The 109,647-nt window shown below is 49.3% G+C and overlaps 6 protein-coding genes, 2 long non-coding RNA genes and 2 pseudogenes across 26 annotated transcripts; 7 read left to right on the top strand and 3 right to left on the bottom strand.

Annotated features, from left to right (window-relative positions):
• Positions 1-1,034: 1,034 nt before the first annotated feature.
• LOC120709418 lies at positions 1,035-1,576 on the bottom strand (annotated as a pseudogene).
• Positions 1,577-2,734: 1,158 nt separating this feature from the next.
• LOC120705632 (SCAR-like protein 2) lies at positions 2,735-10,396 on the bottom strand. 3 transcript variants are annotated; one of them, XM_039990081.1, is made up of 10 exons: positions 9,782-10,367; positions 8,643-8,806; positions 8,379-8,502; positions 8,185-8,317; positions 7,389-7,492; positions 4,239-7,266; positions 4,050-4,142; positions 3,463-3,567; positions 3,210-3,317; positions 2,735-3,124 (listed from the first exon to the last, which is right to left on the bottom strand). In XM_039990081.1, the coding sequence occupies exons 1-10, from the start codon at positions 9,991-9,993 to the stop codon at positions 3,074-3,076; spliced, it is 4,122 nt and encodes a 1,373-aa protein (XP_039846015.1). In that variant the 5' UTR covers positions 9,994-10,367; the 3' UTR covers positions 2,735-3,073. The 3 variants fall into 3 exon arrangements, with proteins under 3 accessions (XP_039846015.1, XP_039846017.1, XP_039846016.1); XM_039990083.1 differs by having other exon boundaries at positions 3,463-3,558; positions 9,782-10,263; XM_039990082.1 differs by having other exon boundaries at positions 2,792-3,124; positions 4,239-7,263; positions 9,782-10,396.
• A 1,921-nt stretch (positions 10,397-12,317) lies between these two features.
• Positions 12,318-15,442, top strand: LOC120705633. Of its 14 annotated transcripts, XR_005688029.1 has the most exons (9): positions 12,318-12,965; positions 13,165-13,175; positions 13,261-13,357; positions 13,482-13,535; positions 13,647-14,039; positions 14,119-14,209; positions 14,315-14,395; positions 14,639-14,867; positions 15,160-15,442. It is a non-coding gene; the product is annotated as an uncharacterized LOC120705633 (long non-coding RNA). The 14 variants fall into 14 exon arrangements; XR_005688027.1 differs by lacking the exon at positions 13,165-13,175 and having other exon boundaries at positions 12,321-12,965; XR_005688016.1 differs by having other exon boundaries at positions 12,324-12,965; positions 13,165-13,357.
• A 3,039-nt stretch (positions 15,443-18,481) lies between these two features.
• Positions 18,482-40,464, bottom strand: LOC120710418. Its single transcript, XR_005689886.1, has 3 exons — positions 40,351-40,464; positions 18,921-19,104; positions 18,482-18,589 (listed from the first exon to the last, which is right to left on the bottom strand). It is a non-coding gene; the product is annotated as an uncharacterized LOC120710418 (long non-coding RNA).
• A 9,741-nt stretch (positions 40,465-50,205) lies between these two features.
• Positions 50,206-52,207, top strand: LOC120710419 (peptide-N4-(N-acetyl-beta-glucosaminyl)asparagine amidase A-like). The gene has a single exon (XM_039996108.1). It carries the CDS (start codon positions 50,206-50,208, stop codon positions 52,009-52,011), a length of 1,806 nt encoding a protein of 601 aa, XP_039852042.1. The 3' UTR covers positions 52,012-52,207.
• Positions 52,208-56,577: 4,370 nt separating this feature from the next.
• LOC120705634 (peptide-N4-(N-acetyl-beta-glucosaminyl)asparagine amidase A-like) lies at positions 56,578-58,756 on the top strand. Its single transcript, XM_039990085.1, has one exon. It carries the CDS (start codon positions 56,965-56,967, stop codon positions 58,660-58,662), a length of 1,698 nt encoding a protein of 565 aa, XP_039846019.1. The 5' UTR covers positions 56,578-56,964; the 3' UTR covers positions 58,663-58,756.
• A 3,239-nt stretch (positions 58,757-61,995) lies between these two features.
• On the top strand, positions 61,996-70,553 carry LOC120709419. Its single transcript, XM_039995051.1, has 2 exons — positions 61,996-63,807; positions 68,466-70,553. The coding sequence occupies exons 1-2, from the start codon at positions 62,083-62,085 to the stop codon at positions 70,395-70,397; spliced, it is 3,657 nt and encodes a 1,218-aa protein (XP_039850985.1). The 5' UTR covers positions 61,996-62,082; the 3' UTR covers positions 70,398-70,553.
• Positions 70,554-70,651: 98 nt separating this feature from the next.
• LOC120705635 (protein MALE DISCOVERER 2-like) lies at positions 70,652-76,269 on the top strand. Of its 3 annotated transcripts, XM_039990086.1 has the most exons (13): positions 70,652-70,976; positions 71,628-72,402; positions 72,524-72,656; positions 72,998-73,069; positions 73,184-73,327; positions 73,400-73,501; positions 73,609-73,673; positions 73,768-74,238; positions 74,597-74,787; positions 74,889-75,021; positions 75,101-75,258; positions 75,444-75,632; positions 75,716-76,060. In XM_039990086.1, the coding sequence occupies exons 2-13, from the start codon at positions 72,291-72,293 to the stop codon at positions 75,971-75,973; spliced, it is 2,028 nt and encodes a 675-aa protein (XP_039846020.1). In that variant the 5' UTR covers positions 70,652-70,976; positions 71,628-72,290; the 3' UTR covers positions 75,974-76,060. The 3 variants fall into 3 exon arrangements, with proteins under 3 accessions (XP_039846020.1, XP_039846021.1, XP_039846022.1); XM_039990087.1 differs by having other exon boundaries at positions 70,652-72,402; positions 75,716-76,269; XM_039990088.1 differs by lacking the exons at positions 70,652-70,976; positions 71,628-72,402 and having other exon boundaries at positions 72,524-72,640.
• Positions 76,270-88,346: 12,077 nt separating this feature from the next.
• On the top strand, positions 88,347-91,904 carry LOC120705636 (annotated as a pseudogene).
• A 7,272-nt stretch (positions 91,905-99,176) lies between these two features.
• On the top strand, positions 99,177-104,108 carry LOC120705637 (glutathione gamma-glutamylcysteinyltransferase 1-like). 2 transcript variants are annotated; one of them, XR_005688030.1, is made up of 7 exons: positions 99,177-99,755; positions 100,048-100,211; positions 100,936-100,987; positions 101,075-101,299; positions 101,379-101,888; positions 102,261-102,412; positions 103,268-104,108. XR_005688030.1 is itself a non-coding variant. In XM_039990089.1 (6 exons), exons 1-6 carry the CDS (start codon positions 99,282-99,284, stop codon positions 103,349-103,351), a joined length of 1,509 nt encoding a protein of 502 aa, XP_039846023.1. In that variant the 5' UTR covers positions 99,177-99,281; the 3' UTR covers positions 103,352-104,108. The 2 variants fall into 2 exon arrangements, 1 of the variants encoding a protein (XP_039846023.1); XM_039990089.1 differs by lacking the exon at positions 102,261-102,412.
• The last annotated feature ends 5,539 nt before the right edge of the window (positions 104,109-109,647 follow it).

A 109,647-nucleotide genomic window follows, 5' to 3' on the forward strand; every position in this document is an offset into this window, starting at 1 on the left:
GGGGGTTGGCCGGAGGCACGGCCCGGCCGGACCGCGGCCAGGGCGGCCGGGGAGCAGGGGCGCGCGCGTGGGGGCGGCGCAGAGGCGTGCGCGGGGCGGCGCAGGGGCAGGGGCGCGTGGCGGCGCGCGGCCGTTCCGGCCGGCGCGGCGCTGGGCAGCAGAGGGGCGGGGCGCGCGGCGGCGCTATGCTAGCTCGCGCAGAGCAGCCCGCGGCGGCGCACGGCGGCGGTCCGGCGGCGGCGGTGGTGGATTCGCGCGAGGAAGAGGTCGGGGAGCATGAGTAGGTCGCGTGGATGCTCACCGTACACTCGATTTGGTCGGAGGAGGGCCGGAGGTAGGGGATCGATGGAGGGGGCGGAGCTCCGGGGAAGAACGGCAATGGCGGCCGGCGGTCTGGACGCCGATTTGGCCGGGGAGCGGCTCGAACGGGCACGAGATGGGGCGGCGTAGCTGCGGGGTGAGGTGAGGGAGGCTCTGGCGCGAGGGATCGAGGCAGGGTGGCGAGCTACGGCCGGCGCGACGAGTGACGGCGGCTTCGCTAGGCTCTGCTCGCGCGAGCTCGAGAAAGGGGAACAGAACGGACGAGAAGCATCCAGCGCCCGCGAACGGATAAGAACGGTGTGCGCGGAGGGCGAGGATCACCGGCGCGGCGACGTGTGGAGAGCTCGCCGGCGGCCACAGCGCCGTATGGGTGTCGGGACTGCACAGTGGTGCACAGGAGAAGAACTGTGTTCGTTTGGATCGAAATTGACTTGCGTTTGACCGTCCGAAACTCAAAATTCGATATAGGAACTTGAAATTTGGCCAAAATAAAAGTTGTAGAGCAAAAGAAGAGCTATAACTTTCGTTTTGGGCGAAAGTTGATTTGAGGCTCGGATCAAGGAGAAAAACATAGTCGAACACGGCTAAAATGATGTTTAACACGCAAACTCGGTTAACGCTAATGACGCGCTTAAGCCATAATTAGCGATTAAACACGAGTTTAGCAAGCACAATTAACATAGGGGTGTTACACTCTCCTACTTGGGCTCCCACTTGGGCTGTAGACTTGGTTAAGAGTGGCATGACGGCACATAGCACCTATCTGGCTAGATTAATGATTTGCTGCAATAGGCCTTGATGTGTATTAATGTCAGCTTGTATCCCATGTTAGGAGTCGCTGGGTCCTTTGGAGGGGAGACGACACCCACGACTTCGACGATGGACTCCACGCTGAGGGATGCCGCGAACCGCACCATCTGCGTGCTGACCCCGGCGTCGGCGCTGGCGACGAGCACGCACAGTATGGTGCTCATGCTCTGCCGCAGCACGACGAAGATCATCCTATTGCTGACCGCGCGGATCGCCTGAGCAGCCGCGCGGACCAGCACGGAGCGGCCCGCGGCGGCGGCGTCGATGTCGCGAATCTTGGTCCACGAGAGGCCTGAGATATACTTGGACTGGGTCTCCTCGAGGGGCATATCACCATAGTTGGCCGCGAATAGATCCTCGGCGTCGGCGTCGACTGCTGCTGCTGCGCCGCCTTCTCCGCCTTCCTGGCGTTTTTCTTCTGCTGATTCTTGCTGATGGTGGTGAGGGGGGGGGGGGGGGGGGGGGGGGGGATCCTGGTGGCGGGAAGATGAGACGGTCCAGGAGAGGGCAGGAGGAACACAAAGGGTTATGCCTCAGTAGCGTGTAGGTGGGCTGGCGTATCCCAGACGGTCACGGTGGGCCTAGCAACGGCCCAATACACTGACTGGGCTTCTTCTACGCCCAAAAACACAGGCCGTCTCATGTGCAATGTCTTCCTCGGCTCCGATTGGAATCCTCACCGAGCACAAATTGGAATCTGAGCGATTTTAGGCTGGAACTCAAATTAGTTTTAGGAATCTGTTATTACAAATGTCATGAGGTTTTACCTGGTCAGAATATGCTAACTTTAGTTGTGCAGAACATTCTCATTCTGCTGCCGCTGCAGTCGACACATTACTGTAGATTATAACAGAAGGGAACAGGCAACTTCTTTCAGAAATTCTCACTATATATGCACCATGCATTTAGTTGTAGATATAATGCAGGTTCTTATGGCCTATGAAACATAGTTCTATATTAATAGGCAGGTCTGATGCAATCCAATCAGTCCCCTGAGCATGGTAAGAATTCTTCGCTAGCCTACACTGCTTGATGCAACTCAACAGCTGAAATCATCAATCTCAGACGCCTGAAAACGTGCAACACAGTGTGGCGTACACAGGTTCCCAATGTGTGGAGTCGAGTAATCAATATATCTCTCTCCTTTCTCGAAAAAAATGACTACCTAGCTAATTTTCTGACCGCACACTCAATATAAGCCTGAGGACGCGCCTGCCGGAATTTACACACGCGCACACACACCTGTACACACGCACCCGGTACCCCTCCCTCTGGAGAAAATCCCTGGTGCCACACCCGGGCGATCCCAGACTGGGAATCGAACCGGGCGGGTGGGCTCCACGAGGAGAGAACTCAAAATTTACTAGCATCATGCAACAATAAGGAAATACTCCCTTCCGTTCCAAAAATATGTATCTAAAACGTATATCTAGATATACATAGACTAATGTACTTGGAAAAAACGGAGGGAGAGTTAGATCAGTCTGAAGAATAGAGAAAGGCTACACGGAACCATGAGTTGACAGGGTAAAGCAGATGATACTTCTCGCGTCTGAGTTGTTGTATTCGTTGCGGGCATGAAACTGAAAGGCACGTTCAGACGTTCGCAGCAATGTGCTCCATCTTATTATCATTGCAAAAGATTTTTTTTTCAATACAATGATGGAAAAGATGGCTTAGTATGCTTATTTTTCATCAGCTGTTCTCACTATCATAAATAAATAATAAAGAAAGATTTACATCATGTAGAAATGATCTAACATTCCCACAACCATAGAGGCCTACGGTAGAGAATATGCTAATATGAACTAAAAAGAGTTACAGAAGCAGCCTACAAAATCTAATTACAATGAAGAAAAGGATGTTATTCACATTTTCTCACTTCATCTGTAACAGCTGAATATACAGAAAAAGAGTACCATACACATCTGCAGTTAGGTCATCATATATCACTCCAGTTATCATCATCACCTCCCTCATCACTGGCCACAGCCTGATACATGGAACTAATCAGGAGGGAACGAAAGAATAGCCCCAAGAAGGAAAAAACTAACATTAAGCATTAGCACAATACTAACCTGTCGTATAGCATTTGCCTTCTCCAAAATTGCTACAACGTTGGAATTAGCCGCTGATTGTGATGAAGTGTCTGTCTTAGGTGCATTTGTCCGTCTTAAATTGAAGGTCTGCATAACAAAACATATTGACCAGTTGGTTAAGCCTTATAGGAGGGATCCTGCTATCATATCAGGCGGACAGCCAGGCAAGAAAATAGAAATCTCAAGTCACAGGGTCCTAATGCAGGTAAAGCGGTCTACTATTAAAAGATACCTTGCTCCGGATTTGTTGAAGCAACTCCTCCCTTTCATCCAAGCTTTTAACGTCACTGCCTACTGCTTTTGACCTTTCATGTCCATTAGGCTTCAGCTGCTCAGACTGTGATAGGTCATTAGGCAAATTGATAAAAGATTAAGAAAATCTATGCCGTGGCCAGAAGCTACAAAACTGGTAATGAGCTTTCTAATTTCAAGAATCAACTGATCATTACTGAGACTCATGTTTTTTTAGTTCACAAAATAAATGGGAATGTGACTTCCGAGCTACAAGTGGACATGGTTAGCATGTGCCGACAGTACTGTGTGCCAAACAGTGTTGTGAGACTTGTCAAAAAAGTGTTGTGAATCAGAATATCAGATAGCTTTTCTGAATCACAGGTAGTCGGATTCACGGTATACATTACATTTTTCTTTCTTTTTGGACCAATTTATCAGTTACGTCAATATATTTTACTAAAACATTTGTGAGGTCTCTCAGATCATTTCCTTTTATGTAAGCTTTGCACAGTGAAGTAGCAACAGTATAAGCTCGTGAAGAATAACATATCTTAAGTTTTTTTCAATTAAAAGAGCAGAACAAACCTTATCCCTGATTTGCTGAAGCAAACTTGATTTGATATCAATGATACTAGAAGGATTAGTGATTTCTTTTACCCCATCAGTTTTCTGAACATCCTGCATATAACAAGATAATAGTTGCGTTAACAAGATATAACAACAGTTATTAACGCAAGAATTCAAACAGCGTCAAATCAAATAAATGGACCATACCACTTCCTTAGCATGCCCTTGTGGATCCGGTAGTGCAGTCGGAGGATGAGGTTCTTCCAGGGCAGAGGTGTGTACATGTGGTAGGCTTGAGGATTTTTGAAATATACCTTTAGCTGTAATGCCTCTTTCCTCTTCTAGTGAAGTCGTTTGTCTTGTCATCCTCCACTGCATTGGGGGAAGAGGAGGTGGTGGTGGCAACGGATCTTCAGCTGGTGGTAAATTCACTGGATTGTGTGGAATGGAGGCTTCATCATTTTGGTCATTGTTTCTGGACATTAATGTGTCAAAATTTGGAAGTTCTTCAACAGAATGGGATTCTAATGTGCCTAGTCCATTCTGATCCCCAGTATCTGCAAGTGAAATGGTCGACTTCACACCAGACAAGTTCATTTGCTCGAATCCCATATAGCTAGATAAAGGTGCCGTTGAGGACCCTATCTGATTTGAATCGTCATACAACTCGCGTTCCTCCAGTCCAACTCCATCTTCTTGATCCCACACCTCAGAGTTTGAATATAAACGTGGACTTAGTTCATCATATGAAGAATAACTATATGACCTACCAAAAGTGTCATCTTCCGATTCAGAACCACTGCCTGGCTGTGGAATGGAAGACTCTGAAAGCAACTGAAATGTTGGTAACATCATATCATCGGAGTTTTCATGAAGATTGCCATCACAGAAATCTAGGTTCAGTTTTGACATCTCAAATGCACTCATAGGGTGAAAAGATATTTTCATGTACTCAAGTGGCGGGGACGATTTCTCAGAGTATTGACGGCTAGAGAACATTGATGATTTGGACAATCCATTCATTTCGTTTTCTGTTTTGTTCTCAGACTGAGAATTCTCCATGAATACTGATTGGCTTGGTTCTACAATAGGATTTATGGTAGATTCATCATTTACACTTGCATCAGCATTTAGTCTCTCAGATGACATAGGAAGGTGAGAATTTCTTCTTTGAAGTGTATTAGCAAGAAATCTTTGTGCAATACTTGAAAAGTTTGATGCAGACACCATATGCATGTCATTTCTCATGTTGGTTGAGTACATTTCAGTGCCATTTTCAGCACTTTCTTCAGATTCTAGAAGCTCACTTATTGAAGTCTGCTTGCCAATCATAGTATTGTGCTCAAAGGATGAGGAAAAATCCGAGGGCCCATCTGTTTGACCATGAACTTGGTCGTGTATTCTGGCTCCTGACTGATTTGTCCCTGCGCTATTGAGGTTTGCAGAACCAGGACGGATGCCAACAAGCTTTCCCACAAAGCTGCTGGTAATTGATGTGTTTCCATTTGGAACATCTACAACTGCAGATTCAATAGGCTTTGAACAATTTAATTCTGTGAATTCAACTGAATGGCTTGGTTGAAGCTCTTTAAGACCAGGTGGAGTATCCTCCCTTGGAGCATCTTGGGCACCAAATACTGGAGGTTTAGATGGTTCAAGTCCAAAGAGCCCAGCATTTGTCCAGAGTTTAACAGGCGGTACCCCAGTAGATGCAGTGGATGTATTTGTGGGAATACCTTGAGTTGCAAGTCTGTTCTCCAATGGTTCCTTAAGAGGCTCGCACTGTGAATTAGACACTTCATTTGCACCAGTAGAGGTGATAGTGGTATTTGTACAAACATCCTGAGTTGCACACCTATTTTCTGATGGCTCATTAAGAGGCTCACTCCATGAGTTAGACACTTCAGACACACCACAATCACCAAGTTCCTCATGCTTCTTTCTGGGATAATCCTGAGGGCTACTTTCAGAAACAACCCACGAGTCATCAGAGATATCACCAGGTGACTCTTTAGCAGCAGGTGCCGTCTTGAAAGCTTCCTCGCCAATCAACACGTTGGAAATGGTAGATACAACATCATTGGTGGAATCATCAATATCACCAGTATTTTCTACCTTGCTTTCAAGGTTTTGGTTGGCAACAGCAGACTCTTCATTGGATGTAGTAGTCATATTGGCGGAGAACTCTGGTTCTGGAATCTCAGGAAAGTCTCCAGGACCATCTTTTGCCTTACTCTCGGGTATTTGATTGTAAACAGGGGATCTTCCATTGGGGGGTATGGCTGTATGGACTTGCAGTTCTGACTCTGAAATCTCGGAAGGATCTCCACAAGCACCCTCCGCGCTACTCTCGTGGATATTAGTGATGACAGATGAGTCTTTATACATAGTTACAGATGTATAATCTGAAAATTCTAGCTGCGAAATCTCAGGAGAATCTGCATTTGACAAACAGGGAAACTCAATTGCTCTTTCAGAAGTGAAAGAAATATTAGAATCTTGACATGTGTCAGTAAAATCAGCAACAGGGAAATCAGGATGCTGTGAAACAATATCATCAACTGCCCCCACTTGAGGTGCTTCAGCATTGGAGGAAGGTGACGGCATCACTTGGTTTTTAGTTTGAAGTTCAGGTTCAGTTTCTGTCTCTGACTCCAGTGTATTAAGTGCATCCATGTAGTTGTCGGCTTCTCCTGGAATTTCATCATGGTGATTCAAGGCTGATGGTGATTTTGTCTTTTTGAGTAAGGCATCTTGCTGCTCCAAAGTATCCATCCCCTTATGGGCAATTTCTTTCTGCACAGCGCTAATACAAGTAGACTCTGCACCTTCAGCCTTATCCATAACAACATCATCACAGTAGACAGAACTTGTAGACATGATAATTGCAGACTTTTCATCCCATTTAACATAAGGTGATCTAGCAACCACATCACCTGGCAGGGAACCTTGCTTCAGATCATATCTAGCATCATCCACACTGTTACTGCTATGTAGTACGTGCAAAGGCAGATCACTCGTATTTTGCAGCTTAGTATTTGATGACTTGCCATGACCATTCTCATGAGGAACAGTGGAGGGTTTTATATCTAAAGCTTGATCTACTGAACTCAGCTGTGCCTTTGAACTAAAAGAAGAAGATCTGCTTATATTCTCAGGATTAGATCTTGCATCAGGTGTAGATCTATGCTCTGAGAAGCTCTGACCATCGGTGCTGGGAGATGCAAACTCCCTGCTGGAAAAACACACTATTAAGACTACTGTTCTATGTGTGCCATTCAAATATAAGCGGAATAGCCATGAAAGATGAGAATAAGTACACAATAATTGCATTTTAAAATATGGGATGTGTAATACCTGTTAACAGGTTGGCCAGCAGTAAGTGATCGCCGCAATTCACCACTCCTATGCCTGGACGTGGCTTCTCCATGATATGGCTCCCTTAGTCGTGAACCTTTTCTCTGTACAAGTTGATAAGCTTTATTAAGCATTTAGGCAAGTTCCAAACATGACAAAAGACTATGTTTGCCAAACTAACACGAAACATCAGGGAACCGCAAACCATTCGGTAACAGAAGCAACAAAGCGTGGTGGAAAAGTAACACATTCAGCAGCTATCGAAATATCATTTTGTAGATTAACAATTTATGAAAAATAAAGATGAAGCAGGAAAGGAGCTCCTTAATTAACAGAAACAATGAAGCAATGTGACTCAGTGATGTATTTATTGGGTTATCAAAGATATCCCCATAGGTTAACCATTTATCAAGTCATGCTTCTAAAGATGTTCATTGTTCAAGCACAACAACATATCCAATTCTAGTCAGCCTTTTTATGGAGTTGCTATTTCTTTCTTACACGACAAAATACAGACTACAATGATAAAAAGAATGATAACTACATCCCATCCAGTATCTCTAAACTGAAAAGTGAAAAGATATTTGCATGCATCATTATTCTGATTTCTAAATGAAGTGGAAGTGAACTACAAAATGGTTGTGTCCAGTAATTTAGATTGATGCGCTTAGTGGTTCAGCAATGTCACACATGATTAGTTGGTTGGTTATTCATGCTCTTATGCTTAACAGGTTCTAAATTTCAAGAGAACTAACTACACATATCTACTTCACATACTGAGAATGAAGAATAAAACCTTGATTTTCTGAGATCTCTTTTCTCTTTGGTGATGAGCAGTCTTGTCTGCTCTCATCATATCCCATGCTTTCTTGAAATAGGACGGATCAGAATATCTCTTTAAACAGGCCCCAGCACCAGCATTATCAAATCTGGAAGGCAATAATTTTAGATACCAGAAAACGTTCATTAAGAAAGGTTTTTAGTACTTACTTATCAAGAAGGTAAAGCCGTGGTGGATCTCGGCATTCTTCATAGGAGTCCATCATAAAACGAGGCAGGTCACTGGATAGCAGGTGATTTTGCTCATTTTGAAGCTGAGTGTGCCAATCAGAGCCTGTGTTTTATCAGTAAATTCAGTAAAACTGCAAGATAAACTTATATCAAAGAATTGGACACAGACGATAGACATTTGATTACCAGGAGATTCTCTTGATCAGGTATTTTTAGACATGGATCAAGAAGATGGATACTTACCCGGTACATAGGCAAAATGTATGTGGCTCTTCTGATTCTTCACAGCTTTTTCAAGAGATGGAAGTGCTGCCTCAATGTTCTGTACTCGAGTTAGCACCTTACGCCCCCTAGCAGATGTAGCAATAACTTGCTCGTGTAGGTCATGGAAAACATCAGCTGCAAATCTGGTATGACCAAAGTATCTCTTAGCATAGGCATGACAAATAGAGAACTTAAACAGCACCCATGGAAGCCGACTGAAAGCTAGCACATTGATTTCCCCAAATACTGTAATGAAATATATAGTAGTATATCAAGAACCATGGTACCTAAGTAAAACTGTGCTGACCATTTATACAGAAAAAAATGGCAGAAGCATCAATAGACGAAAACAAGTTTGTCAGAGTGGCAACAAACTTTTCATTAGCAAGAAATGGAAATTGACAATGCCCATGGAGTTTGTCCAACCAAAAATAGCAAAGACCTCTCAAGCATTTAACATCTAGCCAGACAAAATTTTGCCCAGTAAACACAACGCAACCTAAAACAGAATTTCAGAATCAGCCGTTACATCATAACTGTCGCAAAACTCAAGGTAGCATGAGATCTTTCCTAAAACCTCCATGACATACCCAAAACACACAAACAATTCGCGCCAATTCAGCAAAGCCTGCCTCCTAAACCAAGCGAATGCGGCCAAAAATCGCATAAATGATGCTACTAGCAGACATAGCAGTTGCGTAATGTGCTGGAACTGAAACATGAAACATAGCACCATCCGTTTTAGTCCTAAGTGACTAGATCTCAGAAAACAAATCCTCGAATGCGGTCGCTACTAAAAAGGACATTCAATTCCTTGCAGGTAGTGCCACAATTTCGAAGGCCGGCACGCAGAAACACTGCTACAACAATTCGCCCTAGCCCCAGAGAATCCAAGTATCCAACCACCCCAACGCCAGATCCCTCCATCATATCACTGCACTCACAGGCCGGAACCAAACTCCCAGACGAGCGCCGAAGCCCACGCCGGAAACCGCCAAGCGCGTAGCGCAGCAGATCCCAGCCGCAGCCGGGAACCACATGGAGGCACGCATCCGCCGAATCGAAGCACGCGTAAAGCGGGTAAGCGCGAGGCGCCGAGGGACAGTGGGGCGGCTTACTCCGCGAGATCTCCGAGCTGGCGCAGGATCCCGACGAGCCCCGCGACGGCGACGCCCTCGAGCAGCGCCTTGGGCTCCTCCTCCCCGGGGGCGGACACTCCCCTCTTCCCGGCCGCTCCGGCTCCGACGGCGGTTCCTCCGCCCCCGCCGCCGTAGAGGTCGGGGTCCCCGAGCCCCACCTCATTCCGCACCTCGAACCTGACCAGCGGCATGTCGCCTCCTCCTCCTCCTGCTGCTGCTGCTCCTCCTCACCGGGTCCGCTTGGCCGCGGCGGGAGCCTTCCTCATGCAGCCCCGCGCGGGTATAGATACCCCCGCCCGACGCGACGCCGCAACGGCTACTTTTCTGGTGCCGCCGCGGGAGTGGGAGCAGGTGCGCGCCGCGGGTCGCTCGCTCTGGCGGGCGCCCCGGTTGCCGCCTCCGCAAGGAAGAGCAGGGCGGCTGGCTGGGGATTTGGAGGGAGAGTGAGTGCTGCGGAGACGAGTGGTGGCGGAGGTGGAGGCGAGGGGGAGGGAGGGCGAGGGGGGGCGCGTCGGTCTCCGACAAGGTGCGGGACGAAAGGGACGCGGGGAGGAAAGGCAGCGCGGCGGCACGAGGGGTAAGTGGCGGTGCGGTGGTAGGAGCGGGGGGCGGCGGCGGCCTGGGTGTGTCGCGCGGGCGGCTGGAATGGATGGATGTGCGGCCTCCACTCGGGTCCAGCGCCGCAGGTGGGGTGCGTGCGCGTGTCTGTGCCGGCCGCCGGCTGCCTGGCCTGGCCGTGTTTGGTTGAGGTGGAAAAAAATTTGCGAAAATTTTTTGCATCTTTGACTAAGGCCCTGTTTAGATTTTTATAGATTTTCGGAAAAAACCGTAAACGCATTAAAGTGAAACGGAATCTTACTAATTTGAAGTACTAAATGAAGTCTATTTACAAAACTTTTTGCATGGATGGGCTGTAAATCGCGATACGATTCTAATGAACCTACTTAATCCATGATTTGCAACAGTAATGCTACAGTACCATCCACTAATTATTGATTAAACATGGATTAATTAGCATCATTAGATTCATCTCGCGATTTACAACCCATCTATGCAAAAAGTTTTGCAAATAGACTTCATTTAGTACTTCAAATGCCCTCTTTACATCTTTACACAATTTTGCAAAATGAACTAAACACCCCGGGTTGTTTAGTTCAAAAACGAAATTTTTTGCATGTCAAATCGCATATTTGACCAGATGTCGGGAGGGTTTTTCGGACACTAGTTAAAAAACTAATTTCAGAACTCACTTGGAAACCGCGAGACGAATCTTTTGAGGCATTTGACCGCATCATTAGCACATGTGGATTACTGTAGCACTTATGGCTAATCATGCATTAATTAGGCTCAAAAGATTCGTCTCGTCGTGTACATCCAAACTGTGTAATTAGTTTTATTATTTAATTACATTTAGTGCTTCATATATGTGTTCAAAGGGGAGGTGAACATTTTTGGGTGAAAATTTTTGGTAATTAAATGGGCTCTAAAAATTTAGAGTAGTAAATGAAGTCTAATTACAAAACCACCTCCACAATCCCCCGTGTAAATCGCGAGACGAATCTAATGAAGCCTTTGACCGCGTGATTAGAAGATGGTTACTGTAACATCACTGTAGGAAATCATCAATTAATTACCGTCATTAGATTCATCTCGAAAAATTACACTCATCCCTAAAAATTTTTTGCAAATAGACTACATTACATTTAGTACTCCATGCGAAAATTTGTCTTTTTTGAAACAGCTTGCTTGCTGTTCCGGGCCGCGGTTTTTGTTGGTCGTCCGTGTTGTGTTCCTGCTCGTGCCGGAGGGCTGCGGAGCCACCGTGGACTTTGGGCGCGCGGAATCTCGGGGAGTGCGATTTGTGCCGGGCTAGTCAAGTCAGCTGCAGTGTCCTGAGCGACACATGTGCGGAAATGTTGGGTGATTTTTTTACAGGACGATACTGGGTGAAATTGGGGATTGGGATCACTTGAACTAAGCTTGCACAGGAATCTGGAACGTTTGTTGTTTTTTAAAATGTGTTGGAAAAAAAAAGATTCTAATGGTGCTAGTACTCCCTTCGTCCCAAAATATAAGTATTTATCGATTTCTGTGATTCACGTTTGACCGTTCGTCTTATTCAAAAAATTTACGAAAATATTATTTATTTTGTTATGACATGTTTTATCATCGTATATATTTTAAGTATATCATAATTATTTTTACATTTTCATAAATTTTTTAAATAAAACAAATGGTCAAACGTGATCAGTAAAAGTCAACAAATGCTTATATTCTGAGGGAGTACAAAACTTCTGCTGAATCATTACACACAACCTGCTGCTAGTTCTTTTAGGACGTCCCTCTGGGGAGGGTTGGATTCTTAGGCTAGGCTTAATTATTGGGGTCGAGTGTTTATGTGAGCGCTTTTGTACTTGAGGCCCGGTGTAGTAATGATGGTGGTAGAGTAGGTGGCAGTGGAGTTCAATGATCCTGTCTAGCTTAACAGGCAACCCCCCTCGCATCGTATCGTCGCCGCGCTCGAACCTGCACGATTACGCACTCGGGAATACCAACGCTCGGGTCAGAATTCAGAGGTTGCCTCACCGTGAGTTATGCACAACGCGAAACACATTTGCCGTGATCCAAGCAAGAAAGATCTCGCGAGGATTACCGAGACCCGGCGTGGGCGGGCGGCGTGCGCCGTGCGGCTGGTGTCGTGGGCGTGCCCGGCGTGCGGCCAGTCGTTCTTGGCTCCATTTCTTAAATCCGATCATTTAGGGAGTTTTTGGTTGGTTTGATTCGTGTAAAGACATGTGTTGATGTTACTTCATGAGTGAATTTGATTGAATCAACACGAGCACGAAGAATCGAACCAATTTTGTTTTGGGGAGAAAAACTACATTCTTGCACATGATCTGAAATTCCTGGAGTTTGAGTTCAAATTGAGCCATGACGCTTTCAGGATAGCTTACCAACTCCATAGAGATCACCTGGCAAAGTTTGGGAGACATTCCTTTTGATTTGATCAAGTTTGGGGCGTTTTTCTTTTTATCCCGTCTCTCTTCTCTTCTGGCTTCCTCATCTGTTCGTTGCTCGGCAGAGCAGAGCTGTGGCCGGCGCGAGCAGGACGACCATCCAGCGAGGGAGTGCGGCAGCTATCATCCCATCTCCGACATTTACGGTACGTGTACCCATGATTCAACCCAAGAATGATTGATTTCTCATTCTTTACTAATTGTCGTGTTCTATAAAATTTATAATGGAAGGATTTAGATATGAACTCAATTAATTAGAAGATAAATTTGAGCAATCATGTGTGCAGTTTACATTTCTTGAAATATCTACGAGTACTATTATGTTCTAAAATCAAGTTCTTGCAGATTGCATCGCGGTACAGTATATGGACTATTACGTTCTACCTCCTGTAGTCCAGTTTGTAAAGATGGGTTCGTTTCAGCTATTTTGGCCGATTGCAGCTGCTAAGCCATTTGGCTGTAAACCTAAGCACCTGCGGTTACAAATCAAAGACCAAACGTGCAGCCGCAGCGCTGCAGCAGCATTAGTGCCGAACAGGTATATTTGTATTTCCATTGCCTCTTGAAATCATTCATTGCATCGAGGGGGGTTCATAAATGCAGCGCATACTACCATTTTGGAGGTAGCTTTTAACAGGTCCATTGATTTTCTATTGGCACAGAGACATGCATGGAAAAATAACATCTTTGAGTTAGAAGCAAGGAAAAATGACAAGGTATGCATATCCTCATTTCGAAACTCTGATTGGTATACTATGTACCTGAGTACGTTATTTTTCCTTGTGTTATGCTATAGCACCATTCATATTTACTACTTTTCTTTTCAGCGTTGATTCTCTTGACATGTTTAGTTATTACCCAAATATTCTCGACTTTTCTCGAAACTAAGCATTGGAACTCAAGCTCTGGCACAATGAAAGCTAACTAAGCATTGCAACTCAAGCTCGGCCTAGGGCAGTAGGCGGCCTCAAGGTCCTCAACATCGACGCTTGAGCTCCAGGTCTGTGCATTTGCCTCCACCCTTGCATTTGGTTCAGACACTACGTCAAGATGGCCTTGCGGAAGGCTGTCGCGCTCCTTCCTGAGCATGCAGTCGTTGCATATACAACGAGCCGTGCAACAAGAGTGGATATCATGCGCACCCGGGCGCATCGACGTGTTAATAGATGAACACATTCGTGCAATTGCCTGAATTGGAGGCCATGTTTCCTACGAGTCAGGTATGTCTATTACTTCATGAGTAGCACTTACGAGTGTTGATTGATCTTTCATTTCGATGCTTCATTTGACCTCCACAAGCTGTTTGCTACCAATGATCCTTGAGAGACTCTCTGACAGAGGGAGGCTGAGGAACAAGTAGAACGACAACGACTGAAGAAGCAGTGGTTGTGTAAGCACAAATTGATCAATAGTATTGCCACATTGTGGTAGCACTATTCACCTTTGATCAACATATTGAAATCACATTTTCTTTTATATTTTTTTCTTTCTATAGAATTACCCATTTCATGTCACATTTCAAATGAAGCTCAATTACAGTTGCTGGGATGGAACTGGGCATAGGAGAGCTACCCAGGTTAATTTCTATATGTTACTGGACTGTTTCTTCTGTGTCTTAAGTTTCTAGACTTAGGAGTTTATACGATTAAAACATAGCCTACTAGGAAAGGTTTTTTGCACAGAACAACAGTTTTGAGGTAATATGCGAGTTCACATAAATAATCCTCAAGGCGAGTGCTGATATGTCCTTATGTATGAAGCACATATATTTTGAATTTAATTGATGTTGATAGTACTGATAGATATTAACTATTTGCAGCAGAGATTCTTGGCTTCTGCAATTTTATCTCACATTCTTCTGAAGAGCAATCTTTACGGGCAGCTGCTGTGCAAGAGTATCTGATGTTTTCAAACATATATGACCTCACTGCTGTGTTGGAGAATAGATAGCTTTGAACTATTTGGTGATCATTCCCAGTTTTGCATGGCACGTGGAAGTCTTTGGATCTTTGAGAAAATGGCTCTATCTATCCACAAGTGATATCGATGTAAGCATTTCCATTTCCTCCTCTTCTCTTGATTTCTAGCTTGGCATTTCACTTGCATTCCATTGTGTTTAATTGCTAGAGCATAGTACTTTGTTAAACAATATTATTCTGCTTTAGGCTACTATGGAAATTTGCTTGGCATTTCACATATGGTTCAAATTGATTGTATAAGCCATGAGAAAAATAACATTGCTTGTCTTAGTTTGAAATTTCTGAATTGTCTGAAATGCACACTATACCATGCTACTTTATTCCAATGGGAAGTTAATGATAGGTTTTTCTGCACTCACAGGGTTCTATCTTCTATTAGCAGATTGGATGAGGAAAGGTTTATCCCGTTATGATTGTGTGCTCTACAATTAAATACTGATGCTAACATGAATGGTGGGACAATAAACTTTAGTATGGCATTAAGAACTTCCATAATGCAATGGTGTTTGCTTGAAGTACATTGATGTATTATTTCCTTTTGCTTGAAGTAAATCGATGTATTGTTTCCTTCCGAACTTCCATAATGCAATGGTCTCTGCCATTTGTATCTAAAAGAATTTAAAATTACTTAAGAAAATGGCTAATCAATTTGTCAATGGTTCAGTGTATTGGTTGCTTCTTGAATAATTGTCCAATTATAAATATTTTAGTTGAGTTTCAGAAGTTCAGAAACATAAAATTGCATTGACTTTGTTGCTCAAATGTACCATTTTGTTTTATTTAGTGTATATCATTATTACACATAAATATTACATGTGTTGTTTTTTTCTACCCGTAGCGTTAGCACGAGCCAACTTACTAGTCTCCATAGTAAACGACCCTGCGTCCTGCCTGTCCCGTCCCGATCCGAAGAAACAAAGACCCTGTTCTGCTCCAGCAGCCTCCAGCCAGCCAGCAGTATTTTCCTTTCACACCATTCCAGCAGCAGCCTCCCGTCACCAGCCAGCCAATAGTGCTTTTCTCTCATACTATTTCAGGAGCAGCCTCCAACACCAGCACAGTCGAACAAGACAAAAAAAAATGGTAAAAGAAAGACCCGTGGAGGGCGGCGTGATCATGAGTAGCTTTTCTCGCGTCATCATTTTCCCGGGTGGGGCAAAGCCGGATCATATCCGGTGATGTCACCCGGATTCAGTGATGGAGAGGGATCGCCCGCCGCCGCCGGATTGGGCTGGCTGGGCTCCAGCTCCAGTACTAGGATGGTGGAGACTGGAGAGTGAGTAGCTGCTGTACTGTGCCGGGGGTAGGTGTGCCGCATTTCCTTCGTGTGGGACACGCGGTACGTAACAAATGCGTGGTAGGAGTAGACTGGATCTGTTAGTTGGAGCAGTGTGGTATTCAGCACCATTTCGGACGAGCCTCTGGCCTGAATTCTTTTATTTATTTTTCCGGTCCGGTCAAACCGGTCCGGTCCGGTTTTGATTTGGGCCGGTATCAAACCGGCACAAATTTAAAATTCAAATTTGAATTAAAAAAATGAAAAATTCTTAAAAAATTCCTAAAAATACTTTAAGGTGCGACGAATCTAATGGTGTCAAATTTTCTCAAAAATTCGTTCATTTAGTATAGTTTGCGGGGATTTGAAGTTAAACAAAAAACGTGCATACAAAAGTATACAAATACAATGTAAAAGTAGTACAAAAGAGGGTTGGAGGGTTCATTCAGGCTAAAACATATTATACAAACATTCATTGAGTATACTTTGTGGGCATTTGAATTTAAACAAAAAAGAAAAAAATTTGAATTTGGCGGATTACCAGTCAAACCGGCCGTTAAACCGGTCAAACCGGTCGGTAAGCCTGTCGGAACCGGTTGAACATGCGATTTTGAATTTGATTTTGAATTTGACCGGTTTCCGGTCAAACCGGTCCGGTAAACCGCTACCGGACCACGCCGATTTGACCGGACCGGTCGGTTTATTTAACCCTGCTAAGAGGAAGGTTAGTGGTTTCGAGGGCAGGCCGGCTGAGAGAAGCGCCAGGTCACGCACAGCAGCGACAGGCTCTATCAAAATTTAATGCTAAGCTGTAATGTGGACGGATCAGACTAAGGGAGTAGCTATCCTCGCCCGCTTCTGCTGGCGTGTGGCGAACCGCCTGCTCCTATTTTCTCTCACCTCCCGATAAATTTTCGCCAGTTTCTCACCCACTATAATACTTGCTCTAAATACATTACTTCCAAAAAATAAATCATTCTAGAAAAATTATGACAAATTAATAGGAAGATAAAATAACCTTCTTTACCTCTATCTATTATCTATATTTAGGCTAATCTTAATGAGAGTGTCATATGAATGTCATGGGCATTAAATTTACTGATATGACAAAGTTATTATAAGAGAGAATGAATAGTGTCATGACACGTGAGAGCAGTGTTATCACCATGACACTCCTACATCTTGATTATCTATTTTTTGATCTTGGTAACTGTGACAATGATATTCTTACCGAGACTGACCTTAGCACTAGCTAACTAGTTGTATACACATGCACCTACCAAATAAGATAAAATAACTTGTTTTGGTGATAATTTTTTAATCCATAGGGTGATTTAATTTTTCGGGACGGAAGTGTTTGGTACATCGTGGATTCAGAGAGGTGTTGGTCCATGCGAAAACACTATTTTGGACCCGGCAACCGCGGGTGACTTAATCCTGTCCGCTGGAGCTGTACCGGGATATGTGCATTCTTGTCCTGTTCGGATGTATACCCTTGTATTTTAATTTTTTTGATTCTGTATTTACTGTATGGACTGCGCGAGGATCAGTGGATTTAACATAAAGCGCGCGTGGACCGAGATAAAACCTGCCGCGTTTCCTCCTGCGGCATTTTTTTTTCGTCACCTGTGAGCTGTACTTCTTTATTTCACTCCATCCCACCACCAAAATTTTGAATTTCAAACGAACTACTCCCAGACCGTTGTAAAGTGATATTTTATTGAATATCTTTGTTGAACAACCAAGACCGTTTTAGATGCAGTCTGATCTTTTGAATTTTAATTAGAAATAACGCTGGGAGAAGATGCAGAGTAATTTTATATTAGATAATATAACTTTTATAGAACGAAACCTGCTAAACTTGGTGGAATCTTTTTAAAGTAGCAAGCCCTAGAGGATTAAAATGTAACTAAAATATATCCGTACAACCTACTGGTACATACTGGTACCTTGTCTAGAAATACTCACTTGCAGCGTCATATCTACACCATATTTTTCTAACTTCATGTGCTCGCTGGTACTAGAATACGCTAGTTCCATCTGTATAAGTGCTCACTAGTCATTAATACCATATGTAGCTCTATCTGTTCCTCACTAGCAAAGCACAGCAAGAAGTAGCTCTATCTCAAATCGACAAGCACCAAGAAAATCTTCTCCCTTTGTCTCAGCAATTTCTTCCCTCGAATAGAATAGCATCATAGGCAAGCAGGAGCACTCCTCGCTCTGCTCTCTGTTTCCCCCAAATCTCAACTGCTCGCACCTTCCTCCTCCACTCCTCTAGGACCTCCACATGCTGAGAGAAGCACAATACACAAATCAGCATATGTCATACGGGTACATATTAGCATATAAATACCGAGAAAAAGTGAAGACATAAAAGGAGAGGAGGTTGCTCGTGGAAGTACCTATCGACTGCTGCTTGCGAAGGAAGTCGCGGATGCGGTACCGATGACCACTGCGGCACACGCATACCGCCCAACGCTACCCCCAATTGCCGGTTGCCCCAGTGTACCTACTATAATCCAGAAATATTTTTAAAACTCAAGTGTAAAGATAAATATAGAAGAAACTCAGTACATGTGCACCACTTTATTTAAACATAAAGATTAGCTTGTACTACTACATAAATGCACAAATGAGATTGTATAAGAAGACAGCAATAATGCAATTATTGTCAAAATAAGCTTGTTTCATGTATTTTCTCTTGAATGATTAAGCAAAAACAAACAATGTGCATGTATCAATATGCACAAACATTGTGAGAATTAAAAATGGGATCTTCAGATCAAAACTCAACTACATTCTAAGCAACCTGAAGGACCAAAATATTGGTACAGTTGACGAACCTGAGCATGAAGATTGTAGCTGGCTTCGATGGTGAGCGTAGCTAGCACCAGGACGTTGCGTTGGCTCATCTTGAAGGGGAAGAAAGCGATAGTGTGGTCTCTGGCAAGGTGTCACAGCAGCAGGCTGCTGGTTGTTATTCGGATAGCAAACCCTGGTAGTACTGTCTCATCCCTCATAGCACACCTGAGCATCGATATAAACATTGAATTATTAAAAACAGCAATAAAAATTCATCTCAAATGAGCAGATTAACTAGTTAAACAACAGCATGCCTTAATCATGGTACCACGTGAAGCAATGTGCACATGAAAGAGATGTTGAGTAGTTAGAGAAGTGTATTTAAGCATTATACGCAGGAAGAGATGTTGAATAGGAAGCAAAAAAACTGAATTAGCAGCTACACTTATGCTGCCAATTAACCAACCATAAATGAAGCGCATACACCTTTCACCAAAGACGCCGATGGCAGTGGCAGCAGCTGTGACACCCTAGGTGTCTGCACAGTAGAACTGCAATTATTTTATGCATCATGTGCTTACTTTGCTTGAACAAGGGTCTTATTTTAAAAATATAAGGCTAAATGTGTAAATATGATTTAATGCAAGGACCTTCCTATAGTTTAACTTGAATAGGATGGACAAATATTGCTTTTGTGGAGGGTTTATTTGTACAATTCAGTGTAATCATTACTTGGTAGGGAATTTTACTTTTCAGTCTGAATTTAAGGTGAATTTGCTTTGGAAAAGACAAAAGTCCATTAAATTCAAAATCCTTTCTATGTTTTCAAAATAACTCTTTAACCTTTGGCCAAATCAATTTTTGCACAACCTCCTGGCCCCACTCCACCCCGAGCTGGATCCCTCCTCCCCTCGCCACGCCACCCCAGTCGAGCTCCGCGGTCGCCACCTCGCCGTCGCCGTGGCCAACTCGGGGAAGAGCCCCGGCTCCCCATCTCTGGCGCACTGCAGCACCAGTGGCAGCCCCGCAACCCAATCCCCTCGCTCTCTCACCAGTTCCCTGCCCCAAAACCCCAGAACGCCGCCACCGGCCACCCGAACGCCGGCGAGCTCGAGCTCACCGTCGACCCGCCATTCCAGACCTCCTCCGCCCGTGCAGACCCCACCCCTAGCTCCGCACCGCTCTCGCGCAGGTCCCTGGCCACTCTTCTCCCACCCTCGACCGCCGGAGCACCCTCGCCACCGTTTCCCTTCGTCGCCGCGAACTGCTCCACCGCTGACAACACTGTTCCGACCATCCCCTCGGCCTCCCAAGCCCACTCACAGGTGCGCCCTGACTTGGTGAACCTCTCTGGACCCTTCACCCAGGACGCCGGCGACGAGCCCCACCGGAATCAGCCGGTCCACACCCCCCCTCTGCTCTGACTCCGGCCAAGGGCCTATCTGCTAGGATTCAAAAAGTTCTAGGGGCCTATCTGCAAGTTTTAAATCATTTTCCTTTTGTTTCTAGGCAGAACTTTGAAAATGCCTAAAAATTCAAAGAAAAATAAAAAAATCCAAATCCAAATGTTTTGGAATCTTTGTTACAATACCTATAAGTTTTGTTTCAAACACATCTTCAGTTTTGGTCTGCATGTTAATCCAAGAGAAAGAATAGAATAAATAGGCTTTAATTGTTCTAGGAGTTGTGCTCAGTAACTTCATGTGGTTTTTGGCTAGAATGTGTCTTGCAGTGTTATTAGTGCTTGGTAAAAATTTGAACTCTTTTTGACATAATTAACTAGGTCAAAGTCTTAAGATTCCTAGATCTACTAGTTTTCCTAATATATTTTTGCTGGTAGAATTATTAAAGTTCTGAGTGTGAAACTTTTTCCAAGCATATTGGTTACTAAAATCTTGCTGTTGCGCAAGTTTAGGAAATTTTAGATCTGTTTAGCTATATATTTGATTTAATGCTTGTTAAGTAGGCTTTAATTGTGATAAATAGTTTCTTTGCTTAGAAAAATCTGAGAATTTTTGTGGAGCTCTATTTTGGGCATATGTTCATTTCTGTAAAATTTAGGATCCATAAATGTTATAGAAATTTCTATACTAATTAGTTTTGACATATGTGGTTTAATTTTGTCAAAATTATTACTTCTGTTTTATGCCTAGATAAATTCTAAAAAATTTATCGGACGTTCATAAGCATATGAAGCCTGTTCTTAGAAATTTTGAGCTTTATAAGTGTTATAGTTTGTTCTATAAAAATTAATCTTTTTCTAGGTGTTGTCAGAGTAAATGTTTTATTCTGAATAATTGGCTGCATGAAATGACATGAAATTTACATGATAGATTTCTATCTGTACTTCCTATTTGAAGTAATTTTGCTGAGTTTAAATTCTATTTGTGTGCTGGGTTACTTATTTCTTAACAAACCATGATTTATTTGCTATATGAACTAACTAAAACTTACTTTGTGAAGATAATCAAGTTGTCTTGTGAGGTTAATTATGTTGTTTTGTGTAGTAATACATGTTACATAACTATTCTATAAACAATTGCCCATATGTTAAGTTATGTTTGCTAGTTGTTAGACTGCAACTTTATCATGAAGTGTGTGTAATTGTAATACCGTTTCTTGCATCACATATAGATACAACTGTTTTAGCGGACGGGACGTACGAGCTGATCCCGGAGTCCGGAGGAGGTGATCAAGAAGCCCAGCTGAACGCCACTACACTGACTGAAGACCCGGACCAAAGTCCGGAAGAGCCCAAGGCTGAGTTATCTAGTGACTACCGCGAAGGCAAGCACCAGACATAAACCCAGTATTTCAAATTATACACTTTATATACTACTTATTTGTGCATTTACAGTTCTTAGGATTTGAATTTAAACCCTAAATGCATGATCCTAGGAACCTATGTACTGAACACTAGACTTGAGTTCGAGTAATTGCTATGCTTATAGGACCGGTAAAAATCGAGTGATTGCCTGTCACTCGCGAGCTTAATAGGAGTTGCTTGTTTACTTTCTGCAATCACTATAAGGACGTCGAACGGGGTCTTGTTCGATATCATGACCTTGGGTGAGACCCCGTCTGTATTGATGAATTCTGGTAAGGTCGCGGTGTGTGGTAGCGGTGGTTAAGTGTTTAAACGTACTAGCCACGTGCCGTAAATATGGTACGCGGTAAGCCTATTAGCTGATCGGACCGGTGAGTGGATATACCTTTCACTCTCTCTTAGAGATAGGTTTTATTTATGTTTATGTTGCACAACACCACGGGTGCAGGGAGTTGGTGCCCTGTAGTCGGGGAGAGTGACCCTATCCACAAGCCGAAATGAAAGGTCAACGGTTGTTTGGGAACGACCCGACGGTGTTCCAAACGTGTGTGTTAGGTTTACCTTGCAAGGTTGGAAATCCGATTCGAATCGTCCGTCTCTCGCGGATATTGAGACTACTTGATCCCTTTGCCACACAGAGTAATAAGAGCAATGTTATTATGATCAATCTTGATGTTTGACTAAAGTTCTACCATGGTTAATTAGAAATAGTTGCTTACTTAGAATGGTTAATCAACTAGAATATTGAAAGCTAAAATGTGAAATTAAGGACCTACTCTTTATTGCTTTTCAGCAAAAGAAAAACCAGAGCCTTACAGAACCCTGCATAGTCTAGCTAAGTGGACTAAGTATATCCGTTGACGGTTAAGTCTTGCTGAGTATTAGTATAATCAGCCTTGCTGTTGAATCCTGTTTCAGGTATGAGTTTTGAGGACCAGACAGCTAGTCTGACTTGGCCCTGCTCTTTGCCCCCGGGCTGGTCCGTAGAGTGGGATCCGTCTCCGGCCGGCTATGACCCCGACGAGTGATACCTTGCTTGGGCTAGCTTGGTATACGTTTGCGACGTGTTGTAGCCGTCTTGTTTTCTTTCCTCTGCTTAACTCTGAACTTTAAACTTATGTTTTGTATAACGTTTTACTGAGTTTGAACCTGTAATAATACTTTGAACTTGTTGTAATAACTACGGTGCATGTGTTGTAAAATATATGGTTGTAATATCTCTGGACTCGCCTTCGTACGAGGTATGCTTATTCGATCCGAGATCCGGTGGTTGTATCGGGACGTTACTCGACATATCAAGAATTGTTCCGTTTGAAGTGCATTTGAGTCGGTGTTGCCTTTATGGAGATGGCCAGTGCACTTGAGCCGGGATAATTCAGGTGGTTCTGCCACAGCTGGTATCAGAGCTGCAAGTGTACACCAGAGGTGTTGGAACCTTAAAAATTGATTTCGGTATAAAATTGGACCAACAAAGTATTTATAAAACTACGTTGGTTTCGTTAAGGATTGTGCATAGAATGTAAAGCCCTAGGGACATTTAAGGGAGTTACTAGGTGGCTATCTACTTATGGTTTATATATATACTGTCAATCTTTTGCAGGTGCACTAACCGCGATTCGATAAGTTAAGAACGGTTAGAATTTATCGACTAGATATTATAAGGAGAAACGTATCTATGTTATGCCACTGTACTAACCGTGTAAGCCCAACAATAATTGGCAATTGTTTATCTTGTGAGGGCGAATAGATCGTGCATGCATAGTTTGATGATGTTTGATTTGATTCTTAGGATTTGAATTTGTTACATGAGCCTTTTTAAGGAATTTCTAGCATGGATCATCATGTATATGTCTTAGTATGGTTAAACAGTAAGTTGAGTTGAAACTTCATATTAGGAGCATGTAACACTTAGACTTTCTTGGATGTAAAAGATGGATTTGAGTCATGCTTTCATCCTTAGCCCCATCTTGATGTCATAATGATCTTTTCATTCCATAGAATCTCAAATGATGAACCAGTACCAATTGTGGTTTGTTCACTTCCTAAGTCTTGTGAAACCATATAATCTTTTGAATCAGAATCATATTTTTCCGCAGTCTTCTTAAAAGCTTTATTTGAGAAGTCTTGAGATAATCATATAACTCACATTTGAATCTTTTTGATTCAGATGGAGGACCTTCCGAGTATCTTCTGGGATGATGATGGATATTCTCATACTGATTGCCTGTACTGGGAGGGCTTTCCTAGGATTTTGTGGGATACTCTTCGTATTTTCCACTACCCAGAACCACCCCGGTACAAGGGACGACAGTTTTCTGAGGATGGAGTTCAGAAGTGCAGTGCCACCATGACCATTTCTCAGCACCCCACTTTGGCTTGGCCGTCTATTGAGATTGAGGGGGTTGGATATCGTCTTGTGGACGCTTTTGAGACAGCAGCCCTCAAAGCTATTACCACCTTCTGTGAGCACCATCCGAATGAAGTAGCCGCTTATCCTATTGGCTTGTTTCTGGCAGTCAATGCTGGCAGTGTAGAGTGGCTTTTCAGGACCACACACTTTGGTCACTTATCTGGAGATGTGGCTGATGAGACTATTCAGGCGGTGATTAGGTATATGAATGCCCAGTACCGCTATCAGGTCCTTCAGCAGAGGCACATGGATCAGGTGATGGACTTGGCCCAGACTTTTCAGCGAGGTCTTAGCCTGAGAGACACACATATTCAGGGGCTTAATGAGGCTGTTGCTGGGAGAGATAATGCCATTGCCCAGTACGAGCTTCAGGTTCTGGAGTATGGTGCTGAAATAGTGCAGCGCAACACGGTGATTGCTTTTCTTCAGGAGCAGGTTCACGAGCTCCAAATGGAGCTGGGTGATGCTATGGACCATATTGGTATGCTCCATGAGCAGCCAATATCTCCAGTTGTTCTAGCCGAGCCTGCAGCAGAAGAAGAAGACCCAGACGAGATTGAGGGAGTCTCAGAGATAGATTCCGAGCACGCGCCTGCCGAGCCTAACCCTCATCCAGACGACTCTTCCCCCAGCAGTGCTTCCTCTGTGGGCAACCTCGACGACTTCTAGGCATCTTAGGATGGCCCTAGATAGCATGTGATCTTCCTTGTTGTAGTATATGTAAATAGGGAATGAAATGTTGTAAAATAGTCCTAGGAAGGAGTACCACTTGTTGTAGCATATGTGATAAGGAAGTGTGATGCTAGGTTTGTAATATAAAGACTACCTTGGATGTAATATAAGTAGTGACTACTAGTTTGGAAATCATGACCTTTCTGCTTGCCGAATTTTTATCTCTTCATCTGTGCATTATTAGGTTGTTTGATGAATACCAAAGTTGTAACCTGGGTGTTCACCAAATTTTAGCCTATTTGGATCTGTGTAGCTATATTTATAGTCAAAACACTACCATGATCTCTGTTGAAAAACTGCATAGCACAGAATGACAAAAAGTGAATTTTTAGGTTACCTTCCTTACTGTTTTGCTTCTGGAGTTGAATACCGAAATGATAGAGTACGAAGTTATCTAACAGCTGACCAATTTTGAGCTATGTTGTTTGAGCACATGTGTGTTATACATATTGTGTTACACCGCATTTTGTTAAATTCTGCTGATTTTATTTTACTATCCAATGTATGATCATTGCACATACATTGATTTTGGGAGCAAGGATAATGTATCTAATGGATGTCTTCCATAATTACAGATGGTTGGTCATACCGTGGATCGCCCGAAGGCTTCGGCCGTGAAACCGACAGTGGATCTCAGCAGCCGAATCTGGCCGAGCTAATGGCTATGCAAACCGAATTGCTTCGTCAGCTGGTGCAAGGGCAGCAGAATCCGCAACGCCAACAGCAGCGTGGAGGACGTGATAAGCAACCAACGGGTTACCAAGAATTCTTTGGTACCCAACCTCCACTGTTCAGCCGAACTGATGAACCATTGGACGCCGATGCTTGGCTCCGTACTATTGAGTCCAAGTTTGCCTTGCTAGCAGTACCTTGTGCTGATGCGAACAAGGCTCATTTCGCCGCCCAGCAGCTTCGTGGCACCGCTCGCATTTGGTGGGATCACTATTGTGCTATGCAGCCTGCTGGACATGTTATCTCTTGGGAGGAATTCCGGAATGCCTTTAGGACACATCATATTCCTGAGGGACTGATTGAGAGGAAGTTGGATGAATTCTTGGCTTTGAATCAAGGGACCCGCACTGTTCTTCAGTATGCACATGTCTTCAATCATTTGTGCCAGTACGCGGGCCATCATGCGGATACTGACGCCAAGAAGCGTGACCGTTTTCGCCGTGGCCTCAACACCAAGCTCAAGGAACGCCTGAACCTTGTTCAACCAGATACTTATAATGAGCTGGTCAACATGGCCATTACTCAAGAAGATTGTATCGCCGCGCACCGTATCGAGAAGAAGCGAAAGGCACCAACGGGACCCTCGAGTGCTCAGCCACCGAGGTATCGTCTGGTGCAGAATACTCCACCAAGAGCTCCAGAGAGAAATGCCCCAACGGGCAGGTTTGTTGTTAGGCCACCTCAGCAACAGGGAGGATTCAGACCTCCAGTCTTTCAGCAGCCGCAGCTGTTTGGCCCAAGGGCAAATACCCCACAGTTCAATCGCGGGAACGACGACAATCAATGTTTCAATTGTGGCAGTACTTCCCATTTCGCCAAGAATTGCCCGCAACCCAAGAAGTCTTACCCAGGGCAGAACTCCAAACAGAACAACAAGGGCAAGGGCAAGAAGCAAATGGTGCAAGTCCGACAGGGGCGAGTTAATTTTACTACTCTGGCAGAGCTTCCCGAAGGAGCACCAGTCATGTCGGGTACTTTCTCTATCCACAATAAACCTGCAGTCATATTATTTGATTCTGGTGCAACTCATAGTATTATAAGTGCCAAATTTGGAGCAAGGGTAGGATTGGATTTTTGTCATACCAAGAGATCTTACATGATAGCAACCCCTGGTGGGAAGATAGCTTCCAATCAAATCATTAGACACGTGCCAATTAAGTTGGGTAGTAAATTGATAAAGACACGTGCCAATTACATGATAGCATGGATGTTATTTTGGGCCTGGATTGGATGACTAGCCATAAAGTATTGTTAGATATCTCTTCTCGAGCTATTGAGATAGATTCACCTTATCAAGGAGCCACCATACTCTATCTGCCACAACGAGAGCGCTTCAACTCTTGTGCCTATGCCATAAAAGAAATTAAAATTGAAGATATTCCTATTGTGTGTAAGTATGCGGATGTATTTTCAGATGACTTGCCTGGAATGCCCCTGATAGATATATCGAATTCGTTATCGAGCCTCAACCCGATATCGCCCCTATTTCTAAGAGACCATATCGTATGCCTCCAAATGAGTTGGCAGAATTGAAAATCCAACTTCAAGACCTTCTTGACAAGGGTTTTATACGTCCGAGTGCTTCACCATGGGGATGTCCAGCCCTATTTGTAAAGAAGGACAACAGTTTGAGGCTATGTGTTGATTATCGACCACTCAATGCGGTCACTATGAAAAACAAGTATTCTCTTCCCCGCATTGATATCCTGTTTGATCAGCTAGCTGGAGCCAAGATTTTCTCTAAGATCGATCTTCGTTTTGGCTACCATCAAATAAAGATCAAGCCATGTGACATTCCGAAAATAGATTTCTCGACCAGATATGGACTCTATGAATATCTGGTTATGTCTTTAGGTCTTACCGATGCCCCGGCATACTTTATGTACCTGATGAATTCAATCTTCATGTCAGAGCTTGATAAATTCGTCGTGGTGTTCATCGATGACATTTTGATCTACTCCAAGAATGAAGAAGATCATGTTCAACATTTATGCATTGTTCTTCAGCGATTACGAGATCATCACCTTTATGCCAAATTCTCCAAGTGTGAATTTTGGCTGGATAGTGTGAAATTTTTGGGTCATACTATCTCCAGTGAAGGTATATCTGTTGATCCAGCTAAAGTGCAAGAAGTGATGGATTGGGAACCTCCTACTTCAGTTCATCAGATTCGCAGTTTTCTCGGTTTAGCTGGATACTATCGTTGATTCATTCATGATTTCTCCAGAATAGCCAAGCCCATGACGGAGTTGTTAAAGAAATGAGTGAAATTTATTTGGAATGATAAATGTGAAGAAGCCTTTCAAACTCTCAAAGCGCGACTAACTACTGTTCCAGTGCTGGCTACACCGGACAGTACCAAACCTTTTGATATATATTGTGATGCTTCTGGTACGGGACTTGGTTGTGTACTTATGCAAGACAACTGGGTGATCGCTTATGCATCAAGAGCTCTCCGGAATTATGAGAAGAACTATCCAACACATGATCTGGAGTTAGCAGCTGTCATACATGCTCTTAAGCTCTGGAGACATCATCTTATGGGAATTCATTGTAACATTTACACTGACCATAAGAGCCTCAAGTATATCTTCACCCAAGATGATCTCAACATGAGGCAGAGATGCTAGCTAGAGTTGATAAAGGACTATGATTTAGAAGTGCACTATCATCCAGGAAAGGCTAATGTGGTTACTTTGCTTGAACAAGGGTCTTATTTTAAAAATATAAGGCTAAATGTGTAAATATGATTTAATGCAAGGACCTTCCTATAGTTTAATTTGAATAGGATGGACAAATATTGCTTTTGTGGAGGGTTTATTTGTAAAATTTAGTGTAATCATTACTTGGCAGGGAATTTTACTTTTCAGTCTGAATTTAAGGTGAATTTGCTTTGGAAAAGACAAAAATCCATTAAATTCAAAATCTTTTCTATGTTTTCAAAATAACTCTTTAACCTTTGGTCAAATCAATTTTTTCACAACACCAAAGTTCTAGATCTTGAAAAGTTGAACAACTTTCATGTGGGGCACTTTTTCATTTGAGCCCTAGTTTAGGAGTTATTTTTGTTTTACAGCTGAACTTTTCAGAAATTGCAAAATAGTCCAGCTCTCTTCTTCCACCTCCCTCCCTCTCTGCTTCCTCTGCCGCCGGCGCAGAGCGGCGCTGCCCGCCGCCGAGGAGGGCCGCAGGCCACCTTCTACTGCTCCACCGCCACACGCGGCACCCCACAACCTCCTGGCCCCACTCCACCCCGCGCTGGATCCCTCCTCCCCTCACCACGGCACCCCAGTCGAGCTCCGCGGCCACCACCTCGCCGTCGCCGTGGCTAGCTCGGGGAAGAGCCCCGGCTCCCCATCTCTCGCGCGCTTCAGCACCAGTGGCAGCCCCGCAACCCAATCCCCTCGCTCTCTTACTAGTTCCCTGCCCCAAAACCCCAGAACGCCGCCACCAGCCACCCGAACGCCGGCGAGCTCGAGCTCACCGTTGACCCGCCATTCCAGACATCCTCCGTCCGCGCAGACCTCACCTCTAGCTCCGCATCACTCTTGCGCAGCTCCCCGGCCACTCCTCACCCACCCTTAACCGTCAGACCACCCTCGCCGCCGTGAACTACTCCACCGCTGACAACACTGTTCCGACCATCCCCTCGGCCTCCCAAGCCCACTCACAGGTGCGCCCTGACCTGGTGAACCTCTCTGGACCCTTCACCCACGCCGCCGGTGACGAGCCCGCCGGAATAGGCCGGTCAACACCCCCCTCTGCTCTGACTTCGGCCAAGGGCCTATCTGCTAGGATTCAAAAACTTCTAAGGGCCTATCTGCAAGTTTTAAATCCTTTTCCTTTTGTTTCTAGGCTAAACTTTGAAAATGTCTAGAAATTCATAGAAAAATAAAAAAAATACAAATCCAAATGTTTTGGAATCCTTGTTACAAGACCTACAAGTTTTGTTACAAACACATCTTCAGTTTTGGTCTGCATGTTAATCCAAGAAAAAGAATAGAATAAATAGGCTTTAATTGTTCTAGGAGTTGTAGTCAGGAACTTAATGTGGTTTTGGGCTAGAATGTGTCTTGTAGTGTTATTAGTGCCTGGTAAAAATTTGAACTCTTTTTGACATCATTAACTAGGTCAAAGTTTCAAGATTTCTAGATCTACTAGTTTTGCTAATATATTTTTGCTGGTAGAATTATTCCACTGGATTTTGTACATTTTAACTTTATCCCTTCTGGTACTTCTTTCTTTGGTGTCAAGAACTCTGAGTGAATACTCAGCATAAGATAGATCGGTTTCAATTTCGATATCTTGTGGTTTAATGATCTCAGTGGGCATTTTGATGCACTTCTTGAGTTGAGAGATATGGAAGACATTATGAATGGCGGCCAACTGAGAAGGAAGACGGATTCGGTAAGCAACTGGACCACAAGTTTCGATGATTTCAAATGGTCCGATGTATCGGGGTGCCAATTTCCCTTTTATGCCGAAGCGTTGAACACCTCTAGTAGGAGATGCTCGCAGATATACGAAATCCCCTACCTTGAACTGTAAAGGTTCTCTTCTTTTATCTGCATAACTTTTCTGTCTTGATTAGGCTACTTTAAGATTAGTCTGGATAACTTTGACTTTTTCTTCTGCCTCAATGAATAGATCTGGCCCAAAGACTTTGTGTTCTCCGGCTTGTGACCAACTCAAAGGAGTTCGACACCTTCGACCGTATAACGCTTCAAATGGTGCCATTTGCAAGCTGGATTGATAATTGTTATTATATGAGAACTCTGCCAGTGCTAGGCATTTATCCTAGTTCTTGCCATATTGAATAGCACATGCCCTCAACATATCTTCAAGGATTTGATTTATTCGATCAGTTTGCCCATCTGTTTGTGGATGATAGGCTGAACTACGAATCAATTTGGTTCCAAGGGATTCTTGCAATTGTTCCCAGAAATATGCAATGAACTGCGCTCCACGATCAGAAATGATCGTCTTTGGAACTCCATGCAGACGAACAATCTGGTCAAGATAGATCTCTGCATACTTCTTGGCAGAATAAGTTGTATTCACAGGAATAAAATGAGCGGTCTTGGTGAGTCTATCAACGATTACCCAAATAGAATCATGCTTCTGAGAAGTGTTGGGTAAGCCAACGATAAAATCCATACTGATGCCCTCCCATTTCCAGGATGGAATGGGTAAAGGTTGGAGAGTACCAGCTACTTTCAAGTGACTAGCATTAACTCTTTGACAGACATCACACTCAGAAACATATTTGGCGATCTCTCTTTTCATTCGAGTCCACCAGAAATTCTGTTTAAGATCCTGATACATCTTGGTACTACTGGGATGAATAGAAAACTTCGATAGATGTGCATCATCAAGGATTTGTTTTCTAAGCTGGTGATTCTTGGGTACAACAAGACGAAATTCAAACCACAAAACTCCTTTATGATCCACACGGAAACATTTGTACTTTGCTTCTCCCTGGGATAGCTTTTCCTTGATGATTTTGATACCTTCATCATGTAATTGTGCCATGATGATGCTATCATGAAGCGTAGGCTCGACAATTATATGGTTCAGACTTCCTTGAGGTACCATTTCTAGATTTAGTTTCATCATTTCCTGGCATAGAGTTTCGTTGAATGGCTCTACAGATAGACAATGGCATTGTGACTTGCGGATGAGTGCATCCGCAACCACATTAGCCTTTCCTGGATGATAGTGCATGTCGGGTGGTAAACCCAGCCGGGTGGCAGAATGCACCCGCCTAAGCCCTGAGGGAGAATGAACTCGGGGGGTAACTAGGATTAGTCTGATCTAGATGCAAGAACACGATGAACACAGAAGGTTTAGAGTGGTTCGGGCCGCCGGAGCGTAATACCCTATATCCACTGTGTGTTGTATTGCCTGTGCTCACAAGAGATTGCTCGAGAGTGGTTCTAGCTGCTGAGCTGAGAGTGTGAGGGAGAGAGTCTGAGTCAACTTGTTCTGAAACTAGTGTGTGCTCCCCTTTCATAGTCAAAGGGAGGCACGTACATAGCCGTTGGGACCCCGACAGGTAGGTCCAATGTGCATGTATTTAAATAACATAACGCCTAGCTCTATTATGGTGCTACGCTTGGGGAAGATCTTATTCCGGGATTTCGCTGCCTCGTCCGCATGGGTGTACTAACCGGCGTAGACCCTCCGATCGGCGTGGTCTTGCCCTATCATGTTGGTGCGGCGCTTGCAGCTAGCCGGGTAGGCTGCGCCACGCATGCTGTTCATGCCGCGTAGCTTGCGGTGTAGGCGGCATGATGGAAAGGGTCGTGCCGTCGCATCCATTTAATGCGGCAGACTAACGTGCACCGCGCGCGCGGCGCCTGCGGCTGCACTGTGCACCTTGGTAATACGCGACCAATAGTGGAGTTTGACAAAAGCCGCCCCGTGCTCTGCGGCAACAGAGCACGCCTCAGCCTCCCGCATTAAATGCGGTGGTTGGGCGAGTCTTCCGGCGGAAGACTCGTGCCCGCGCCCGCGGATACATGGCGGCTCCGGACCCCTCCTGGATGAAATGCTGGTTCCCCACGCGTCGGGGGGTCCGGATGGCATGGGGGGTCCGGGGACCCCCGACTATCTGCGCCAGGCGCTGCCTTCTCTGGGACATGTGGCATCACCGGACCCTCCCCCGAGAAGAGAGCAGGTCCTGGGCCGCTGACCCAGCGAGGTGGACTCCGGACCGCAGGGGTCCGACTGCTCTGCTCTTCAGCGCGTAGTTTAGGATAACTACGCGAGTCCTTGCCCAGACGCAGTAGGAGGGGGTACCCCGGTCCCGGGGTACCGACAGTGCACTTCTAAATCATAGTCCTTTATCAATTCTAGCCAGCGTCTCTGTCTCATGTTGAGATTAGCTTGGGTGAAGATATACTTGAGGCTCTTATGGTCAGTGTAAATGTTACAATGAGTTTCCATAAGATGATGTCTCCAGAGCTTAAGAGCATGTATGACAGCTGCTAACTCCAGATCATGTGTTGGATAGTTCTTCTCATAATTCCGGAGAGCTCTTGATGCATAAGCGATCACCCGGTTGTCTTGCATAAGTACACAACCAAGTCCCGTACCAGAAGCATCACAATAGACATCAAAATGTTTGGTACTATCCGGTGTAGCCAGTACTGGAGCAGTAGTTTGTCGCGCTTTGAGAGTTTGAAAGACTTCTTCACATTTATCATTCCAAATAAATTTCACTCCTTTCTTTAACAACTCCGTCATGGGCTTGGCTATTCTGGAAAAATCAGGAATGAATTGACGATAGTATCCAGCTAAACCGAGAAAACTGCGAATCTGATAAACTGAAGTAGGAGGTTCCCAATCCATCACTTCTTGCACTTTAGCTAGATCAACAGATATACCTTCACTGGAGATAGTATGACCCAAAAATTTCACACTATCCAGCCAAAATTCACCCTTGGAGAATTTGGCATAAAGTTGATGATCTCGTAATCGTTGAAGAACTATTCGTAAGTGCTGAGCATGATCTTCTTCATTCTTGGAGTAGATCAAAATGTCATCGATGAACACCATAACGAATTTATCAAGCTCCGGCATGAAGACTGAATTCATCAGGTACATAAAGTATGTCGGGGCATTAGTAAGACCAAAAGACATAACCAGATATTCATAGAGTCCATATCTGGTCGAGAAAGCTGTTTTCAGAATATCACTGGGCTTGATCTTTATTTGATGGTAACCAAAACGAAGATCAATCTTAGAGAAAATTATGGCTCCAGCAAACTGATCAAACAGGAAGAGGATACTTGTTTTTAATAGTGACCGCATTGAGTGGTCGATAATCAACACATAGCCTCAAACTGTTGTCCTTCTTCTTCACAAATAGGGCTGGACATCCCCATGGTGAAACACTCGGACGTATAAAACCCATGTCAAGAAGGTCTTGAAGTTAGATTTTCAATTCTGCCAACTCATTTGGAGGCATACGGTACGGTCTCTTAGAAATAGGGGCGGTACCGGGTTGAAGCTCGATAACGAATTCGATATCTCTATCAATTTGCTACCCAACTTAATTGGCATGTGTCTAATGATTTGATTGGAAGCTATCTTCCCACCAGGGGTTGCTATCATGTAAGATCTCTTGGTATGACAAAAATCCAATCCTACCCTTGCTCCAAATTTGACACTTATAATACTATTGGTTGCACCAGAATCAAATAATTTGACTGCGGGTTTATTGTGGATAGATAAAGTACCCGACATGACTGGTGCTCCTTCGGGAAGTTCTGCAAGAGTAGTAAAATTAACTCGCCCCTGTCGGTTTGCATGGCCATTAGCTCGGCCAGATTCGGCTACTGAGATCCACTGCCGGTTTCACGGCCGAAGCCTTCGGGCGATCCACGAGTATGACCAACCATCTGTAATTATGGAAGACATCCATTAGATATATGGTAGTGTTTTGACTATAAATATAGCTACACAGATCTAAATAGGCTAAAATTTGGTGAACACCCAAGTTACAAAATTTGCAATAACTCTAGTATTTATCAAACAACGTAATAATGCACAGATGAAGAGATAAAAATTCGGCAAGCAGAAAGGTCATGATTTCCAAACTGGTAGTCACTACTTATATTACATCCAAGGTAGTCTTTATATTACAAACCTAGCATCACACTTCCTTATCACATATGCTACAACAAGTGGTACTCCTTCCTAGGACTATTTTACAACATTTCATTTCCTATTTACATATACTACAACAAGGAAGATCACATGCTATCTAGGACCATCCTAAGATGCCTAGAAGTCGTCGAGGTTGCCCATAGAGGAAGCACTGCCGGGGGAAGAGTCGTCTGGCTGAGGGTTAGGCTCGGCAGGCGCGTGCTCGGAATCTATCTCTGAGACTCCCTCAATCTCGTCTGGGTCTTCTTCTTCTGCTGCAGGCTCGGCTGGGACAACTGGAGATATTGGCTGCTCATGGAGCATACCAATATGGTCCATAGCATCACCCAGCTCCATTTGGAGCTCGTGAACCTGCTCCTGAAGAAAAGCAATCACCGTGTTGCGCTGCACTATTTCAGCACCATGCTCCAGAACCTGAAGCTCGTACTGGGCAATGGCGTTATCTCTCCCAGCAACAGCCTCATTAAGCCCCAGAATATGTGTGTCTCTCAGGCTAAGACCTCGCTGAAAAGTCTGGGCCAAGTCCATCACCTGATCCATGTGCCTCTGCTGAAGGACCTGATAGCGGTACTGGGCATTCATATACCTAATCACCGCCTGAATAGTCTCATCAGCCACATCTCTAGATAAGTGACCAAAGTGTGTGGTCCTGAAAAGCCACTCTACGCTGCCAGCATTGACTACCGGAGACAAGCCAAAAGGATAAGCGGCTACTTCATTCGGATGGTGCTCACAGAAGGTGGTAATAGCTTTGAGGGCTGCTGTCTCAAAAGCGTCCACAAGACGATATCCAACCCCCTCAATCTCAATAGACGGCCAAGCCAAAGTGGGGTGCTGAGAAATGGTCAAGGTGGCACTGCACTTCTGAACTCCATCCTCAGAAAACTGTCGTCCCTTGTACCGGGGTGGTTCTGGGTAGTGGAAAATACGAAGAGTATCCCACAAAATCCTAGGAAAGCCCTCCCAGTACAGGCAATCAGTATGAGCATATCCATCATCATCCCAGAAGATACTCGGAAGGTCCTCCATCTAAATCAAAAAGATTCAAATGTGAGTTATATGATTATCTCAAGACTTCTCAAATAAAGCTTTTAAGAAGACTGGGGAAAAATATGATTCTGATTCAAAAGATTATATGGTTTCACAAGACTTAGGACGTGAACAAACCACAATTGGTACTGGTTCATCATTTGAGATTCTATGGAATGAAAAGATCATTATGACATCAAGATGGGGCTAAGGATGAAAGCATGACTCAAATCCATCTTTTACATCCAAGAAAGTCTAAGTGTTACATGCTCCTAATATGAAGTTTCAACTCAACTTACTGTTTAACCATACTAAGACATATACATGATGATCCATGCTAGAAATTCCTTAAAAAGGCTCATGTAACAAATTCAAATCCTAAGAATCAAATCAAACATCATCAAACTATGCATGCACGATCTATTCGCCCTCACAATATAAACAATTGCCAATTATTGTTGGGCTTACGCGATTAGTACGGTGGCATAACATAGATACGTCTCTCCTTATAATATCTAGTCGATAAATTCTAACCGTTCTTAACTTATCAAATCGCGGTTAGTGCACCTGCAAAAGATTGACAGTATATATATATATATATATATATATATATATATATATATATATGCATTGAACCTTTCATGCCAGCACACATGAAAGCGTTCCCATATATTACCGCTCACTATAGAAGCGGCATCCATGCGTCCAACACTGCATGGACAGTGCTCATACGCTACCGGGGTAACGTATTCACGAGGCACTTTTACTCCCAATATAATCGACCGATGGTCAGTATATTGGCAGTAGCTCGAGTAGGCCACTGCTTGAGCGCAGCGTTCGGTTCGCATCACCGATGGGAAGGTCAGACTCCCTCAGCTGTCTGAGTATACTTTACTCCCAATATAGCCAACTGATAATTGGTATATTGGCAGTACCTCAAGTAAGCCACTGCTTGAGGGCAGCGTTCGGCTCGCATCACCGACGGGAATGTCAGACTCCCTCAGCTGACTGAGGATCCTTACCTTCTTACCTTAGCGTAGGTGCGTCGTTATAGAATTTAAAAGATTGATTGTGCACAAAAGTAAAGTTTGACAGAAATGTAAAGTGCTGGAAGTCAGATATAAATAAACCGTAAGTAGATAGCCACCTAGTAACTCCCTTAAATGTCCCTAGGGCTTTACATTCTATGCACAATCCTTAACGAAACCAATGTAGTTTTATAAATACTTTGTTGGTCCAAATTTATACCGAAATCAATTTTTAAGGTTCCAACACCTCTGGTGTACACTTGCAGCTCTGATACCAGCTGTGGCAGAACCACCTGAATTATCCCGGCTCAAGTGCGCTGGCCATCTCCATAAAGGCAACACCGACTCAAACGCACTTCAAACGGAACAATTCTTGGTATGTCGGGTAACGTCCCGATACAACCACCGGATCTCGGATCGAAGAAGCATATCTCGTACGAAGGCGAGTCCAGAGATATTACAACCATATATTTTACAACACAGGCATTGTAGTTATTACAACAAGTTCAAAGTATTATTACAGGTCCAAACTTAGTAAAACGTTATACAAAACATAAGTTTAAAGTTCAGAGTTAAGCAGAGGAAAGAAAACAAGACGGCTACAACACGTCGCAAAAGTATGCCAAGCTAGCCCAAGTAAGGTATCACTCGTCGGGGTCATAGCCGGCCGGAGACGGATCCCACTCTACGGACCAGCCAGGGGCAAAGAGCAGGGCCAAGTCAGACTAGCGGTCTGGTCCTCAAAACTCATACCTGAAACAGGATTCAACAGCAAGGCTGATTATACTAATACTCAGCAAGACTTAACCGTCAACGGATATATTTAGTCCGCATAGCTAGACTATGCAGGGTTCTGTAAGGCTCTGGTTTTTCTTTTGCTGAAAAGCAATAAAGAGTAGGTCCTTAATTTCACATTTTAGCTTTCAATATTCTAGTTGATTAACCATTCTAAGTAAGCAACTATTTCTAATTAACCATGGTAGAACTTTAGTCAAACATCAAGATTGATCATAATAACATTGCTCTTATTACTCTGTGTGGCAAAGAGATCAAGTAGTCTCAATATCCGCGAGAGACGGACGATTCGAATCGGATTTCCATCCTTGCAAGGTAAACCTAACACACACGTTTGGAACACCGTCGGGTCGTTCCCAAACAACCGTTGACCTTTCATTCCGGCTTGTGGATAGGGTCACTCTCCCCGACTACAGGGCACCAACTCCCTCCCTGCACCAGTGGTGTTGCGCAACATAAACATAAATAAAACCTATCTCTAAGAGAGAGTGAAAGGTATATCCACTCACCGGTCCGATCAGCTACTAGGCTTACCGCGTACCATATTTACGGCATGTGGCTAGTACGTTCAAACACTTAACCACTGCTACCACACACCGCGACCTTAACAGAATTTATCAATACAGACGGGGTCTCACCCAAGGTCATGATATCGAACATGACCCCGTCTGACGTCCTTATAGTGATTGCAGAAAGTAAACAAGCAACTCCTATTAAGCTCGCGAGTGACAGGCAATCACTCGACTTTTACCGGTCTTATAAGCATAGCAATTACTTGAACTCAAGTCTAGTGTTCAGTACATAGGTTCCTAGGATCATGCATCTAGGGTTTCAATTCAAATCCTAAGAACTGTAAATGCGCAATTAAGTAGTATATAAAGTGTATAATTTGAAATACTGGGTTTATGTCCAGGACTTGCCTTCGCGGTAGTCACTAGCTAACTCAGCCTTGGGCTCTTCTGGACTTTGGTTCGGGTCTTCAGTCAGTGTAGTGGCGTTCAGCTGGGCTTCTTGATCACCTCCTTCGGACTCCGGGATCAGCTCGTATGTCCCGTCTGCTAAAATAGTTGTATCTATATGTGATGCAAAAAACGGTATTACAATTACACTCAGAACTTTAATAATTCTACCAGCAAAAATATATTAGCAAAACTAGTAGATCTAGGAATCTTGAAACTTTAACCTAGTTAATGATGTCAAAAAGAGTTCAAATTTTTACCAGGCACTAATAACACTGCAAGACACAGTCTAGCCAAAAACCACATGAAGTTACTGAGTACAACTCCTAGAATAATTAAAGCCTATTTATTCTATTCTTTTTCTTGGATTAACATGCAGACCAAAACTGAAGATGTATATGTAGCAAAACTTGTAGGTCTTGTAACAAGGATTCCAAAACATTTGGATTTGTAATTTTTTTGATTTTTCTATGAATTTCTAGGCATTTTCAAAGTTTAGCCTAGAAACAAAAGGAAAATGATTTAAAACTTGCAGATAGGCCCTTAGAAGTTTTTGAATCCTAGCAGATAGGCTCTTGGCCGGAGTCAGAGCAGAGGGGGGTGTTGACCGGCCGATTCCGGTGGGGCTCGTCACCGGCGGCATGGGTGAAGGGTCCAGAGAGGTTCACCAGGTCAGGGCGCACCTGTGAGTGGGCTTGGGAGGCCGAGGGGATGGTCGGAACAGTGTTGTCAGCGGTGGAGCAGTTCGCGGCGGCGAAGGGAAACGACGGCGAGGGTGCTCCGGCGGTCAAGGGTGGGAGAGGAGTGGCCGGGGAGCTGCGCGAGAGCGATGTAGAGCTAGGGGTGGGGTCTGCGTGGGTGGAGGAGGTCTGGAATGGCGTGTCAATGGTGAGCTCGAGCTCGCCGGCGTTAGGGTGGCCAGTGGCGGCGTTCTGGGGTTTTGGGGCAGAGAACTAGTAAGAGAGCGAGGGGATTGGGTTGCGGGGCTGCCACTGGTGCTGAAGCGCGCGAGAGATGGGGAGCCAAGGCTCTTCCCCGAGTTGGCCAAGGCGACGGCGAGGTGGCGGCCGCGGAGCTCGACTGGGGTGGCGTGGTGAGGGGAGGAGGGATCCAGCGCGGGGTGGATTGGGGCCAGGAGGTTGCGGGGGTGCCGCGTGTGGCGGTGGAGCAGCAGGAGGTGGCCTGCGGCCCTCCTCGGCGGCCTGCACCGCTCTGCGCCGGCGGCAGAGGAAGTAGAGAGGGAGAGATGTGGAAGAAGAGAGCTGGACTATTATGCAATTTCTGAAAAGTTCAGGGGTCCTACTGTAAAACAAAAATAACTCCTAAACTAGGGCTCAAATGAAAAAGTTCCCAACATGAAAGTTGTTCAACTTTTCAAGATCTACAACTTTGGTGTTGTGCAAAAATTGATTTTACCAAAGGTTAAAGAGTTATTTTGAAAAAATAGAAAGGATTTTGAATTTAATGGACTTTTGTCTTTTCCAAAGCAAATTCACCTTAAATTCAAACTGAAATGTAAAATTCCCTGCCAAGTAATGATTACACTGTATTTTACAAATAAACCCTCCACAAAAGCAATATTTGTCAAACAGATTCAGAAAATCTTATGCCAGGTCCAAATTTTTTTATATGCCAAACAGATTCATCTGAACTGATTCTCAAAAAAAAAAGAGGCCCATTCTACTACAACAATTACTAATCCACCATGTCTGAATTTTTTGGACTATGCCAAACAGCTTCATCTGAACTAAATTTAGGGACAACTAAAGCATGAGCATATTGCAACCATGTATATGACTAAATTGGTATGTGACGGAAGCATGTAGTTTACTGAATTAACAGCCATACCGAAGCATAGATGTGACTGAATCTAGACAAAACTGAAGCACACAGCAGCACAATCAAGAATCCTTGAATCATATATTCAGAGTTTCAAGTACTGGTACAGGTAGTAAACTTGTAATAACTTCATGCTAGTAATATAATTGTAGCCTATATTTGCTAAATTGGACACCTAGGTACTGCATGGTAGTAATGAACAGCTACTTCATCCGTAGCATAAATTGTTGTGAACCAATGAAACAAAACAGTGTTGTGAATCTCAACTCACCAGAAAAAACGTTTCTCCTCTAAAATAGTTAAGGGTGCATTTAGGCAATATACACAGCAAGAGATGTTGAATATGAAGCAAAAAACTGAATGAGCAGGTACACTTATGCAGCCAATTAACCAACCAAAACTGTAGGACCGGCAAGCACAAACATCATCCATAAATGAAGTGCATACCTGCTACCACCAAGTACCTGCCGGTTAGTCGTGTTCTCGATGCCGGTCGGTGCAGGCTGCTCTTTCACCTTGGACAACCCGTAGCTCAGATCAGCCTAAACAGGAACCGGATCAACAAGCAGTGCAAGAAATAATATATACAACAAATTAGTGACCTGCTATAAGAAATCAAATAAAAAATTCCTCAGAGAGAGAGAGTGAGCGGACAACGACTCACTGTGGCTGGATGCGACGGTCATGAGGTCGCGATCGGAATGGGGCAAGCTCGCGCTTTGCCGTTGTGGCGGAGCTCGTAGCTTGTCAACGGCCAAGTCCACCTGTGGATCGATGACACCACGAGCTCGTCGCTGAAGCAGCAGCAGTAGCAGGCAAAAGTTGCTGCTCTCCATCTCCCTCTGATGCTGCTGATGCTGGTGTTGCTATCCATCACCGGATGGGTTGGGTTGGGGCGGCGCCGGATGGTGGGTGTAGGTGGGTTTTGTCCTCATGCTGCTGGTACTGGTAGGCTGTGTTTAGTTGCAAAAAGAATGCGAAAAGCCGAGATGGATGTAGGGTAGTAGCACGGCGCCGCGCAGCCGCATCCGCAGCAGCAGGCGAGCGGGGGCGGCTTGTGGTGGCTCTGGCGAGGCATCCTCGCTCGATGCGGCGGGTTCGGCGGCGTGGAAGCAGGAGACGGGAGCGGCGCACGTCGTGGCCCCAGCTCGCTCAGCGTCGGCTCGGTGGGGTGGACGCGCCGAGCGACGCCGGCCCGACGACGATGTGGACGACGGCGCCGAGGATGGCGAGAGAAGGCGGAGGTGGAGTCCCGCGCCGTAGCAGCGACGTACCCATGTCGGATGAGGACGACGTCGGCCCGGCCGGTAGGCGTACGCGTCGGATGTGGCGGTTTCCCCGTCGCCCGCTGCTGAGGCCGCCGCAAAACGCATCGTGCACCTTGCGGTGGCCGTGGTGGAGCACGAGCAGCGAGCCCGGGGCAGTCTACAGCCGCCCGCGTTGGTCCCTGCACCCGAGGCAGAGCGCCTCTTGGAGCGGGGGGGTCCACCCGGCGTGGTTCTGTACGGTGGGGTCCACCCCCGCGGCGGCGAGCACAGAGGCCATGGAGGGGAGCTGGATCCAGACCGCGAGGTGGAGCGCGGTGTCCCCATCAGGGACGTCGCGTCGGCCGAGCGCCGCGGCGACGGAGGATGCGAGGCGGGCCTCTCGGGTTGCGTTGGTGGCGGTGAGGCCGCGGGACGGACGCCAGGGCCCGGTGTGCAAGACCGCGTGGCCGACGCCGTCGAGGGCGCGTGCCGCATCCACATCCTCGACCTCAACGCCGTGCATGGCGCCGACCGCGAAATCATTCTCCGCACAGGCAGCCGCCTCAGCATCTTCGGTCGTTCCACTTCACGCCGCTCCTGCTCGCCCGCTGCTCCAAGCGAGGCCGGGTCTGGAGCTTCACCAGGACGAGGCCGCCGGTGCACCAATTGTTTCGCAGGAGCGCCGCCGCTGGCTGCTGCTGTGCCTCCTACCCTCCCCAGATCCTAGTCGACGGCCGTGGCTGTGCAGGATGAACGACCCTCGACGGCAAGGCCACCATAGGTCCCCGTCCAGCACCGCCACCGCCGAGAGGCTGCGGGCGCCGCGCCAGATCTGGTGCCAGCCCATCGAGATCCGCATGGAACTGGCGCCGGCGTGTCGAAGGTCCGCAGGGTCGGAGACTGGCGGCGTCGGCGGCACGCGCAGGCCCCAGTTGAGCCCCGTGTGGACGGCGTGCGCGAAGGGGAGGGCTAGGTCGTTGGGGCGGTACGAGAGGCGGAGCGCCGGGCCTGACGCGAAGGCGGTTGAGAGGTCGAAGTGAAGGTCCCGCGGGTCACCGCTCGCCGCGAGGCCCGACTGGAACGGCAGCCCGAGCACGCCGCCTTGGCCCGCTGGCAGTTTCTGCTTCGCCGGCGCCGGGGCCGGCCTCCGCACCTTCTTGGGCGCCGGCGGCCTGCGCGGGGGCGGCGAGCACCGGAACCACGCGTCGCTGCAGGCGTCCGGCTCCGCCGCCGCCGCGTACCACCAGGCGGAGTCCCCCGTAGCCGTGGCCCCGGAGTGCGGCAGCTGCGGCTCCTCCGGGGAGGATGAGGACGGGTAGTAGCTCCACTCCTCGAACACCGGCACCTGCCGCCGCTGCCGGATCTGGCCTCGCCGGCCCTGGATCTGGGCCTCGCCGATGCGGCCGGTGCAGAGGATGGAGTCTCCACCGACGAAGCTGTACCGTGAGGGAGGGGAGGGGAGGGGATGGGCGAGACGAGAGAGTTCAAATGGATTTTGAGCCACAGTAGAAGTAGAAGGTATCCGATAAAAGGAGCGTCTGGTACAGAATCAATCCGATAATTTATTAGGTGCATGTCTCGTCATATACAATACGTACCTACGCGTACACGATCTGACCCGATTCCACCTCTACCTGACACAGATCTCAAAGTACATATTAAAGGTACTCGGGTCCTAGAAATGAGTTAATTCCCTGAATGCCATCAAAATTTTAGCTAATCCCTTCAATGCCATCAAAATTTAGATCATCCCTTCATTGCCACTGAAATTTTACTTTAATCCCTTCAATGCCATTTCCGTTAGATTTGGTGCAATGCTCCGTGAAAAAACTGTGTAGAAACGTTAAGCTGCATCTGCCAATTTTTCTTGTTCCGTTTTTACCCTTGTAAATCTTCCCCAACCCCAAGAAGGAAACTCTATCCTCTCAATCTGATATTCCAATGGCCTGACTCCATCCCCGATGGTGGTCAGGGGCACCGAGCTCCCGCGTCGTCCGCCGCCGCGCCGTCCGCCGCCGCGCCGTCCGCCGCCGCGCCAGCGAGGTCGGCGCCGGAGTCGCCGAAACCCTCCTCCACGGCGGGTTGTGCCGGGGCAACTCCGGCACCGGCGCCGCGGAGGAGGAGGGTGTCGAGCGCGGCGCGGAGCCCCGTGGCGGCGGCCTCGTTGCTGCGCGCCAGGCCGCACCACGCCTGGCTCTCGGCGGCCGCCTGCCGGAGCCGCTCCTCGAGCTCCGCGGCACGGCGGTGCGCGGCGCCCAGCTCGGCCTCCTTCTCCCGCAGCGCGCGCGCCGTGCCCGCCGCGGCGGTGCGCGCCAGCGCCTGGCGCTGCCGCTTCCGCGTCTGCTCCGGCCCGGCGCGCAGCCGCTCGCACTCGGCGCGCACCACCGCGTCCACCTCCGCCGCGCCCTGCCGGCACAGCTCCGCCACCAGCGCGTCCGCTGACGACGCGGCGGCGGCGGCCGCCCGCCCGCTCGTCAATGCCGTCGTGGAAGAATCCGCCATCCGGCCCGCGACCGCCGCCGGCGCGAGCGAGTGGTGCTGCGCCACGGCGGCCCTCTGCATCCCCGGGATCGGCAGCAGCGCCGCCGACGAGAAGCCACGAGGCCGCCGAACTGCGCTTGCACGGCCATGTCGCCGAGTCTTCTTCTTCCTAGAGGGGACAGAGATCAGGGAAGAGGCAGCGAGATCAAGGCTCAAGAACACGGCCGGAGCAGTGAAAGGTGAGGAGGAAGGGGAGGTGTCTCGAGCTATATAAAGCGGCGGAGATCGGAGGCGGCGATGCGCGGTCACCAGTCACCACGATAATGGCGCGCCGAGGGGCGCCGCCGCCATGAGCCTCACCGTGGAGGGGGCGCCGCCGGCCGCCGCCATGGGCCGTCGCCGCGGGAGGGCCGCCGTGGAGGGGCGCCGCCGCTATGAGCCGTCACCGTGGAGGGGGCGCCGCCGGCCGCCGCCATGGGCCGTCGCCGAGGGCCGCCGTCGCCGCGGGAGGGCCTCGGATAAGCTCCTCCCACGACCGTGCGCAGCACCATTGGAGGGGCGCCGCCATCGATGTATTACAAGGGCAATAACGTCTTTTTGTCCTCATTTAACGGTCACTCTAACAGCAGACTCACGGAATGGCATTGAGGGGATTGAAGTAAAATTTTAGTGGCAATGAAGGGATGGTCTAAATTTTGATGGCATTCAAGGAATTGTCTTAAATTTTGATGGCATTCAGGGAATTAACTCCATAGAAATCTTCGTCCCCATGTGCTACAGGGACTGGTACCTTTCATGACGCCTGGACGAGTCGGGTGAAATGATCCCAGCTTCTGTACGTTAGGTTTGCTTAGAGTTTACACAACCCTGATTTTACATGGTACACTGCCAATAAAAACGATTTTATTGTCTTCGTCGTGTGTTGTCAGTCACTCAGTCGTTACTAGTAGCCACCAGACCTGGTCTAAGCACCAGTAGTCCAGGACCATTCTGATTTCTGAGACGGGCCATTAGTTCACCGGTGTGTGTGTGTGTTTTTAAAAAAAACTTGTGTTTTACCACACGGCCTTTCGCATGGCCATAAGCATTGGCCGTTTTCGTTCAGATTTTACAGTAGCAGGCTAGCAGCTCGCCCTTGGAGCTAGCTAGTCCTGAAACCCATCTTGATCCACTACATAACATGGGCACCTCCAAAGAGAAATCATAGGGTGGGTATCGACAGCCGGCAGATGAGGCTCCGCACGTACCGTGCGAGTACGCCGCGTACGCTGCGCATGGTCCACTCCAAGTCTCCAACGGCAGCCAGCAGCTCCGCCGGGCGCCGGGAGCCCGGGACCAGGGAGAGGAGGGCTAGGGGCGCCGCGCATACCCATGCGAAAAGTAGCCGCCGTGCTTGGAAATAATGGGCGCTTTCCCCGACCCCTGTCCTCTGGGGATCTGGTCCACCGCCCCGGCCCGTACGATCACTTGAAGCAGGCTCGCCGGCCGCCGCGGAATCTCCCTGCCCGCTAGCTTGTCTTGCTCGCCTCGGATTAAATTAGCGTGACCCGCTGCCGCTAATTTAATCCTGGTCCCTGCGACAGGCTGACAGCACCGGAGTTGACCAGCCAGCCAAACCACGCGCGCCAGATGAACAATGAAGAGGAGATCGACGACGGCGAGGTGGGTCGGTACAGGCGCTGCGCTGGCGGCATCGCTGTTCCCGACGCAACTGTTCTGTTGAGCATTCAGTGCTCGCCGCTCGACGAGTGCATGATGAGATCAGGCCTGACACCGGCGACCCCAACCAAATGGCCCGCCGCCCCCGTCTGCTGGAGCAGCGACGGCGACAACGCGGAGGCAAGACCACTAGAGCAGGGGCCACCGGCCAGAATGCCCAGATGCCCAGGTGGGAGCACGGCCGTGCCACCGGGCCATTGGCTTCGTGAGATCTGTGTTTTTCCGATGAGATGACACGGCCACGTCAGTGACGTCCCTGTGAAATTACGCACCGGGACGCTGCCGAATGGAACGGTGACGCGCTGAAAGGGATCGAGCAACTCGCCGGTGCTGATCCCTGCTCGCGACTATTAGGGGCGTGTTCGGAAAGGTTGGCCCTGGCCAGCCCGGACCAGCGTCCAGGCCGTGGCCAGCCAGAAGCAGATTAAAACGGGCCACTCCTTGTTTGGTTGCCTGGCACAGTCCAACCTAGCCGCGATGAGCTGGTGTTTGGGCACCACCAGGAAGCCAGGCTGGTAGCCCAACTGCCATCAACCGCTCATACGGAGTGGTGTTTGGCGCCAGGCCAGACCGCCCAACCGACAGCTCTCACAGAAGAGCACATACACATGATCAAAAACAATTCTTTCCCATACACCTTTTCATATATGAATTCATTATCACCATTACAATTTCACAAGTTTATATGAACATAATAATGTCACACATTTGACTCTAACACAGATTTCATAATAAAATAAGGCTTTCATTGGTGGCTGCTAACAAAAATCCAAGAAGAAGCAAATCAGAACTCATGGCTGTCATGGAACTCCTATGGACATCATTCAGTGCCATCATCTCAAGCAACAGCTTCGTGTTGCAACTGAGTGATGTATCACAATAGCTTGATGACAGTCATAAAAGAAGCAACTAACAGATGAAAAAAGCAGCCACCTTATGTATCACGACTGTGAACTGTGACCATGAATTGTGACTGTGACTTGATATTGTGACCTTGAATTGTGACTGTGACTTGTGACTGTGAACACTTGGTATGAGACTGTGAATTGTGATTGAATGAATTGTGATCGTGACTGTGAATTGTGACATTGTGACTGTGAAAACTTGGTATTGGTATTGTGACCGTGAATAAGTGACTGTGAACCTCTTTGTGAATTGTGACTGTGAACCTTATAGTATAGATGTTTGCATCATAGGCTAGTTCCAATTCCTCATGATCCACCAAGATATTAACAGCAATGAAACAAAACCAAAGTGACAACAAAAGAAAGATTGCAATAAGTTGTTCATGTAGCCAACAGAGGCTTCAAATAGTCTTACAATACCAAGTTCTGCCCAACACAGTAGGGCTCAAAGGTTGTCCATAGTTAGCCACCCTCTTAGCAAAATAAAACCCCAAAAGGACAGCAGAAAGTTAGCCAAACTACCTACACAAGCTCTACAGTTCTCTGTCTATGCTGCTCAGCATCACTTCTAAGGTCATACATGAGAGGGTTTGGCTCTGTATCAGGCTCAGGTTCATCCCTCAATCTTTTCAGAGTAGAGACAACAACAGACACCATGGACACTATCATGCCAGTAGCTTGCCTCACCATTATATCACGGGTATCAGAAACATCCATCTACATGCATAGTAATTCAAAGAATATCTAAGTAAAGGTAGCCCTGACTAGCATCAACTAGGAACTGCATGCTTCAAAACATTTGTGCACAGCTATTTGATTGAACAAGCCTCCCAGTGCATAGGACAACATCATCGACCACGAGTAAAAGCACCGCATCGAAACAAAAGTAAAAGCACCGCATCGAAACAAGAGTAAAAGTACCGCATCGATCATCCAACGCACATCAGAAATCCATAAGAAGGATGGGGATTTGGGGATCGATTTCACCTTGGCGAGCTCGGAGGAGGCACAACAAGCACAGAAGACCAGCAGGAAGAGGAAGCAGATCGGGTCGGAAGCAAACCCTAGGTCAACGCCGCCACCAAGGAAGAAGAACCGCACCGCCTGGAGTCCCAGCGAGGAAGTGAGACGCGTCGGTGAGACGGAGCAGATCCGCAGCGGGGGAACGGAGAGGAAACCCGAGCTCGCCGCACACCACCACGGAACCCTAGCTGGTGTCTCACGGGAGTGCACAAATGGAGAGCGAGCGGGGAAGAAGAGAGGGGGCGACGGCGGTCGGCTTTATAGGCCATGGATTTCGCGGCGGAGAATGGTGGGAGGAAGTTTCCGCTGTCCCGCGCGAGCCCGCCAAAGCCACCCGCCGCCGGCGGGAATCGCCCGCCCAGCGCCGCGCGGAGCCGAGCCGAGCCCCCGAGCTACGAAGGAAAATGGCGTACGAGTGGAGCCAGGCGGAGGAGGCGGATCTGGCTCTTGGAGGCCAGGCCGAGGGAGGGGATAATGGACCCAAACACCGATATGGGCTCCCGGGGGTGCAGCCGAGCCCACGGGCCACCTTTCCAAACACGCCCTAGTTGCCTCAGAGGAGCATTCAGCTGGATTATTGTGCGTGCCCGATCCAATCACAGCAGAAGCCCAACTGTTGCGATGCCCGGCAGGCAAAAGAGATGACAGGCACAGTCGCTCTGAGCCCCCTCTGGCAGTCTGACTGGTAGCATGGGCACGGCAGATACTGTTTGGTTCATGAGACTTTTGTATAAGTCCGTAGGATTTATGGGGCTAAAAGACGAAACAGGAGAGACTTTTTGAGCTAAAAGTGGGTTAGAGGCTAAAGAATGAGAAGTCCCTCTTGAGGAGCTTTTTGTTACTTTTAGCCTACAATTCCATCCTACCCTCGTGGTCCCCCTCCTCTATCTCCACCATGGCTGGCTGCATGTGTGCATGCAGAATAGGGGTAGTAGGGTACTTTGTTCATTTCATTTAATGTCCTTTAGTCCCTCTAGTTCATCTAACCAAACAGATAGGAACTAAATGTTTTAGCCCAGAGACTAAAAGTAGTCTAGAGACTTTTTATAACCAAACAGAGAAGTGCTGCAAGATGCCAGGCCCAGGATGGTTGACAGTTCCAGTCACTCAATCAGCAGTCAAAAAGGGCGATCCTCCTCCCTGCCCTTTTCTCATCTGCACGCTCGAGTGAAAAGATGCGGGAGCTGGTCATGGGATAGGACGGGGCCAGTTCAGTACAGCACGGGCGCGGGGCCAGGGTCCGGGCCGGCTGCAGCTGCAGCGCTGGGGGTGCGCTGCATGAGACCAACAGGAAGAGACCCAAGACGGTTGGTGAGGCAGGGGCGAGGGGCTGCGGGTGAAGACGACGGAGACGCATGGGAGGGGGATGCATGCCCCGACCCGATCCCGATCCCGATCCCGATCGATCCACGCCGTCCAACAAGAATACAAGATCACCAGCTCGCCTCACCTTTGCCTTTGGCTGCGGCGCGGCTTCTTCGTTCGCTCGCGTGGATCCAGCTATCCAGGGTGGGGCGGCGGCAGCGGCAGCAGCGGCAGCAGCAGCAGCACGCCGGTTACGCACCCGCGTGTGCATCGCGAGAGGCTGGTAAAAATTAAAATTGATGCTACCCACCGTCAGTCGTACACTCGTACTAGTAGAATTCAGTGCCGCTGTAAAAAGTCAGTTCTGAGAACAAGATCCTGCGAGCGAAACTCGCAAACTACTACTACTACATTCTTTCGCAAAAAAAAAATCCTCTCCATTACCTTCTTTTCGGAAGAATTACGGAGGTGCATCAAGAAGACCTTGAAAGAAACTGTGGGCACTGGGCAGGGCTCCCGAGAATGGCCTAATCGTGCAATCAAACTGGTCTGGTACGCCAGGCCGGATTTGGGCCTTTGGTTAGACGGGGCGAGAGTCACGGGCCAGCCCAACATTTAATAGCGAACGAACGAAATTGCAGCCCAACGTCTAGCCCCCCAGCAGATGGAATCTGTACTGTACTTGTATGTGAAGGCCCAAGCAAATAGCCCAGTGCAGGCTTTCAGCTTTCAGTGCTGCAGCAGACCTGGTGCAGCACTTGTTCCTCAGAAGGCCGAAGCAGAGCATGGCATTGCTGTAGAACAGCAGCAGGTTCCTGCAGAGTATGTAGGTATAGTGTGGGCACTCAACTGTTTGCTTATTACAGGCGCACCATCCCAATCAGGAAGAGAATTATCAAAACAGCCAGCCCCCGAAGCAAAGCAAGGCAAAGTTGCCACCCAATCAGCCGCCACCACTTCAGATACCAGGGCTACCGGGGACAGCTGCAAGTATCCCGCTTCATCCATTATTACCAATGTAGAACATGCATTTCAGCCATTCAGAAAATAGCACAGGTTGGACCTTCTGGCTTCACAATGACAAGAGAAGATACACTGTTTCTTAGCATGATGTCGTCCAAAAAAAAAAGGGAGGTCCTGCTTGTTTTTTTTTCGTTTAAGAATTCTGAACGAAAGAGCTAGGTTGCCATTTTTTTTGGATGCATATGCTTCTGATTCTCAAATTTAACATAAGCTATGTTTGGCTCCATGTAAATATTAGTCCAGTAAACCATAAGAATTTCCTGCACAAGCTGTCTGTATTAGCAAACTTTAGAGCCCCATTCTATGCGTCTACCAAGTTAAACTTGCAATCCAAACCTGATTAAACATTTAACTACATCATTAGGCCCCATTAGATCAACTGATGAGCCCAAGTGTCGCTGTGTGACTTGCAATCCAACTTACCGTCACTAACTCAGGGAATCGGAGCATCTCACATGGTCCGTGCAGCAGCAAAAAAGGAGTGCGCTCTACTTCACTTCTACTCTTCACCGCCCTTTTAAATTCCGTCCACTCCAAGAAGCGCGCCAAAGCACAAGCGCTCTCTCGGTCTCTCCCTCCTCTACTCCCAGGCATCAGCCATGGCGGCCAGCTCCTACGTGCTCTCCCTCCTCCTTGTCATCACGTCCCTCGTCCCGGTCTCCATTGCTTCATCTCCTCACAAGCTCCGTCTCTCCGCGTCCGAGGTCGCGGCGCTTGAAGAGGCCGCGCCGCCGCCGCCACGGCCGGATCAGCCGAGCACTTTCTTCGAGGTGGACCGGCCGCACAGGCCGCCGCCGGGCAGCTTCAGCCCGTGCTCCACGCTGCTCCTCTCGCACTCCTTCGCGTACACATACACCAAGCCCCCCGTGACGGCCGCATACTCGCCGCCGCCATGCCTCGCCGCGGCGGGCGGCCGCGCCTCGGCGATCTCGCTCGCCGTCCTTGAGTGGCGCGCCACGTGCCGTGGTGTCCAGTTCGACCGCATCTTCGGCGTCTGGCTCGGCGGCGCCGAGCTCCTCCGGGGTTGCACCGCCGAGCCTCGGCAGAGCGGCGTCGAGTGGATCGTCTCCAAGGACGTGACCAAGTACGCGTCGCTCCTCGCCGCCCGCAACTCCATCCTCGCCGTCTACCTCGGCAACATCGTCGACGAACAGTACACCGGCGTGTACCACGCCGACGTCACGCTCCACCTCTACTTCCGCCACCCGCCGGCGCCGCCGCCGCAGCCCGGGTTGGGGCCCGCCGACGCCATCGTTCCGATCTCGCTGAACCTGCCACTGAACGACGGGTTGTGGTTCCAGATCAAAAACGGCCTCGATGTCGGATCCGCGAGCGTCGCCGTGGCGACCAACACCTTCCGCGCCGTTCTCGAGGTGTACCTCTCGTACCACTCGGAAGACGAGTTCTGGTACACCAACACGCCCAAGGACCACGGCCCGTTCCGCGAGGTCACCGTTCTGATCGACGGCGATATTGTCGGCGCCGTGTGGCCGTTCCCGGTGGTCTACACCGGTGGCATCAACCCTCTCCTCTGGCGGCCGATCACCAGCATCGGCTCGTTCAACCTCCCGTCCTACGACATCGAGGTCACGCCATTCCTGGGCAAGCTGCTGGACGGCGAGGAGCACGAGTTCGCGTTCCAGGTGACGAACGCCCAGGACGTGTGGCTCGTCGACGCCAACCTCCACCTGTGGCTGGACCCCCGGTGCGCGGCGACGACGGCGAGCATCATCAGCTACGACGCGCCGCCGATGGACTCGACCATCGCGACCCGGCCCGAGGGCCCCGGCAACGAGTTCTACTACACGACGGCGTTCCGGCACGTCTCCGCCTCTGGGTGGGTGCAGACGGCGTCCTACGGCAAGATCACGGCGACGTGGACGCAGAGGCTGGGCTACGAGAACACGAACAGGATGCAGGACAGCAGCCTGCGGGCTGTGAACCAGACCACCGACGCGTACTCCGGCGCCCACGTCGCCGACCGCACCGGCGTGCTCTACTCGCAGGAGGCGCAGCAGAGCTTCGCGCTCTACATGTTCGTGGGCGTGGTGAACCAGACCTCCAACAGCACCTTCACCATAGCGAGGAACGTGCGGCTGGGGTTCGGCGAGGAGCGCGTCGCCGCCGGCCGGTCGGGGTTCTGGTCCCGGTCGCTGCGCAACGCGCAGGACTGCGAGATGGACGTGGACGTGGAGGAAGGGGACGCCGTCGGGGTGTCGTGGGGCACGCACCAGACGTACAGGTACGAGGCCTCCGACGCGTGCTACTTCCGGAACGTGACCAGCCTCGGCTACACCGTGGTGTCCGACCACTCGGACGAGGCCTGCGTGAATGGATCGCCCTCTTCCGCCACCGGCGTTGCGGAGTGGGCGGCGCCTGCGGGAGCGGCGCGGCTGAGCTCGTAAAAGGTAAGACCGAAGCTGATCGTTCAGAGATGGTTGATTTCTTGTTATTGTTTTGCCTTTGCTGTTTGACTGATGGAGCGAAGGATTGAAGAAAGGTCCCTACATGAACATGTGTGTGTCAGTTTACTTTTGCGAAGTGGTGAAAAGAAATTGTAATAACTATAAGATGTATCCGTTGAAATAAGAGAGGAACCTATTTCTTGCGAACAAAGGTGTGACTTGAAGCTCAAATTCTTCTTTTGAATTTGCAGACCAAAGTATTTCCTGACCCTGAATATATAGGCTGAACTGCTGAAGAGTGAACACTGAATACATAGTCAGTGACCATCCCTTCAGAAGCTGTCGCGTGGCAGTGGGCATATGTGCATGCACCAGCCCTGTACAATCCCAAGGCGAGTTAGCTTCATCATCCTCCGGTGGCATCCGGTGGCTTTCTGTTAACAGCTAAAATTGGCACCAACCGGTCTGACGGTCTGACCAAGCGGTCTGACTGGTAGAGGCACCGCGGCCTGTCCGGCAGGGACCGACCGGTCTGACCGGTCCAGGTAGAGTCCGAGTACAACTAGGGTTTTTCATAGATTTAGATCTCTAAACAGGATTTCTTGCGGAATAAGTCCACCCCACCCTATAAATATAAAGGGTCACGGCCGATTAGAAGAGACAATCGAACAAAATAAATACAAACCTTACTTTTTATCCTCTTCTCCAAACCCTAGCTTTTCGAACCCCCTCTGCTGTTCTTCTTTCGTCTCCGCGACGTTTGAAGGCGTTTTGGGTGGCCTGTCTATCCTAGAACAACCCTACGTGCGCCTACCGTGACGGGGTCCCTCCCGGGTTCGTGTTCGTCGGCCGTCGCCGATTCTCACCGGCGACCGGTCTGACCGGTCTGACCGCTCCACGCAGGAAGAGCTACATCGAGCTCTTTCTCGCGCCGCACGATCTAGTGCGTTCGTGTGTTGATCGAAATTTGCGTCAACATACTTTTTGGCGACTCTGCTGGAGAAGAAAGATCTTGGTTAATAGAACCGATCTAATCTACTCCAAAGAAGATGGGCTCCAACACAGAAATCGACAAGGAGAACATCATCCCTTCATATGAGCATCTTCCGGAGGACGTTCGTTTGCTGCTGGAGGAGCGCAAGAAGAAGCGTGATGAAGAAGATCTACAAGTGGCGCTTGCGAGCATCAAGGTCGGTCGATGCGGCAAGGTCACCAAGATCAAAGAAATCGACTTCACTTCTACTTCCTCGGATGCATCTACTGAGGTAACACCTGCTGTAACTGCTCCACCTTCTGGTGTTACTATGGAACAAATTCAGAAATTGTTAGCTGAGCGTGATGTTTATTGGGTTAATTGACTTAGCTCTAAGGAAAGGGAATCGGCTGGTAAGAAACCAGAATCAGCCGATGAACCTCCATCTGTTTCTACTTCTGAATTTTATGTTCCTCAACCATCGGCAGCATCTCCTACGAGTCAACCTCAATATGGGATGTCGATAAATTATTTCAGTGGTCAAACTGTTACACCCACATACACTGATCCTATTATGAGTATTCCTGGTTCGGCCAACATTAGCCGAACGAACGAGATTGTTCAGTACACACCACCAGAAATCTCCAGGAATTCAGTGCCACACCCTGGTCCTATCTCCGACGAGATGTTCGACCGATATGTGCAGCGTTGGCAAAACCGGCAGAGACCGGTCAGACCGGTATATCAGCCCGGTCAGACCGGTTCCCCCCAACCGGTCCGACCGGTCCATCCGGTCAGTTTGTTTCAAACCAGCGAGAGGTATCTACATCCACACAGCCAAATTCTTTAAGTAATTTTGATAAAATGCTTACTGATTATAAGAATGATTTGGCTAATCTGCTTAGAGAAAGTTTTGGAGTGGATGTTAGAAGCAAAACCCGCACATACCAAAAGCCGTATCCTACTTCGTTTGATTCGGTTGCATACCCTGCTAGTTTTAGGTTGCTTGAGTTTGTTAAATTCAGTGGGGAAGATACTAGGAGTACTTTTGAGCATATTAGTCAGTATCTTGCCCAATTAGGAGAAGCTGGTTCAATAAACGAGTTGAAAGTGCGTTTATTTTCTTTATCCTTGACTGGAACCGCTTTCTCATGGTTTTCATCTTTGGCACCTAATTCTATTGGCTCATGGGAACAGTTAGAGCAGAAGTTCCATGAGCACTTTTTCTGTGGGCATGCTGAGCTTAAATTGTCTCACTTAACATCGGTTAGACAATCGCGTGATGAATCTGTCAATGATTATATAAGACGATTCCGCGATACAAAAAATCGATGATTTAGTGTGAATATTGCAGAAAAGAATTTAGATGATTTGGCTTTTAATGGCTTGTGCTCTCATATTAAAGAAAGATTAGAGGGCTATGATGTCTTTACCGTTACTCAGGTGCATCAAAAAGCTTTGGCTATAGAAAGCCGAAGCAAAGAGCCTCAAGAGTTTCAAAGACATCATCGTTCTAGTGTGCATACTTTAGAATGCAATTCAAATTGTTCGGACGATGAATCTAATGATGTGTATGCTGCTGAGTTTGCTTGGCCATCTCAAGCTAAACCATTTACTTATTCTGCTCTTAAGCCGATTCAGAAAAATCGGCAAGATGAAAAATGTACTTTTGATGTATCCAAGTGCGAAAGGATATTTGATGAGTTATATAGGATTGGATACGTCAAAATGTCACATATTTTACCGTCGCTTGAAGAATTGAAGCGGCGAGCATATTGCAAATTTCATAATACTTTCTCACATGCTACTAATGATTGCAATGTGTTACGTAGACAAATTCAATCGGCCATTAATGAAGGACAATTGGTTCTTTCTAATATGCAAATTGATCAGACTCCTTTCCCGGTCCATATGTTAGAATTGAATAATCCTAAAGTGCTAGTTCGGCCGAGTCAAGCCGAATCAACCAAGGGGAAGAATGTAGTTATTGGTGATAAAAGACCTGAAAAGAAGCTGACACAGAAGATCCCTCAAGGCGCAAAAATACTCGGGGGGCAAGACAAGAAGAAGAAGGCCGACAACAAGTCGACCGGTCTGACCGGCCATGGCGGTGGTCTGACCGGTTCGACCGGTCTGACCGGTCATGGGACCGGTCTGACCAGTGTGCCCAGTAAATCTGGGAACTCCTTCAAAATTAAGACAAGGCCGAGTTTTAAAGAACTCTTGGCCAAATATGAGAAGGAAGGGAGTGCTCAGAGACAGAAGGGGCCACCAAGCGAAGTCAAGGATACAGGATCATCGTCAAGACATCAAGAACAATCGAGTCAAAGTAATTATACTTCATCTAGTGGACCGATTGCTCCATGGTATTGCTAGTATCCTTACTTTTATATATCTATGAATTATAGCAGGATGCATATGCAATCATATTATATTCAATATCCTTCTATGTATCCAAATCATACATTATTACAAAGACCGATTATTGCTAGCAATAATCCGGTCAAGCAAGATGTTGATTGCAGCAAAGAGAATGGGAAGAGCAAGGAGCAAGATTCAAAGTATTTACAGCCGAGGTGGTGTCCCTCAGGTTTGTCTCATACTCAGAAGCGAAGGCTGCAACGTATGCGCAAGAAGGAGGCAATGGGACAACAAGTGGAGACCGTGCCAAAGACGTCAACGACAATGAAGAAGGTGTGGTGGCCCAAACAAGTTGTTTCAACATTGACTTGAGCAAAACATGGCCGATGTAGTGTTAATCATCGCCCTTAGACAATTTTGGCTCAGAAGAATGTTTTTTTGGCAAACGAGTTTTACTAAAAAAACAGGGGGGGCATATGTTGACAGCCAAAATTGGCACCAACCGGTCTGACCAAGCGGTCTGACCGATAGAGGCACTGCGGCCTGTCCGGCAGGGACCGACCGGTCTGACCGGTAAGTCCGACCGGTCTGACCGGTCCAGGTAGAGTCCGAGTACAACTAGGGTTTTTCATAGATTTAGATCTGTAAACAGGATTTCTTACGGGATAAGTCCACCCCACCCTATAAATATAAAGGGTCACGGCCGATTAGAAGGGACAATCGAACAAAATCAATACAAACCTTACTTTTTATCCTCTTCTCCAAACCCTAGCTTTTTCAACCCCCTCTGTTGTTCTTCCTTCGTCTCCGCGACGTTTGAAGGCGTTTTAGGTGGCCTGCCTATCCTAGAACAACCCTACGTGCGCCTACCCTGACGGGGTCCCTCCCGGGTTCGTGTTCGTCGGCCGTCGCCGATTCTCACCGCGACCGGTCTGACCGGTCCCTTAGACCTAAACATATGACGAAAAAAACATATGACGAAGAAATGGTATGAACAGGACATGAAGGTACCGTGTGTGAGAGAGAGAGAGACGGAGCAAAGTTGGATTATCTCCTCTTGGTGCTCCGGGGGCAGTGGGGGCCACGCACATCGATCGTGTGCTCATAGTGCATACACGCCAAAGTGGACCTCCGGTCAATGGAGATCGAAATGGAGCAAACTATTCCCGGTTGACCAGTGGATCCTTATCTGCCCTAGTATCCTGCAATGCAAGCCGACCTGACCTGGAGTACATACGCCGGCCGAAATCAGAGACCAGAGTCAGCGGCTCAGCGCCCGTCTCGTCCGCGGCAGCTGGCAGGCGGAGCTGCCAGGACCACCGGCCGCTGGCGCCGAGTCCGTCGCCGACATGCGACATGGCCGAGCTCGTCTGCAGCTTTGAACGTTCAGCGGCAGTGTTTGCCAAAATGAAGGGGACGTGATCTGCAAACTTGCCCTTCAGGTCTAATCCGCTGGCTGCAGATGTTATGCAATCCAGAACGCCGGTGTTAACTGTTCCTTTCAATGGCCTTATCCTCGAGGTCGAGGTTGACCAGGTCCTTGCGATCCTCCCTCAAGTTTTAAGCTGCCCTGGCGCGCGCAGCAACGCAGCAAACTGCCACCACCACGATCTGAACCCATGGCCGCGTCCTGCGTTCACCTCGCCCTCCTCCTCTGTTTGATGATCCCAGCCACCGTCGCCTCACCTCGGCGCTTGCGCGAATCCCCGGCCGACGCGTCGCGGCCGACCACCTTCTTCGAGGTGGACCGCCCGCTCCGCCCGCCGTCGGGCAGCTCCGGCCCGTGCTCCACGCTCCTGCTCTCGAGCTCCTTCGGGTCCACCTTCGCCAAGCCGCCCGCCACCGCCGCGTACTCCCCGCCGCGCTGCCTCGTCGCGGTGGGCGGGCGCGCCTCGGCGATCTCCCTCGCCGTTCTCGAGTGGCGCGCCGCCTGCCGGGGAGCCCAGCTCGACAGGATCTTCGGCGTCTGGCTCGGCGGCGCCGAGCTCCTCCGCGGCAGCACCGCCGCGCCGCCGCCGGACGGCATCGCCTGGTCCGTCTCCAAGGACGTGACCAAGTACGCGTCCCTCCTCGCCGCCGGCAGGTCCACGCTCGCCGTCTACCTCGGCAACCTCGTCAACAGCACGCTCACCGGTGTGTACCGTGCCAACGTGACGCTCCACCTCTACCTCTGCCGCGCGCCGGCGGCGACGAGGCCGCTCCCCGCCACGGCTCCCGCCGACATCGTCGTCCCGGTGTCGAGAGCCCTGCCTTCGAACGGCGGCGGGCTGTGGCACCAGATCCGGAGCGCCGACGACGTGCAGTCCACGAGCGTCGCGCTGCCGTCCAACACCTACCGCGCGGTTCTCGAGCTCTACGTCTCGTCCCACGGGGACGACGAGTCGTGGTACACGAACCAGCCCGGGTACCGCAACGGCCCGTTCCGCGAGGTCACCGTCCGCGTCGACGGCGTCCTCGCCGGCGTGGCGTGGCCGTTCCCCGTCATCTACCCCGGCGGCATCTACCCCCTCCTCTGGCGGCCCATCGCCCCCATCGGCTCGTTCAACCTCCCGACGTACGACGTCGAGCTGACGCCGCTGCTGGGTAAGCTGCTGGACGGCAAGGCGCACGAGCTCGGGTTCGCGGTGACCAACGCCCTGGACGCGTGGTACGTCGGCGCCAACCTCCACCTCTGGCTGGACCCCGGCAGCACGGCGACGACGGCAGGCCTCACGAGCTACGTCGCGCCGGCGGCGAACGCGACGTCCTCGCAGTCCGGCGACCCTGTGGACACCCACCACCACGCGACGGCCAGCCGGCTCTTCTCCGCCGCCGGGTGGGTGGCGTCGTCGTACGGGAACATCACGACCAACGCCACGCAGACGTTCGGCCTCGAGTACACGCTCACCTTCGAGACGCTGGACCGGACCACCGTCGCGCGCGCCGGCGTCTCCGCCGCGGACCACGCCGGCGATGTCCTGTACTCGGTGCAGGCGCGCCGGAGCTCCCCGCTCGGATGGCTGTACGAGCAGGGTCGGCTGACCGTCACGCACGGGCTGGACGAGACGACGGTGGCCGCCGGCGGGTGGTGGACGGGGCCCGGGTACCGGTCGCTGCGCACCACGCAGAGCAGCGTCGTGGAGGACGAGGAGGGGGGCGGGAAGTCGTGGGGCGTCCGGCAGGTGTACAGGTACGAGGCCACCGGCGGGTGCTACTTCAGGAACGTGACCAGCAGCGGTTACGGCATCGTGTCGGACCACTCCAATGAGGTCTGCGTGAAGGGGACTTCTTCCGGAGGCGGCGCTGTCAGTGTCAGTGCAGCCGGCGCTGCCAGCTGATGTTATGGGCCCAATTTGTTTGGGCTGGCATTAGCCCATTATGAAGAATCCGAAACATGTCAAACTATCTTCTAGTTCCAACTTTTTTCCTCTCTCTGCTTGTACCCACCAAAGGCTACTTGTATGTGTGCCTAAAATAAAAATAAAAACTATTATTATTTTTTGAAAAAAAACAATGACAACTAATATAATGGCCATAAAAAAAACATCACGTCACACCCATATGTAGGATCTAGGATGTTCATCCACATTTAGCACCCACTGCCGCATTTTTATTAGTTAAGTAGTACAATAACAACATATTCACTACGTTCGTCAGGCTGGATCTGGAGGCTGGAGCTGGAGTACTGTGAGAGAAAAACACTGTTACCTGGCTGGTAGCTGGAGGCTGGAGCTGGAGGGATGTGAGGGGGAATCACTGTAGCGCTGGAGCCAACCATACCAGCCGAACGCAGTGATTAACTGCTACATTTGTAGATGTAGAAGCCATATCATTTTTCTTGCATGTCTGCCTCGTTTGCTTTTGCTAATTGCATTGCATGAGCTCATGGTCATGAGATGCGTAGTTATTCTCTCTTTTCACCTGTTTGAGGACGAGCTGCGGAAAGTTTCTTCGTGCTACCCAAGGTCAAGGGCCTCCCTGATGATGGACTACAGGTACAGACGTTTGATTGATGGCTACTCTGCCAACTCGATCGGCTCCGTGACCGTAAGCACGGGGTTGTAACAAAACTGCAGTCCCTTTCCAACTCCAACAACGCCTCGCGCCATGAACGATGGTCCTATTGCTCGTGTTGGATTTTTGGACTCGAGACTTGGCATATCCATCCATGACGAGGGCGGCGCGCAGAGATGGGCAATAGGGTAGCGCCCACCTCACGGCCCTCATCCTATCCACAGGTGACAGGTCAATCCACATCGCCCAAGCAGGGCGGGCCCAACGGTCTGAGAGGCGAGGAGCGCGGCCCCACTTGTCATGCAGCCGAGACACGAGTGGACGTGGATCCAAGGACACCCATCATCAGGACCGTTCCGTTAGGAGAGACGTCGCCGTCGCGCGCGGCCTTTTGAGCCCGCGAGCCCAGACCTCGCCCGGCAGCCGAAAAGGCCGTTCCATTCCACGAGTCGCGACGAGCCGGCACCCGGGCCCACGCGCCAGTGGGCCCAAGGACACGCTGTCGCGCGCGCCGCCGCCGCCTGCCCGCCTCCGCCGGGGGGGCTGCACATTGAACTCTTGATCCCAACGCCGAACGGCGGAACGGCACGGCGCGTCGGCGTCGCTCGCCGGCGCCGGTCGCGGTTCGGCGGTTGGTACGCGGCCGCCGTCGGGCCGGTCCACACGCCGATACAATCGCCGCGGCGACGACTTGGGGAGCATGGCGGACCAAGAGCTTTGGCTTGGCTCCGCTCCGCTCGGCTCGGACTCGCCGGGCCGCTTACGTGGCTTCCCCACCCTGCTATTCTGCAAGTGCAAACCAAACCGGGACCGATCAGAGAGAGCAGAAGCAGGCAAGCAGCAGCAGGAGACGAGAAAACGAGGCCTGGATCAGTTCCAGCCTAGCTTTTTGGACACTGCATGCACGGTCCAGTGATCGCCAGCTGATTCTGTCGGAGAGACGACGCCTTGACGATCCATCGCGCTCGATTCAGCGAGTGGAAATGATCCGCAACCATGCAGAAAAAAGAGCATTAAAAAAGGAAAGATTTGCGCTCACGTGTGCTAATCTAACTACCTACTCCCTCCGTCCCTTATTAATCGTCGTTCTAGCTACAGTAGCATGTCCCTAATTAAGTGTCGCCGCCTACCCTGCCAGCCGTAGCTGCCGCACGCCTGCACCGCACCATGCGTCGACCTCTTCTATTTTTTTAATTCCAAAATACTGTGCTGCATGTTTAAATGTGAAAAAGTAGGGGTGACAACTGATTTTTTAATATGTTGTGTGTGCCACGCATGCTTCTTCACACCACAGATACAACATTTAATGGCGTGTCTCCGAATGTGTCGGCTAATAAACATAGGGGGTGTTAGGGTCTTTTGCCTATTGTATTGGTTGCTGTGTCAATTTTCTGACGACGTTTAATTAGGGACGGAGGGAGTACTGGAGTGGTGATCGTGGGATGCACTGAAGCTCCAATCTTTGCACAACTGGCCGAAGGATTGGGGATGGCAAGGCTGCCCGACAATCTGACCTCAGTACCTCACCGTCTTCCTTCTTCGTCCCGCGGTGAATGCGAGAGCTCTAGGACGATCTGTGTTCCTTCAGGCGCACTGAATTGTCTGACTGTGTATCCTTCCGGCAGCTGCCACTGCACATTACAGCTGCAGGCTGAGATTGCTTCTGAAATGTGAACGGGTAGTATCCTAGATTCCTAGCAGGTACGCTACTTGTATTCAAGTTGATGCTGATTTGTCGCTTGGTTTTGGCCTAGTTATCAGTGTTTGTGTTGACTGATGATGAGCTGCCGACAGCATGGTGGCTACATCCTGTGGGCTCTTCTTCTAGGCTTCTAGCTAATCCCCTCCGTGTCAGGGGAGTCGAGAGCTGAGACTGTTTGCGCTCAGAGGCCACGAGTTTGTGTGCGTGTGCGTAGCTTATCTGATCCGCGCTAATGATGTCCGACGCAGTATCGAGTCACCGTTCCGAGTGGGACTGGGAGTGCGCACATGCAGCTGTTTTGGCCTTTTGGGCCCCCCTCGCGCGAGTATTAAATCCTCCGATTCGTTTGGTCAGATTTTGATTTGGGATCCAAGTCTAACGGAATGTTCGGTTTGATGAACGGTGGTACGGCGAATAGACCGTTTCATCCAGAATTTGAAATCTTTTTTTTTTGCGAGTATCCAGAATTTGAAATCTACTAGCACGTTTGTTTTTTGTTCCAAGTGAAATGGCCAGAATCCTTATGTTTTGTCAGGTCAAACATGTCGTCAGAAATTCTATACGGCTTTGAGGCAATGGAGGATCTTCTCTTCTTCTCACTATAAAACGGATATCTTTTCTGCATGCGAAACCTAAAAGGCTGTGTGTTTCGTTGGGGGAACATGAGCTTCCGGACGCTTTAAGCACAAGATAATTTTGAACACGCCTCTTTTGATTTCTTTTTTTTTGTGTGTACATTGATCATGGACTATACTAGTGGACAGCTCAAACTCTCCCAAAAGCCGCATGATTCGTCTACCAACCAAGTACACTTTGCGTTGCCATTATACGGCACTCACAGCAACATATCCACTTTGTTCATGCCGCGTAGATAGGAGTAAGATAACGATGTATATAGTATATTATTATATTATTGTTGTTTTCTGATTTATTAGTAAATTTCACCCGCTGCAATTCGCCGGGTTTAAATCCGCAGCCTTCACGCTCGCGGACACTACATGCAACGCCGCCCATTTCGCCCCGCGCCACCGAGCTAGCAGCCATGTCGGCGTCCTCCCCTGCCTCCCGCTCGCTCCTCCTCTGCCTCAGCCTCGCCCTGCTCTCCCACTTCGCCGCCGCCTTGCCTCGCGACCTCCGCTTCTCCGCCGAGGACATCGCCGCGGTGGAGGCGGCGCTGCCGCGCCACAGGAGGTCGTCGAGGACCACCTTCTTCGAGGTCGACCGCCCGCTGCGCCCGCCCAAGGGGAGCTCGGGGCCCTGCTCCACGCTCCTGCTCTCGCACGCCTTCGCCTTCACGCTCACCAAGCCGCCCGTCACCGCGGCGTACTCGCCGCCGAGCTGCCTGCGGGGCGCCGGCGCCGTCTCGCTCGCGGTGCTCGAGTGGCGCGCCGAGTGCCGCGGGGTGCAGTACGACCGCGTCTTCGGCGTCTGGGTCGGCGGCGCCGAGATTCTGCGGGGGAGCACCGCGGAGCCGAAGCCCGGCGGCGTGGCGTGGTCGGTGTCCAAGGACGTCACGAGGTACGCGCCGCTCCTCGCCGCCGGCAACGCCACGCTCGCCGTGTACCTCGGCAACCTCATCGACGACACCTACAACGGCGTCTACCACGCCAACCTCACGCTCCACCTCTACTTCCGCCGCGCCGGGCGCGCGCGGCCGCCGCCACCGCAGCCGGCGGCGGCCGACGTCGTCGTCCCCATCTCGAGGAGCCTGCCGCTCAACGACGGGCTCTGGTTCGTGGTCCAGAACGCCACCGACGTGCAGTCCACGCGCCTGGCAGTGCCGGCCAACGCGTACCGCGCGGTGCTCGAGGTCTACGTGTCGTCCCACTACGCCGACGAGTTCTGGTACATGAACACGCCGGAGCAGAACGGGCCGTTCCGCGAGGTCACCGTCCATCTCGACGGCGACATCGTCGGCGCGGTGTGGCCGTTCCCCGTGATCTACACCGGCGGAATCAACCCCCTCATCTGGCGCCCCATCACCAGCATTGGGTCCTTCAACTTCCCCACCTACGACATCGAGCTCACGCCCTTCTTGGGCAAGTTCCTGGACGGCGAGCAGCACGAGCTCGGGTTCGCGGTGACCAACGCGCAGAACTCCTGGTACGTGGACGCCAACCTCCACCTCTGGCTCGACCCCAGGAGCTCCAAGACCACCGGCGGCCTCATCGCGTACGACGCACCGAAGCTCGCCGGCAGCATCGTCTCGCGCTCCGCGGACGGCATCGACGGCGAGTACGAGGCGACGGCGAGCCGCAACATCACGGCCACGGGGTGGGTGAGCTCGTCCCGCGGCAACGTGACCACGACGTTCACGCAGCGGCTCGGCTTCGCGAACACGAACGTGGTGAGCGGCCACGGCAGCGCGCAGGCGATCAACCAGACGACGGACGCGCTGACCGACGTCGCCGGCGGGGGTGCGGCCGCGCAGCAGCGGGTGCAGCAGAGCTTCCCGCTCTACATCTTCCTGGGCGGCGACGGCAGCGGCACGCCCTCGCAGCGGCTGATGCGGAGCGTGGAGATCGGGTTCGAGGAGTCGCGCGTCCGGGGCGGCGGCGCCGCGACGAGCACGCTGCGGAACGAGCAGGCGGCGGCGGCGGAGGTGACGCTCCGGGACGACGCCGTGGTGGGCGCGTCGTGGCGGATGCACCAGACGTACGCGTACGGCGCCTCCGACGGCGGCTGCTACCTGAGGAACGTGAGCAGCGTCGGGTACGACGTGCTTTTCGACCATTACGACGCGTCGTGCGCCGGCACGCGCGGCCGCTGACGCCCGTCGCCGACAGTGAGCGCCGTGTCGGCGACCCCGGCCGCCGCGCGGGGCGGTGGCACAGCGGATTACGGCCGGGGGAGGCGGGGAGCGACAACCGACAGGGTGTAAATGGAGGAAAAAACTCGATCCGGCGGTGGCCAAGCAAGCGTACCGGCCCCATCTAGTCCCCAATTATGGAATTTAATATGATGGGTGTCGTTTTCGTGTGCTCCGCTTTCAATAAGAAAAGATGCGATGTGAATGTGATGCAGCAAGTAATAGCGCATGTAAGGCCATGTTTGGTTGTGGAGTGAAAATGTTTTGATGAGAGAGAAACGATGCTTTGACCAATAATTAGGAGTATTAAATAAAGTCTAATTACAAAATTACCTCCACAACTATGGTACTGTAGCAGTTGTTCTAGCTAATAAGGCCTTTGACCGCACGATTAGAGGATGATTGAGCGCGGTTACTGTAGCATCACAGTAGCCAATCATGATGGAACTTGGCTCATTAGATTCGTCTCGAAAAGTTACACCCATTCCTAAAAAAGTTTTGCAAATAGACTTCATTTAGTACTGCATGCAGGCATTCGTCTTTGCAAAAGTTTTCGTGGATTCATCCAAACACGGCCTAATGTAACCCCACAAATGTAAAGTTACCGGTCTGGCTTTGCAATTTATTGCTTGTTTTCGAATCGCATGAATTTTACTCGAATTCTACGGGTCTTTATTAGATTGTCACCTGCAGAATTCTTGCGAAATTCTAGCATTCAAAACATGCTCTCGAAATGAAAGTTCAGCCCACATCTAGTCATAGTACAGTATTGTACCCCGTATTTTTGGTCTCTTGGTCGTGCTGTACATCATGCCCGTTGGTGACCGGTGTTAGTGCACCGGGACCCTGCGCCGTACGAGACATTGATTCCGTGTCAGCAGATTTCAGGACAAACTGACCGAGCGATGCGCAGTGCAAGCATCATGCTACTGTTAAAATTTAGGTTAACAAACTAAACTAAAATTACCATGCGGCCGGGCGCGGAACATGTCGGTCAGCAAAACGGCTGCCGAAAATGCTTGAACTGATTGATCTTGGAGTAAATTCCCTGTGTGCCACTGAAAAATGTAATCCATCCCCTATGTGCCATTAAAAATTAGCACATCCCTTCAGTGCCATCGTTTTTAATTTTCCATCCCCTCCGTGCCATTGCTGTCAGAAAACACGTTAACAGCGTTAAATTGGTTCAAGTTCAGACTTTTTTACCCCTCCTTCCTCCTCTCGGCCTCTCCTTCCCCTCTCCCGGGGCGACGGGGAAAGGAACACCCTGCCGCACCGTGCCGGGGCGCCGCGCTGACCGCACCCAGCTTGGCAGCGCTGTTGACCTGCGCCTGCCCCTGCCGCCCCCGTGACCTCTCTCGCTGCCGAACTCCCTTCCATCCTCTGCGCCCGTGCGCACCGCCCAGCCGCCACGGCCCTCGCCTCGGCGCCCTCGCACACCACCCAGCCGCCGCGGCCCGTCCCCGCCTGTCCCCATCGTCTTCCTCCCGCACAATCCCCATCGTCTTCCTCCCTTCCACACTCTCTCTCTCTCACCGGCGCCCCTCCTCCCCCTCCCTCGCCGGCGACGGCAGAGCGACACGCGCGGCCGCTGGTAGGGCGGAGTGGCACGACCGGGCGGCGGAGCGTGGTCGGCGCGCGGCGGCGCAGCCTGGGCGGTGTCGTTGGCCTATGCGTGTGAGCTTGTCGGGGCCGGCGGAGTAGACGTCGGGGCGGCCTGCGTGCCTCCTCCTGCTTTCTCCATCGACGGGCGGCCACGGCAGGGCGGTCCGCGCGCGGCGGCGCGACGCAGTGGAGCGGGCACGACGGGGCGGTCCGACCCCGGTGGCGCTCCTCCCGACTCTCGCCGCTTATGAGGGGCCCTCTCCATCGGCGGTGAGGCGCAGCGGCCGCGACAGAGTGGCTGCGGTGAGGCACAGCGGCCGCGGCGGAGCGAGCTGCGTGCGGCGGGGCAGCCTCCGCGCGGGCAGCGCGGTTGCGGGTGCCTCCTTCCTCCTCTCGACTGCTCCCTCCCCGGCGAGCGCTCTTCCCTCCCCGCGCCGGACCAGGGCCTGCGCGGCGGCGGCCGGGGCCAGCGGGCGGTGCGGCCGGGCCCTACGCCGCGGTGGTCGGAGTCTGCGCGGCGGTTGCCATGGAGCACTCGAGCTTCCCTCGCCGGCAGATCCCCCTCCCTCCTCCCTGCCTCGGCGGCCGTGGCGGCCGCGGCGTCCCTCCTCCATGCTCCATGCCTCATCCGGCCGCGGTGGCCTGTGGCCCTCCTCCCTCGCTGTGCCTCCTCCCTCCGATGGCCACGGCGGAGCAGCGGCCGCGGATCTGCGGCGGCTTGGCCGCGGATCTGCGGCGGCTCGGTGATGGCCCGGCGGCGGCTTGGCGGTGGCTCGGCAGAGGCTCGTCCCTGGATGAACCCTAGCTCCTCTCTGCTCGCTGTAGTCGGTCGTCGCCCTCCGGCCCTCTCTTCCAGCCCCGGCGTGCGCCACCAGCCACCGGCCGCCGGCGTCGCACGGGCCGGCCGCCTCCCACGGTCCGGGTTGCTCCGCCTCGACGCGCTCCCGGGGAATCGGCTCTCCAGCCCGCTCCCCGATGCGCGGCAGGCCGCATCTCGGCTTGCGGCGGCGTCCCCGGCGAGCTCCTGCGGCGGCCGCAACCTTCCCAGTCGTGCCGGGACGACGGGCCCGGCGGCGACCTGGCGTCTCCGTCGACTGGCGCTCGCGCGTGGTGCGGGATTGGGACCTCCGCTGGATTGGGGGCGAGCGTGGCATGCCGACCGGACGCGGGCGGTCGAGCCGAGCGCGGGGAGAACGGAGGCGGCGCTGCGGGCGGCACTGGCACGCGGTCTCCCGTCCGTTACTCTGAAACGGGGTGAAACGGAGACTTTTTAGCTTACTGCGGGCCTGACTAGTAGTAGGCGTTGGATCTATTTTCAAGAGTCAAGATGCACCCAATGTCACGCCTTGACATGATGTCACTGAATCTGGTTCCGTGGGCGCTCGGGGGGACAAGGTAACGGAGGGGTATTTTGGTTTTTTCCCAATACTCTTTAACGGATCCGGTAGGGAAAGTTAACAGCAATGGCATAGAAGGGAAGAAAAATTATAAATGATGGCATAGAAGGGATAAGCTAATTTTCAATGACACATAAGGGATCATCTCAATTTTCTAATGGCATAGGGGGAATTTACTCTTGATCTTGGGGCTTGGGCAAAGCGGAAGGATTAGCCGGGCCCTCCAGTCTCGCTAATGGCTCCCAGCTGGGGGCGGCATGGGCAGGCCAAGGAATGTCTCCGCCGCGTTCGATTTGGATCCGATGCTGTGCTGGTAGGGACGGCAGCAATAGCGCTGACCACTGAGGAAAAGAACTCCCAAGCATTCTGCTTCACTGATCCATCATGGCCCACGCACCTTTTTTCAGAAATATAAAGAAAACACAATTGTTACGACTTACGAGCACCTGCAATAAACAATTTGGAGTTTGAATGTGGACTCTTTCTTCAGAAATATTGGATGCTGCAAGGAATATTTGGGGAAATGCACTTCATGACACCAGCAGCACATAGTACACTTTAGTTTACGTGAATATACTACTTCGGAAGATGAATTGTCATGTGAGAACAATTTCTCCGAGTATTTGATTCAGAAGGCGGATGAGTCGATGAGAAACCAACGGCTGTTGTTCGGGAGGAAGAGAGAGAAAAAAAAGAAAATAACGGCCGTCACGTCACGTCGGTGCAGAAAAGCGCAAGGCATACACGGAGAAACACGGGTCGGCCCCCATGCGGTTGGGTCGTCGACATCGCCCCACGAAACGGGCCTAGGAGATTGATTGAGTAGAGTTGGCCCGTTAACGCCCATCATGCCTGCCGTTCTCCCTTAGCTGAATTGTGTGTTCTCTCTCAAAAGAAAAGAAAAGAAGAAGCGGAGTTATGTGTGATCCCCATCACAGCGTCAAGGACTAAATTGACTTTCAACGCCTACGCCTCCACTCTACTCGACTCGAATGCTGCTGTGTACTCTCACACACATGACACATGTGCCCAGTACTGCACACAATATGATCTCCCATACACTGACTGTTACTGCTGAATTCAGATTCGTAAATGACCTGGCCCAGGGTGGCCCTGCGGGCGCCCGTGCCTCCGCTTGCTCGACAGCAGCGGAAGACGGGACGAGCAATGACTCGATGAGCGCAGGATCGGTTCATTCGGCTTGGCCAGTAGTAGTAGTAGAATCTACGATGAGATTATCATATGAAATGAAATCTGGTAAAAAAAAGATCCGATTTCTCATATCTAAACAAAACCTGTGCAATGAAAGTTAGAATTCATCCAAAAACACGCGAAATCTTGTGATTCGCTACTCGAGAGCTACCAAACACTACAGAAAAAGAAAGAAGAAAACATACTCAGGCCCACCTGTCAATCACCAACCGCCGGAATCTTATTACTCCCACCAACAACATAACAAATTCAAATCACAACTACCTACAATAATAATAGATTAACATCACCTGGATCACCTCGTTTGAACCCCCGGCCAGTTTACTTGTCCGCTCCTCCTCCCGTCCACCTCAACCGGAACCGGTTCCTCTGCAGTACTGCAGAGGGACTCGGTGCCACTGACCTGCGGGCCCCATGGTTCAGAGGGCCACAGGTCAGTGGGGGAGTCTCCCAGACTCATCCACCTCAACCGCCCCCTCGTGCTCGCCGCTCCCAACAATGGCGCCACCCGCGGCTGCCGCCTCGAGCATCCTCCTCCTCCTCCTCCTCCTCGTCGCGCTCCTCCACCCCGCCGCGGCGGCCGCGGGCGCCGCGCGGCACAGGCACCGCCTCGGCGCGTCCTTGCGCGCCGCCCCGCCCGCCGCGTCGCAGCAGCCGACCACCTTCTTCGAGGTGGACCGCCCGATCCGCCCGCCGCGCGGCAGCGCGGGGCCCTGCTCCGCGCTGCTCCTCTCCGGTACCTTCGGCGCCACCTACGGCCGCCCCCCCGCCACCGCCGCCTACGCGCCGCCGGCCTGCCTCGCCGCCGCGCGGGCCCGCGGCGCGGCGCTCGCGCTCGCCGTGCTCGAGTGGAGCGCCGACTGCCGCGGCCGCCAGTTCGACCGCATCTTCGGCGTCTGGCTCTCCGGCGCCGAGCTGCTCCGCAGCTGCACCGCCGAGCCGCGGCCCAACGGCATCCTCTGGTCCGTATCCCGCGACGTCACCAGGTACGCCGCCCTCCTCGCGGAGCCCGGTGAGGTCGCGGTGTACCTCGGGAACCTCGTCGACAAGACGTACACCGGCGTCTACCACGCCAACCTCACGCTCCACCTCTACTTCCACGCCGCCCCGCCGCCACCGCCGCAGCAACAGCAGCAGGCCGATCTGATTCTGCCCATCTCAAGGAGCCTGCCTTTGAACGACGGGCAGTGGTTCGCCATCCAGAATTCCACCGATGTGCAGTCCAAGACGCTCGCCATTCCGTCAAACACCTACCGGGCGGTCCTTGAGGTGTTCGTTTCCTTCCACTCCAGCGACGAGTTCTGGTACACCAATCCTCCCAATGATTACATTCAGGCGAATAACTTGTCCGACGTTCCCGGCAACGGTGCATTCAGGGAAGTTGTAGCTAGGGTGGATGGTGAAGTTGTCGGTGCTGTTTGGCCATTCACTGTGATTTACACCGGCGGTGTCAATCCGCTTCTATGGCGACCAATCACCGGAATTGGCTCATTCAATCTCCCGACATATGACATTGACATCACACCATTCTTGGGCAAGCTCCTGGACGGTAAGGAGCATGATTTTGGGTTTGGCGTTACAGATGCTCTTGATGTGTGGTACATTGATGCCAATTTGCATCTATGGTTGGATCACAAGAGTGAGAAGACAACTGGGAGCTTGATCAGCTATGATGCATCTGGATTGGACTTTAATGTGAACTCTGAATTCAGTGGGTTAGATGGGCAGTTTGTGACAAGTGCAAGTCGGCATATCTCTGCAACTGGATGGGTGAAATCGTCATACGGGGAGGTCACCACAAGTTTCTACCAGAGATTCAGCTATGAAAACAGCAATGTGTTTAGAAAAAACGGCACTGTGCAAATCGTGAACCAAACCATCGATGCAAAATCTGGCATTTTTGTCAAGGATACTTCTTCTGTACTTCTCTCCGGGGAGTTTCATGAGGTCTTCCCACTGTATCTTTATACTGGAACCTCAGATAAAGTGGGTGATGAGTACTCATTGGATTCACTTGTCAAATTTGGTATCAATGAGAAGAAGACATCTGGTGGGAAAGTGGGCTTCTCGTTCAGTTCTCTGCGGAACACGCAGTCGGCACGTGGCACAATGAGGGTGAAGAAGAATTTGGTAGTCAGTGGATTGGGGAAGACCCATCAGGTTTATAAGTATGTGGGAACTGATGGATGCTATCTCAGGGATGTGAGCAGCAGGAACTACACTATACTTTTCGACCGCTTTGATGATTCTTGTTCAAAAGGAGCAAATAGCGGGGCCAGCACGAAGTTGAACGATCAGTCAGCAAGAAGAAAGTTGCTGGTGAACAAACTGTAAAGCATGGGAAAGGTTTTACTTGGTCTATGTTTCAGTTTACTTTGCTTCTTCAATAAAGATTTCTTAGGTAGCTCATGCTTCAGAAAGTTGGTAAGAAACTTGAAAATGTCTTTATAAACACATCACTTCAGATTCAATGACATACTATTGTCATCAGCAACTATCAATCGCATCACCATGTTGTGTTATTTAGCTGCAAAGGATGTGAATGATCCACAACAGAACATGCGAAGGATGATTTATAACATTATACTGGTAATTAATAGTACCAATCAAATTTCCCATACAACCATTATTATAATCTATGCCAACATTGTTTTCAGCACATTCGTTCGGATTTGCATATGGGTCTTGCTTATTCTTAGGCTGGTTCCGATCTCCATCAACAGATCCTTGCTGCCCTTCTTTGTCGTCTCGTGGTGCTTATTTTTTGAAGACAAGACATACTTGGAGTCTTGGACCTTGATTGCCATGTTTCACCGTCTTCTTAAAACTTCGACCCCTCAACATAGCTAGTAGCAAAACACATTAGTGGAGTTTGGGACCTCTTCCTGGCAAGACCGCAAGAGAGAACAAGAGGTATGGTAAATAGCTTGGTGAGATGGTGTGCTACATTCTATCACTTAGCCTCATTTTTACACTCCCTAACCTTTTTTAATTATTGACATGTGATCATCACATAGCCAACTCTGTAATCCACTGAAATTACCATAAATTCATAACAGTTAAATTACCACCACGTCATGCACGGTACAGTTAAAACACTGAATCATTTTTTAAAAAAAATGACTGGACCATTTATCTTTTTTAGAGGAACTGATATTTTAAAGATCCACCTTGCACCCCTCGTTCTTAAGGTATAATGTGTATCTTGTTTGATTAGGACAAGCATTTGACTAACGATGACCTTATTAATATATAACTTTGGATATAAAATTGGTCATTGGTATTTAAAACTACTAACTTATCAGGGAGATCTTACATACAAAATATGGTATATATCAATAAAAGTTAAAATCTTAAACAAAAGGTATGCCTTACATGTTACGGTCTAAATTCCGTTCCGAGCCATTCATCATTGTTTCGTGAAAAGCCTGATTGGGTTGCCCTCTCCAGTCCACGGCATGGAATTTTGACATGTGCATGCTCACACGAGACCGTTTTTTTTAAAGGGCTCACGCACATGAGACTAATCGATTATCATGATCATTCATTTACATCGAAATTAAGGTTGAGGAGAATTAAGGGCTGGATGGATATCGAGGAGAGGAATGGACGGCTGTGATGAGTTGTGCGTGCATCCAGGCATAGGATGGTATTGCCTTGCATTTCCCCCACGAGAGCCCACGAAGGCAGTGGTTTGGCGCGCGCGGCGGCGGCGGCGACGGGCACGCTCCCTCGCTTCCCCGTCCCTCGCCCCCTAAACGGAATCTAACCGCCGCCCGCCACCTTCGCGCGCGAAATCTCCCCCATCCCTTCGCGCCGCCGCCGCCGACCACCAGCCATCCCGGCGAGAAGGCTCTATCCGGCTGCTCCGCCAAGAACCCAATTTTCTCGGCGCAAGAGACGCCGGGGGGAAGGCAGGGCCCCATTCCGGCGCGGCGGGACCAATGGGCTCCGGCGAATAGCTCGAGCACCTCGAGCTCGCCGGGATCACCGAGGCGGCGTCTGTTCTTCCCGGCGTAATGATGAGGCAGGGGAATAAGTAACCGATCCCCAAGCGAAAGCCAACAATTTTCCGTGCCTGCCTGTTCATCTCTACGGTTCTCTCGTCCGGCTCTTTCTTCCTTTCTCCGCATTGGGAATTTGAGCGTGTCGGCCAGCGACGGTGGGTAGGGAACTGGCGCCTGGCTGCCGGGCTGCTATTTCCCGAGAGGAGGCGCTCCCGCTGCCATGGGTGTGCGGCAGGTGCTTCATCACGGCTCGGGACTCCAGCTACTGTTTTTCTTCCTCATGCTGCTCCAGGCACAGGCCGGCCGGGGTGCGGCTTCGATCAACGGTGAAGGTAACAGCTACCTCTTGTGCAGAGGGCAGTTTACTTCTTGATCGATGGAATTGGTGAGGATAATGTTTGGCGAATCTAGTTTTAGTTGATTTGTGATTGTCGATTCCTGTTTGTATGGTAGGACTGGCGTTGCTGGAACTGAAGGCGAGAGTGGAGGCTGATCCCCATGGTGCCTTCCAGGATTGGGATCCCATGGACAAGAGCCCGTGCAGCTGGCCCGGCGTGCGATGTTTAGACGGTAAAGTAGAGATTCTGTAAGTCAGTTTTCCTCGATGTTTTCAGTATTAGTGCCACTGGCCTCATCTTTGATCTTTTAGGAGAAAGTCCATGATTGCTTTTAGAGGTCCATTTAATAGTTTGCTACAACTGCCCATTTGCAAAACATCAGAGGAATAAGAGCACTATTCTTTTCAGTGATAGCCAAGTTGGTCATTTCTCATGCTACTAGGAGATGCCTTTTCCCCCTTAACAATTAGCATGATCTTTCCCAACTATGACTACCAGTTTGATTTTCTGCTATCTTATTTTTATCCCTAGCCTGAATTCTTACGATCATAAATCACGTCTTGAGTTCTTATTTTTCTTCTTCATATAGAAACCTAACAGGTCAAGAATTGGCCGGGACTCTTGCTCCTGAAATCGGAAGCCTTCGACGCCTGAAATCACTGTGAGTTCATTTCTACGCTTCTGTCCACATCCTTGTTGCTTCTCAGTTCCAATGCAATGCATTTTGTACTACAAGTCCTCAGGCAGGATGATATTTGGTTACTGCTTATTCTAGTTTACTTCCAAAGAACAACTTCCGTGGGTGGATTCCCAGAGAATTCGTAGGGTTATCTGCTCTAGAAGTGCTAGATTTGAGCAGCAACAACTTGGATGGAACAATTCCAGAGGAACTAAGGGCAATGCCACTTCTCAAACAACTGTAAGGCTTATTGTGCCCTCTGTTCTCCAATCTGTTCTTTGCTTGGTATAATGAAGGACTCTTATGTTCCAGATCACTTCATGATAACCAGTTCCAAGAAGGTGTCTCTTCTTTCACCATCCAAGAGATAGTTGATGACCAGTCAGGATGCTTGAGCAGAAAACTAGGATGCTGGTAAGGGGATATACTTAGTATTAACTTTATGCTCCATTTAGCTTCCAATATTTCCAGGCTTTGTTTCTAAATGTTCACCTCACCGTGTAAAGGCCTTTTCCTTACAGGTCAGACTTCAAGGATTGGATATCTCTCAGTGGCCTCCGAGAGAAATATTACACCAATGTACCAAGTAATTGTGCATTTTTCATGCTGCAAAACCAGCCCTTGGCACTTTTATGTTATATAAATTGCATCTAACATTTAGAGCCTTATATGTCTTTCAGGTTTCAGTGAGGCACACATCATGCAGAATTTGCAGTCTTTTGCAAGTGCCATGCGCCGCAGGATTCTCAGTGAAGCTGACAACCTGCCTGCTCTTTTGGGGAACGATGCTAAATCTTCTGCTCTGGAAAATACAAAAGAAATTCAAAGACCTCCTGATGTGCTTTCTCTAGGAAGCGGTTCATTCCCTGCATTTCCTAAGTCATATGGCCAAGCTCTGTCACCTTTGGTTCCGGAAGCAATTGATGCTACCGCATTGCAGCAGCTGTCTACAGAAGTGGCCAAGTCCACTGATGTTGAGATGTCTGATACAAAATACAGCAAGTGGGCATATCTGATCACAATTCCAGCTGCAATATTGCTAGTTAGTCTGATAGTTTTGATACTTTTGGTTTGGCGGAAGCGAGGTCGTACACCAATAGCCCCTTGGAGAACAGGGCTAAGTGGCCCTATTCAGAAGGCACTTGTAACAGGTGAAACATTCTTGCAATTCTATTTATTTTTACAATTTAGGAAGTAAATGCCTACAAACTACCAAAATAGTGATGTTCTGGAAGCTGTGCATGTTTTGTGAGACTTTGGTCTTTGAGACTCCCATGTTTTCCTGGTGAATTAGGCATATGGCTACTCTAGGAACTCTATCTCTCTTGTAATTTATTTAGGATATCCTTGTCATTCAGGAACTCTATTTGCACATATGGCTGGTCAATAAGGCACATGGCTAGTTCAGGAAATCTACTTTTCCTTCTAGCTATATTTTGGATATTATCGTGATTCAAGATTTTTTCTGAGCATCCAGTGCCTCAATTCATTTCTATTTCCTGTATTCAGGTGTTTCAAAATTGAACAGAGTTGAGCTTGAAGCTGCTTGTGAGGATTTCAGCAATATCATCAATACTTATCAATCCTGCACTGTATTCAAGGGGATATTATCAGGCGGCAATGAGATCGGTGTTGTCTCCACTGTCATATCATCGAGCAAAGACTGGTCTAGGAGTGCAGAAACGTGCTTCAAGAAAAAGGTTTATGGCTAGCAACATCTTGTTCTCAACACAAACAACCTGAGAATAAAACAGAATCTTTCAATACTAATTCTTCCTTGATTATCCTCCCCTCTATGTAGATAGATACACTGTCAAGAGTTAACCACAAGAACTTTGTCAATCTCCTCGGCTATTGCCACGAAAATGAGCCTTTCATGAGAATGATGGTGTTTGAGTTTGCTGCACAGGGCAATCTCTCACAGCATCTTCACCGTAAGTGATTTTGCTTTTGCATAACCTCGTAGCTCATATGCTTGCATCCGCCTGCAACTTGAATGCACTATTTTTGCAGTCAAAGAATTTGAGGATCTGGACTGGGCTGTGAGGATGAGAGTCATCATGGGCATTGTGTACTGCCTCGAATATATGCACCATGAGCTAAATCCTCCCGTTGCAATACATGATGTGCGGTCCGACTCAATCTTCATTTCAGATGATTATGCTGCTAAGGTACAGGTTCAGCTAGCAGTGCCACTTTCAGTAGCACATATAAGTACACCGTTCGTTTCCAGAAGCTCCAGTTAAGGCCACCAACATGGATGTTTTGCTCAACTAATCTGTGAATGGCTACTTTCTTTAGCTAATTATACACGATTGATTCAGCTAGCATATTGTAATGTGTTCTATCGGTGCAGCTGGCAGATGTTGGTATGTGGAGTGAATTCGCCGCCAAAGCAAAGGCTGGGAAGGAGGACGGCAGCAGCAGCCGCTCTGAAGCTCCTCCGGATCTCCCGGGCAACGTCTATTGCTTCGGCGCGTTTATGATCGAGGTCATATCTGGGAGGCTTCCTGAATCCGAGGATCACAGACCCATGTGCAGCTGGGTATGAGTTATGCAAACTCAGGCTTAAAAGATCACTCCTCACATTATCCACCGTTGCATTTCTAAAGTCCGCCTTCACCACAGGCTTCTGAATATCTGAAAGACAAGAACTACATCAAGCTCGTTGACGAGTCGGTGAAGGAGCACAAGAGCAACGAGCTGGAGGCCGTCTGCGAGGTGATCGAGGAGTGCATCGACCCCGAACCGACGCGGCGGCCGACGATGAGAGACGTCGTGGGCAAACTGCGAACTGCTCTTGGCATCTCGCCTGAGTCAGCGGCGCCGCGGCTGTCGCCGCTCTGGTGGGCGGAGCTGGAGCTACTGTCGGTGAAGTCAACTTAGTGGAGAACGCTGTATACTGATTACTGTACAAACGTGTTGTAAACACCCCCTCCCTAACAAGATCACGTATGCATTGTATACGAGGCTCATGATGGTGTTGATGCTGTCAGCTAGCATTGTTACCGAATGCAAGTGGCCATCGTCGACGGCAGAGAAATGTTTGTGAAAATGTGATCAATAGAACTCATGTACATGCTGATCGTTCACAAAAAAGGAGGGGAATATAGTGACTTGTATAATTTTCTGTAATTTCAAACTTTCGTAACTGTATATAAAAATAAAACAAATGGCTGGTGTTGTCACTTTGCCACTCGCATAGCAATGTCCGGAGGTCTTCAGTTTCTGAATATCATTTGCTACCTAGGCTGGGAGGCTAAACGAATGACCGGTTCAGTGCCGGCAGTTATGACAAACTATGTACTGACATCACAGAATTGTACATCTTCCTTTGTCTTTTAGCGAAATTTATGCAAAACGGTGTTGGGGATTGGACCTTCGGGTCAAGCCCCCACCCTCGGAAATGCTCCCTAACTCGTTTGTAGGGCCCCGAGAGGAAGGCAAGCATACCCGAAGTTGTCGGATGGTCACTCAGAAGCGCAAGCTCAAAGACCAGGACCTTTGGAGATGAAGGATATCGCCTTCGGTTGGCCGAAGGTGACGAATGGCTGCCCAGAAGCGCAAGCTCAAAGACCAAGAACTTCGGTGACGAAGGATATCGCCTTCGTTCGGCCGAAGGTGACGAACAGTTGCTCAGAAGCACAAGTTCGAAGACCAAGACCTTCGGGTAAAGGGATCACCTTCGGGGTCGAAGGTGACGGCTGATCGCTCGTTGACGGAACCTTCAGGGCTGTGACCCCCGGAGCTCCCCGAAGGAAACGAAAACCTTCGGTTGGTGCAAGCGTGCGTGTAAAACGTGAATACGTGAGAAGGTCGGGTTTGAACACCTGAATACGTGAGAAGGTCGGAGTTGTACACCTCTAATCTTGTAATTTTACCATGAAACCGGTTGTAAGTGAGCTGTAAATGAGTTGGAAGGGGGCAGTTTAGGAAAATCCGGCCGAAGGTTAGGGGTATAAATAGCCCCTCTCTCCACAGTGTAAAGGGTAGAATTTTCCTGGCTATTACTGGAGAATTTAGTTCCTACTTTCATTGACATTCTCATACTGTTCATGCTCCCTGTTTGGGCATCTAAGAAGCTAAGATCCCAACAGCGGCGCCCACCGTTCCAGCTCGTGAAACAACCTTCGATGGCCCCAGTGAAGAAGAAAGCCTCCGCCGGCACCACAAGCAACACCGCAGAGCAGCACGAGCAGCACGAAGCAGCCAACACACGAATTCAAGACACCAACAACGAAGCTGTTCTTCATGGAGATCTGGTTGATGATATCGAAAACACCGAAGCTCACCAAAACCAATCCAAGGAGCTCACAGAGACAGCACTCAAGCTCAAGGCCCTGGAAATGAAGAAAAGGAACATCGAAGCTCAGCTCGCCACCAAAAAGAGGGCACTGGACCAGGCAAACAAGCTAGCTGAGGCCAGGCGCAAACTAGCAGAAATGGAGGCGGAAGTTGAGAATTTGCAGAGGGCATACCAAGAAATGCCCGAAGGTTCCCTCCAACAAAAAAACCCGCATCATCCACTAGACAACCTTCGCTCACAGTGAAAACCGAAGGCCACCACCGGTCAACCTCCCATATGACCCGACCTCACCACTCTTAGTCGCTCTGCAGCGAACTTCATGGCCGCCCGGCTATAAGCCTACACAGCTCCCCAAGTATAATGCAACAACTGATCCAACCCAGTTCCTCATGGCCTACGAAGCAACATCGCTTCGGCCGGAGGTGACGACTCAACCATGGCCAAGTCCTTCGTCATGGCTTGCGAAGGTTCCGTGGCCAACTGGTACTCATACCTTCCCCTGCAATCAATTAACAACTGGTACCAGCTGAAAGGCAGGCTCCTCCAGGACTTTCAGGGATTCAGAAGGCTAAATACCAACACTGTGAAAGACTTCAAGTGCCCACAGCACGACCGTGAGCCTCTCTATGACTATTTTCGGAGGTTCGTGCAGAAGAAGGCTCAAATCCCAAACTTCCCAGAGAAGGATGCAATCGAGAAATGCATTGAAGGTCTCCTGCCTGGCCAGCTTGCTTCTCATCTCACAAGAGAGCCCCCGAGGACCCTGGAGGAGCTCTATACAGAATCAGAGAAGTACGCGAAGTCAGACGCCGACCACCGCAGAAGGGTCGAGCAAAGAAGAATCATGCGTCAGGCAGAAAAATACAATCAGCAAACACGGCAGCAAGAGCAGCCAACTCAGCAGCTCATCCTACCTCTGGAACATTCGTATGATGATGAGGATCAGATAACTGTCACACCCGGTTTATGAAGGCAAACCGAATGCATCTCATATGTGCGCCAGGATCAGTTTACACACATATGATTAACCATAAAGTGAATATCACAACTAGTGCAAGCGTAAAGAAAGTATTAAAGACTTTATTACAAAACCGAATATCTTAAGCAAATAATTAAACATCTATAGAGTAGCAGCGGAATCTTCTTTAGCACAGGCAGATGACTGGGAGACATATGCCTAGAAATCCTCAAAGTCTTCTGGAAACTCCAGACAGTTGTTATTACGGTCTGAGCAGCAAGTATGCAAGGGTGAGTACACTTATGGTTGGTACTCAATAAGTGGTAGGGAAACAACTATAATATATGCAAGGCTAATTCAAGGATTAGCTGACACGGTTTAACTGCACTCAGCAATTTTAGTTGATCATATTTTATTAGCAAGCATTATCTAGATATAAGTATATACCATTAAACCCACAAGATAAGCATATATATATAGAGAGAGATAAACAACAATTAACCATAAATTAGAGCATCGATTTAGATCAACTTCAAGTTCAATTATCATGTGAGGGTCCAAGCCGCTCTTGACCGTGAGCACGGCTAACCGGTTAGTTTTACACTCTGTAAAGGTTGTACACTTTACCCACAATTCGTGTTTCCCATGTCGCCCGGGTTTGCAAAGCCCTTAAACACTTCCTTTGGTGAGTGGCTAGGGATTCACTACGAGGCTTTTCCAAAGAATCACTATATACGCACTGGTCCCTTTTTCTGCGGTGCCTCAGAAGACGAAGCTTCCTTCACCCGCTCTTCAAAGCACGATAACCCGAAAAATCCACTAATCAAACGCCCCAGCACGACATATAGATCATCTAGTTACTTAGCCAAGACCAGAGCCATATAGTATTGTGGTTGCACTGTTTTCCTAGGTGGTTCTCCATTTCCCAATTAAATCATATACTCTTGATTAACAACATTAAGCATCATGAACATGAGATAAAAACAAGTATAACATTTGTATCATCATTAACCAACCATAACCCAAAGTATAGCAACTAGCATAGCTACCCAACATGAAATTAAACCCAAGTTGATCAAGGAATAAGGTAAACAATACTAGGCATGTCCTTAACTCGGTTCCCATCAAATTATAGACACATGCATGTACATAAAAGTAAATGTGATAGATTTGGTGATTTCATGGGTCAAAAACATGATCAAGGGTCTACTTTCCTTCCTCAAACTGTTGCTGGTCCGGCCCTCCGAAGCCTTGATCTTGCTGCTGCTCCTTGAACTGCGGATTGTCTATCACATCGCACACGCACATACAAACAAACAAGTATAAACAATTAGAAACAGAACACCAGACAACATAAACAGTACAAAAAGAGGTCACTAAACTATATTACTCGTCACAACGATCGCGAGAGTGCAAGAATCATAAAAAACGGATCTAAAACGAGAAAGTTATGGCTAAAACAAGATCTAAGGGCTAAAACTTAATTAAACCTTATACTCAGGGGCTAAAACATAAAAGAAAGGGCTTTTCCGTAAATACTTTTCAACAGCAGTGGACGGCGGGTTAATTTTGGAAAAACAGAGGGGCTTATGTGCAAAAAGACCACGGTTGACCGGTTTCTAACTTAGTTGACTTGGATCCGATCTAATTTGGGCCGTTCGCTTTAGATCCAACGGTTAGGGTTCTTTGGGGCATGCTGGCGGCGGTGTGAGCGGCTGGCGGTGAGCTAAGCGGCAGCGCGCGGCGGCGGGATGGCCGGAGTAGACCAAAACGGCCATCTGGGCTTGGGTTAGGCTCGGATTTGGGTCGGGGAGCATGTTCGCGAAGTCGCGAACTTGATTAGGGGATCTGGACAGCGAGACAACGGCCGGAGCAGCGCTAGCGGTGGCGCACGGCGGAGTGAAAACTCCGGCGAGCTAATGCGCCGGCAAGAAGGCGAGATAGGAAAATAGACGGGGTCGGCGAGGTTCCTCTCACCACAGCGAAGCTCCGGAGCAGCGATGTCGTCGAGGAAACAGAGCGGAACGACGGCGAGCTCCAAACTCGACGAAGGCGGTGGCTCTAGGAGCTAGGGTTAGCGAGGGATAAGGCGGCGGCTGCGGGTTTGGCGAGGTATGGGGGGTCTCGGGTTCCTTTTATAGGGGTGGAGCGCGCGTCCGGGTCGGACTCGAGCTTGAGTCCGGCTCGGTTGGGGGAGGGAGACGGTCCCGACGGGCGGGGCCCGCCTGGCGGTGAGGCAGGGAGGGGAGGGGGGCGCTGGGCCCGATTGGGCCAGGGGCGGGGAAACGGGCCGGCGGGGAGGGAAAAAGAAAAGGGAGGAGGGATGGGCTGGGCTGGAAAGGGTTTAGGGGAAAGGAAAGAGTTTTCCATTTTCAAAAAAGGATTCAAGCACTTTCAATTCAAATTCAAACTCAAAGATTCAAATTTAGATTGAACAGCAAGCAAAATAAGATGCAAAGGCAGCATGAAATGCAACAAAACCTATTTTCCTTATATTTCTTTTTATGGCTAAATATTTTATTTTAAGCTTGCGATAAATGCTCTAAATTCAATATAAAATAAATAAAACCTTATCGAACCTACAGAAAACCTAATTAAATTTATTTAGGCTCCTAATTTGAAAATACGGGTGTTACAATAACCTTCGATCCCTTCATGATACCGCCAGAGTCAGAACCTAAGCACTCAAACGACAAGCAACCTTCGTCCGGAGCACGGGGCAGAGGTCGCGGCAGAGGAAGGGGCCGAGGTCGTGGACCTTCGTGCGAGCCGAAAAAATTCTTCTGTCACTTCCACGGGTCTGACTCCGACCACAGAACAAACCAATGCCCGGAGAAGAAAAAGACCCTCGACAGAATGGAGTCCGAGAAAAAACCAATGCCCGGAGAAGAAAAAGACCCTCGACAGAATGGAGTCCGAGAAAAAAGCCAAGCTTGTTGGGCACACTACATGGCCTCAGACTCCACAAGCTCCTCAACAAATACAGTACACAACCTTCGTTCGTTCCACCCCCCACATTTACCCAAGCATACCGCCCACCCATGTTCAACTACAACTACAACCACAACTGGCAGCTGCAGCCAAACCCGCAAACACAACCCAGTCAACCCACCACCCAAGCTCAACCAACACAAGAGCAGCTACCACCACCCCCAGCCCACCCTCCAAAACAAGAAAACCAAACCACAAATGGCCAACCCGCGGCACTGCCAACCTTCGGAATGATCATGCCCATCTCCGGAGGATCCACCCTGGACGTCGAGAACAAGAAACAACGCAGAGACTACTTCAGGAAAGTCCATTGCATCGTCTCCGAAGGTCCAACCAAGAGAACCCAGTGGTCACACTCTCCGATCACCTTCTCCGAAGAAGATATCAACCTCATCAGCTACCCACACACAGATGCTCTTGTCATCGAGGCAAACATTCAGGGCTGGAGGATTGGCAAGATACTTGTTGACACTGGCAGCTCTGCAGACATCATTTTTTCCGACACCTTCGACAAGATGGGCATCGACCGAAATCTGCTTCAGCCTTCGGATATCCCTTTAATGGGTTTCGGAGGAAAGAGAGTGAATGCAATCGGCAAACTGTCGCTTGCTGTGTCCTTCGGAGACACGACCAACGCAAGAACAGAGCACATCACCTTCGATGTGGTAGAGATGCCCTACCCATACCGCGCAATCCTAGGAAGGGGGACAATCAACAAGTTCGAAGCTATCGTCCATCAATGTACTTGTGCATGAAGATTCCAGCTCTCGCGGGGGTCATCACCGTCCGTGGGGACCAGCAGCTTGCGCGGGACATAGAGCGGGGATACACCCCAGGCCAGAAAAATGTCCACAATCTTCGGACTGAATCCAAGCCTGCTACCTTCAAAGAGCAGAGAGACAACGAGAAGGCAACCTTCGAGGAAGACTGCGAAGTCAAGAAGGTCCCCCTTGACGTACATCTACCCGACAAAATGGTAACCATCAACGCAACCCTCGAACCCGAGGAAGAAAAAGAGCTTCTTGAATTTCTCAGCAAGAATCAAGATGTTTTCGCATGGTCCGCCAGTGACCTACGGGGCGTCAGCAGAGATATCATTGAGCATCGCTTGGATATCAACCCAAACATCAAGCCAAAGAAGCAGAAGCTTCGCAAAATGGCAGACGAAAAAGTCGCAGTAGTCAAGGCCGAAGTCCAGAGACTGCTAGATGCAAAAGTTATCCGAGAAGTCAAATACCCAACATGGCTGGCAAACACCGTGCCGGTCAAAAAGAAGAATGGCAAGTGGCGCATGTGCATCGATTTCACTGACCTCAATAAAGCTTGCCCGAAGGATGACTGCCCGCTGCCAAGAATCGACAGAGTCGTCGATGATGCGGCAAACAGTCAACTGATGTCTCTACTGGATTGCTTCTCCGGATACCATCAGGTTTGGATGAGGAAAGAAGACGAAGAAAAAACAAGCTTCATAACCCCCTTCGGCACCTACTGCTCCGTGAGGATGCCCGAAGAATTGAAAAATGCAGGACAGTCTTTTTCAAGAATGTCTTCGGTGGTCCTGGAGCACCAACTCAGAAGAAATGTTCTGGCTTACGTTGATGATATTGTAGTAACCAGCTCAATAAGAGGCAATCATGTGGCAGACTTGGCTGAAACCTTCGCAAGCCTAAGAAAAGCAGGCCTGTCCTTGAACCCCAGCAAGTGCATCTTCGGAGTTCATAAAGGAAAGGTGCTAGGATGCCTCGTGTCCACCAAAGGCATCGAAGCAAATTCTAACAAAGTAAAAGCTCTCTGGAACATGGAGGAGCCCAAGTCCATCAGGGACGTACAGAAGCTCACAGGGCGGATAGCAGCCCTAAACAGATTTATCCCTCGCTCTGCTGACCGAAGCCTACCATTCTTCAAGGTCCTTCGCAATGCAAACAAATTCGAGTGGGCCCCGAGCAAAGCGAAGCCCTCCAGGCACTCAAAAACCATCTCCAGAACATGGTCAAAATGACCTCACCTGACCCGAAGGATGTGTTGCTCCTGTACATCGTGGCATTCTACTCTGCTGTCAGTGCAGCGCTCGTGCTCGAGAGAGAAACCGAGGGAAAGAAGAATCAGCTACTAGTTTACTTCGTATCTGAAGCTCTTGCTGGCTCGAAGCTCTTGTACTCAGAGCTAGAGAAAATTGCATATGCAGTAGTCATGTCTGCTCGGAAGCTTCGACACTACTTCGAAGCTCACAAGATAATCGTAGTTACAGATCAACCTCTGCATGACCTGTTCAACAACAGGGAGGCCTCAGTCAGGATTGCCAAATGGGCTTCGGAACTCTCTGAGTTCTACATAGACTTTGAGAGAAGAACAGCCATCAAGTCACAAGTATTGGCAGACTTCATTGCCGACTGGAAATCCCCAATCTTCAAGGAGGAACCTTCAGCTGAAACCTGGACCGTGCACTGCGATGGAGCCTGGTGCAATGAAGGAGCAGGAATTGCTGCAATCATAGAATCTCCTTCAGGAGCAAAAATAAGATACGCAGCACGGCTAAGCTTCGGCAACCTCGAATCATCAACCAACAACACCATTGAGTATGAAGCCTTACTCCTGGGCCTTCGCAAAATGAAAGCCCTTGGCCATCAAAATTTCATAGTCAGAACAGATTCGAAGGTTGTCCGAGACCACGTCGAAAAAGACGCAGAGGCAAGAAAACCAGAACTAATCGAGTACCTCGATGCCGTCAGAGCCATGGAGAAGCATTTCAAGGGCTTCGACATCGTCCATATCCCGAGGCACATGAACGACGAAGCTGACAAACTGGCAAAAGCAGCATCTAGAAAGGAACAATTACCCTCGGATGTATTTTTCAAAGAAATCACAGAACCTTCGGTCAAGCCGAAAAAAGAAAAACAAGTTTCAGTCATCTCAGCCGAAGATTGGAGAACACCAATAATGGAGTACCTTCGGGGAAACATCGAGCTGCCAAATGAGAAAGAGGAGAAAAAAATGTTCCAGAGAGCGAGGGGCTATATCATCTCCGAGGGAGAGTTGTTCAAGTCAGGCATCACCAGCCCATGGTTAAAGTGCATCTCGACAACCGAAGGAATCGAACTCCTCAAGGAAATTCACTCCGGGTTTTGTGGATCACACATTGGCTTCAGACAACTTGCTCCAAAGCCTTTAGGCAAGGATTCTTTTGGCCAACGGCGCTGAAGGACGCTCAGCAAATAGTGAAAACATGCCAAATGATGGGCCCGAAGTCCTCTAAACCTTCGGAGTCAACTCAGCTGATACCTCTGATCTGGCTTCTTCAAAGATGGGGAATTGACCTAGTTGGACCTCTACACACAGCTTAGGGCAATTACAAATACGCAACAGTTGTTGTTGAGCACTTCACAAAGTGGATCGAGGCCAAGCCACTCATCAACATCACATCAGAAACAATCAGAAAATTCTTCTGGCAGAACATCATCTGCAGGTTCGGGTTCCCAAGGGAGATCACTGTCGACAACGGCAAACAATTCGATTCACAGCTCTTCAGAGAATTCTGCTACAGTGTGGGCATGAAGGTAATCTTTGCCTCGGTGTACCACCCGCAATCCAACGGGGCCGTTGAAAGAGCCAACGGCATCATCTTCGGCAGCATCAAAAAGTGTCTGTTTGATCAGAAAAAGGGCAAATGGGCCGATGAACTCCCGAAGGTCATCTGGTCCCACAACACCTCAGAATCAAGAACAACCAAGTTCACCCCATTCAGGCTACTCTACAGTGCCGAAGCAATGACAGCAGAGGAGCTCAAAAACCGAAGCCTAAGGGTAACCCACCAAGTTGAGGCCATCCCCTCGGATGACAATGACCTCGTGGAGCTAGACATCCTACAAGCCTCGGAAAACCTAGAAAAGTATCAACAAGAAACCACGAAGTGGAGGGACAAGAAGGTCGTAAAAAGGAGCATCACAGTCGGAGACTGGGTCCTAAAAAGAAAGCCAAACGCCGAAACCTCTGGCAAACTTCAATCCAAGTGGGAAGGGCCATTCCTAGTAATCAAGAGCAACAGGCCAGGGTTATATCACCTGTCTGACGCCGAAGGCAATGAGCTGCAGCATCCTTGGAATGCGCACAGCCTTAAAAAGTATTACATTTAAGATTGTGAAAAGGCCGCATCGCGAAACTATAAGCGATTGCGGACCTTCGCAGACTTTTTCAGTTCTTTTTACTTTGTAAAAGGGCCGTACTCTTTTCCTCACAGGGGGAAACTCCACACCGGAGGTGAGGTTTTTGACGAGGCGGACCCATTGTAAACCATTTCAATGAAATGAACTTCCCCCAAACAAAGTGTCACCTTTGCCTAAGTAGCCCAAATGGCAAGCTTCGACAAGCATCTATATGCTACACAAAACAATAAGTTAGCAAAATAAACAGAATCTGTAAACTTTGCAGACTTATCCAAACGAACGCCAAAGGGCTTCGACCTTTCAAAAGGTCCGAAACAAATAACCTTTGGCAAAAAAAGGGGCTTCGACCTTTTAAAGGTCCGAACCAAAAAACCTTCGGCAAAAAAGGCACAATAAGTGCAAATCGAACGCCAAGGGGTTTCGATCTTTTAAAGGTCCGAACCAAAAAACCTTCGGCACAAAAAGCACAATAAGTGCAAAACAAACGCCAAGGGGCTTCGACCTTTTAAAGGTCCGAACCAAAAAACCTTCGGCAAAAAAGGCACAATAAGTGCAAAACGAACGCCAAGGGGCTTCGACCTTTTAAAGGTCCGAACCAAAAAACCTTCGGCACAAAAGGCACAATAAGTGCAAAACGAACGCCATGGGGCTTCGATCTTTTAAAGGTCCGAACCAAAAAAACCTTCGGCATAAAAGGCACAATAAGTGCAAAACGAACGCCAAGGGGCTTCGACCTTTTAAAGGTCCGAACCAAAAAACCTTCGGCACAAAAGTCACAATAAGTGCAAAACGAACGCCAAGGGGCTTGGACCTTTTAAAGGTCAGGACCAAAAAAACCTTCGGCACAAAAGGCACAAAATGTGCAAAAAGAACGCCAAGGGGCTTCGACCTTTTAAAGGTCCAAACAAAAAACCTTCGGCAATAAAGTCACAAAATGTGCAAAAAGAACGCTAAGGGACTTCGACATTTCAAAAGGTCCGAAACAAATAACCTTTGGCAAAAAAGGGGGCTTCGACTTTTAAGACGAACCGAACCAAAAAAACTTCGGCAAAAAACAAAAAGAAAAATAACCTCAGAACGATCGAAACATGGATGCCAGAAAGGGGGGAGACGTTTTTCCATCAAACCCCTCGGCATCAATCACTCGAACCAGACAACTAAAAGAACAAAACCCCCCGAAGACAACAGCGCGCAAGAGAGGGGGACATTTTCTCAAAAATTCGAAATTTCCTCGCGTTGCCTCGGTGGTAAGCAAATAGTCTATCAAAGTTCCACAAAAGAGAACTCACCTTTCTACATAAACTGCCTCCGGGCAACAACTCGTTAGGAAGGGGGGGAGACGTTTTTCCAAAAAACAAAACCCTAACGAGCGTCGCCTCGAAGGATACACGCAACAAGACACCTCGAAGGATGCACAAAACACAACACCCCGAAGGAGACGATTTTCTTAAGACCCCTGGCACCCCCCACAACAAGGCACCTCGAAGGATGCACAAAACACAGCACCTCGAAGGATGCACATCTTAAGTGTAGCGAAAATGGCCTCTCATGCCATATTTCAAAATAATGTTTTGGTGATTGATATAGACAACACAACACTTGGACTAATATGATTGTTAAGATAACCATTCTCAGGCTTTTAGGTTCAAGTGATGATAAAGAGAAGATCCAAGGGACAAGAATTGAAGAGACCGTGAAGAAATCAAGTCAAAACGAACAAGGCAGAGACAATTTGCTATCACCGGTTAAACCGACGTTAGGAAAATTGTACTCATCGGTGCAATGGAACTAGAAATCTGAGACTAGGGTTTTGCGCCGGATGAACCGACGATGCCTGAAGACAACTCGTCGGTGCAATGACTTGAAGTGAAGACTGACCCAGAGGCACCGGTTAAACCGACGATAAAGAAAAAGTGAGCGTCGGTGCAGTTGTCCAGAGACTCCATTTTTCGTGGGGTTTCTGAGCTTGCACTCACCGGTTAAACCGACGTTAGTTTTGAGAGCGTCGGTCGATTGATCAAGTAGCCGTTGGAGTAGTAACGGCTAAGTTGCTGGGAAAATACACTCACCGGTTAAACCGGTAATGACAAGAACTGAGCGTCGGTTTAACCGGCGTTAAGATATTTCGTCAGCCTTTTCCCAACGGCTAGTTTTGGATGTGTGACTATATATACCCCCAAGGCCGGGTTATTTGAGGTTGCTGGAGACCAAGGAAGTAAGAAGAGCCAAAGATCATCTCCAACCACCATAGAGCTTCATTGTACATCATATAGGATTAAGCACACTTGTGAGAGTACTTAGTGCTTGTAATAGGGATTAGTTCTTGCAATTTAAGTGATTCTTGTGGTCATGCGTTCGTAGCCGATTTAAGTGATTTTTGTGGTCAAGCGTTCGTAACCATAAGTTTTATCTTTTATAATATTGTTTATATTATTTTGTAACTATTTGTTTTATTTTTATTATATTATTGTTTTTACACAACAACATAAGATAATATAACAAATAGTGATAAAATAGTATAAAGAACATTTTAAAAGATAAAGCTCATCATTACGAACACGTGACTGGAGAATAACCTAAATCGGAGGTACGAACAAAAAGTAATAATCATTTTAAGATCTAAGAACTTAATTATAAATAAAAAATTAAAACCAACCATCAAAACAGTCCCGATGGTCAAATTTGAACAGTTTTGATAGATTAATGGCAAAATTAATCGATTTTGGAGTTTGATCGTCAAAACCAAACTGAGGGGAAAGTTGGACGGTAAAAAATGAACTTCATCCATCGTGGCCGTCGTCTTCCATCATCGACACTTCGACAGGTTCGAATTGAAAGCGAGCGGCGGGGGCGTTCACACTGAGGAATCAGATTCGGAAGGAAGGCGCTAGCGCAATCCAATCCAGGGGGAGGAGGATGGCGGCGGCCGTGGCGTCGCTGTACCGGCGGGTCCTCCCGTCGCCGCCGGCGGTGGACTTCGCCTCGCCGGAGGGCAAGCGCCTCTTCGCGGAGGCCCTGGCGGCGGGCACCATGGAGGGCTTCTTTCCCCTGGTCTCCTGCTTCCAGACGCAGTCGGAGCCGGCCTTCTGCGGCCTCGCCTCCCTCGCCGTCGTCCTCAACGCGCTCGCCATTGACCCCGGCCGCCGCTGGAAGGGGCCCTGGCGGTGGTTCGACGAGTCCATGCTCGACTGCTGCGAGCCCCTCGACAAGGTCAAGGCCGAGGGCATCACCTTCGGCAAGGTCGCCTGCCTCGCGCGCTGCTCCGGCGCCGACGTCCAGTCCTTCCGCGCCAGCCGGGTCACCATCGACGACCTACGACGGAATCTCCTCCGATGCGTCGTCTCCCAGGACTGCCATCTCATCGCCTCCTACCACAGGCAGCCTTTCAGACAGGTTATGCTAAATTCCCTATTCCCCTAGGGAATTCCTCTAGTCCGCATCCCATGATCAATCTCCCCTTTCCTCTCTCTCTCACACACTCCTGATTACTTGTACAGTTGTACTACTGTACTGCCCCGGTTGATCTCTTACAATTCATTTACCCATTAGATTAGATTGCATTAGATTGGATTGTTGAGTTCGACATCCTCCATTGCATCCATCTGTTTTCTTTGTATATGACACTGAAGCGTGCATTGTGCAATACTGCAATGAAGCAGACTGGAACTGGTCATTTCTCCCCAATCGGTGGCTACCATGCCGAACAGGATATGGCTCTCATCTTGGGTGTCGCTCGCTTCAAATACCCTCCCCATTGGGTTCCCGTGGAACTTCTTTGGGCTGCCATGAATACGACTGATGACTCAACTGGACTTCTTAGGGGGTCTCTACTCTTGCCAACCTTCCTCTTACTTTCTCGTCATCATTTTTCTCTTGAGACGTGCTAATATTAAGATACCCGTACCTTTTACAGAACATCAAGTTTAAAAATAGTGTTTGTGCGTAATACATACAGATATAGTATACCTTAAATCCTTAATGACATTTTGTTTATATGCAATTTCCTACGCATTTGGAAAAATTCAGTGATGCTTCACTTTTCCTCAGTATGATTTTTAATCAAGCAATTTTAAGGTGTTGGCATCTTTATATTTGATAGGTTCATGCTTATATCAAGAAAGACAGCAGCCCCTTCATCATTGTACACAGTGGTAAAATACCAATGCACAGTCAGTTGAGTTGGTATGAAGCATTTGATGTAGTTTTCTTTCCTCAGTAGTTTCAGTTTTCTGCAGAGTTGCAGGGACGAGAACTGGAAAAGTATAGCAAAGTATTGTGCTGAAGATTTACCAAATCTTTTGAAGGGGGAGAATCTAGATAATGTTCAAACACTTTTGTCCCGTTTAATTGAGTCTCTTCCAGCTGATGCTGAAGCTTTGATCAAATGGGTTGTTGAAGTTAGGAGAAAGGAGGAAGGGGAACCAAGCTTAAGCAAAGAGGAGAAAGAAAGGCTTTTCTTGAAGGTGACATTTCCAGATTTCCATTTCTTTCTCTGATGCTGTGTCAATCTTTTGCTCCCTTATGTAACACACCTTGTGTTCACTTGCAGGAAAATGTTCTACAACAAGTTCGTGATACCAGACTATTTGCCATAGTCTACGACCAACAATATGCTAATAACTCATGTTGTAATTGCTCATCATCTAGCGAAGAAGATTCCCTTACTAGGATTGCAGCTGCCGTATGCTGTCAAGGAGCTGCGATGCTATCAGGAAACCTTGCATCAAGAAATGGTTTCTGCTGCAAAGAAACATGTTTAAAATGTGTCCAAGAGAATGGTGATGGCCTTAAGACTGTTATCTCAGCCTCTGTGGTATCTGAAGGCAATGAACAAGGGTGTTGATATGCTTTTACCAATGTCTTCGCCTGGTTCCAGTTTGTGCAATTCAAACTTGAAGAAGGATGCTGTGAAATATCCTTCAAGTGCAGATGTTCTGACTGTTCTTCTGCTGGCTTTACATCCCAACACATGGTTGGGCATCAAAGATGAGAAGCTTAAAGCTGAACTTCAGACTCTTGTTTCAATAGATAATCTACCTGATGATCTTAAACGAGAGGTCTGTTCTCAAAATCAAAGCTTTCTTGTCTGCATACCTTTGCTCCGTAGCATAATATTTTCCTGGTAAAGAAGGTGCATATCTATTTTCTTTTGTGGAAGTCATGTCAGGTTTTAGATGTCTACATGGGTTGGGGCTATTTTTGATTCACCCTCCTCTCACTCTGGCTAGTAGGGGCAAGGCGGGGAGGGTTGGTATTGATTAGTCAATGTTGCTCTTGTAGAAGGTGCAAGAGCATGAGCATGGTTGGATTGGGACAGAGCTAGTGCAGGGGCGAGATCTAAAACTCTACTAACTACCAACTACCAAGCTTTGAGCAAATCGGATATTATCATATACACTTTTAATTGTGAAACTTGAAACTATCCCAAGCCCATTACCGGCACTACAAACAAAATGGCAGACACAAAGAAAACAATCAAGCATGCTTACATTCATTAACTTAATTTTTTTAGACCAAAGACCACCCTTAGCCCTGCTTCTATTGAAAGCATCAGATAAATGGTTTTGCTGGGGGCACCAGCTTACAAGTTCAGCTCACGGCCAAAGGCTGGCGACAGAAGCTAAAAGTTAAAAGTTGGCACTTGGCAGGCTGTGACGTTGAAGTTCTCTGACTTATTGAGTTGTGATACATGTAGTCTGTTTCCTCCAAATCTGGAGCTCAAAATTCTCTTCACTCCATATTACTCTTGAAGCCCAGACTGCATATGACCTGTATATATAGAAAATTTTAAGAACCACTGTCTCTCCACAGTTGAATGTTATTTTAAATGATCTTCCTCTATCTATTTTGTTTAAATAATCTTTATCTATTTTGCTTCTCCTTTTCATTCCATAGCTTGTTCCATTATTATCACGTTAGAGAAGATACTATATGTATTTTGTTTCCTTTCGATAAATATGAATTCTTAAAACTTTTGTTATCGCAGGTAGAGTAACTAGTGAATTTTTGTGTGCGCTGACAGATAATGCATCTAAGGCGGCAATTTTATTATCTGAAGGCTTGTAAAGAAAAGGAGGAAGATGATGGTGATGATCCACCATCACCTAAGTATCAATGCTAAAGCAGGAATGTGCCCACGGCATAAATTTATTTTCCAGAAATTCATGTCAAGAGAAAAGTTGTGAGAGAGTGGTTCTTGACTATAGTGAGCAGAATTATGGTAGGAATGATGATATATATCTTAATCCCTCCGTTTTTATTTACATGTCATATTAGGTTTGTCCTAAGTCAAATTTGACTAACTTTGACCAAGTCTATAACAAATATAGCAACTACTATATTATCCAACATATGCACTATCAACATATACTCCATGGTGCATTTAATGAAATAAATTTGGTACTGCAAATGTTATTATTTCTTTGATGTGAGAAGATGGCACCAGCTAGGCGGGGGTTGCCAGGAATGGATGCTGGATGGAGATGGGGCAAGCGGAGGTCGCCAGCGGCAACCGGGATATTTACAAAATAACAACTGATTTGGATCGCGATTATTAATACCAGGATGGATGGAGATGGTATTTTTTTTATAAATACCGAATTGCAGAATCACATAGTGCCCCATGTTGGATCGCGATTATTGATTGTGATCCGAATCAGGGGCCTTTTGTAAATATATATTAGAGTAAAATGCAGGGGGCCCTTAAACTAGTTGACCTGTTCTGTTTAGGTCCATGAACTTCAAAAATGCATTTATAGGTTCACAATATATTCAAGTGTGTCACTTGAGGTCCAAAATACTTCTGACCACCGTTGACCGCCTACGTGGACAGCCACGTCCGATCCAACGGGGCCGCTGGCCGCCACGAGTGCCTCGCCGGCTCTCGCGCGCACAGTCTTGCTGCGCCGCTGCGCCGGTGTCCTGCCGAGCGCGAACCACCTCCGGCGGACCCCCGCTCCCCTCCCTCCTTTCCTCTCTTCCGACGCGGCGCGCAACCCTGCTGCGCCGCTCGCCGCTGTGCCTTGACTTGCTGTCAGCGCATGGCGCAGCTCGGCTGGCGTCAGACCAGCGGCGGCGAGAGCGTGAGGTGGCAAGGGAGGCGAGCAGGGTCAGGGATGGCGCGCGCATGGGCCGTGCAGGGGTGCGGCGAGCCTCACCGACCGGGTGCAGGGCGGGTAACGGCGGCGAGGAGGCGGCCCGACGGAGGACGGTGGCGGCGGGCAAAGCTTCGACGCCGGGAGCTCTGCATGATAAGTCAAAGGGCTGGGTGAGGGCTCAAACGGGTAGAGGGGAGGGAGGAGCTGTGGGTGCGAGGAATTGACGAATGGCTCACCGGAGAGGATGAATCGACGGCGGCTGGCGTCGGGGAAGGACTGCGGCAACGGCGGATGACGGACGCGTCAGCGAGGCTACCAGTGGCTGACGGGCGCGACCGTGCTCTGCTTCCACCAGGCGGCTGCCTCCGCCTCCCACGGGACGGCCGCCCGATCCGCCCCAAGCCGGCCGTGTTCGGCTCCCGGCGGCCTTCTCATGGGGAGCGGGCTTCTTCACCTCCGCGGCTCGCCCTCCCCGCGCGCGCCCCCAAGGCGCTGCTCGCCATGGCCTCCTCCGGCCTCCACCGCCGCCGTCTCCTCCAGCCTCCCCGGCGAGGATCCGCACGGATCGTGCGCGGACGCCGCGGTTGTGGGCGGGACGGGCGGAGCGGTCAGGGGCGGGGAGGGCGGAGCAGCGCGCCACGCAGCACGCACCGCGGCTAGGGGCAAGCCGGGTAGCATCCGGGCGGAGGTGGCGCCCAGAGGTCGCGGAGCGGAGGCGGCTCGCGGAGGCCGCGGAGGCATCATGCGGTGGACGCAGAGGACGCTCCGGAGCATCGCGCGGGGGCCGCGAAGCGGCGGCGGCACACGTGCGAGAGGGAGGAGGTGGAGAAGGAGCAGGGGTGGCCGTGAGCGAGCCGAGCGAGGCGCCGTGCCGCGGAGTTCAAGATCATCCGATCCCAAGCTTCTCCGTGCGGCCGGCCCCTCCTCCCTCCCTTCCATGGCGGGCGGCCGGCCCCTCCCTCGCGTAGCGGAGCAGAGCTTCTGGAAGACCGCGCGCTGCCCCCTTCCTCCTCCCTCACAACGGCCCCGGCTAGGCTTCGGCCGCAGCGGCGGAGCTCCAGCTCGCGCGCCGGCGAGCCGTGGGGGCGTAGCAGGACGGCGGCGCAGCGGGGAGCGGCGCAGCAGGACTGCGCGTGCGGGAGCCGGCGAGGCACGCGTGGCGGCCTGCGTCCCCGTTGGATCGGACGTGGCTGTCCACGTAGGCGGTCAATGGTGGTCAGAGATATTTTGGACCTCAAGTGACATACTTGAATAGATTGTAGACCTATAAATGCATTTTCGAAGTTCATGGACCTAAACAGAACATGTCAACTAGTTTAAGGACCCCAGTGCATTATACTCTATATATTATTGAATATTTTCAGATGAGACCCTCAGACGACTGCGCGCCGCCGTCGTCCAAGAACGCGAGCGCCGACCTCAGCGAGCTCGGCCGCACCGCACACCGAGGGCTCCCTCTCTCTGTCCCGCGGCGGCGTCTGCGTCAGCGAGTATTCCCCGGAGACCTGCCGCGCGTGCCTCGTCATCTCGCCGCCGCGTGGGGCGTCACCCTGGGCGTGGTCCAAGCTAGGATGGAGGTTTTACTTTTACGTATGGGCGGCCATTTGCCGGCGGTGTCCGTCACGACTAGAGCGACGGGAAGCACCATACGATGCATTGCACGTCGGGTTCGGCGGCCAGCAGCAGGCAAACTTGACCGCAGCGGAGGTCGATCAGGACGGCGTGGTCGTCGTCGATTGTGCCGGCGGCGGCCTGAGCCCAGGGTGGACGCGGTTAACTGCAAGGTGGACAAAGGGGGATGCGCACGCGGTTTCATCCCCTTCCGCGCGACGGCGCGAGCTCGGCCTCTTGCATGCCATGGGTTCCCCTAGCTTGACGAGGCGCTCGCGCGGAGCTCCGGCGAGCTGCATCACTGCCGCCCATTTCTGAACAGGGACATCAAGGGAGCAGAACGATCCCATCCAGCCGCTTGCAGAGCCGGCGATGGTCTACTCTAATCAGACGGCCGCGTCCGTCCCCAACGCCAACAGCATACGGATCCTACAAGTCCTTGGTTGTTCGATGAAGACTGGCCGGTGAGTGGAGTGGAGTGGCTTGCCATAGACGTCTGACGCGTATGAACGCCTCCGATCGAATAGAGGTAACCGATGGTCTTGGATTCTTGGAGAACTCAGCCTGGCCGTGCATCTTTGTATTTGATAGGCACATGCTTCACTGTAGGCAAAACAATCTCACTGCACAAACATATAGAAATGTGAGTTTTACATCATTTTAATCCCGTTTAAGACTATATATATATGGTTTAAGGCCTTGGTTATGGCCATAAAACATAGCCTTAAACCCACCTAGTAACAGTTCCCAATTGCAGCCATTAGAGGGTGATATCAAGTGTCATTCTAATGCTCTTTGTAACTGAACTTGTAATCTCCCTATAAAAGGGTACCATGAGATCAGTAAAAGATTGCTCCATTCACTATTCACAATTTCTATTCCTAACACGTTACCAGCAGCTCTCTAAGAACTGAGCAAGAACAAGAGGAAAAGATCACCAGAATTTTGCGAGGGTAAGATGGCTCGTCAATCGAGGAATAGAAATTGTGAATAGTGAATGAAGCAATTTTTCATTGATCTCAAGGTTACATATATATGGGATTACAAGGTAGATGTTATGTCTAACATTAGTGCAATCCTTGAATTCTTTCTCCAACAGCAGCAATAACCATGGCTGTTACAATAGCCTTAACAATGGTTGTCACCATAGCCTTAACCATGGCTTTCATGGCCTCAACGATGACTGCTGTTTTGATGAGATCAAATAAAGGTATTGTAACACTTTATACGGTGGTAAGCAAACACGATATGAATGGACATATTTGATGTTGTTTTCTTTTGCTCATTACTTCGTGTTCTGCAGAGTTGCAGATACGAACCTTGGAAAAGCATGGGGGCAATATTCCAAATCTTTTGAGGGCGGAGAATCCAGAAAACAGAATGGGACAATATTCCAAATCTTTTGACGAAGGCTGAGAATCCAGAAAACTCTTTTGTCCCGTCCAGCTAATGCTTGGGCTAGAATCAAATGGGCTGTTGAAGTTCCGAGAAAAGCGAAAGGTTAGACAAGCTTTGGGCAAAGGGGAGAAAGAAAGGTCAGACAAGCTTTTCCATTTCACTTTCTGATGCTGCCTCAAGCTTTTGTTCCCTTTGTTTACACAATGTTCACTTGCAGGAAAATATGTCACCGCAAGTCCTTGTAATTGCTCATTGTCAGGTGAAGAAGATTCTCTTAGAATTATTGGAGCCGATGTCTGCTGTCTGTCGAGGAGCAGAAATGTTCTCAGATACGACCCTTGCATCAGAAAATTGCGGCGACGCTTACCTCTCTTCCGCACGATGAGATCAGTCGTACCTTTCATTTTAAAACACTGACATCTTTATTCTCCATTATTGGTTCACGCTTGTATCAAGGCACAGGCACAATGCAGCTCCTTCACCGGTTCCCGCACTGGCAAAATGCTGAATCTTGCTATGTTGTTTAATTTCAAAGAAAGTCTAATTTTCATCCTCGAACTATCGCAAAAGTCTGATTTTCAACATTCAACTATAAAACCAGACAGCATAGAGCATCCAACTGTCAAAACCGGACAAATTTGGCCCTTGGGGTGGTTTTGAAAGTTGTTTTGCATTTTCTAAAAAATTAAATAAATCTAATTAGATCTAAAAAAAATCAAAACTAATTCACTTTAAATCAGAAAAATATGAAACTAGTACCAAAATTTTTCTAAAATGTAACATATCTATTATTGCTCCATTTGAATCTTAGTTATTAAAAATAATAGGCATGACTGCAAGCAACCAAATATTATGAACATAAAAAATTAGATCTGAATAGCTCACAAGTCATGTGACAATAGATAGATTATATTTTTAGAAAACTTTTGATACTCATTTCATAATTTTTTAACTTAAAATGAATTACTTATAATTTTTTAGTGTAAAATTAAATATTTTAATTCTCACAAAATAGAAAACCACCTTCAAAACCACCCAGGGGCCAAATTTGTCCGGCTTTTACAGTTGGATGGCCTATGCTGTCCGATTTCGTAGTTAAAAGTTGAAAATCGGACTTTTGCGATAGTTGAAGGGTGTAAACCGAATTTTTTCCTTAATTTTATAACAATCTTTCTTCGTTGTTTTTTTAATAAAAATCTTGCTCTGTTGTTGAATGTAAATGTATGCAGCTGATGTAGTTTTCTTTTCCCCATTACTTTGAGTTCCCTGCAGAGATGAAAAGCTGCAGAAGCATGGCAAAATATCGCGCCAAAGATTTACAACCATTTTAGAACTTTATCTCTTCCCGCGAACGCTTGACGTTTAAAATATTATTATCCATAGATGTTGACATCCACTTACGGTTTTTTTTTTTGAAGAAGTAACATCCACTTACGGTTACGGTAGACTTCTGTTGATCAAAAGGTGTTTGGCAGGAGCCGGCCAGTGGCGTTGCCGCCGAGGCGTCACATGTGTTTGCAGTGCGAGTCTTGCCTTCGCAGTCAACAAGAAAAGGAAAAAAAAACAATGAGACGAGAGAATATTGAATCTTGCCATCCGAAAACGAGAGAAGAAAAGCGGAGAGGAGATGCCTGTGCAATTTGAATTTGAGTTGGAGTTGGCATTGAGATTAGAGTTTGAAACTCGCCGCCACCGCCGCACACCCCCTCCAACCTCCCCCTCCACCTCGCCGCCGCCGGAGCAGGGCGCCGGAAGCCCGTGCACCTGCGAGGAAGGCGGCGGCGGGGCTTCTCCTGTGTAGCGAGCAAGCACGGCCGCGCACGACGAGCAGCGCCGGGTGCCGGGCTCGGTGGCGGCGGCGGCGGCCCGGGGCTGCGGATCCGACGTCCTGGGGACCGGATCCGGCGCCCCCGGGGCTGATCTACGCGATGCGGCGGCTCCCCCCCCCCCCCCCCCGGCGGGCTCGTGGCGGTGCCACCCTTGCGCGGCTCCGCGACTCCAAGGTCCTGGCCCGCTACCTCCGCTGCGCCGCGCGAGCGCCGCTCCCGCCGCCCTCCTCCTCCTCGTCTCCCCTCTTCGCCCATGCTGGCGGGGGCGGCCGCAGGTGACGGCGTCCCGTGCTTCCTGGGCCCCGCCGCGCGCGGGATGCGGTACCCGCTGCGGAAGAAGCTCGCCGCGGCGCGAGGCGTGGGGTTCCTGCCCCCGCTGGACGCCGCTGAGGCCTTCTTCACGGACACACCTCCGCTCCCCGGCGCGGCGGCGCCAGCCCGCACCGGCGCACCCCGTCTTCCCGCTGCTTCATCGTCGGCTCGCCGAGCTGTGCTTCCACCCCACCGGCGAGGCCCTGCTGCTGCCCTGCGTCTCCCCACGGTGGCCATGGGGTGAGTAGCCCGTGGTCGCTTTGGGCGCAGGGAGCAAGGCCCTGTGGACTCTTGCGCTGAAACGGCATTGCTGTGTGATCTTGAAGGCGTCATCAAAGAGCCTCCTCTTCTTGCGCCATTGCCACTGGTGATGACCGTTGCTCCACCGCCGTCTTCCACAATGTGTCTGCTGCTGGTGCCTCTACTTCGTCGACGCTCTCCTTGTTATTGGAGATACCATATCAAATGCCGTGCGTCGCCATTGCCGGCCCTCCCTCCTTTGGGGCTTCCTCCCCCCGAAGGGCGTTGGATGGCGGTAGGCGGCGTTCGGATGCGCCCTCACTGGTATTACCATCAGCTCGAAGGGAGGTCGTCGTTTCCTATGACATCTTGGTCAGGCTGCTCCTCCCCACCCTTAGCCCCCATTCTGTTGGCAAGCCCTCCCAGTTCGTTGGAGGGTGGCCGGTGTAGCCGCGACGGGTGCGGTGGTGGCACTTTGGCTGTGGTGAACCTGGCAAGTAAGTATCTCGGCAGTGGCTCCCTTGGAAGACCACCACTCTCCCCTTCGTGTCTGCAACTATTTTACATGCCTGTTAGTGTTCCTTTGGATTCTGCTGTTGCTCCACAAGTACCAGCTGCTGGCGCCTCTACTTCGTCGGTGCTCTCCTTGTTGACGGGATATCAAAATCAAATGCCGGTCGTCACCTCTGCCGGCCTTCTCTCCTTTGGGGCTTCCTCCTCTCGAAGGGCGTTGGATGGCGGTATGCAGCGTCTGGATGTGCCTCATTTAGTAGTACAGTCAGCTTGAAGGGAGGTCGTTGTTTCCGGTGACATTTTGGTCAAGATGCCCCGCTTACCCTTAGCCCCCCCCATTCGGTCGGTAAACCCTCCCAAATCGTTGGAGGGTGACCACGGAGCGGCGTAGCTGCGAGGGGTGTTGTGGTGGCACTTTGGCTGTGGTGAACTTGGCAGGCAAGTTGTTCGGCGCTGGTCCGATGGACGTTTGACAGAATATATTTGGTGTACTCTTGAGCTGTATTAGAATTGTGATGTATCCATGTAATTTCTTCTATATTTTCTCTTTTTCAATCTAAGCGACCTCACGTTGTTCTCCCTCGACGACGTAATCTTTGTAAGCGTCGTCATAATGGCTCCGGAGCTCTTTCCATCAATGCCCCCCCCCCCCCCCCACCCCCCCCACCAAAAAAAAAGTTGGCATTTGCATTTGCTGCTGGGTGTCTGCAGGGACGAATCAGAGCAGCATCGACAGCGATATCACGGCGGGCGAGCGAGCGAGCATCCAGGGCAGGAGAATGGCGACGGCGCCGTCCCTGTACAGGCGGGTCCTCCCGTCGCCGCCGGCGGTGGACTTCACCTCGCCGGACGGCAAGCGCCTCTTCGCGGAGGCCCTCGAGGGCGGCACCATGGAGGGCTTCTTCAGCCTCGCCTCCTGCTTCCAGACGCAGTCCGAGCCGGCCTTCTGCGGCCTCGCCTCCCTCGTCGTCGTCCTCAACGCGCTCGCCATCGACCCCGGCCGCCGCTGGAAGGGCCCCTGGCGGTGGTTCGACGAGTCCATGCTCGACTGCTGCGAACCCCTCGACAAGGTCAAGGCCCAAGGCATCACCTTCGGCAAGGTCGCCTGCCTCGCGCACTGCTCCGGCGCCGACGTTCAACCCTTCCGCGCCAACCAGATCACCGTCGATGACCTCCGCCGCCACCTCATCCGCTGCACCTCCTCTCGGGACTGTCATCTCATCGCTTCCTATCACAGGAAGCTTTTAAAACAGGTGAGATCCTATCTGCTCCACTATTCTACCACCCAAATTAGTACTCCTCCAGTCATCTTGTTTCAGACAACAAGTTCAAGCTAAACTTAATGCCAGAAAATCTGAAATGTCATATAAATATGACCAGAGGGAGTAAAATATGTCGCTTTCCCCCATTATATACATTAGGTTCAGATCGGATTAATAATTCACATAGACATGAGATCACAGTGGGTGGATTGTTTGAGTTGCTCGTCCACGGCATAAATATATAACTGTATAAACTGAAGCGTGCCATGTCCAAATGTTGCAGACTGGGACCGGGCATTTCTCCCCAATCGGTGGCTACCACGCCACACAGGATATGGTGCTCATCTTGGATGTCGCCCGCTTCAAATACCCTCCTCATTGGGTTCCAGTGCCACTTCTTTGGGAAGCCATGAACACGATTGATGAATCAACTGGACTTCTCAGGGGGTCTCTTATATTTTCTCTTCTCCATCTTCCTCTTGATCACTTCCATTCTTCCTATAACCGGCACTTATGCAGTTGGGATTGCTGTCTTGTTATCTAGGCTAGCATCTCTTACATCTTGGATTGAGGGATGATAGTTAGAACTTTGGGATATGATTTACTGACTATGTCTATGTGGATATAGTAGAAGACTAGAAGCAAACATCAGAGTTGATAAAAACGAAAAATTAGTAGCTGGTTGCTTGAGGGCTTGTATTTCCTTCGGGCCTGGTAGCACTAAACATCATGTTTTGTTTTGGCCTAGAAACTGTTGTAATTTAATTCATTCGTTCTTGGAAAACATATCCCAGACCCCGCACAGTGAGGGAAGCCTACGGCATTGGGTACGCCCTTTTTTTTTGGGTACGCGTTCTTGGAAAACATAATTGCAGGGAGGCACGACGACAGGCACCATTTTTTCAGTTTGAACTGGTTTAATTATTTTTCTCTGATGTTCATAACAATGTTTTCTCCAGAGCTGTGCTAATATTAAGCTAGTTCTTCTGTGCCTGTAGTGAGTATAAAAACCCTGCTCTGACTGCAGCATATCTTAATGTAACATTGTGCATGTGCTCTTTACTATGCATTCAGAAAATTTGCAGTTACGCTTAAGTTTTCTTTCATATGATCGTACTAGTCACATGTAGACCTTATATTTTAAAACATTGGCCTTTTTATTGTCTGTTAGGTTCATACTTATATCGAGGCACAATGCAGCTCCTTTGGCACTTTACACAGTGGTAAAAATATTGATGTTTGCTCTGTTGAATGTAAATGGACGCATTTGATGTAGTTTTCTTGTGCTCATTACTTTCAGTTTCCTGCAGAGTTGCATAGATGAAAGCTGGAAAAGCATGAAAAAATATTGCGTCGAAGATTTACCAGATATTTTGAAGGCTGAGAGTCTTGACAGTGTTCCAACACTTTTGTCCCGTTTTATTGATTCTCTTCCAGCTAATGCTGGATCTTTGATCAAATGGGTTGTTGAAGTTAGAAGAAAAGAGGAAGGACCATACTTAAGTAAAGAGGAGAAGGAAAGGCTTTTTGTGAAGGTTGTTTTTCCATTTCATTTTTTGCTGCTGGATCAAAGCTTTTGCTCCCTATGTTAACACGTCTGGTGATCACCTGCAGGAAAATGTATTACAGCAAGTTCGTGATACCGGACTATATATGATAGTTCATGACCTGCAATGTGCTCATATCCAATGTTGTAATATTTCGTCGTCAAGTGAAGATTCCATTACTAGGATTGCAGCCTCTGTGTGTAGTCAAGGAGCCGCCATGCTATCAGGAAACCTTGTCTCAAGTGATTGTTTGTGCTGCAGCTGCAGGGAAACATGTTTTAAAGGTGTGCAAGCGAATGGTGGTGGGCCTAATACTGTTATCTCAGGCTCTATGGTATCTGAAGGCAATGAACAGGGTGTTGATATGCTTTTACCAATGCCCTCTCTCAGCATGAGTTCGTGCAATTCAAACTTGGGCAATGAAATCATCAAGTATCCATCAGGCGCAGATGTTCTAACTGTTCTACTGCTGGCTTTGCATCCCAGCACATGGTTCAGCATCATGGATGAGAAGCTGAAAACGGAATTTCAGACTCTTGTTTCAACAGACAATCTACCTGATGTTCTTAAACAGGAGGTGTGTTGTCACAATCCAAGCATGCCTATTTGTCTACTTTTGTGCCATAGAAATATATTTTCCTGATAAAAAATATGCACAAACATTTTCTTTTATATATGGAAATGATGTGAAATTTTAGAAGTCTAGATAGTGTACCTCTAGATGGCGTGGGAATGTTTTTGCTTCACCTATTTCCACACTAGCCCTGGTTGGAATGGTGCAGGGAACTTTGTGGTCAATTAGTCAACGGTGTTCTATGAATCAGGGATTTTTGAGTTCAGTGTTTCTTTCATGACTGTAATATATGTGTTTAACATATCAGGAGCATAACTGTTTCTAATAGTCTCCCAATATATTTTGATACAGCATATTATATATATTTTGATACAGCATATTATATGTTCATGGTGGCCTTCAGCGGCAACCTAGATCCACCACATTATAGTGGCGCAAGGAGGGCATGGCTGGATAGGGTGGTGCAGAGATCGAGATCTCTATATCAAGCTTTGTGCCAATTGGATCATAGCATATAGCCTTCTTAGGTGAACTTTGAAACTATCCCAAATCCATCACTGCTATCACAAACTAAAAGATAGACACACAAGTAGTGTTTTAAACAGCGGGTTATAGCGGCACTATAGCTGTTCCGGAGAACTGCTGCAATGAGTGCTGCAGGAGAAATGGTGGGCTATAGTGGTGCTATTAGTGGCTGGAGATTGTTGCCATTATATCTTCTAGCCAACCATTCAAAACACTGTGTAATGTAAATTAGGATGTAAAAGAAGATACAATAAGCATGTTGGCATTCTATTGACGCAAATCTGGTCAACACATGAAAGCGCTAGAGCGCGCAGATCACCAACCATAAACTCGTCTTTAGGTATTCGCTGCATTAGGGTGTGAGAGAGACTAAGATTTTGATTTTCTTGGACTTGTTAAATTGTGGATGCCAGATTTTTTTAGAAAACCAAACTGTTATTTAAAAAAATCCAATCCCACACCTAGTATTTTTCTTCGAAGGTTTCGGTACTAAGCGTTCATTCACACCATATTGGATACTAGTTTTCTATTTGTTGCACCTTGACATAGAAAAAACTGAAGAAGGCAAGAAGCATATTTATTTTTCAGATATTTAAAGGCATCTCTCCACAACTAGAATGTTATCGGGATAATCTTTCACATGTCTTCTACTCATTCCATGACTTGTTCCATTTTTACCTCATTAGAAAACAAATTTATCATGTGTTGTTTATTCCATGTCACAAATATGAATGCCAAAAACTTTCCTTATACTAGCAGATTGGCAGGGGAAGTACAACTCTTTTATATGCTGGTAGATACTGCAAAGTATAACTTTTTATGTGCTGACAGTTAATTCTTTTTTTATGTGCTGACAGATAATTCATCTAAGGCGGCAACTCTATTATCTGAAGGCTTGCGAGGACGAGGAATATGAGGACCCTGTGCCATCATCCCCTTAGCAGTGACACTGAAGTGCGGCAACCATCTCACTTGATGAGTTTATTTGCTGGAGCTTGAGGTCAAGAGAAAAGTTACGAGAGTGATACCGGGCAAGCAATCACATGAGGATAATTCTTATAGTAGTGATGGCATAATGTTGTTAGGCAAATTGCCACAGGACATGACCCTGATTAACTACATCAAATTAACGCCTCTGCTTGCTGAAAGGTGATATTAATTACGCATGATTTTCTAGGAAACAAAGAAAAGAAATGATTTTGTTTCTAGACAAAAGAAGAGCGACATAGTGATACCTTCAGTAAGAAATACGGCCTAAGTCAGTAAGAATCCACGATGAGAGACGTCGTGGGCAAACTGCGAACTGCTCTTGGCATCTCGCCTGAGTCAGCGGCGCCGCGGCTGTCGCCGCTCTGGTGGGCGGAGCTGGAGCTACTGTAGGTGAAGTCAACTTAGTGGAGAACGCTGTATACTGATTACTGTACAAACGTGTTGTAAACACCCCCTCCCTAACAAGATCACGTATGCATTGTATACGAGGTTCATGATGGTGTTGATGCTGTCAGCTAGCATTGTTACCGAGTGCAAGTGGCCATCGTCGACGGCAGAGAAATGTTTGTGAAAATGTGATCAATAGAACTCATGTACATGCTGATCGTTCACAAAAAAAGGAGGGGAATATAGTGACTTGTATAATTTTCTGTAATTTCAAACTTTCGTAACTGTATATAAAAATAAAACAAATGGCTGGTGATGTCACTTTGCCACTCGCATAGCAATGTCCGGAGGTCTTCAGTTTCTGAATATCATTTGCTACCTAGGCTGGGAGGCTAAACGAATGACCGGTTCAGTGCCGGCAGTTATGACAAACCATGTACTGACATCACAGAATTGTACATCTTCCTTTGTCTTTTAGCGAAATTTATGCAAAACGGGTCAGTTCTTTCTGGGTTTTTTAGGTGCATTTGAGTATTTGGCATTCATTCGCTGGTCTGTACAGAGTTCTTTTCTATTGTTTGCACAACTGTCAGGAGTTTGCTTATAGAGCAGCTTGCACTGAGGTCCAGCAGCAGTTGACTCCGGGGGTTCTTCGGCAGCAGTGGTTTTGGGTTCATCAAGAAGTCCATTTTTGACTCTCCAACTTTTGTCTCAGTTTGATTTTGGCAATCGAATTCTAAAACCGGTTATCTTTGTCATCGAACTATCAAAACCGTTCAAATTTGACCATCGGAGCTGTTTTGATGGGTGATTTTAATTTTTTTATTTACAATTAAGTCCTTAGATTTTAAAATGATTATTACTTTTTGTCCGTACCTCCGATTTAGGTCATTCTCCGGTCACGTGTTCGTAATGGTGAGCTTTATCTTTTAAAATATTCTTTATACTATTTTATCACTATTTGTTGTATTATTTTTATGTTGTTGTGTAAAAACAATAATATAATAAAAATAAAACAGATAGTTACAGAATAATATAAACAATATTTTAAAAGATAAAACTTATCGTTACGAACGCATGACAACAAGAATAACTTAAATCGGAGATACGAGAAATTTGACTGTGCACTATCAACATATACTCCATGGTGCATTTAATGAAATAAATTTGGTACTGCAAATGTTATTATTTCTGTGATGTGAGAAGATGGCATCAGCTAGGCGGGGGGTTGCCAGGAATGGATGCTGGATGGAGATGGGGCAAGCGGAGGTCGCCAGCAGCAACCGAGATATTTACAAAATACCCACTGATTTGGATCCGGGACCTCCACGTGACTCCCGGACCTCCTTAGCGCACGCGCTAGCACTCCACCCAGGATCTCCTTAGCGCACACATATATGCAAGACCATGGCCTGCAGGGCCCCTGGAACGCTGGAAGACGGTACACCCTACAGCGACGACCACGCCGTCTGCTGGGGCTGTCAGGACGACGGCGCAATCTCCGCAAGGCCGAGGACGATGCCCAGGACGACTGCCACGCCCAACGCCATGCCCCACAGTGTACTTCCCACAGTGCTCGACCACTGCACCCCCGCGATTCGGGGAAAAGACGACGACTTCCACGATCCCCTGTGCATGTCCACCGTCCCTCCTTGTGTCTATAAAAGGAGTAGGCGGGCTTCCTTTAAGGGGGTCGCGATCGGACCCATTCGATAGTACGCAACACTCAGCACCACTGAGCCTCCGATATTTGCACACGCCTCAATCAACTCCTTCTCTAGCAGAGACTTGGGAGCTTCCCTCCCTCTCTCGCCTCGCTTGTACCCCCTACTACAGGCACCTCCGGTGCAAGATAATACAGTGCCCTCGCACACCCCCTTTGCTGGACGTACGGCCCCGCGGCCGGAACCAGGATAAACCCGTGCGTTACTGTGTTGCCTCTTGCATCAACATCTGGGACGAGGAAACACGCAGCAACATTACTAGTTTGGTCCGAACCGCCGGATCAGGACACCGACAGTTGGCGCGCCAGGTAGGGGGAGCTGCGTGGCATTTTCTCTTTTGTTCCCATTTGATCTCCAGGGATGGCGAGCAGATCAAACCCATTCCCCATGGGCATCTCGGATCCGCTCCCAGCAGGATACATGATCTGGTTCGGGAGTCTTGAGTTCAGAGCAACCGGCAACGGTTACCTCATGGAGCTCCTCACGCCCAGACGCAACCCTGACACTCCGACTTCACCAGCCCGGCGCAACAGCCGCTCGGGCCAGCACTCACGACAAGCGCGTGTGGAGCGGCGCCGGGCGGCACGCCTCAGCTCCCCCACGTGGGTTGAGGCTGCTATGTCACAGCTCAGCGTCGCGGTCGACGGGGCCACCGCTTCGTCATCACATGCTTCGGCGCCAGCTACGCCGGCACCATCATCGACTGCAGCCCTAGTGCCTCCCAGGGGGGCGCGACTGTGGCGTCGCCCTTCCCCATCGGGATGCACAACGCTGCCTCCTACGCCTCTTCATCCAGCACCAACTTCACCGACTATGAGGATCTGTCGGATCATCACCTCATGTCGATCCGCAACCTCATCGCATCGTCTCCTAACGACTCCTACCCCGAGACGGCGAGCTCGATCACCGACGACATCAGCTTCTTCATGGACAACTTCACGGCCGAGGAGGCCGAGGACTACTCCGGGGTCCGTGACCCCGACGCTTTTCGCTCGTTCCAGCTCGCGGCGGCTTACTGCCTCACCTGCTCCGAGGACTCCAGCGAGGGGGATTACGATCCCACCTGGGAGTGCTTCATGGTCCAGCTCGCGGACGGGCAAGAGGACAATGCTTCGGGTGATGACGGGAATGGCAGGGCAGACGCATAGGCAAACCAACCAATGGTGCCGGCTGCAGCCCCTTCTTCTTCGTCAAGCTCGGCGGCACGGCAGGCACAGCTGGCGCAGCTCAAGGAGCTTCAAGCCAAGCTCGACGAGCAGCGTCGGCAGACTCAGGAGCTGCGCACCGCACGCGAGCAACAGCGCACCGCACGTGGCGCACATGCCCAGGCGGCGGCACGCGTTGCCCGGGAGCGGATCCTAGCCGATGACAACGTCGACAAACCTCCGGAACTGAAAACGGCCGACGAAAAACTCGTCGCTGCGGCCTACCTACTCCAAACGATGCCCGAGCCGTCGACGACTTTGGGTCACAACCTGCGCCGCGAGGCACAGGCGCTCATCGAGCAAGCTGCTGTGCAGCAGACTGAGAGCTCTGCGTCTCGCATGCGCTCGATAGTCCCGAAGCAGCCCGGTGGGACTGCACGCCAGGACCACGAGGTTTCGGTGCACACTCCACCAGGAGGAAAGGGAAAGGCAGTCGTGGCGAATGATGCGAAGGCACTCTTGGTGCATCGGAAAGGCTCCCGCAAGGGAGCGACTCCACGACACGCGCGGGCATGCCGACGACGGCGACGCTCGCTACATCGTCAACGGCACGAAGTACACCCCTCGACGGGGTGGACGCTTCAACCCCGAGCACAACAGGGGCAAGTCACCGGAGCCTCCAGGCACCCGTGTCTTCAGCTGGGAGATTCAAACCGTTCCTTTTCCCCCACGCTTTCGACATCCCACCACCCTCGTCAAGTACTCGGGCGAGACCGATCCCGCAGTCTGGCTCAACGACTACCGCCTAGCATGCCAGCTGTGCGGTGCGACGGAAGACACGGTTATCATCCGCAACCTTCCCCTTCACCTTGCTGACGCCACACGAACGTGGCTCGAGCACTTGCCCGCAGACTAGATCCACAACTGGGCCGACGATCTTCGTGGGCAACTTCCAGGGCACGTACGTGCGCCCTGGGAACTCCTGGGTCCTCAAAGGGTGTCGGCAGAAGCCCAATGAGTCCCTGCGCGACTACGTGCAGTGCTTCTCCAAGCAATGCACCGAGCTCCCCAGCGTCACCCACGTCGAGGTCATCAACACCTTCCTCGAGGGCACGACGTGCAGGAACCTGGTGCATGAGCTTGCGCGAAACCGTCCCGCCAACACCAACGAGTTGTTCGACGCTGCCACCAACTACGCCGCTGGCGAGGAGGCAGTTGGTGCCATTTTCGACGACAAGCCGAACAAGCGCAAGGAAGATGCGCCCGCAGAGGGCGGCAATGCCAAGATCAACGCCCCCGCCATGAAACAAAAGCGGGGGAAGAAAGGGAAGAAGCAGGCCCCATCAATCCAGCGTGGACCGGGGCAGGCGGAAGACTCTGACGAGGCCTTCGCCGCCGCCCCGGACCGCAAAGGACCTCGAGGCCCCCTCGAGGCGGTGGCGGCCTGTTCGACGACATGCTTAAGAAGCCGTGTCCTTACCACAAGGGCTCGATCAATCTTACCCTCGAGCAGTGCGAGATGCTCCGGAAGTACTACAACCGCGTCGTGCATCGCGACGAAGACAAGAAAAAGGATACTGGCAACAAAGGTGGAGATGACAAGTTCCCCCCGGTAGAGAACACCTTCTTCATCTTTGGAGGACCAACGACGAACATGACCTCTCGGCAGCGCAAGCGTGAGCACCGGGAAGTCTTCTCCATCACCAAGGCCACGCCATCCTACCTCGACTGGTCGAAGGACACCATTTCCTTTGGCCGCGAGGACCACCCCGACTACGTCCCACACCCGGGACGGTACCCGCTTGTTGTCGACCCCGTCATCGGCAACACCCGCTTCTCCAAGGTGCTCATGGACGGAGGCTGCAGCCTCAACATCATGTACGCCCACACCTTGGAGTTCATAGGGATTGGATTGAACAAGCTTCGCCCCAGCAAGTCGCCATTTCATGGCGTTGCGCCGGGGAGGCGAGTCCAGCCAGCTTCCGCACGGCAGATCGATCTACCCGTCTGCTTCGGCATGGCAGCCAACTTCCGCAAGGAAGTGCTCACCTTTGAGGTGGTTGGGTTTCGGGGATCCTATCACGCCATTCATGGTCGTCCCTGGTACGCCAAGTTCATGGCCATCCCCAACTACACCTACCTCAAGGTGAAGATGCGGGGTCCGAAGGGTGTCATCACCATCGGCTCCTTGTTCGAGCACGCCTACGAGTGCGATGTCGAGTGAGTTGAGCGCGCGGAGGCTCAAGCGGAGGACAAGGCCCTCGCAGCCACCCTCGACAAAATGGCAAGCGAGGCCTTGGACTCCACGCACCGACACGTGGGCAGCTTCGAACCCGCCGAAGGTATCAAGAAGGTGCCCCTCGACCCGAATCGCTCCGACGACAAGGCGTTGCAGGTCAGCGCCACCCTCGACAGCAAATAGGAAGTGGTGCTCGTCGACTTTCTCCGCGCCAACGCAGACATCTTTGCGTGGAGCCCCTCGAACATGCCTGGCATACCGAGGGAGGTCGCCGAGCACTCCCTCGATATCCGACCCAACTCCAAGCCGGTGAACCAGCGCCTGCGACGTTTCGACGAGCTCAAGCGCCGGGCGATCGGCGAGGAGCTGCAGAAACTTCTGGCGGCCGGACTCATCAAGGAAGTATTCCATCCCGAGTGGCTAGCTAACCCTGTATTAGTGAAGAAAAAGAATGGGAGTTGGCGGATGTGCGTAGACTACACTAGTTTAAATAAAGTATGTCCGAAGGTTCCCTTTCCTTTGCCACGCATTGATCAAATCGTAGATTCAACTGCGGGATGCGAACTTTTATCCTTTCTTGATGCCTACTCCGGTTACCACCAAATTAAGATGAAAGAGTCCGACCAGCTCGCGACTTCTTTCATCACACCTTTCGGCATGTACTGCTACGTCACGATGCCCTTTGGCCTCAAAAACGCCGGAGCTACATATCAGCGGTGTATGCTCCATGTTTTCGGGGACCATCTTGGGCG

The sequence above is a fragment of the Panicum virgatum genome, chromosome 5K (genome assembly GCF_016808335.1).
Source record: "Panicum virgatum strain AP13 chromosome 5K, P.virgatum_v5, whole genome shotgun sequence".
NCBI lineage: Eukaryota > Viridiplantae > Streptophyta > Magnoliopsida > Poales > Poaceae > Panicum > Panicum virgatum.

Excerpts from the sequence above, each read along its gene's own strand:
- LOC120705632 (XM_039990081.1), bottom strand. The coding sequence starts at position 9,993 with ATGCCGCTGGTCAGGTTCGAGGTGCGGAATGAGGTGGGGCTCGGGGAC. Across the intron at positions 8,807-9,781 it reads CAGCTCGGAGATCTCGCGGA|ATTTGCAGCTGATGTTTTCC; the intron begins GTAAGCCGCCCC and ends TGGTCATACCAG. Across the intron at positions 4,143-4,238 it reads AAGGGCATGCTAAGGAAGTG|GATGTTCAGAAAACTGATGG; the intron begins GTATGGTCCATT and ends TGTTATATGCAG.
- LOC120710419 (XM_039996108.1), top strand. The coding sequence starts at position 50,206 with ATGGCGGCCAGCTCCTACGTGCTCTCCCTCCTCCTTGTCATCACGTCC.
- LOC120705634 (XM_039990085.1), top strand. The coding sequence starts at position 56,965 with ATGGCCGCGTCCTGCGTTCACCTCGCCCTCCTCCTCTGTTTGATGATC.
- LOC120709419 (XM_039995051.1), top strand. The coding sequence starts at position 62,083 with ATGTCGGCGTCCTCCCCTGCCTCCCGCTCGCTCCTCCTCTGCCTCAGC. Across the intron at positions 63,808-68,465 it reads GCGCCGGCACGCGCGGCCGC|CCTGCGGGCCCCATGGTTCA; the intron begins TGACGCCCGTCG and ends CGGTGCCACTGA.
- LOC120705635 (XM_039990087.1), top strand. The coding sequence starts at position 72,291 with ATGGGTGTGCGGCAGGTGCTTCATCACGGCTCGGGACTCCAGCTACTG. Across the intron at positions 73,328-73,399 it reads ATGCCACTTCTCAAACAACT|ATCACTTCATGATAACCAGT; the intron begins GTAAGGCTTATT and ends CTTATGTTCCAG. Across the intron at positions 75,633-75,715 it reads ACAGACCCATGTGCAGCTGG|GCTTCTGAATATCTGAAAGA; the intron begins GTATGAGTTATG and ends CCTTCACCACAG.
- LOC120705637 (XM_039990089.1), top strand. The coding sequence starts at position 99,282 with ATGGCGACGGCGCCGTCCCTGTACAGGCGGGTCCTCCCGTCGCCGCCG. Across the intron at positions 100,212-100,935 it reads TCAACTGGACTTCTCAGGGG|GTTCATACTTATATCGAGGC; the intron begins GTCTCTTATATT and ends ATTGTCTGTTAG. Across the intron at positions 101,889-103,267 it reads CTGATGTTCTTAAACAGGAG|ATAATTCATCTAAGGCGGCA; the intron begins GTGTGTTGTCAC and ends ATGTGCTGACAG.